The following is a 144,179-nucleotide window of genomic DNA, read 5'->3' on the forward strand; positions in this document are numbered from 1 at the left end:
AACACATGAATGTTCACACAGTGCATCTTATCAACCTGCTGTCAGCAAAATAAGTATTTGTCAACACCTTTTCTACATATTTCCTCTAGTGTTTCCCTTAACTTATTTGAAACTTACTTTTACAGACTCGCATTTATTTGGTTTCAATCCGCTGTTATGTTGCTTATTTCATTAATTGTACTCACCTTTTAAATTTTTATCTTTATGTTTTGATATATTAATTTGTTCCAAAGACCTCCTCTGATCCCTTGTACTAGTCTCATTTATGAAAACCTTTTTGTTTCCTCTTAATACTTCTTACGTGTGGGTTAACAGTGATTGATTAATATTCTGCTGTTAAAAAAAAAAAAAACGTATTGTGTCATCCCCAGTGTTGGGAATAACAGTGGCAAAAAAAAAACGTCCCTGGTGGTTCTGACCTGGCTCGCTAAGACAGGGACGAGAGAGGAGCTGCAAATAAAATGTTTGTTTTTCTTTTTCTTTACAAAGTGCTGATGCTACAGTGCAGTGTTTCTCAAATGGGGGTACGCAAGATTCAAAAATAGCACTCAAGCAAAATTCCTTTAACACCATTTATTCAGTCAATGTTTGAATCAAATGTAAGCTTAAATTCATAAACTGAATGTTATATCCAATAGGCACTAGTACATAGTACAGCTCTTTGTTTTACATCTTTTTTACAACCAGAAGTGCTTCGTGCTTGTTAGGGGGTACTTGGCAGAAAAAGAAAAAAAAGAAAAAGGAAAAAAAAACATCTAACAGGGGGTACATCACTGAAAACATTGGAGAACCACTGCTATAGTGAGCTCCTTAGCAGCAAATAACACAGGTACGACCAGCAGGCTGCATGAGCACAGTAAATATACAGAATCCAGTCCAATTCAATCCATTTTATTTGTATAACACTTTATAAAAGCAATCAAGTTTACCAAAGTATTGTGCTGTAAAAAAAATCAATAAAACAAATAAAATGAATTAAAATAACACATTGAAACAAACACAAACCTTATAAACACAGTTTGAGACAATAAAAGATTTAAAAGAGACAGAGATCACACAATTCTCCTGCTGAATTAAAAGCCAAAGAATAAAAATAAGTATTAAGATGGGATTCAAAAGTGGGTAGGGTTGAAGGATGACAAGGCATGCTGAGTTCTTGAAGTTGAGATGGTTCATTATCAAATGTAACAAATCCAGATGAAACCAGTGTGGATGTTGCTCTAGTGTCTAGATGGATTAGCCAGAGCTGCCAAGCTTATGTTTTTGTTCTGCTGCTGTTAAGTGGCAAAGACTGAATAAAGGTATTTTTGAGTAGAAACAGTCATCCCTCTCTTGTAGTGACAACAAACTGGTCTGATGTAAAGTAGATGGTTGGTTTCAGGCACAGCTGGATGGGATTTTGATGAAGACCAACTCTGGATGAGTAATCAGCCATCTCCCTGTGCTTTACACACTGATCTGTCTGGGTCTGTGCCTCAGCTGTGGTTTGGTTCCTGCTGGGTGTAGTGGGATTGTAAAGCTGCTGGTGGGTGGTGCAGGATTTTGTGTGTGGCTGCCACCTGCATATTCACAGCCACTGGTGAATCACGAAGCAGCAGAGCCCACTCACCAGCTCCGCTGTGGTTATCAGCCAGAGGGCAGCCCATTCAACATCCAGAGTTATCGTCAGTGGAGTTCACCATTATCTCGTTTGTTCTGTTCATAAACAGCAGGCCCACATTCATGAACCAGCCTGTTCACTGGGTCCAGTCTGGTGATGAGGATGCTTTCTGAAACCTTTTAAAAACTGACCTTAAAATGGGGGTCCAATCCACAGCTTTGATTTCTGTTAGCTAACATCATGGTGAGAGGCTCCAGACCTCCATGTTTTAAGCTGTAACCTGTGAATGCTTGTAGCTGCCAGATGAGCCAGGTCAGATAACACATACCCGACACAATGCTTATAGATGCGCCTTTGAATGGTTTGTAGCATCTGCGGGAGAGACCCTGATCCTGGTTTAAATATAACACCAATAACTCACCCAGTCCCTTACAGTATTAACTCTTCTTCCTTCATGGGCCCCGAGCAGCATCTGGGCCCAAGCGCTGCTGCACCAGTTGCACTCTCAATATTTATGCTTCTCCTTTTTTTTTTTTTTTTTTTTTTAACCATATGAGAACCAACACTGCATTTTGTCCTCTGTAGAGGACATCACCTTCAGAGCTTTATTTAAAAAAAAAAAAAGAAATCTGCAATGATAAAAGCTGTTGTGCTCTGTGGAGGACATCCCGAGCTTCCTAGTGATATCTGATTTGTTAGAGTTTATCCAATGAAACAAAAGATCTTTCTTTTCAAACTGGCCACCAAACCAGCCACTGTGTTTGATGAGCATAAGAAAAGAAAGTCATCAGATTTAAGGAAATGCTGTGCTTTAAAAGGTCAATACTAAATGTTTCTTAAATCACAAGTGTTTAAGCCATTTAGAGAATGTTTGATGTCATACATTTTTTTCTTACCGAAAACAATTTTTCCCAGTATCCTCCCAGGTGGACATGGGGACTTGCTAGATCTATTATTTTCATGTGAAATCCAAGGAAGTTCAGGTGACAGAGGATTGACATAATGACAAATTGACCTTCATAAACCTTTCAATATATACCCACACACACACAGACACACAGATACACACAGACACACACAGACACAGACACACAGACACACAGACACACACACACACACACACACACACACACACACACACACACACACACACACACACACACACACACACACACACACACACGTAAATACACACATTTACGTGCATACACACATAAACATACGTACATACATAGCTCAATCCGACATTAGTTTTAAGTTTTCTATGTTGTTTTACAGAGTTGATGACATGTATACACCTTGGAAGGGGAGGGAAAACAAGCCAGAACTGTTACAAGCTAACTTTTAGATAGTAAATGGTGTTTGGTTCCACATTTAAAATTGCAGAGAAGATGACAGAAGAAAGACCATTTTTCAGTATAAGGAAGTCCTGCTGTCCCCTGCAAAGGATATTCAATTAAAAAACAATAAAAAAATGTGATTGAAAAAAAGAAATAAAAAACATTGCAGCATGCTACTTTCAACCAAGACAATTATGTAATGCAAAAAAAAAAACCAAAAAAAAACCCCCCAGAAATCCCAGGATCTCAGGAGGACATAAAACACATTAAAGTTGTGGCAGTGTATGAACAGCAAGGGTCCAACAAACAGAACTCTTTTTCACTGTGATCTCACTTGTGCTGTATGTTTGACTCCCCAGCTTTAATGCATCAACAAAAAACAAAACAAAACAAAAAAAGTTTGGAACCAGAAAAACATCCTATTTCACCAAAAATGTGTGTTTCCCTCCAAAACTGGCCTAGGGGTGCCAGGAAAAAAAATCTTATGGACTTTAAGAAAAATAACGAGCCACAATGTTTTTCTTAAGCTCTGTTTTATTCTCACTCGCCTTTTCTCAAAACCAAAAATTACATCTCTGACAGAGATCATACACTACCTAGTGACCACTTAGAGGTGGATCCTACAATTTAACAATGAACACAAAAACACAGTATTTTAGTGCAATTTCAAACACTTGAAAAATAAAAGAAATATTCAAAAGCTCTACTTATAATAAATCAAACTTATTATCTCCACATTGAACTCTGAAATCATCAGTGTCTCAGTCCCAGTTACTCTGCAACACATTTTTTAAACCTTTAACAAATGATTTATTAAAGTGGACCATGGTTTACCATAAAGGGAAGAGAGAGCGCACTGCATCAGTGATAAAATGACAAACATTCAGATGTAACTGGATGAAACATCCAGTAATGAGGTAAAAATCCATTTGGTTTAAAAAATCCAGCACACTCAGGCAGCTGGAAAAACAAAAGGCACCAAGTGGTTTTAACATTACACAGGCCAGTCTGCTTTAGGCACGGAGTCTTTAACAGTGTGCATGTTCAACAAACTGCACACCACTTATCAAATGAAAGCATGTACTGCCACCTGCTGGCTGCTACAGGCAAGTACAAACATACATTAGTAGGCACTGTCATGCATGCATGGCTGAATGAGTCACAGACACCTGACAAACACACTGCAAGCCATTCTGCATGGTCTCCATCATATGAAGCTTTACATGACTCAGGCTGGGTGATATGGGTTCATGCTCAGAGGGACAGGCCCACTAAAGGCACTCACTGGAAAATAATCCAGTGTATCAGCTCTGTGTCAAACAGTCTTTGGTTTACAGCGTAGATTATCACAATACACCATGTTATATCCACCTTCAGAGGACACTTAGAGGAGTTCAAACGACTTTTACAGCACTTTGGATACAGCACGGTAAACACCCTGTGTTTTATTAGGAGAGCTGAGTATTGGATGCTGAAAGGCCAGTGACAGAGACTCTGTCCTGTGTTCCTCTAAGGCTCTGTCTAACAGTCACTGTTATCACTTCTATGGAGCACTGAACCCTGCTCAACAGTTTGAGTCACACAGCAATAAAAAAGCCTTTTTATATTTCAACAGTAACCTTGAAAACCTGAGACAGGAGAGGCTTTAAAACAAACCAGCAAAACTACACGCTTTCAGAGCACAGAGGCCACAGTCTCTGAGGTGCATGATGGGATTATAATGTGAACACTGGAGGCTGTACCTCACTCAGAATTTGGTCACACTGATCAGATTGGATGTTTACTCAAAGCTTCAGGAATTCATTGCTTTTTTTTTTTGGGGGGGGGGGGGGGGGGGGGGGGGGGGGGGGCTTAGTGCACAACACTTTCAGATCCCGTTTAGATTTTTCAAAGTGTAAGGGTTGTGAGCTCCCACAGAGCCGCCAGAGATTGGATTTCTAAATTTAATGTGTAGTTGTTTTTTTTTTGTCAACTAATGTTCCTCTCGTCAGAGTCTATTTCATCCCTGTGGATGATTCATCATCTTTTAAAAACTTTTGATAATGAAAACTGAGAAGTTTCACATTCTTACTGGTGTTCTTAGTCTCTCAGAAATTTATTTATTGTTATTCAATTTCAATGGTTTTCATTTTCTCCTGTATTCTGTTTTTTTTTTTTTTAATTTGGGGAGGGCAAGGGGGTGGGTAAAAAAAACAACAAAAACAGTTGAAAAATTATTCCCAAAAAAGCAAGCAAAAAATGACTACTTATATGCACACTCTGCTGTTTCCTTAAATAATCTATCTCCACTGACACCATTGTTTCATTGGCTCAAATATTACAGGGTCTGCTGGCAACAAAGAAATACAAAAACAGATCAAACATTTTCTCTTTGCATGGTTTTGTATAAAATTAAAACTCCTCTTTTTGTTCATGTGTTGTTAATATGAATGGCACAGCAACAGTAAACCGTTTGGGATTTGGGAGGCATTTGGTGACCCCTGTCTCTGTTTCCTGACCCCCACACTGGGAACCACTGGTCTGGGAACTACTGGTCTGGGGGCCTGTTTTGCTTTTGCATCCACGTCACTCCGTGTCACACAACAGATAGAAACTAGAGAACTCTGAGTCCTGTGGACTGATTTGATCTACTGAGGACAGCCCTGGTTCGTACAACTGTTTTAAACTAGTCTGACAACTTCACCTGAGACTAAGAAACACAAAAACAAAAACTGCATTTTTCCTGCCTGGTACCTGATCTGGATTTCTGCTATGGCCAGATAACAAATTAAAAAGTGACATCATCGTTTTTTCTAATTTCTTCTTTTTCTTTTTTTTGTTTTTAACCTTTGACCTCCTGAACCTTTAAGCCTGTGGCGCTTTAAAGCTGAGCTGTCTGCCTACAGCTCTGTCTGCAACAGGTTGTCTATTTTTAGCAGCAGTTTTCCAGCAGTGTGACTGTTTGATATGTGAGAATGCCTTTGATATGTTAAATTAACAGTGTTCAGCAATAAAATGAAAAATAAATCTACTGTGTGCAGCAGACTGATTTTCATTTTAGCAGATGTTTGTCATTTAGGGAAAACTTAATGACATAAAAAAGTCCTGATATTTAATAGATAGGACATAGATTCAGGATTCTCCCCTGTCTGTTCATACAAACCCTGGAAGCATCACCTGGATCCTGTGTTTGGCTGTGTTTCCATGACTTGCTTTCCTTTGCAGGAGGAAAACCTAGGATGAGTTCTTTTAGCAGCTAGCACGGCCTTTGGTGAAATCCTCCCAGATGTCTCTCAGTTTTGATGGCTTAAATCCGTTTACGATAACCAGTTTGGAGAAGCTGCAGCGGTCATAGTCCAGAGTTCTGATTTCAAACAGGTTCCTGAAGGTCGGGAGGCTGCGGGAGTACACGGGCCTCACACCCAACACGCGCAGGCACAGCCCCACATAGACGTCCTCCAGAGGGATCACCCGAACGAACCTGGACGCCCAGGTGATCCTGGCAGCCAGGTCTGCAGAGAACACATACCCAGCTCCAGACACGTACGGGGGGAAGCTGTCCTCGGGGTACAGGTCCTCGGACACGTGCCATTTACTGTGAATGTCCCTCCTGGGCTTGCCGTCCCAAATCACCGAGCCTGTGATGAAGTCCTGCCTGGGGGAGCCCTCCAGACGTTTCATGAGGTAGAACACGTTCACGAAGATGTCAGCGTCAACCTTCATGGCGTATGTGGCGTTTGGACAGTGGGCGGCCAGCCAGGTCATCATCATCACAGTCTTGATGGTCAGGTTTTGATAACTATCCTGGAAGTTCATCTGGACTATGTCTGCATGTTGGCTGCTCTCCTCCTCCAGCTCCCACTGGGTGCTTGACCCCTGCCCTCCTTCAGGTAGACCCACAAAGAACAGAGTCAGGGTGTCCTGTCCCGGAGCACCCCATGTGTCTCTGACGGCTTTCCTTGCCTCAGCCTGCACAGGAGAAACTGGGACCATGAAGACCAGGAACGGCTCTCTGTCCCTGCATGCTGCAGGCTGGTTGAGTATGTATCGGTACGTGTCCGGGGAGATCGGCCTGTACTCCTCAGCGCTGAGAGGAGTGAGCTTTGGGGGAGTCTTCCTCACTTTGGTTTTGTTCAGTAATATCTCAGCAGACAGGACGAGCACAACTACAACAGCGCCAAACTTCAGCAACCTCCGCAAACAAGTTGTCTTCATAGTCCCAACATGTCCCGCTCACTTGTTAGTCCCAGTCCGAGTCCGACATGACATCGGTTCAGGGAAATCACACCGCATTTCCGTCCGGAGGGCAGCAGCCACTCCCAGCAGGGAGAAGCAGGAAATGAGTCGGAGGCACGGAGCAGCTAGAAGGAGGGGCGGGGTCGCTGCTGCAAGCAACGCGTCATGGAAGCCTCCTCCTGATTGGTTGATGTCTATGTAGTCGACTGCGGGACTTTGTCAGCACAGCATAGCAAAAAGTACGTGGGATACAGTCTATGGTATTGTTCTGGCGTTTTAATTTCTTTGTGAGGAAACCCATTCACCTTTAAAAAAAAAATGAAAAAAAAAAAAAAAAAAAATCAGCCTATGACATCAAATATCTATGGCAGCCCATTTCTGCCAGTGGAAAAAAAGTAAAAATTATGACATAAAAAGTAATAATTATGAGATAAAGGTCAAAATTATGAGTCAAGTCAAAATTATTCGTTAACAAAGCCGTAATTACAAGATTTTTGTGCTCCATTAATATTCATCGATCTATTCATAAGGTTGAATAAACAGCCTTTTTTAGGACTGCACATTTTTCACATGGCTGGGTAAGTGATACAACTCTGTTCCGTTGCGTCTTGGCTTCGTTTGTCGACTCACACTGGCTACCTGTTCAGTTCATCAAGCAGCATGACTGACAGACAGCTGGCGTCACAGACCGAAGAGTTCCTGCTCTTCCCACTCCTCTGATAAGTCTCTCTTCATTCATGTTGGGCTGTAAAACCTCAAACCTGTTGACTCTTGGTCTAGCATGTCTGTTTATCATCATAGTCAAGATAAATATGAACTGATTTTGACACGCATGGTTAATTTGGAAAGTCACTGTGTGGTTCAAGGTAGTTCCAGTTCACAACTTCCTGTCCTGTTCAATCTTCCCTCTGCTGAATTTGTGGTTGACAGTGAGGTGATGCAGGGACTACAACCCAAGCAGGAGCACGAGGATCTCAAAATTTCAATTTTTAATCTCATAATTGGACTCTATTATCTCATAATATCGACTTTTTTTTAATTACTGGTGGGCTTCCATAAACATCCTTCCAAGGAGTGATTCTCTAATTCGATAATTAATTTAGTCTAAACTGTGATATTAATGATAAGGGAAAGTTCTAAGGGGCGTAGTCTGACAGAGAGATGTTGTATTACTCCAAATTCAGTACAATATGGATTTATGCCGAAAAAATAGCCACAATTTTTGTCCATGATGCAGTTAAAAAATAATGCACCATTTTTAATTATTTTTTTTAAATGACTCAAGTATTTAGGAATTCATTTGAGCTTAAGCTTGCTGATTAATGAATTTAGTACATTTCAGGTATATACTTTGCAAACAAATAGAATAGGAAAAAATAGCATGTGTTTCTCTTTTGTATACCTGAAATGTTCCGCTGATGATATAATGACTCTGGGTTAATCAGGAGCAAAAGAACTCAAAGTCATACAGTGAAACAAAACTGACCAGCACAACAACTTTCAATAAAGGTTAAGAGTCCAGTGTTTGCAAAAATAAAGACTGTGATAATACACCTGTAATGCTGTCTGCATTCAAAAACAGAAAAGAAATTGCTTTAAGGTCTTTTATTTTAGATTTTAAAACACCAGTTCCCTCAGTTTTAAGTTATACTCTCCAGTAAGTTCCAGACAGACCTTATGATGACATTTTCCTTTAGCTTAAGAGAGCATGAAGAGGTCCTATAAATACAATAAATCCTGTGAGCACAGACAGTGCAGTAGCAGGCCAAGAATCGCTTAACAAACCCTGTGTGTACCTCTAAATCCTACTGAAGTGTCTTATTTTCCTCCAGACTCATAGGGAATTCAAGATTTTTAGATACTCCTACTGAATTCTCAGTTCGTCATCCATAGAAATTAGGATTTATAGACTCGGTGTGTGAATGAGGACATTTTTCCCCCATGGCTGACTAAATAATGATCCTATCCACCTGATGTTATATCTGGAAAGGTAAAATGATGTGGAGCAGTTACAGCACACTGATAGTTCAGAGAAACCTCCTAGAATGAATAAATATGATTATTAAAATGATCCTCTAACTTCAAACCAGAGTAAAAACTTTATGTTTGTATTTTGGGGCCCACCTGTGGACAAAGCAGTGTGTCACATCTCTTTGCTGTCCTGGACATATGTGTGACCAACAGAGGAGACCGTCCCCTGACATGTTCCATTCATAGACATGTGACACCACATCATGAAGTCATGTTCGGATATCAGCAACTTTTTAAAAAAAAAAAAAAAGTTTAGGTTAACGTCAAGGGATTTGTGTCTATCCCTTCCTCTACACACACCCTAAGGCCCCGTTTACACGGAGACTCCCGCAAAGATTCTTCCTTTGCGTTTTCAAAAGCCACCCGCATTTACATGAGGACGGCGTGAAAACGATCCGCGTTCATACGACTCCAGGAGGACAAGTCTCCTCTTCTGTTCTTTCTTTTTCTGCCGTTTTGTTGTGTGAGACGGTCGGCAATCCAACCATAACGCGCATTACCGCCACCTACTGGCTGAACTGGAAATGTGGCTGAGCGCGGAGCCTTCACCTAAAACTGCGAGTGCGCATGCGATAACATCAGCGTTTCACCCTGAGACGCTCTGCTCTGTGTTTACACGAAGCTGGATGGAGGAGCGGATTCAGATCTTTCCACTCTGGGGAGCGTTTTCAAAAGTTTGCGTTTTCACTGAAAACGCAACGTGGTCTCGTCTAAACGGAAGGCCAAAACGCAACGAAATGTTTGCGGAATCGACCGTTTTCGGCGTCGTGTAAATGGGGCCTAAGAGAGAGAAGGGACAGGGACCTGGGGGCTCTGGTCTCTTCGGAGCCAGCTTCTTGGGTCCAGGGCTCACTAGCCCCCAAACTGAGCCTGAGACTGGGGAAGTACAAGGTCCAGTCAGGGGACCAGACATCCCTGCATCCATGGCATACCATCAGCTCTCAGCAGAGAGTGAGCGTGACCTGATGTGTCAAACAAGTGACATCTACAACCTCAGAACAGCAAAGGGCACACACAGTCAGGTATGGGTACAGATAGAGGTGTAAACACTGACAGAGTAAATGAAAATGAGTTCCTGTAATAAAATCTACCCGGGTCTTTAGTCGAACAACCCCCAAAGTTTACAAGAAGGGGATCCATTTCTCAGTTCAGCATTTATTCTGGTCACAGGTAAGGTTTACAGCGCTGGTCCCAAAAAAAATGAGCAGTACAGTTTTATAACAATCATTGCTATGCCTATTTAGAGGTTGAGTTATGAAATGCAATGAAATGAAAAATACTTTATTTATCCCAAAGGGAAACTCAGGATTGTAGTAGTTCAGGGATCTGTACTACGAAGCTGGATTAAGTCATCCAGGATAACTCTGCGACAACTCACTGAACTTCACCGGATCTCCGTCATCCAGATCTGCTGTACTATGAAGCTAGTTATCAACTAGATAAGTGAATCCGGCTGGGATCTGTGCGTGCACACATAAAATGGGCGTGGTTAGTGGCCCCGGAGCATTTTCTACAATGGAGAAGAGAGCAGCCTACGTTACGGCGGAGGAGCAGCAAATAATCCTGCAAAAAATACGAGGAGTACCGCAAAATCGCCTAAATTTCCAAAATGCTGATATCAACAGACCTATCTCATCACGTGACAACACGGGCAGTTAGGTCCTTAGTCATTCATGTTGTCAGTCAGTGTGTGTGTGATCAGCATCATATCCCACCTCATAATTAGAAAGAGTCCACTCTCCTACAAATCCCAAGGAAAACGTTCATTATAGGCAGTTTGTATTGCAGATGCAATAGCAGTGGGAAAAAAATGACGTGGGAGCAAATAAAAAATAAATATAAAAACATCCTTCAAAGTGGTCAGTATGAAATATTCAATTTGCACACATTTCTACTTTTCCCTGACAATGTCTCAGTTATGATGATCAGTAAGATATTGTTTGTTCACAGCCCATAAGAAAAAATGTTGGGCCAAAAAGACAGGGGGCGGTCCCGCAACGGAAGACTTCACTCTGGCTGAGCAAATTGGTGACTGTGCGGTCTTTCATGCCCGCCCAAGAGAACCGATTGGTCGGCGGGCGGTCTGTCACACCCCGTGAGCTCTTATCCTGGAACTTAACCTGCTCCAGACCAGGTTTGGCGTTCAGCATCAGTTACTGGGGCAACATGTCTGGATATAAAGAGATCCACATTGGTAGTACGGAAAACCCGAAACTTATCCAGGAAGTTATCTCTCTAAGAGCTAATCCAGCTTCGTAGTACAGGCCCCTGATTGTGTTCAATAATAATAATAATAACTAGAAAAGCAATTTCTGAAGAAATTGCGCTGTGAATGCAGAATGCTGAAGCAGCTTGCGCTGAACTGCTAATGCAGAATGCTGAACATGGATGACTGAAGATATGTCTGAAAATTGCTAAATGAAGTCTTAAATAACTCATGCTGAAATGCTACAGCAGAAGCTAAACATGAATGACTGAAGATGTGTCTGAAAATGGTTGAATGAAGTCTTGAAAAGCTTGTGCTCAACTGCTGATGTAGAATGCTGAACATGAATGACTGAGGATATGTCTGAAAATTGTTTTAAGAAGTCCTGTAAAAGCTTGCGCTCAACTGCTAATGCAGAATGCTGAATTAGCCTGCCATGAACTCTTGGATGAAAGGAAATGAATGGTCGAATAAATGGAATGGATGAAGAAATTTAAAGTTGAAATGGTTGCGTCTATTCAAAAATTAAAGGAATAAATCAAATTTTAAAGAACATTGATGGAAATAATGACCTGACTGAGGGTAAATGTAAGTCGGCTTTCTTAAACCCTGTTAAAATGTAATCCTGTGTGTCCTGTGTGTGAGTTTTTTAACCATGTAAGCCTGTAGGCTGAAGCCCATCTGAAGCCAGATGTTGCCATGGTGATCATTGTTCACCAACTGCCATCAGAGAGCTGGTGGAGTCTGTTTATTCCCAACACATTCCCTTTGAAATCAGGGTGTAAAGGTGCTTGCAATTCTGACAAAAAGAATGAACATGAAGCATGAATCAGTGTAATCTAAAATTGGATTTAAAAGTTTGAATGGCTGAACCAATTCAGGAATTAAAGGAAGGAATTTAAATTTAAAGAAAAAAATCTAGGAAAATAAGGAGCTGACTCAGGGAAATGGAAGTCAAATGCTGTTAAAGTGTGATACTTTCTGCCCTGTGTGTGTGTGTGTGTGTGTGTGTGTGTGTGTGTGTGTGTGTGTGTGTGTGTGTGTGTGTGTGTGTGTGTGTGTGTGTGTGTGTGTGTGTGTGTGTGTTCAATCATGTAAACCTGTCTGCTGAGGCTTATCTGAAGCCAGATTTTACATTGGTGATCAATGATAAATTAACACACACATGCTTGTCTTTGTTCCTGAATGTTTTGATGAGTTACTATAAACAGCTGCATGAGATCAAAGGTTTACCACGGTGACCAGCTCGTCAAGGGCAGCAGGTGCAGGTGCACAACTTTGCCCTTGTTACTGTAATCTTCTGAAGATTTTGTGGCAAAGCAAGAGTCCGAATCTCCTGTCACCTTGCCAAAACCGTAGGGGCTAGAATAAAAATGAACACACCGTAGGAATCCTGAGACCCAGAGGAAGCTGTCGGTCTAAATTTCATGCATGAAGTTCAAGAAACGAACCCACGAGAGCGATAGATAGATGAGGGAAATTTTACTGATCTCTGAGAAAACCCCTCAGGAATTAACATGGAGGTATATGGGGATTTTTTTGAACTTCTCATGACAGTTGGCCATTTTGTGAAAAAGTGCTCCATCCTTTTTGCCTTAAAAACCACTTTGTCAGAAGCAGGACAAGCCCTCCTCCATTTTGATATATAAAATGCCTATGTGGAGCGAACATTGTGACCAAAAGAGCAGTTTACCCAGAAATTTTTCAGGTCTTGTTTCCCCCTCTCCGTGCTCTGTCGTTTGAATCTCCCACTCTGAGCCAAAACATTCCGTCCAATACACACCAATGTTAAACGGCTCGAAGAGCTGAAATGCATCATGACCTTTGAAGGGTCATTGTGAAGAAACTATGAATGCTAGGAAACATTTGAAACCAACTGAATGAAGCCAAAAGGTAGCTTAATATTTTAAAGTTTGAATGGAGTTTGTAGCTGAATGTATGACTAAATGAGGAGCGTTTGAAGCAGGCTGATAAAATGTCCTGAAAGGAGAAAATTTTGAAAATTCCTCATTCATCTCTATGAGACCAAAAAACGCACAAATTCTGAAATATCTCGAAAAGTATTTGTGAAAAGTGTCTGAAGAGTCATAGCCCCCTTGTCCCAACTGAAACACACGTTTTGAAGTTTGAACGGTGAAAATCGGTTGAAGTTTGCCTGAGTTTTAGCAGTCCAAAAAAGCGGGCGGAAGAATGAAGAAGAAGAAGAAGAAGAAGAAGAAGAAGAAGAAGAACTAGAAAAGCAATTTCTGAAGAAATTGCGCTGTGAATGCAGAATGCTGAAGCAGCTTGCGCTGAACTGCTAATGCAGAATGCTGAACATGAATGACTGAAGATATGTCTGAAAATGGCTAAATGAAGTCTTAGATAACTCGCGCTGAAATGCTAATGCAGAACGCTGAACATGAATGACTGAAGATTTGTCTTAAAATGGTTGAATGAAGTCTTGAAAAGCTTGTGCTCAACTGCTGATGTAGAATGCTGATCATGAATGACTGAGGATATGTCTGAAAATTGTTTTAAAAACTCCTGTAAAAGCTTGCGCTCAACTGCTAATGCAGAATGCTGAACATGAATGAATGAGGATATGTCTGAAAATTGTTTTAAGAACTCCTGGAAAGCTTGCACTGAAATGCTAATGCAGAATGCTGAATTAGCCTGCCATGAACTCTTGGATGAAAGGAAATAAATGGTCGAATAAATGGAATGGATGAAGGCATTTAAAGTTGAAATTGTTGCGTCTATTCAAAAATTAAAGGAATGTATCAAATTTTAAAGAACATTGATGGAAATAATGACCTGACTGAGGGGAAAAGTAAGTCGGCTATCTTAAACCCTGTTAAAATGTAATCCCGTGTGTCCTGTGTGTGAGTTTTTTAACCATGTAAGCCTGTAGGCTGAGGCCCATCTGAAGCCAGATGTTGCCATGGTGATCATTGTTTACCAACTGCCATCAGAGAGCTGGTGGAGTCTGTTGATTCCCAACACATTCCCTTTGAAATCAGGGTGTAAAGGTGCTTGCAATTCTGACAAAAAGAATGATGATGAAGCATGAATCAGTGTAATCTAAAATAGGATTTAAAAGTTTGACTGGCTGAATCAATTCAGGAATTAAAGGAAGGAATTTAAATTTAAAGAAAAAAATCTGGGAAAATAAGGAGCTGACTCAGGGAAATGGAAGTCAAATGCTGTTAAAGTGTGATACTTTCTGCCCTGTGTGTGTGTGTGTGTGTGTGTGTGTGTGTGTGTTTGTGTGTGTGTGTGTATGTGTGTGTGTGTGTGTGTGTGTGTGTGTTCAATCATGTAAACCTGTCTGCTGAGGCTTATCTGAAGCCAGATTTTACATTGGTGATCAATGATAAATTAACAGACACATGCTTGTCTTTGTTCCTGGATGTTTTGATGAGTTACTATAAACAGCTGCATGAGATCAAAGGTTTCCACGGTGACCAGCTCGTCAAGGGCAGCAGGTGCAGGTGCACAACTTTGCCCTTGTTACTGTAATGTTATGAAGATTTTGTGGCAAAGCAAGAGTCCGAATCTCCTGTCACCTTGCCAAAACCGTGAGGGCTAGAATAAAAATGAACACACCGTAGGAATCCTGAGACCCAGAGGAAGCTGTCGGTCTAAATTTCATGCATGAAGGTCAAGAAAAGAACCCACGAGAGCGATAGATAGATGAGGGAAAATTTACTGATCTCTGAGAAAACCCCTCAGGAATTAACATGGAGGTATATGGGGATTTTTTTGAACTTCTCATGACAGTTGGCCATTTTGTGAAAAAGTGCTCCATCCTTTTGCTTTAAAAACCACTTTGTCAGAAGCAGGACAAGACTACTTACATGCTGAGGGCTTATTTGTGTTGATAGCTCAAAAAATGTGGCCAAGAGAGCAGTTTACCCAGAAGTTTCTCAGGTCTTGTTTCCCCCTCTCCGTGCTCTGTCGTTTGAATCTCCCACTCTGAGCCAAAACATTCCGTCCAATACACACCAATGTTAAACGGCTCAAAGAGCTGAAATGCATCATGACCTTTGAAGGGTCACTGTGAAGAAACTATGAATGCTAGGAAACATTTGAAACCCACTGAATGAAGCCAAAAGATAGCTGAACATTTTGAAGTTTGAATGGAGTTTGTAGCTGAAAGTATGACTGAATGAGGAGGGCTTGAAGCAGGCTGAGAAAATGTCCTGAAGGGAGAAAATTTTGAAAATTCCCAATTCATCTCTATGTGACCGAAATTTCGTAAATTGTTTAATATCTCGGAAATTATTCGTGAAAAGTTTCTGAAAAGTCATAGCCCCCTTGTCCCCACTGAAACACACGTTTTGAAGTTTGAACGGTGAAAATCGGTTGAAGTTTGCTGGAGTTTTAGCGGTCCAAAAAAGCGGGCGGAAGAATGAAGAAGAAGAATAAATTTTTTTGTCACAGAAGAACATATGCTGTGAATGCATTGCTGCATTCACAGCAATAAATTTTTTTGTCACAGAAGAACATATACTGTGAATGCATTGCTGCATTCACAGCAATAAATTTTTTTGTCACAGAAGAACATATACTGTGAATGCATTGCTGCATTCACAGCAATAATGACCTGACTGAGGGTAAATGTAAGTCGGCTTTCTTAAACCCTGTTAAAATGTAATCCTGTGTGTCCTGTGTGTGAGTTTGTTTAACCATGTAAGCCTGTAGGCTGAGGCCCATCTGAAGCCAGATGTTGCCATGGTGATCATTGTTTACCAACTGCCATCAGAGAGCTGGTGGAGTCTGTTGATTCCCAACACATTCCCTTTGAAATCAGGGTGTAAAGGTGCTTGCAATTCTGACAAAAAGAATGATGATGAAGCATGAATCAGTGTAATCTAAAATTGGATTTAAAAGTTTGACTGGCTGAATCAATTCAGGAATTAAAGGAAGGAATTTAAATTAAAAAAAAAAAATCTAGGAAAATAAGGAGCTGACTCAGGGAAATAGAAGTCAAATGCTGTTAAAGTGTGATACTTTCTGCCCTGTGTGTGTGTGTGTGTGTGTGTGTGTGTGTGTGTGTGTGTGTGTGTGTGTGTGTGTGTGTGTGTGTGTGTGTGTTCAATCATGTAAACCTGTCTGCTGAGGCTTTTCTGAAGCCAGATTTTGCATTGGTGATCAATGATAAATTAACATACACATGCTTGTCTTTGTTCCTGAATGTTTTGATGAGTTACTCTAAACAGCTGCATGAGATCAAAGGTTTCCACGGTGACCTGCTCCCTGCTCGTTAAAGGCAGCAGGTGCAGGTGCACAACTTTGCCCTTGTTACTGTAATCTTCTGAAGATTTTGTGGCAAAGCAAGAGTCCGAATCTCCTGTCACCTTGCCAAAACCGTGAGGGCTGGAATAAAAATGAACACACCGTAGGAATCCTGAGACCCAGAGGAAGCTGTCCATCTAAATTTCATGCATGAAGGTCAAGAAACGAACCCACGAGAGCGATAGATAGATGAGGGAAATTTTACTGATCTCTGAGAAAACCCCTCAGGAATTAACATGGAGGTATATGGGAATTTTTTTGAACTTCTCATGACAGTTGGCCATTTTGTGAAAAAGTGCTCCATCCTTTTGCTTTAAAAACCACTTTTTCAGAAGAAGGACAAGCCTTTCTCCATTTTGATATATAATATGCCTATGTGGAGTGAAAATTGTGACCAAAAGAGCAGTTTACCCAGAAATTTTTCAGGTCCTGTTTCCCCCTCTCCGTGCTCTGTTGTTTGAATCTCCCACTCTGAGCCAAAACATTCCGTCCAATACACACCAATGTTAAACGGCTCGAAGAGCTGAAATGCATCATGACCTTTGAAGGGTCATTGTGAAGAAACTATGAATGCTAGGAAACATTTGAAACCCACTGAATGAAGCCAAAAGATAGCTGAATATTCTGAAGTTTGAATGGAGTTTGTAGCTGAATGTATGACTGAATGAGGAGGGTTTGAAGCAGGCTGAAAGAATGTCCTGAAGAGAGGAAATTTTGAAAATTTCGCATTCATCTCTATGGGACCGAAATTTCGTAAATCGTCGAATATCTCGGAAAGTATTTGTGAAAAGTTTCTGAAAAGTCATAGCCCCCTTGTCCCAACTGAAACACACATTTTGAAGTTTGAACGGTGAAAATCGGTTGAAGTTTGCCTGAGTTTTAGCGGTCCAAAAAAGCGGGCGGAAGAATGAAGAAGAAGAAGAAGAAGAAGAAGAAGAAGAAGAAGAATAAATTTTTTTGTCACAGAAGAACATATACTGTGAATGCATTGCTGCATTCACAGCAATAAATTTTTTTGTCACAGAAGAACATATACTGTGAATGCATTGCTGCATTCACAGCAATAACGATAATAACAATAATAACAATAATTAATTCTGGACTTTGTTCATGAGGCTAATGGCTGCTGGCAGGAATGATCTCCTGTACCTCTCAGTCTTACATCGGACCTGAAGAAGCCTCTCACTGAACACACTCTTCTGTCTCATCACCGTGTTGTGGAGAGGGTGTGAAGAGTCCTCCATTATCTTCATCAGCTTGTGCACTATTCTTTTTTGGACGATCAGCTCCAGCGGCTCCAGAGTTACTCCAAGCACAGAAGCAGCTTTCTTGATCAGTTTGTTGATTCTCTTCAAGTCTCTGGTTCTGATGCTGCTGCCCCAGCAGATCACTGCGAAGCTAATTGCACTTTCAACAACAGACTTATAGAAGATGTGCGACATTTTGGTACAGACGTTGAAAGATCTCAGCTTCCTTAAGAAGTAGAGTCTGCTCAGGCCTTTCTTGTAGATGAACTCAGAGTTGCATTTCCACTCAAGTCTGTTGTCCAGCTGAACTCCAAGGTACTTGTATTCCTCCACCACCTCCACCTCCTCTCCTAGGATGGAAACACATCTATGTGTATTCTTGTTCCTCTTGAAGTCAACAATCACCTCTTTTGTTTCTGGTGGTATTCAAGATGAGATGATTGTTACCGCACCATTTTACAAACTGACCAACCAGTTCTCTGTACTCTGCTTCCTGTCCATCACTGATACACCCAATAACTGCAGAGTCATCAGAGTATTTCTGCAGATGACATGACTCAGAGGTGTACTGGAAGTCTGAGGTGTACAACGTGAAGAGGAATGGTGAAAGTACAGTTCCTTGTGGTGTGTCCAGTGCTGCTGACCACCTTCTCAGACACAACTATTCAGTCTCACAAACTGTGGTCTGTTTGTGAGGTAGTTATAAATCCAGGTGGCTATGGAGGTATCCATCTGGAATCCATGGAGCTTCTCACAAAGCAGAGCTGGCTGAATCGTATTAAAGGCACTTGAGAAGTCAAAGAACATGACCCTCAAAGTGCTGCCTGACTGGTCCAGATGAGAGTGGGCTCTCTGACGCAGGTAGATGATGGCGTCTTCAACCCCAAGCCCATTACAATATGCAAACTGTAATGGGTCTTGAAAGGTGTTCACCTGCTTGTTGAGGTGAGCCAGCAGGAGTCTCTCCAGGACCTTCACCATGTGAGATGTCAGGGCAACTGGTCTGTAGTCATTTGGTTCAGCAGGTTGTGGTTTTTTAAGCACTGGAACAAGGGAGGATGTTTTCCACAGCACCAGAATTCTTTTCTGACTCAGGCTGGTGTTGAACAGGTGCTGAAGAATCGGACACAACTGTTTTGAGCAGGTCTTGAGAACTCTGGGACTGACACCATCTGGACCTGCTGCCTTGTTCTGGTTCAGTTTCTCCAGTTGTTTCTTGACTTAATTACAGACAAAGTGGAGGAAGAGGCAGCGGAGGTTTCAGGAGGTCCTGATTTGGATGGAGATGAGACTTTATCCATGTCCTTGACTGAGCTGCAGGGTGACAGAGTGGGGCAGTGACAGGAAAGCTGTTGGTTCAGGGAGGGTGTGTGACCTGTTGGGTTTGGGGCAGGAGGTGAGCTGAACCTATTGAAGAACATGTTCAGTTCATTAGCTTTGTCCAGACCTCCATCAGTTTGATCCCCCTTTATCTTAGAGCCAGTGATCTTATTCATTCCTGACCACACATCCCTCATTGTTTTGCTGAAGCTGACTTTCCAACCTTTTCCTGTAGTCCTCCTTTCACTTTTTCATTTGTGTTTTCAGTTGTTTTTGTGTTGACTTCAATAACTCCCTGTCTCCACCCCTGAAGGCTTTCTTTTTGATGTTCAGCAGCTTTTCAGGTCACTGGTGATCCAGGGGTTGTTATTGGGGAAGCACCTTGCTGTTCTTGTTGGAATGATGCTGTCCACACAGAAGTTTATATCATCTGTCACACACTCAGTCAAGGTGTTGATGTCATCTCCGTGCGGTTCACAGAGGACACTCCAGTCTGTAGCCTCGAAGCACCCTCTCAGAGCATCTTCAGCTTCATTAGACCAGGTTTTAATAGCCTTTCTGATGATTGGTTGTTGCTGAACGATGGGCTTGTAGGAGGAGGTGAGAAGAACCAGATTATGGTCAGATCTTCCTAAAGGTGGCAGGGCAGAGGTGCTGTATGCATTTTTAATATTTGCATAGAATAAGTCCAATGTTTTGTTTTCTCTGGTGGAGCAGCTGACAAACTGGTGGAATGTTGGTAGAGTTGCAGAGAGGGAGATGTTGTTAAAATCTCCAGAGATCGCCACAAAAGCGTTTGGATGTTGTGTTTGAAGACTGGCAATTACAGAGTTAATAACACCACAGGCTGCGTCTGGGGCGGTACCAGGTGTTATATAAACCACTACCAGAATAACACATGTGAACTCTCTGGGTAAATAATATGGGCAAAAACTCACAGCTAGTAGTTCAATGTTTCTTGTGCAGATCTTCTCTTTAACAGTGACATGTCCAGGATGACATCGTCGCTGGTTAACCAGCACTGCAATTCCACCTCCCTTTAGCTTTCTGCCGAGTTGTTTGTTGTGGTCTGCACGGACCGAAGCCGTGTACAGACGCATTGCAGTCTGGGATGTGTTCATGCAACCACGTCTCAGTGAAGCACATAATACTGCATTCTCTGTATTCTTTCTGAGACCTGGTTAGCATCCGGAGCTTGTCAATTTTGTTAGCTAGCGATCTTATGTTACCCATCACAACAGTTGGAAGAAACGGTTTAAATCTCCACCGTTTCTCTCTCTGCCTCACTCCTGCCCTGCATCCTCTTCTCTTTCTTTTCAACTCCATTAGGATTTGAGGTGATATTTCACTGATGATCTTGAGTTTGGAGAGCATTTTCAGTTGATCCCTGGTGGTAAACAAGTCTCGTTGCCATGGAGACTCAGCATAACAAGTCTTGGAAAAGCCAAAAAATATCCAGAAAATCTCCCGTGTAGCACAGCCTCTGAATCAGGGTCGGGCAAACCACAAATGACAGCTAATGTATTAAAAAAGACGTATATATTACAAAAAATCACAAAAGTTAAGACAGAGCTACTACAATTTACAGCCACCAGGCGGCACATTCCAGAATAAAAAAAACTCTAAATTATTAATTATTGTTGATTGACACCACTGTCTCAACCCACAGCTGGTGTCCGTTTTCAGAGAGATGTGCTATCCAAGTGTGTATGTGTTGAATCAGAGCATGCAGCTAGGGGGCTGGGTGAAAGTTTACACAGGGTCAAAAGCTGCGTTTCCACCAAGCAGACCGGTTCGGTTCATCGCGGTACGGCACGCATTATGTTGTGTTTCCACTGACTTGTCCCTCCTTTGGGGGCAGATCCCCAAATAACCGAGACGAGCCGTCCCACTTTTTAGGACCCTTTCGTATGGGCGCCAGACTGAACTGATCCACTCTCGGAAGGTGGAGCTACAACACTGTAGACTGTTGATTGGTCAAAAGAATTGTCACTTACCCCAACAGCAGCTGCATTTCTCCTGGCGGCACTCAGACTTCTCTGAAACAAAGCCTGATTGAACTTTGTATCAACGAGCTGCAAGTAAATCACAGAGAAAATGCAAATACAAAATGCTGGATGTCTTCCATTGTTGCTCTTTGTCTACTGTGTCATGTTTTTCTTCTTCGTTGGATTTATTAACTGGGTACACTGTGTCACACCATAACTTAACAGATGCAGCTTTCACGCCCCCTACCACAAGAGGGCACAGCTCGCTGCGGCATAAGAGACCTCAAACACAAGCTGGAGACAGAAGCTATCCTTCTATCTGCCAGATAAATGGACATCAACCTTGAACATAGCATGTGACAAGATTAAGATGCTAAACTATGTCAGTTATTACAAAAATATATAACATTCCTGGGAGTGATAACAGATGACAGAATTGGCTGGAAACCTCACATTAAACAGGTCAAGTCCAAACTGTCTGACAGCATTTCAGTCCTGGAAAAAGAAATCATGTTCTAGTCCACATTCTGGATAATCCACTAACTCTTCCCTATTTCGAATACTGTACGGAGGCACTGACAAAACTTCACTTCAGCTTTTTATCTTGTAAAAAAAGAGCAAGCATTCATAATTTTGATTAAAAAAAAATATCTTACATTGAGTAAGTTCTCCTCATCAGTAGTTTGGTGCTTCATTGCTGCAGTTCGACATCACAACAAATATGCGTCAGGTCCTGTTCAGACAACAGGAATGAACCAGGGCGAGTTGCAGTTAATCTGTTTCATTTTGCACTAAATTAAAAAAATAAATAAAAAAAACAAAGTAAAACTGGCAGTTGTTAGTTTAATAATGCACGTTTGTTAATTTATGAAAACAAATCATAAACTCAGAAAGAAGTGTTTGTTTTATTTTGGACTTAGCGTAAAATTGAACTCTAAAAGTAATAAGTGTGCACACAATATTAAAAAGTTTCTGTATCACTGCTAGTAGAGCTAACCTGTGGAAAAGACAGAGAGCAGAACTAAAAATGATTCTCCAGAGGAACATCCATAAATAAATGTCACCAGGTGTTTGTTTTTGACCAAAAGTTTGCAGAGTATGGTAAGTACCTTTGTAAAGGAGGTATAGGTAGGTAAAGATACAGTGAGTAGGTTTAGATATATTGTGTAGCATCTTAATATTCCTCAATACAAGTATAGTGCAATTTCAAGGGTTAGGACTGGAGAAACACTTGCCTAGCTTTCAGTTTTTGCAAATTAAGACAACACACCATCATTCAAAAGCATTTTCAAAGATGGAAGGAGAAAGCTGTGATCCACCACATGTTGAAGACTCCACCTATAGTTCAAACTTTACTACTCTTTGGTCAGAGGCTTTCCTGCGTTAAAAGTTACAGAAAACCAAATGCAGATGGGTTACAGAAAACCAAACGGCTAGGATTCTTCTGCAAAACTCTCAGCTCATTCAGAGTCTGAAAATGTAAATGGTAAAATGGACTTGAGCTTATATAGCGCTTTTCTAGTCATGGACTACTCAAAGCTGCTTTACACCACAGGTCACACTTACCCATCCTCACCCATTCACACACTGATGGATCCAATCTTTACTATGACAGCTATCCATCAGTATGTGTAACACAGTCACGCCCTTTCATACCCATTCACACACCACTGACACAGCAGTGGGAGCAACTTCGGGTTAAGTGTCTTGCCCAAGGACACATCGCCATGTGTCACCCAGAGCTGGGCTTGAACCTGCAACCAAGCGCACTCTCCAACTGCGCCACCGCACCGTAGAAACATACAGTCAGACATTTCTGTAAAGGAAGATCATGATGGACACTGTGTAATGGCTTAAGAGCTCAGACAACCATGGACACTGTGTGACTTTGGACTCTCATAAGGTAAGAAAAAAATCAGCCTTTAGCACTTGATTTTAAACAAACAGATTTTATTGTAATACAGAGAAACACCTGCTGTTCATCCAGTTATAAACAATGAAAACAAAACAAACTTAACTTACACAGGCATTCTTAAGAAGGTCAGTGGTTTAGTATGCTGCTGGAGCAGCAGATGGGGGGAGGTTACAGGGTTTGGGTGGGGAAGTACAAACAGTTACTAGTTCTCTAGGTTTGGCCTGTTCAAACACGATCATCAACATAAGCAAAGAGACCTTACAATGTCAAATGGATTGAGCTGGAGTTGGCCTTTTATCATGGTTTAAGTTTGTGTCAACAACACATAACATTCTCTGGTTGCACATATATGCACTGTATTCACATTTTGTAAAGAGAGAAAAAATTGTGATCTCCTTATTTGATAATAACAATATACTTAATTACAGGTCCTGCCTCAGATTCATAAGAGAAACACAAGCTTTCTTTTCTCTTTTTTATTTTTATTTTTTAAACACAATACTTAAGTATGATGCCTTCAGGCGCTCACAGAAGAAACAGAAACATTTTCCATCAACCTGGACATGAGATGTGACAGGTAAAATACTTTTCATTCAGGGGTTTTTCATTGTTGGCTTGGTTTGCAGGAGAGGATGGAACCTAGGAAGGATAAAGTGACACTTAGACAAGTTGCACAAAGACAAACAAATGGTAAGTTAGATGGAGAGGTGTGTCATCCCAACATCTGAGGAATATCCTTTTCCAAATGTTTAATGCAGATACATGTAAAGTCCTGTACAAGGAATAGATTTTCTGTGACAGTCCAGTTGAAATATCACTGTGTTATCTGCCTAAGAAAAGAGCCGCCCAACCTTTAGGAGAGCACATTGTTCTCTGAACAGCCTGTTCGCTCTGTCAGAGCCCAAATGTGGCTGGGATGTCAGATGGGAACTGTGTTGATCACTGTACAAAACAAAACGCCCAAGCTGCGCATTCTCCTCCCCACAGATGCTGCAGCACAAGAGACAGAGTCAGATGAGATGGAGTCGCTCTCTTTGGTGCGTGAGTAGAATCTGCGTGGGCTTGATTGAAGTCCAGTTTGTAACATGCACTCTGATTACCCCACTGGAAGCATTCCCACAGCTGTGACACAGAGGGAGGGGCTGAGCAACTGGGAGGAGGGAGGGTGTGTTGGGCTCTTGGCAGTGGCTTTGGTAGCTACAGGGTGTGTGGGTGTGGGAGTTGAGGTGAAGTGCAGGGAGTCCAGACAGAGGAGTAGTAGTTGTTTGTTGTTGTTGTGGTTGTTGATGTTGTTCCTGTTGGTGGTGATGGATCATCTATGACCGTTTTCTCCTGCCTTCCAGGTTTCTAAAGTTGGATGGTCTTATCTTCATCTCGGCAAACTCAATGGAGTGCTCATGGCCTTTCCAGTGGAACCAGTTCACACCCTGGTTACAGGACAGAGAAATGTTACATTTTTTAGATTTATTTAACCTTTATTTCACCAGAAATACTTCTGTAGACCAAGGGTCTTCAACCTGCAGCTCTTTCATATCTTTGCAGTGGCTCCTTGTAGCTTTAAAATAAATATTATTAAAATAAAGTTGTTTTTTTTCTGACAGAGGGTATTGATGATTAAAGACATTCACACTAAATAAAACCTCCTACAACATCAACAGCCCACCAACTCTCCATGCACCTGCGGCTAGCCTCAGGTTTTACAGCCCTGGTAAGAAAAGTAGTTCTACAAAAAGAAAAATCTGAAAGGAAATACAGAGGAGGATCATGTGATTACGGGCAGGGGAACATGGCGAACATAGCGTGGTCTGCTCGCCAGATCCGAGAGATTTATTTCAAACAGCTCGAATTGGGCAGCAATTGGACAAGAAAGAACTGAAAATTGGTTAGCAAACAGATGTCTCAAGATCGGGCAAGAAGACAGAGAAGCAAAGCAAATAAATCAAAGAATACAGACATGAGTGCAACAAAGAAGCACCTGTCGGATACAGACACTGATGAGGAGGCTCCAGCGTGGGCAAAATGTTTGACCAGGGCCCTCATGAGCCATCAAGCTTTTATGAATGCTAAACTTGAAGAGATCAACTCCCCAATTAAAACCCTTTCCAAAGATTTTGCTGCTGTGAAGCACAGAGTCACCAACATGGAACAACGCATAAGCGATTCTGTGGATGTTTTGGAAGAGAGAACACACTGGTTAAAGATCTATCCAAGAAAGTTACATCTCTCTGCCAGCGAACTGATGAATCACACGGGAACAACATCAGAATTAAAGCTGCAAGCAGCGATGAGCCGGGTGCAGAGAAATTCTGCCCTTTGAAGAACTCAGAAGTAGACACAACTTAAACATGAATTAGTTTTTAACGTATTCTCAGTTAAAGTCATTTTTTTCTAAATTTCTTTGAGAACATTTTGATTATAAGTGTGAGATTGACAAAAAAACTCTGGTTTTTATAATCTAGTAGAAGAACAGTGTTAGGTCCATATAAGTTGTTGCTTAATGCCTCTCCGAACCCGAATTCTAAGACAGTGTCACAATGGGAACTTGATTTAGGAGTCACATTTACCTACAGTAAAGACAGGTTGGGAAAACATTTGGGGTGATGTTAGAATAATTTCCAAATCAGTCAGAGGTAGAGTGATACAGCTGAAAATCCTCCATCAAGCTTATATTGCTCCCTCTAGACTAAATAAAATAGACACAAATGTTTCAAACATATGTTGGCATGAATGTAGACAAGTTGGGAACTTGATTCATATTTCTGCCCCACAGTAAAGTTATTTTGGACAGAAGTCTGTAGATTCATTTCATTAATCATTAATCATTAATAAAAATATTGCCCCATGTCCGTCTGTGTGTCTGTTGGGTCACAGGGCTGAACAATTAAAAAGGAAGACAGCTGGTTTAGCCTTCCTGGCTGCCAAAATAATAATTCTGTCAAACTGGAAACATGGATTTCTCAATTTTTCAATCTTTTAGGTATGAAACGAATAACAGATACTCTATATAACACTAAGTTCAGGTCTGACACCATCTGGAAGCAGGTGTGGGGGCATATATCATCATCTCCTATGGTGATTTGATTGAATTTGACTGGATGGACGTTAAAGGACTGTTCAATCAGGTTAATAAGAAAAGTGTTGTTGTTTCTTGTTTGTGACAGAGGTAAGACAATGAATTGAACTGAATATTTCGGTAAAAGTATACACTAATTTCCCTCATATGTTTTTGTAAGCTTTTTTTTCTTTTGTCTGTGACTGTTAAGGTCTTGACTTATGGGTATTGTCATATAAAAAAATATGAAAAAAAAAAGGAAGAAAATACAGATTGATGTAATTTCAATAAAGTATTTCTGATTCTTATTTAATTCACTGTGGATGAATCAATTTAGCTGCCAACGTTATGGCTTAATATGTGACAAGACATGAGCAAAAAAACAAGAACGATCAGTTGAGCAATATTATCAATATGTTAATAAATTAGAGTATTCTAATAAAAAAAATTGGTGAATTTATGTATATTTTTCAATTTTTGCATTTTTTTTGAAATTTCAAAGTTTTTGAGAATTTTTTGCAGTTTTTTTTAAATGTCAAAAATGTTTGACATTTTTTACATTTTTGATATATTTTTTATTTTTGCATTTTTTTAAGATTTCTAAGTTTTTGCAAATTTTTGCAATTTAATTAATTTATTTTTTTTGCAAATTTATTAAAAGCAAAAACCCAAGACATCACATGTACAATTTCATGAACTCAAAATAAATTCTTCTTTCGATTATTAATCACAAGATTTTAACTTTGTATAGTATTTTATACGCTTTATAATCTTAATAGTGAAGATAAAGTTGTGACTCCTGAATGACTTCAATCTGGGTGAGCTGAGGCAAAATGGCTCTTGACAAAGTAAAGGTTGCAGACCCCTACTGGAGACAAAATCTCTTTTACAGAAGCCTCCTGGCCAAGATGGCAGCATAAAAACTTTCACACAGAGAGCAAGAACAAAAGACGATAACGAGTAAACGCAACATCAGTCAGTAAATAAGCAGCTGTAAAAGATAAGCACGAGCTAATGATAAAACATTTCAAAGAAACTGAACAATCCAGGTTTGTGTGTCCTCAGACCAGGACATGCTGTGGGCTATGAAGTGTGCTGTCCGCACAGGGCTTTACCTTGCTGTGACTGTTGTCTCCATATCTTCCCATGAGGTTGACACGGTGGCAGTTTTTATACCAGAAGGCTCCCTTATAGGACAGGGCACAGTTGGTGACAGCTATGTCATTATCGTGGTCGTAGGTGGAGAACGGACGTCCGTGATGGTAGGTCATAGAGTCACCTGCAAAAGAAGAAGGCAGTTATAATTCACCCTTTGGCTCTTTTGACCACCAAACAGTGGCGTGCACAGACTTTTTGAAGGGCAGGGGCGAAAAAAAAGGCACATATAGGTCATTGTCACCACCGAAGAGGGCGCTGAGTTTCATGTTTTAGCCATGTGTACCATGTTTTAACCAGTTAGAGGGCAGTCAGCACAACACAGTCATACCTGCCGTTCCACTGTATCCTCCTACATGGACCTTGTAGCGGGTTCGAGGTTCAGAGACAGAGAACTTGTCATACTGAGCGTAGGCTGTTTCTCCTTTATCCCTTAGGTCCACTCGCAGCTCGTACTGACCTCCAGCTGTGATCTTATGGAGGTTGGACAGCCCTGAGCAAGGAAAGAAATCAGCTATGAAAACTGGATGTTCGTATCATCTCAGTTCTAGTAAAAAATTATTGATGCTTTAAAAAAATCCAGATTCAAGGTCAATCTTTGAAAATCCACTTTTCAAAAGAGTTTTACACCGGCCATGGACTTTCTGTGGAGTAAGAAAATTTTCAAAAAGCCATTGATCTGAAGACGCTGGGAGGTATCTACTTAAATTTATCATCCTGATCACAGCTGAAAATGTTGATACGTGATGTGCTCAGATGTTGTCTCATAATTACCGAGCCAGAATTCATCATTCATGTCACCGAAGCCAGCGGTATAATTCTTCCAGTTGCGGAAAAACTCCAATCTACCACTCTGACGTCTGAGGAAAACCTGCATGCATGCAGAAAAACAAGAAGACAGCTTCAGATAATGTTCAATAAACAACATTCAAACTGCATACAGATCGCTAACTTTAACCTATAGATTTCAGCCCCAAGTGTTTCTGTTTCTTTCTTTTTCCAGCTAAAGAGTGGTGAAAATAATCCACAGTCAACTCTGATCAAATGACCTCAGCTGGGACTGACAGAGAACATCACAATGGCTGTCTGAAATTCTCTGTTGGAAGCAGAGTCTAAGTAGAAATCTGTTAAGCTGGAAAATGCATTTCACTTCTCCCTTGAGGCATCCCTCAGGGCTTTATTTTGAGTCCCCTCTTATTACCTCTTTGTATGCTCCTTGGACAATTCCTGCATGGTTATGGTCAGTGGCGGACTGGGACTGAAAAACAGCCCTGGACTTTAACGCGTCCGGCCGTTCATACACAGACAGCCAGCCAGCCAACGGCCAGATCAGCCGGTTCTGCCCGACTACAGCCGCCGCTGTCTGGGGGGGGCAGGACTTCCAGATGGACAGTCTGCCCCTGATTATGGTACATACTTTCACTGCTGTGCAGAAAACACTCTGCTCTTTGCCCAGTCAAAGACAGGCACCACTGATGTATCTCAAAACATGTCTCATCTGACTGAAGTCAAAAAAATCCCAAATCTGAAGTTACTGTTCTACCTTTAGTTCTAGCCACATTAATGATCTGCCCTCCAGCCTGGGTGCTTTCACTCAGTGGTTTCCAACCTGGTGTCCAGTCCCCAAATGCTGCTGCCGGATAGGATAATGAAGTTCTTACAGCAGACCCAATGTGAGGAGGGGATCTGCAGTTTCAAGGGTCACCTGCCACATTAGCGTGGCCAGATCGACATGTACTATGTAAGACGGGGGGTCTCTTGTCTCAAGGTTCATCTTTTACATGACTTAACAATATGTAACTCCAGACCACCATATACTCTGCACTACTTACAGCTGATGGTCTCAGAGGCTATCTTTAAGGTCATGAATATGCAATATTGTTTGTCACACAGTATATGTACTCTGCACACCTAAACACAGTTGAGAGAGTCGGAGGACTGAACCAAGCACTCTTTTGCTGTCTCCTTTCTTTCTCCCTTTGATCCAAGATTTAGGCAAGGCCCAACTGAGGAGCTTTGGCTTTATTTTTATTTTTTTTACTTGGGCTGGGCCCAACCTGGAGATTTTTGTTATAACATCAGACTTTAACACACTGTTAACAACATAGAGTCCTTCTGCCCTTCAGCTCAGAATCAGAATGTCCGAGTCCAGGAGCTCTTTAAGACATTTTCTGAAGAGGAAACGTTGCTCTCTGGGAGACATTGATACATATTATACTTTTTTTTTTTTTAAATCTTAATGCCTGGTTCAACTTAAGGTATATCAGTTTGGAAAAATATGATGATAGAAAAAAAAAGTTGAATTTAAGGGCTGATACCTTGCCATTTTCCCTGGTTTTATTGGTAACAACCATAATCACAGAGGTTCTTACATTAATAGCTATGACACTGGACTGACAGAAACAGAGCATTCCATGTGTTTTCTGTCTGTTTTAGTTGCAAAAAACACACAGGAGTTGGTACTTGATAGCATAACCATTGTTTTTGATGACTGCAGCCATGTATCTTGGCGTGTTCTCCACCAGCTCCTGTCACTGTTTGGCTGTCACAGCAGCCCATTCCTGCTGCAAACATTCAAACAGATCTGCTTTGTTTTCTTGTGGTTCTCCGTTTGGAGTTTGAAGACGTTCCACAGGTTTTCCATTGATTAAGAGCTGGTGATTGCGCCGGCCAAGGCAGGGTTAAAATGTTTAAGTTCTCCATCCAGGCTTTAACTGACCTTGCTGTGTGGCAAGGTGCATTGTCTTGTCGGAAAATCCGGTCATTTGAGTCAGGAAAGAGTTTTCCAGCTGATGGAATAAGACTGTTTTCAGAAGTAGCCCTGTTCCTGACTTGGTACATTTGCCCTTCACTCAGTTTAATTCGTCTTGTTCCACCCAAACCTTAGGCCCCACCACAGCACTGAGACAGCTCTGGTCAAGGTGACAAATGATATCCGCCTGAACACAGACGCAGGCAAAGTCTCAGTCTTAGTTTTGCTGGATCTGAGCGCTGCCTTTGACACTGTTGACCATGTGATCTTATTACAGAGGTTAGAAAACTGGCTGGGAATCTCTGGTACTGCTTTAAACTGGTTCAAGTCTTATCTCCAGGGCAGGACTTTCTTTGTTGAAATTGGTAACTGTGTCTCAGACCAAATGGCCCTGACCTGTGGTGTTCCCCAGGGTTCAATCCTGGGACCCCTATTGTTTAATTTGTACATGCTCCCATTGGGTCAGCTAATACGCAGCTGTAATGTGTCCTACCACAGCTATGCTGATGACACTCAGATCTACGTGTCAATGACGGCAGGCGAACATGGGCCTATAGATTCACTCTGTCGCTGCGTTGAACAGATCAGTATGTGGATGCAGAACAATTTCCTCCAGCTGAACTCAGACAAAACTGAAACCATTGTCTGTGGCCCACAGAAACAAAGAGAAAGGGTTATCAGTCACCTTCAGACTCTCTCTCTAAATGTGAGTAACCAGGTTAGAAATCTAGGGGTGATATTGGACTCAGACCTGAACTTTAACAGCCACATCAAATCAATAACATCAGCGGCTTTTTACCATCTCAAAAACATTGCCAGAATTAAAGGAATAGTGTCTAAACCTGACTTAGAGAGACTGATCCACACATTTGTCTCCAGCAGGTTAGATTACTGTAACGGCCTGCTCACTGGACTCTCAAAACGAGCTGTAAGACAGCTGCAGTACATCCAGAACGCTGCTGCTCGGGTCCTGACCAGAACCAGGAAATACGACCATATAAGTCCAGTGCTCAGGTCTCTGCACTGGCTTCCTGTGGCTCAGAGAATAGACTTTAAAACAGCTCTGCTTGTTTACAAGTCCCTACATGGTCTAGCACCAAAGTACATCTCGGACATGCTAGAACCATATGAACCAACTCGGTCTCTGAGAACCTCAGGGAGAGGTCTCCTGCTGGTGCCCAGAGTCAGGACTAAACACAGTGAGGCTTCATTCCAGTTTTATGCCCCCAAAATCTGAAACAGTCTTCCAGAAGATATGAGACAGGCCTCATCTCTGACAATGTTCAAAGCCTGGCTGAAAACAGTTCTGTTTAGCTTAGCATACAACAACTGAAAGTATTTTATCTGCACTCTCCTCTTTTAATTCAATTAATCATTTTTAATGTTTTATGATGTGATTTTATGCAATGATTTTATTTTGCCTACTGTGATATATTTTATGTTAGCTGTAAAGCACATGAATTGCCTTGTGTATGAATTGTGCTCTACAAATAAACTTGCCTTGCCTTGCCAAACAACCCTAGACTATCACTGATCCACCTCCATGTTTTCCTGTAGGGGGCACACAGTCTGGCTTAGAGGCTTCTCCAGGCCTTCTCCTAACCAGTAAGTTGGCTGGAGTGGGCATCAACTCCAACTGGATCCATCCGTGAAGAGACCCTTCTCCCAATCATCAACAGTCCAATCCTTGTGGTTCCTCACAAAGAGTAACCGGACCTTCCTCTGCCCCTTGTTGATGAAGGGCTTCTTCCAGCCCCTTTGTGACTTCAGACCAGTTTCAAGAAGTACGTTTCAAATTGTCCTTGCTGAGCAAATGGCATTTCTCGACAGTGCCCACTCAACTTTAAGGTCCCTGGAGGTCTAACGAGGATTCTTGACACAGGAACAGATGAGTGCACTGTCATCTCGTAGGGGTAGTAAGACATTTCCTGCCTCAACCAGCTAGCTGTTTGGTGGTACCATGTTGGGCTTGATTTTCCTTGGTTTAATGAACAGCTGTCTTGGAGATCTTCAGTTTTTTGGCTACCTGTCTCTCACTCTTGCAAATTTCCAGCAGTGCCAAGATGGCTGCCTTTGTGGCTTCACATGATTATTTTGTTTTGGGCATTTTGTGACAGCTGACAACTTCTAAGATTGCTACAGCTTGAATATAAGCATGAAACCACTCTTGGCCTTTGCATATATGTTATCAGCCGCATTGTTTGACATGTTCATTTTATTCTTCAGGTAATATACCTTTAGTTGTACCAGACATTAAAATAAACAAGACATGGAAGAAAAAAAGGTGGTATAATATTTTTTTCCATGGCTGTAGATTGCTGAGGGGTGTGAATAAGAACTTTCTTTTCTATGATGGGCATCTTTCAGTGTTATCTGACACATTCCTGTAGAAAAGTGATCATGCCCGCTGGCTGCTGACTTACAATCCATCCACCTCCATCCGTGGTCATATCACAGTAGACCTGGACTGGCTGGCTCTCATCTCCACCCAGGTAGATGGTGTACAGGTCTGAAGTGGTGTCTCCATTCAGCAGGGCCTGGGAACAGTCCCTTGGATACCTGTAGAGCACACCAGCTGTGCACACATGCAGAAAAAGTGTTTAAAAAAGTGAAGATAACATAAGTATGTCTTAATTCAAGAGACTTGATAAGGACATTTCTCTGGAGTTGTCAGGTGAATGTGGCTCACATTCAGTCTACTAAGACGGTTCTTATTAAAGACAAGACTCATAAACTTGCTTGGATTCCAGTTTTTGCAGTGTACAGCATCCTATGACAGCTAGGAGCTGACAGATGTTAAAATAAACCCACTCACTGGTGGTGAAGACAGTGGTGATGACTCTGCTCCTCTTAGGACCAGCGATGGCCTGCAGCTTTACAGAGTACTCAGTGGAGGCAGTAAGCTGAGCCATGTTGTAGGAGACGGCTGTGGGACTCAGTACAACCTCCTGAAAAAGGAAGACGTTCAAGCATCCCATCACCAGACACATGTTGAAGATTATACGAAGGAGGGAGCAGTTAGACCTGAGACCTCTGGACTTACCCGGATGGTACCGTCAGTTGATTCAAAGCTCAGGATGTAACCTGTGATGTCAGCACGAGGTGGCTTCCAGGTTAGCAAACCATTCTCTGTCTGGATGTTACTGGCTGCTAGATCCTGAGGGGCATCCACATCTGGAGACACAGCAGCAGTTTTTACATGGTTTACATATCTTTACATATCTACAAAACCAGCTCCACAGTCAGTTGATTCAAGCCTTTTTTTCTGTCTGTGGAAGCAGTAACAGATTCTCATAGAGAAACGTTTATCCTAAAAGCTACTTTGAGTTTCAAACTCCTGCAAGAATTTAACGTGTAAATGCTGGAATGGCAAGGAAAGGACAGAGATAGAGTGGGCTATGTTCTTGCTAGGGGGAAAAAATGTCTGGTTTCTTCTCCACTAAAGTCAAATTGACATCTGAATTTAAAGTTTCATTTGTGGAAAAAAAAGAACAAGGAGGAAGAGTTTTTTGGCCTGTGGGGTCCAAAATTCAAACCTTAGATATACCTTATCCAAACAGTGTAAGATTTTCTACAGTTGTATCATAAATGATGCTTGAAGTGAACTACAAACCACATTTCTAGAGGCTGCTCTGGGAGCTATCCCTCAGTGACAAACTTATCTTTCTCTTAACCAACTAACAGGTAGTAAACGTTATTTATGGGTCTTTTATAACGTACAGATGGGGATGGGTATTGATAAGACTTTATTGATACCAATGCCCTTATCAATTCTGCTCAGTGATACAACTCTTTGTCTATTCACTTTTCAATTCTTCTTGTAAATTTTCTCGGCACAAAAAGTAGTTTTACTATAAGTGAATAAATATAGAGTAGGTCAGTTGATCTGAATATCTAACAGATCTAATATTGTACAAAAATAAAGATAAGTAAAAATTGCATGTTATGTGACGTTGATGTGCTGTTTTGTAATATACAGTGTTTTTGACTTAGGTAGGCCATCTAGTGTCTCAAAGTGGTTAAAGCACATGTTCCAGTTAGGAAACTTGCTTTAGTTATGAAGTCAGCCATGAGCCTGCAGTAACTTTTCTTTCTTTTACATGTTAGTATTCGGAGTTTTCAGTATTGTTTAAAAAATGTAACAGGGATAAAAATATAATATACTATAATATAATATAATATAATATAATATAATAGAATAGAATAGAATAGAATAGAATAGAATATACTTTATTTATCCTGAAGGGAAATTCAGGAGTCACAGCATTGACTAGAGCTTACTGTACTCCACTATACACTGCTCATTTATGGTGCAACTACAGTAAAGCTAAAATGAAAAAGCTACAGGTAGCCTATAATGATGCTTTCAGAACATTTCTTAAATTACCTCGATGGTCGAGTGCAGGTCACATGTTTGTTTATAACAATGTGCCCACATTTTATGCTATTCTTAGAAACTATATGCACAAATTCATAGGTCGTCTGGTTGATTCAGACAAAGGAATAATAATGTCACTTACTCAGCTCACAATGAGCGACACAAGGTTTACATCCTGCTATTGGAAACATTGGTACGAATGTCTCTATGTGTTTTAAATCGCTGTCAACATATGAATTTTATTTTCCTTTTTTAATTTGTTTTTATTATTATTATTAACTATTTGTTGTATTTATATGGACCTAAGGGTCTGGAAGAAAGTATAACTAACTAACTAATACAAAAAAACAAGAGTAAGAAAGTGTATAGTGCAAAAAGGTCCATGAGAAAAAAAAAGTCTTTATGTATATATATATATATATATATATATAGACACACAAAGTGATCCTCTTCTGTTTAGTTTTTTTAATGCTTTACTCTTTAGTCTCTGTGACATCACTCATGTGTTTCTGATACAGAGTTCTGAAGCCTTTCGTTGTCAGAAGCCATAAATGACCCAAGAGTTCTCCTCATGGGTTGTGACCTAGACCACTAGACCATCTGCACCCCAACATTTTCATCTCTGCTGTTAAAATCTGCTCTCTTCAAACAGGTGTGTATGTGATTTCTGGTGTTTCAGCCAGCCTCAAGTGGACACTTGATGAACTGCAGTTTTTAACAATTTCTCATCAGCTTCATTTTAAGATCTTGAAAATAACTTCAGAGAAGGAAACTGGTTTGCAAAGATCTCGTTACAGTGTGTTTCTAAGACAGCTAATCCCCACATGAGGCTATTTGTCCACTCATTAATTTCTCCTGTTTAAATAGTCTGAAGTAAATGACTGAGAGTCTTCTCTAAACTGTCTCTGGTTTGCAGCTTCATTGTAAAGCTCACAGGCACACACTTTGGGGCTAGCTTAAAAGGAAATCCTGAAAACACATCACATTAACGTTTAGCAGGAGTTCCCACCTGTGGTAAACACAGTTGTAGTGGCTGCACTCTTGGCCAGATCCCTCACAGCGTAGACTTTAACCGTGTAGAGAGTTGCAGGTGTGAGAGAGCTCATTTCAAACTCCACCTGGTTCCCAGAAACACGCTCCATCACAGGAGCCACTGGAGAGACACAAAGACACAGAATGTTAGCTCACACCAGGAGAATTTGCATGCAGGCTAATGAGTTTAACTACAGATGACAATTAATACATGTATGGGATCAGAGTGTAACTTCAAAACTGAATTCATGTGGAGTCACTGAAAATCATTAAGATCATTTAACAAATGTATTGACTATACAAATAAAAACGAAGCCATCACATGTTTGTCTGTATCCACTGCCTTTGCTCCTCCAGTCAGCTCCTCCTACAGTCGATTGTTGATGATCATTTGGCAGCCTCCAGTCTGTTTAAATATGATGCTCCATTATGATGCTCAGTTTGCTCCATTTCTCTTTGCAGCTCCCCTCAGTTCTATCAGGTTGGATAGGGAGCATCAATACACAGACATTTTCAGAGCTCTCCAGGGATGTTGGAGCAGGTTCAAGTCTGGGCTCTGGCTGGGCCCCTCTCAGACCTTCACAGAGTCGTCCTGAAGCCAATGGTCTTAGGGTCGTTGTCCTGCTGAAACATGAATTGTTCGCTCTGGAGCAGGTTTTCATCCAGGATGTCTCATGGTTGCATTCATCTTTCTCTCAATCCTGACTGGTCTCCCAGTTCCTGCTGCTGAAAAACTTCCCCACAGCATGATGCTGACACCACCATGCTTCACTGTAGGGATAGTATGGTCCAGGTGGTGAGCGGTGCCTGGTTTCCTCCAGACACGACGCCAAAGAATTCAACCTTTGTCTCATCAGAGCTGAAGATTTTCTTTCTCCTGGTCTGAGAGTCCTTCAGGGGCCTTTAGGCAGACTCCAGGTGGGCTGCCATGAGCCTTTTACTAAGGCTTCCTCTTGACTCTCTACCATTCAGGCCTGATTGGTAGATTGTTGCAGAGATGCGCAGGCGCACCTGCCCTGCGCCGGCCTTCGCCGTGCGCACAGGGCGTGACCGGCGCACTTTGCAAGTTTCCTGCATTGCCAAGAGAGGCGCAGTACAGGCGCACATGAGCGCAGAGCTGCGCGTCCACGCCTCCCTCCGCTCAAATGGCAGAGAGGGAGGAGAAAAGCCGTGAGTGGGTTTAACACAGCCGAGCGCTGTTTTCACGGATCAAATGAGTGCCTCTCCTCGCCTTTAAATGCCCTGCCACTGAGGCGCAGTGTCTGATTGGTCTGACTGATCTCCAGCACCATGGAGAGAGTGTTAGTAGCGGAGACGGTCAGAGCCGCTGTCCCTGCAGCAGGTCAATGGACAGCGGGGCGCATCGGAGGACACGACGCACGTCACCGTGTGGGCCAGCTCCCGGGACAGATTTAATCTGTTCCTTTGTCTTTATCCGGAGTAAAAAATTAAGAGGCAGTTACACAGCTGGCTTATCCATTCAGAATACTTTTGATCCACCTGCACTCCTGGTTTGTCATCACCAAATAGCAGAACCTTTGGTGATATACTGTATACTCTCCCAGTGTCTCCACCTCATCCTCCTTACAATAATGTACTCCATCTTTTTAGATCAGGTTAAAAATAAAGACTAAAACAGAGAAATATGGGAAATCACGGGTAAATCCTGAGTGACATACATTTATTTTGTCTCTTTTTACTTCGTCTTTTCTCTCCCTCTTTTCTTTGAATTAAATGAAATGAGAGAACCAGATATATACTCAGTATCAGATGTTAAGGCTGTTTATTGTTTAATTGTAAGATGTGCATCAAACTCCCAGCTGCCGTCAGGTTAACTTTCCATTATGACAAACGGCTTTAATCTGACATCAGATGTGACGGGACAGTTAATATAGATATGAATGTGTATGCTGGTTCAGACGGTTATGTTAAATAGTGATTGCTGTGATTGTTTATTGCATTAAAATGTGCCTGACACTCTGGAAACCTGCCTCTGAGGCTTTGATGACATGTGCGCACATGTGCGCCTGTCACCAAATTACAGCTGCGTAGGGTGCGCTCCGCCTTGCGCCGAGGATAGACCAGGTTCGAGCTGGCGAGCTTTCAGCGCACTTTTTTGGCACGAAATTGTCACTGCGCCAACATGAATCTGCTGACACCTCCCCCTGGTGCGCCGTCAACTCCCCATCTCTGCGCAGACGGTCTACCAAATTGTCAAATTGGCAGCGCACGGCGGTGCGCCGCACGAAATTAGCACTGCGCAGGCTGCGCCAGGCTTGTGCCCCCTGCGCTGCGCCACGAAATTAGAGCCCCTGGTGGTTCTAGACTTCTTCCATTCAAAGATTATGGAGTCCACTGGGCTCACTGGTATCTTCAAAACAGCAGAAATGTTTCTGGACCCTTCCCCAGATTTGTGTCTGGAGACCATCCTGTCTCAGAGGTCTACAGACAGTTCCTCTGGCTTCATGCTTGGTTTGAGCTCTAACATGCTCTGTCACCTGTGGGACCTTACAGGGTGGGCCAGAAAGATTTACCCAATGTTTTTTCCGCACTATCCAAAAATGCTTGCAGACAAACATAACAAACATTGAACACAGTTTCTATACTTTATTCTCTGTCTCCAAAAAGATTTACATCTCAGTATGGCCACCCTTTGCCTTCATCATAGCCTGGAGACGACCTGGCACTGCCTGGCACGAGCGCCGCGCTGTCTCTGCATCAAGTTTTGACCATGACTTCATCAGAGCTGTCTTCAAAGTGGTGACACTGCTGTGAGATACTCTTGGGAACTCCCTCTCCAGGATAGACCAGATCGCAAAGTGCTGCTTGCACCAGGCCTGTGTGACATTGGATGTGTGAGCTGGTGCACGGTCTTGTGTGAAGACAAACTGGTTTCCAAACGCATTGGTACACCAAGGCAACACTTTTTCTTCAAACATTTGAAGGGTCACCTGGTTGTTCACTTTCACACCCTCCTGAATGAAGACCAAAGGAGACTTTGAGCCATCAGATGCAACAGCAGCCCACACCATGACTCCAGCTGGCTTCTGACAACAGAAATAAGTTCTGCAGCCTTCAGGTAGGTGCTGTGCACTAGGTGCATAAACCCCGTCATTCTGGGAATCGACCACTGCCTGAACGGTGAAGATCTTCTCATCAGACCAAACCAGGAGTTTGTCTGCAACACTCTGGATCTCCTGCAGCATCATTTTCCCTGTCAAGCAGTTTTTTCTTAGAATCGGCTGAAATCAGTTGTCTGTGTTCCATTTTTGGTGCTTTCAGTCCAAGATCCTGTTTGACGATTCTTCTCTGTGAAGTTCTTGAGATGTTCACTTCCTTTGCTGAGGATTCCTTTGGATTCTTTTCCTCACCATCTCAACAACCCTTTGGTCCGGACTGAACGTTTCTTCCAGGGATTGGCTTGCTGGTGGTATTGCCAGTCTTCTTGTATCGTTTCATGACATTGTAGACAGTCTGATGACAAACATTCACCTTTTTCATGATTTGCAATGTGGTCAGTCGGGCCTCCTTCAAGGCCACAATCTGGTCGCGCTTACCCTTCGATGCCTTACTCGACAATCATTAGGAGTAAACAAATAAACTCAGGTACATCAAAAGCTATGCTTTTAAGAGAAACTGTCCAAAATTTTAAGTTTCTAGGACAAAAGCTAAGCAAACAAAATAGAGATATACGATGGATAAATCTTTCTGGCCCACCCTGTATACAGACAGGTGTGTGCCTTTCCACATAACGTCCAATCACCTGAATTTACAACAGGTGGACTCACATGAAGCTGTAGGAACATTTCAAGGTGGTGTGCTCAATTTTGAAGAAAAACTTGATGTTATTTCATTTTTGAATGAGGTTGTAACAGAATGTGAAAACAGTGAAGTGTAACTTCAAAAAGGCTACTTCTGGATAAAATGACCTCCTGTGTCAAGTGTATGTACATATTAATGAGGGATATTATATGTGTTACAGTAAAAAAAATTTGTGTGTGTGTGTGTGTTTTCATCAGGTACCTGAGTCTGCACTGTACGTGATGACGTAACCATCCACAGTCGCGATGGCGGGCTGCCAGAGCAGCAGAGCTTCACTGTCTGTGATGTTTACTGCAGTCAGGCCTCGGGGCTTGTCCAGAGCTGTAACACACACACACACACACACACACACACACACACACACACACACACACACACACACACATACAAATACATACACAGACAAACACACACTCTCATTTATCCCGGTCCCATGTCAGAGGAGGAGAGAGCTACTGACCATCAGTTTGTCACTAAAGTGGATGTAGATCAAACACAGTCAAACTTTTCAGCCCTCAGAATACTGACGACAAAGGCTACTCCTGCAACGACATACAGACACACACACACACACACACACACACACACACACACACACACACACACACACACACACACACACACACACACGAAGATGCATATTCATTAAAGGACGTGTTCTCCTCACACACCTGTGGTGACGCTATCCGATCCAGGCTCGCTCTCTCTCTGACCCTTTAGAGCAACAACAGTGACCTCATAGGTGACCCCGGGCGTCAGGTTGGGCAGCACAGTCTGAGACTCAGAGCCGTCGACCGTTAGTGTCTTAGCGTTACCTGGAATTCAAGGAGAGGGCTTAGATGTGAGCACTTTTGTATGCTCACTGACACAGGGATACTCCACCAGAGACAGACATTTCACCCATTTTTGGGCTAAAATTGGGAAATGATTACATTTTTATTTCCGACGCTAATCTCAGATGAACTTGTTTTTTTCCCACTTATCTATTTATTTTATGTCATTACTGTATTTTATCTTTGTGAGCTTTCCACTCTTACATTCCTGTTCCCGTCTTCAAACTCAAAGCTCATTTATCCTCCCTTTATGTACAAAATGTAACCGTCCTTGTGAAACGATGTCACCATCACTGCTCACATAATTCCATGTGTCCTTTATGGTGGCATTGCTGTTAACCAATATATTCACCGATCATCGATAAATCCTTCTTACCCTCACATATCCCAAGATTCATTGTGCATGAACGCTTTAGATGATTTTTTTTTTTTTTAATTATTTGATCTAACATCCCCCCTAGCACTTGTAAAAATGTTGAAAATCTACGTTGATGCTCAACTTTTCCATGTACATAGTGGTTGTGTACTCAATTAATAAAGAAAATAATAATTACAAAGTAAAATATTAAAAAAGAGAACACTAAAACATCTTGTTTTAAATGTAAGGTTTTGGTTTATGTGTTTAAAGAATAATGTAAGGCTGACAGGTGAGGGTGGTGCTCCGTGACATTCGGAGTGACAAACAGGAAATGCTCCATGGACCAGACCGACTCAATTCTGTCTGGCCTTTGAGGTCTACGTAGGCTATGGAGGCCGGGTCCTCTGAGGGCGGGGACATAGCTTATGACAACAGCAAACAAACATGGAGACTATGGAGGAAGGATTGCCAATATGCCTCTTGTGTAAAAAAAAAAAGCAGAGGCAGCATTGTGGGAGGCTGTTGTATACATGTTTAAAGTTCCTCACAAACTAACAAAGTTTGGATAGATCCCGCTGGTACCGCTCTGTTTGGTCTTGGTACGTAAGCTTCTTGGAAGCAGAAATACAGACAAAATGAACGCAGAGTATGGATCTAGATCCATATTTTCCATTGAGCAATATGATATCTGTTTGTTGGTCATTTACAGGATGAAGCTTTACCAAGTTTTTGAATGTTTCTGAGAGTAAAAAAACAGGAAAATGTTGACCACAAATATACTGTTTATCATAAACATGCAGTATTTAAGATATGTGGGGGAAAAAAGTTAAATTATTCATCATCAATATGATAATAATAATAATAATAATAATAATAATAATAATAATAATAATAATAAATAAATAAAATAATCTTATAAATATGGGTTTAAAACTGTTTTATGTCGTCCCCAAATGTATCACACTTGTTTAAGCATAAATTTTGGTCCCACTGTCGGAGAAAACAAAACAAAGCAGCTGTCCGACACTCAGTAGTTTAAATAACAACCCTTGAAAAAAGACAATTTTCATATGATCTAAACTATAATTTTGGTTTTACGAACCACATAGCTGAAGATATTAATTTATCCATCTATCTTTAAAGACTCTAAGGACTGTCTGTTTGTCGCTGATGGCAGTAATGCCTTTGGCTGGATTGGGTAGCGTTCCCTGGGGCAAACTACAGGGAATGTTTTTACAACATGCTAATGTATTTATTGGTAGTATTAAAAACTCTAATCAACTTTGTAAGGTCAGTCTGTAGCGTAGTTTAATGTCTGGAAGGTAGGCACTCTCTATTTATTGTTGTCAAATAAAACTATTCTGTTTTATTTTGGATTAAATTTAGATATGTACAAATGGGATGACTTTTTCTTTTTATTATTATTTTAAATATTAATATTTAAACTTTCATCCATTAAAAATACAACAACACAGAGTTCATTTTAATGACTGACAGCAGAATAAACAATTCAAGTTAATCTTCTTTCTGTTAAGGTGTAGTGCTCATGACTTGCCAGAGGGGGGCAGTATCAGTCAAGAAGAGAGAATCCTAGGATGAGCCTTAATGATATGCCAGAGGTAATAAAGCAGTGAGTATGTGTTTATTTTCAAACCAAGGGATAATAAGTTTGAATACTTCACTCTGCTCTGTGATGAATCAGGTGACAGGAGGAAATCTAAACATTATAAAGTCCTTCATTTAGTGTGTGTGTGTGTGTGTGTGTGTGTGTGTGTGTGTGTGTGTGTGTGTGTGTGTGTGTGTGTGTGTGTGTGTGTGTGTGTGTGTGTGTGTGTGTGCGTGTGTGTGTGAGTGTGTGTTTGAAAGTAGAGAACAGAAGTAGTCAGAGTGTTACTTCCACATGAAGACACTGACCTCCATGAGCGGGCACATAAGTGACCCTGTAGCTGTCCACTCGAGCTCTTGGCACCACCCAGTGCACGGTGGCAGATGTGTCAGTGACATCAGAGAAGCGGATGCCTTTGGGTGCACCCAGGTCTGGTCCAAGTAAAAGGGAGACAGTGGGAAGGAGCAGAGACACAGAAACAGAGAGGGAATAAGTGACATGAGTAGTTCCTTTAAATGACAGAGACTTTAATGGTGAGTGTTTCTGCTTTAGACTGAAGCGTTAGACAAAGACACATGTACTCTGTTACTGCAGACAGCAGAGTTCCTCCACTCAGAGGTTTTAGAGCACAGCAGCAGAGAGAGGCAGACAGACAGACAGAAGGGGTGAGGGGAGGACTGGGCTCATGGACAGACCCTTCCCAGCTAACAGTGAGTCACAGTATCTTGCGTGACAGACCTGAGGAGATTAACTTGCCCCCATTTCATGGCAACACAAAAGTGAAACATGCACCACGCAACCCAAGAGTAAAGCCTTTGCCCTCAGGGAGGACAGGGGGCACAGCCATAGACACCCGTTCAGTGTGACACAGACAATAGCCCCCCTACACACACACACACACACACACACACACACACACACACACACACACACACACACACACACACACACACACACACACACACACACACACACACAGACGAACACTTTACAATGAGTGACTCGGACACCAAAAAAAGACAACATTTTGGAGGACGAGCAGAAGGAGACCACACAAAGAAAAGAGTAGAGTGACCGTCCTGAGTGGGGGTGGACTAATGTCACTTTCAAGAGCTCTTCTGACGCTTTGGGATTCAGGCCAACTCTGTGCAGATGCTAAAGCCCCCCAAATCTGGCTGCAAATAGACCAATGAGTCTCTAAAATCTGAGTGAAAGCAAACACATTTAACCATGAATGGAGATTTCTAAAAAGTCTTGTGTTGCTGATTGGTCCATTTTTTTAAGACTATGCTAGTTTAAAGCAAAGTCAAAAGAGACAGTCAGTCTAATGCAGCTCCAAATAGCCCAAGTCAGAGGTGGAGGATAAACTAGAGGCCCTGCCATAAAAATTCTCATCCATGTATGTGTAGTTAGAAATTCACTTTCCACACAGCAAAGTTTACACTGCAATAACTAGCAAGCGGTTAGGTCGTATTTTAGTAAAAATGTGTCTTTTCAGACCTAATCTGAGCTACATTCATCTGACAAGTCTAGAAAATGTCTCATTTCAACATCTTAAAATAAGACTATAAGTCTTTTTCCAGGTCTTGTCAATGTGGCTAAGACTAAAGGAACTGCAAGGAGTATCCTTTTATAGTGGACTGCAGTGTCACCTTTTGGCCCCGAGTCTTACTCATACTGTGGTGAAGACGTGACTTTAAACAAGGCCTGTGTTTGTTTTGGAAATGATTGGAGATCAGATCTCCTTTTTAACTCTACTTTTCTTTGTTCAAGGCTGCTTTTTACCAGATTCAACGCCACGAGGTAAGGTATCGATCGACAGTAAGGTAGAGCTACGCTTTGAAACCTGACAACAAGCAAACTTTGTCTGTTTGTACCGTAGTTTAGTAGCCAGATATATTTAGTTCTACTCACAGCCCGGTGCTCTGAGACGTATCTGTAACATGTACCCCTAAACCTGTTTTTTAGTCTTTAGCCAGGGATTTAGCCTTTAGCCTGTGTTTTAGCCTCTAGCTCATGTTTCAGCCTTTAGCTTGTGTTTTGGCCTCTAGTCTCTATTTTAGCCTTGAGCATTCAGCTTTCAGCGTGTGTTTTAGCCCGTGTTTTGGAGTTTAGCTCATGTATAGGCTGCTAGCCTCTATTTTAGCCTCAAACCTGTGTTTAAGCCTTAAGTGTTCAACTTGTCTTTAGCCTTAAGCCTCTAGCTTTAGTTTTAGCCTTCAGACCGTGTTTTGGAGTTTAGCTCTAATTTGGCTTTTAGGCTCATTTTATCCTCTAGCTCTTATCGTGTTCTATCTATCTCCTGTTTATCTTTCTTCTGCTCTACTGTCCTTTGTTTGTCTGACAGTTAGGCTCTAATGTCCACCATCACTACAAAATTAATCACAGAAATCATTTTCAGCAATGAACACAAACCTCTCTTCTCTCTACTAAACTTGATCAGCCGGCGTGGTGTTGTCATAGAGACTTAGACGTGCGGTAAATCAATCCAGTCTTGTCCGACCTGATCAGGAAGCTTAGAAGTAGCATTCAGGAATAACCTTCATTGGTGCTGGTAATATCATTTTAAAGTATGGATTAAGATCATATATATATATATATATATATATATATATATATATATATATATATATATATAGGAGGAAGACTTTTTCAAGATCACTTAGAAACTCCTCACAGAGATTTTAAGCTGTGGCCATCAATCCTTGGCTCACAGGCAAAGTTAAGACTTCTGTTAACAGCAGTCTTAAACAGGTGACTAGAAAGGTGCAGCCTTAGTAACAGGGTTGACCTGTCAGATTGTCAGGGGCTGTATCCACAGCATTATGGAGGTCTAATTCATGACTTTAAGTCTGTAAATTAGGACAGCCATACAATATCCTGCTTCTTCTCTTTTTTATCAGCCTATGTAAGACTCTTCTGAAAGAAAAGGTTGATATCAGTGAGAGCCAAATATGAGAGAAGTTCTGGTCCATCAGTGGTGCGGGGTCCTGAAGTCAGTGCTGATGACAGAGTGCCCCTTACTGCCTACTCAAACCACTCAAAAACAGTGACGGACAAGTCTGAGACAGAGAACAACCCACACAGATGCTGACACATGGAACATGACACAGCTTTCAGACATCAGTGACCAATACTCCATAAGGACGAAGACAAACACCATCACATGGTTATTAACAGGTTAAGCAGCTAATGTCAGAGCTGTAGAGGACTGATGTTAGATCACAGGTATTATTGACCTTGTATCATGCTGTTACTGAAACAACACCCACGTTGAAACACACAGAGGACCGCTGTTGTTAAGACATCAGCTCATTAATCTGGGTTCTGTCCTTTTACCGTGTACCTGTTTTCACCTGCTCCGTTAAAGACTTGGAGCGTCTCCCCAAAATGAGCCCAAAGATCTCAACTTTGTACTCTGTGTCCTCGCTGAGATCTGTGACAGCCGTGCTCCGCTCCTCCCCACCCAGAACCAGCTCTTTGGGTTGGCCTGAGCCCTCGGCCTGGCTGATCATTAAGACAAATGTGTCAAAGGCGTCCTCTTCAGCCGTCCAGGCCACGCTAAACCTCTCAGGGGTGATGTCCGAGACTAGGAGAGCCTGCACCACTGGTTCGGCCTCTAAGTGACAGGGGAAGAGTCAGGGTTTCATCTTTGCATCACAGTGCTTTGAACAGGGTGGCTTAAGAGAGCGTGTCAGTCAGCCAGTCATTGTGCAGGAGCCAGGATCAGAAGAAGCGGCATCAGTCAGCAGAGAAAGAGAAGACGTGTGCTGCACTCTCACCAAAAAAAAGCACAGAAAGGAAGCAGCAGGTGACAGGTGGAGACATCCAGAATGAAAGAGCCTACAAACCTTTACAGAAGCAAAGCAGTCGTTAAAGTGAGAGGCTCCTCTTCATCACTTACCACATTCAGAAATCACATCTATCCATGTCCAATCAGCACTGCCAGGAGTCAGTTTAAGTTAAAGTTGTTTTATACAACGCAGGATAAAGGCCACATTACAAAAAACTCAAAAAAGTTAATTCAAGAGATTTATATCATAAATTTACAAGAATAAACTGGTTGTTTTCCTCTATAGCTAGAGGCTATAGCTAGTACAGCCATCTGTACAACAATGAGGAGCGTGGAGCATCTTGTGAAGTTATACTTTAGCACAAGTTTTCAGTGCCAATACTTACTTCCTTTATAAAATCAATTGTAAATTATCTGTTTTTGATCAGATTCTCTCTATCAGCTGTGCTAGCTGCCGTTTATTTCTGACACTGCATGATAACATGTTGAACACCACAATGGTAGCTGCGTGAGCTTTTATTTTGGTACATCGTGTTACCAGGAGTTTCAATTTGCATATTAGCTAAATATTTAGTTGCGTCTAAGAGATTTAGATTTAACATTTAGATTTAGATTAAACCTTTAGATTTAGATTAAACATTTATATTTATATTTAAGATTTATATTTAAGATTTATACTTAAATTTATATTTAACATTTATATTTTTATTCAAAATTTCTATTTATATTTAGCATTTATATTTATATTTATCATTTACGTGTGATATTTAATATAAACATTTAACTATCTACGATATTTCTAAGATGACAAATTTTGCTCTATGTGTCATAAAAGGTCACTGGAAATCACACCCGTTTTTTTGCACATGGTTTGAAGCTAAATGTGACAAAATGTTGCTGTTTTTTTTTAGCATGCGCTGCCTTACAAACGGCGCCCCTTAGTTAAGTAGTTATTAGCAGCAGCTGATAATGGCAGCAACAGGAAGAGAGGCAAAGAGACAGCTCCAGTCCACAGCTGCTGAAGAAAAAAGCTCTGCTTCTCCAGAGGATGAGTGGACTGAAGCTAATTAGCCAGAGAAACTTCCGGTAGCACAGATGGACGCATAGACCGGACAGAGCTTTTAAAGCAGCCTTGGACAGAAGCAGATATAAGTGGGCTCAGGAAAGCCTCAGTAAAACCCAGCGCCACTACTCATTAAAACACTCCACCAAATGTGAGGGTCTCAGGGGTCCTTGAACTGCCTGAAACCCTTTTTTTTAATGTGGGGAAAAAGCGCATGGGGCATTGGTTGTGAGAAGAAGCAGTGAAAATGAGAAGCAAAGCAGACAAATCCGAGGGAGCTGTCACTCTTCATTAGCCGGCGGGCAGCTTTAGTTGGTCAGTGAAGGAGAGGGAGGGCCACATCCATCAGCTAACATGTGCTAGCTTGCTACTGATTTCACCCCCCTCCACCAGCACGTCTCCCCCTCTCCACCCCCCGAGGCCTGAGGGAACACAATCATCTCTTACAAAAGCAGGCCTGTTGGTGGAAGAGGTAAGCGCCGGCGCCAGCTAACCTGCTGGAAATGGGGTCTGCGAGCAGCGCTGCGCTCCGTCTCGCCTGATAACTTTACGAGAGCAGCTTGTGGTCACATGAATCACCACTGAGTTGAGCTTGTTCTGGGTGCTGTCCACATCTCTTCGTGGCTCCATCAGTCACTACTGGTGTTTAACTCTCTCACTGCCCTTCATGAGGAGGACTCCCTCTTCCCTTCCTTCCTCCAGCAGAGCGACGACCAGCGTGCATAACACAGCGACATTAGTTAGCGCTTGTATTCACCAGTTTGAATGTTTTATTTATTAAGTGATGCTAACAAAATATGTTAAGACGGTTTCAGCAGTCATTAGCATGCAGACAATGGGCTGTGTTGAGCTCATGCCATTTTCTGCATGGCCCCAGAAGCCCCTGGCACCCAAGCACCAGAGCCCAGGGGCAATGGCAGCATGAGAATGAAGAGCAGTCCAGGCCTGGGAGAACTGGGGATGCATACAGACGAGAGGCCTCACACAAAGTGACAAAAGCGCCTTGGGGATTTTTTTGTCCTCTGTCAGTCCTCCCATCTTTCTTCCACTTGACTGATCCTCATCACCGAAATGCTAAAGGATAATTCTGGGATAGTTGTTCATATTCAGAAAATATGCAGAGCTGCTGTGTGAGAAGTTTTGTCAGGTCACAGAGAGGATGTCAGGGTTAAAGCTTTATGAGCTGAAGGTGCTCAGAAGCAGCTATTAGCAGGTTTCACTGCTCACAGCCTTCTTATTAGGCACACACTCACAGTGACAGCGTGTTAATCACCCACAATGACCGGGGACGGGAAACCAGCACACCTGTTCAGCTCCACTTTAAGAGCACACTGACCTCCTGAATGTGTTCCTGCTTGTTCTCTGAACAGACCAGGTGCTGTCTGTGGCTGGACTCAGACCAACAGGAAGACCGTCAGCTATGAGTGGGAGCTACAGCAGATCCTCCGCCGCTCATATGGACTGAATGGGTCTGTGTCAGCTGGGGAGAGTGCTGGGCTGTTTCACCATTCACAGCATGGAGGGAGTGGGTTAGTGCATTATGGGTAACTCATAGGTAGAGGTTGTTGGTGGAGGATTTACATGGTGCATACAACCCTTGTGGCCAGGGAATTTTCTTAACCGTGTTAGAATGAAACCAAATAAGATGGCTGATGGGCAGGTTGGCCTGAAAAATGATCGTTTGATGCTGCTAGAGGTGACTTTTATCCCTCAGCTCCTCATCATTCAGGAGTCCTCAGGCACAAAGATTTGATCAATGTGGATGAATATGCCAAAAACATGCACTGCTGGGTTCAGAACAAGCTGCCTATGGCTTCATTTTATTTTTTCTGAATCACTTTTTAAGTGACCATTTTCCATAACGACTCGAAACCTCTGCTTTGGCATTTGTTAGAGCCACATGTGTAACAACAACCCCAAATGTAATAAAAAAGAAAGATAATGAAACCAGGCATGTAAAAACAGGTTGATAACTTATCGCAGGTGCTAAAGCCAAAATGTAATAACTAGCCCAAGGTGTACTAATTAACCTAGGTGTAACAGAACTAACCAGAAGAGTAGTAACTAATAAAATTTTGATACCTGAACCAAAGTGTAATAACCTACCAAAATATGAAAACTTACCAAAAGTGTAAGAACTAATCAAAAGTATTAAAACTAACACTAAATGTTTTAACTGACTCACCATGTAATAACTAATCCAAAATATACTAACATACCAAAAGTGTAACAACTAACTAAAAGTGTAATAACTTACCTAAATATGATAACTGACCCAAAGTGTAATAACAAACCAACAGAGTTATAACTAAAATGTGAGACCTGACCTAAAGCATAATAAATTACCAAACATGTCATAACTAACCAAAAGTGTAATAAAGTTCAAAATGTATTTACTAACCAATAATGTTGTAACTGACCTAAACTCTAGTAACTCACCCAGAATCTAACAACTGACCCAAAAAGTGATGACTGCAATAATGTAACAATAGCGCTGAGCCCAAAATGTGAGTCAAAACAGTTATAGAACTCAAAATATGGCAATTTGTTACATTTTGGGCTCAGCGCTATTGTTAACCATTGTTGTCAACCAGTTAATGCATGATGGGATTTAAAACATTTATTTTTTATTACATTTCAGGTTGTTCTTCTATCTGGGGCGCTAGCAGAAGTATTTCTGATACTGTTTATAACAAAAAAAATAAGTTTCAGAACACTCATTGAATTCAGTGACAACCAGTCTTATGACAGTTTCTCAAATGTGACAGAAAACACAACATCCTTTTAATAAACATGTTTTTTTGTGTGTAAATGCATTTTAGCTTGAAAACATTCCAATGTGAGCAGAGACAAGACCAGGTGATGATAAAGTGCTGGCCTGACAACCTTTAAGAGGGGGTGATGTGCTTTCTCATATGTTAAATATGGATATAAAGGAACAGTGCTGGATGTTCAGACTGAGCATGTGCAGATTTTTAAACCTCTACATGTTCAGTTCTTCATGAGACTGAAGCACAGAGGATATCACACAAGGACCCCCCTAACTGCTAACTTTAAAGCCCAAACTAGGCGCTATGATCACATTAAAACTACTGGATTAGGTTAAAATCAGAATTTTAGGAATTAAAAACAGCAGCTGCAGACAAAGGCCAACACATCTCTGATTTAATGTGTGTCTCCTCAGAATATGTTCTGTTTTTTTATTTATTTCTTTATTTTTTTTACTTTACATGCCTCCACGAAAGCCTCCATCTCTGAAGCCCAAAGTATGTTTGGGATTTGCGTTGCCTGACAGGGTAAATGAGGAAAACAATGTGTAAACAAACTGCCTTGTGAGAGAGTTCCACTCAGAGACAGACTGAACATTGTTCAAACAGAGCAACACCATTTGGAAGTGATATTTGAGGGTCCAAATAGAAAACAGAACTTTGCTTCAGAGGAACAAGAAGAAGAAGAAGAATAAATGAGAAGAAGAAGAAGGAAGCAGAGGAAAGAGTGAGGTCCAAGCATTGACGGCGTTGATACCTGTGATGGTGTCTGCAAAGACAGGCTCTAAGAGGGCCCCCCTGAACCGCCCGTACAGGTTGGCCCTGTACCATGTGGTGGGGGTGAGGCCAGAGATGGCGAGGCTGCGAGCAGTGGCGGGCACTGTGTGGTTCTGCCACTCAGCACCCGTCTCTGCATCTGTGACCTCGATCACAAAGGCTTCAAAAGCCCCGTCCTCAGCAGACCAGGACAAGAGGAAGCTGTCCCATGATACCTCACTGACAGTGACGTTGGTCACCACAGGCTTCTCCTCCTCTGGGTGATAACAAACAAATCAACATGAAGTCAACAGGAAGTTACAGGACGGGACAGACACAGAGTCAGACTGAAGGTTGGACTGAGACAGGGTTTTCAGGCAAATCTCACCTCTGTGTTTCAGCCTAACCTTCAAAAACAAACACACTCACACATCAAACACATCTCAGCACACGTTTGAACCCAGCTTGGTCCACGTAAAACAAACAGGCGTGAGCTTCTGCTGTCACATCCACCACCTCTCATTTGTGTTTCAATCACTTTGCTGTCAGGAAAAGAGAGACCTTCACTTTGTCTGGAGTGGAAATCTTCCTTTATTTCCACTACAAAAGACCTCATCATTAACGGCTGCCTATAGCCATCTCCTCTATATTTCCATATAAGTGGGAAGACTTAAAGGGGGAAGCAGCAGGCAGACATGCTGATGCAGCTCATGCACATTAATGGCTGTGAATGAGCCATTAACATTTGAAGGCGCAGCGTAGCCCAGCCTGATCGGCAGAAGTACGCTGTCCACTTCAAACCCATGGAGAGCCACGTGCAGCAGCCTGTAATTGGAGTCCATTGAGTGTGCAAGCATTCAGAGAGCAGATAGAAAGGGACGCAGACAGAAGGTGCAGGTAAACATCAAGGCCTCCATTATCCTCTCTCCGTGTGGAGCAGAGTGGAGCGAAATGGGAAGGTAGACAATAGCAATCTAATGGTGCTGGGGGAGCTTTGCTGAAACATGCTGATCGTCATCTCTTAGTGGAATCATGTGTCTGAAGGTTAATCCATTCACTGGATGATGTGTAGGATGAGTATCAGGCCCTGTGGTCTGGAGAGGGTTTGAGTCTGCACTATGCTCGCAGCTTCTGACTCTTCTCCAGAAACGTTTTTTTTTTATTTTGGTGGTTTGGAAACAATGCTGATGAAGTCACACTGAACTTTAATTCCTACTGTCAGGAAGTGTATCCTGACCTGACCACAGAAACTGAGACACAGGACTTAGAAATCACTGATCTTGGTGCTGATACACCCCATTTCCACCAAGCAGGTCACATATCACATATCCCTGACGTGTTTAAATCTCCAGTCCACTTCCTGAAGAGAACTTTCTGTTTGTTTGGAAAATGGTGTCACAAACAGCGTGACACTGCTGTCATGGATCTGTGTCACATTTTTCTTCTTTGTTACAGGGGCATGCTGTTCCCGCTGTGATGCCGTCATGCTATTATGTAACTGATTCGGCCATTGGCATCCAGTTTACATATTGCCTACCAAGAGGGCACGGTTGGCTGTGGAAACACAAATAGGATAAGGCTTTACTGATCCAACCCGTACTGATCCGTACTGATCCGTACTGATCCGTACCGGACCACTTGGTGGAAATGGGGCTTTGGTCGCATTTTAAATTGTGGCCTTTGAGGTCAGTAATGTGATGGGAAGGCAGAGACTAGAGGACAACTACAGTGGCACCCATCCTCTTGGCTCGCCTTTGGTTCCTCTTGAAGGAGAAGTTGTGCATCGTCATGAATCAAAAGGCTTTTTGTGTCAACATCTTATTCTGAGAGCTGCCATTTGATTCTCTGATACAGAGCAGTCCGTAGAGAGTCAGGCCTCACATCCAGACTATCTCTGTGCTCTACCCTACTTCCTGGATTATTGGAGCCAATCCGAATTTTCATTCTTTCCCCTTCCCCTTTGTCTAACCCTTCCCTTTGGCCCTCTGTTTCAAGGGCCAAGGGGAAGAGGTAAAAAAACACGAGACTCCACTTGATCCCCGCTACGTCATCACTCCTGGACGCTTGCTGGCTGTTGCAGGCAAAGTGGCTGTTTATTCTCCTCCAATGTGAACACATTTTTACAAAGTGATGATAAACTGATATCAGATTAGGGCGACACATTCACAGCAAACAGACACCACCACGATGCACGGCATCACATGAGTAAGAAGACAGCTGAACCATGAAAAGTGAATGTTAAGCTAATGTTACAGTGTTCAGAAGCTGTTCTATGTTGCTTCTGAACACTGTCACATTAGCTTAACATTCACTTTTCAGCTGATGCAGCTCCTCAATGCAGCTTAGCTGCCCAATCACTCACAAAACACAGCCTACCACTGCAGTAAAGTCTGTTTGCAGTGAACCCATCACTCCAGTTTGACATCGGTTTAGCCATCATTAGCTGTAGCTGTTGCTATAGCAGGGTTAGCTACATCATTATAACGAGCAGTTTCAAACACAACTAACAATTAAAAACATGACTAATATTAATGTGGAGTAGCAAAGGATTGGATATCTGATAAAAGATAATAAAACAAAATAAGATAATATGAAATGTCCATATCGCAGGAGATTTGTCATAGCCCTTGGTTTCAGGTGAGCTCCTGGTTTGTCTTTGTTTCAAGGGCTGTGAAGACCTTCACCTTGATCTTATGGAGAATTGGGACACTCCTTCACTACATGTGTATGCGCAAAACCAAGGGCTAAAGGGTAGAACTGGAATTGGCCCTTAGAGTTTTTCATAGTTTGTCTGGTCCTGTGACTTATAGTGAGGTGTGACTTTTATATCAAATTAACAAGACTCTGTATTATTGAATACTTTTATGGCAAAATCACTTAATTCATACATGAGGAATATTGATCAGGAAATATCTCTCTATTTTTACTCATGCAGCTTATACTCTGGAGTGTCAAGAAAAGGGTGGCTCAGATGGTGTTAGTGCATGCAGGACAAACATTGGGCTGAGGTATTTAATACATTTTCTTATTTTCTCTATTTTTTGTTGAGGAGAGTCAGCGAGGTCATCCTGTGACAGGGCCAAACTGATGGTTGTACACTACAAAAATGCAAGCATTTGCCCTAACACTATATTTCAAGGGCAGGAAGGGCACAAGTCCAGAAAGATATTTTATTTAGGGCGATCAGTCATAAAAAAATGACGCCTGAGTTGTCTGTGAAAGATCAAAGGATGGATTAGTCAAATTGACATGCCTGGTTTCTTGCTGATGGAAGATCTCTTGGAAGATTTTTATTTCACTCATATCAAGAAATTTCTTGAATAAGACATTTTGTTTTAATTCTGAATAAAGTCTTTTTGACATTTTAAAGTGAAACTGTTGTTTGATGTTGTTAATCAAACAAAGCAGTCAAACATTGGCATCCTTTTTTTGAAATTATTACCATCATTTCTACCAGCATGGGCGGTGGATGTTGGAGCAAATGGTTGAGGTTTTTCTCTTTCAAAGGTATGACTCTGTCTCTGTTTGTTGATTCTTCTGGAAATCTTATTATTCCAGGCTGCTTTCAGATTCTCTCATTTTAATTGCTTTGTTTTTCTTTCTTCTTGGAAGAGACATTTCTGGACTGGCACAGGTTCTCAGATGTACCCCCAACTCCTTTAATGGTCTTAAGAACTAGATATAACCCAAACCGCCCTCCTCCTCACAACGGTGCCCCTACACTGCATCCCTCCTCTTTTCTCCCATTCTTCCTGTAATAGCAGCATGATCTGTGTGTGAGACGATAAAGGGCACAGATCTGCTGAGCTGGCTGTGGATTAGAGGGATCCTGGTTTTGGGGAGGACGATGTTTTAACGGGAGTCGCAGCATGTGGGCTTTTATCTGACAGAGCCACAGTTCATCGTGGTCAAATCACACAAAACCAGAGGGGAGCAGGGCTCACGCCAACAATTATCACATGAATGAACATTGTGCAGGGAGCACACATATCCACCCCCCACCTTAGCAGACACACACACACACTCACACACACACACACACACACACACATACACACATACACACATACACACATACACACACACACACACACACACACACACACACACACACACACACACACACACACACACACACACACACACACAGAGTTTCACTCTGCCTTTGCTAAGTCCCGTTCTCTCAATCATATGTGCTGCACATGGACCTACGGACAAGTGGACATTCAGGTTGGACACATAAACTTGTGGAATTATCTTCCCCCAGACACACACACACACACACACACACACACACACACACACACACACACACACACACACACACACACACACACACACACACACACACACACACACACACACACACAGAGCAATAATTCTGCGTTTATTCTTCTTGGCAGAGTACAGCTCAAAAAAATGCAAAAAGACTGTTTTTGCAGCGCTCACAGTTTCTCCCTCACACCATATCGATTTTTGCCCATAGCCGTGCCGTTAATGGGCACTCGTTACATAACCCTCAGATTTGCTTGTGAAATGTTTGTCTTGGAAGCTCCCTGACCACAGTAACTAAAATATGCCACAGTCATCCTATTTGTCTTTTCTTGTTTTGGTTTGAAAAAAAAAGGGAAAATGTAAAACAAACCCACATGCTATAAATGAACCTGGGGGAGAGGGGGGGGGGGGGGGGGTGTTAAGGCAGAGTGACTTACATTTGGGGTTTAACAATGAATTCAATTCATTGCCTGAGTTTGGCTGCAGGACTAAAGGACAAAAAATGAGCCTTTGGTTAATGAGAGCTTGTCTTCTGGCTCAGCCTGAAGCAGCAGCTCTGATGGGAGCTGCGTGGAAACAGTGTGTGAGACGTTCAGAGGAGCCTCTGTTACTCTGCTTCACACACACCATACAGTTACCAAAGACTCCAGCTGAGCTGCTATTAACACCAAGGTAGCACATTCATTTGTTTCAACTTTGGTTTTCAACACTAATGTTGCCCTCATGCAAAACACACATGAAAAGAGTCTTTAGGCCATCATGTGAAGTACGGATAAAGCCAATGTAAGGACACCAGTTTCTGCTGAAGGGGACAGGTGCTCGTCCACTTTAATTTCACATGTAAATTAAGGTCACTATACTCTTGTTTGCTCACTCACCAGAGTTTAAAACTCTAGCAGATTATTTATGCCAGGATAACTGACCAGCATGGAGAATCTGTGGTGACGTGTGACTTACAGGCTAAGGTTGATTCATCAACAAGTCATAGTCCTTTTTCCTCTCTCTTTTTTTTTTTCCAGATCTTCATTCAGTTCTATTCGTATTTGGAGCCTGTCATTACTTTTATGTTTCATTTGTTTATCATTGACGCCAAACTAGTTGTGTTTGCATTGGTGTTTTTTACTGTTTTTGCTCCTATGTTTGTTTACACGCAAGATTTCAGCTGTTGGCAGCCTGCAGCATGATGATGCTAACTGGTGCTAGGGCCAATGTTTCCTGCAAGTGTAGTAAATTCTATTCTGTTCATATATATTCCATTCTATCTGGACATATGGAAGGAGTTGGTTTAAAAGGTGAGCTGCTTCCATAAACTCTGTATTTTATTACACCTATTTGCAAAATCAAAGCAATATTTTGGAAATTTGGATAAAGTACAAATATGCCTTGCCAGTGTTTACAATACGACTGAAATTGCACACAACCTGAGTCAAATAAAAAGTAATGCCTGTCTGTACGCTGCACTGATGATGATGCTGATTCATGAACATAAGTGTTTTTCTTCACTGGTTAAACTATCGGCCGTGATAGAGTCAATGAAAGAAAGAAGCAGGAACTAAAAAATCTGACATGAAGGAGTTAAAATTCCCAGGACAGCTCCAGTAAAACTACCTGAGACAGATGAGAGGGTTGGTTTTGGAGCAGGGGTGACCCAAACTTCAAACCCCGAGGTGGATGAACTTTGTTACATGTAAAAAAATGATGTTTTTGTTTGATGCTACAGAGCTATCTGTGTGCGCTCACTCTCGCTCACTCACTCACTCTATATGTTTCACAGAGACAGTATAAAATATTGGGCTGTTGCAGGCAAGCATGTTTTCACAGAACTGACCTGTGGGGGCGGAGATCGAGGCGGGTGCGCTGGTCCTGCGGCCCCTCTCAGCACTGATACTGATGGTGTACAACATGCCAGGCGTAAGGCTCCTCAGGGTGTGAGACTCAGAGCTGCCCGGCACTGTGTCCTCATCTCTGTGGCCCTCAGCTGATACATAAACTAGTCTGTAGGAGTCCAGTTTGGCCAGTGGGCGCTTCCACTCCAGCAGCATGGTGGTCTCTGTCACCTCTGCCACCGTCAGGTCCTTAGGAGGATCCAGGGCTGATGGGACAGGAAGAGAGGAGGTGGGGCTAACATCAGACAAAATACACTCAGTGCTAAAAAACAAAGAAAAGAAGAATAAATCCTGAGGCTTTGTAAAGCTGCTCACCAAACTTCAAGGGAAAAAAGTCAGAGTAAAACATTTCAACAAGGAAGAGCTTCTGGTGAGTTCTGAGGAGTGTGGAGGTAGAGGAGTGATATAAAAAGAACACATCAACACAGAGACAAGGGCTGCTGGGAAAGGAAGTGATAATGTTAAATAATCTGATGGAAATGAGTAGAGAAAGAAACTGTAAAAATTATTAATTCTTGTGTTCTTTATTGGCTATGGAAACCAGGTCAGAGGGCCAATCATGGCCAGAGATCCATTTCCAACCAGCACCGCTCAGGACTTCATTTCTTGATGTGTTAATTATATCACTTAAATGAATTAGGCTCTAAATTATGTGTGTAAATTTACATTTTCTGTCATGGTGGTAAACCAAACCAAAATCAGTCCATAAGGTCTCACTGAACTCCATGTGGACTGAGCATAGCAGTGATACTATAACTAGGGTTACATTTCTAGTCCATGGGGTAAACTTATCAAATTTACTAAATATTAATTTAGAGCAGTGACCAATTTTACAGGGGGTAATGTGGGTGATATTTCACTTTCATTTAATACAGAAGTTAACAGGTTCCATCATTTATTTAGCAAAAAAAAATGCAAATCATGTATTGGAATTTGCAATTTTTATGATGTCTGATTTCTCAAACGTCAAGTTTGGTCTTCAACATTTGAAAAAATGTTTGTATTTAATTTTTAGCATTATTTCTTCAAAATAATCATTTAACATGACAAAGTTGACAACATTTTGTTTTTTTGTTTTTTTTTAAGAAAAAAAAAAAGTAAAGTAAAATAATTTAGTTTGTGTCTGTCTGAGAAATCTGCAATAACTCTGTTACCCACTGATAAAAAAATCCTTCAAATCAGTAATGGCTTGCTCCAAGGTCACATCCTCTTTGGTGGGAACCTTGATGAAAGTGTGTCATGTTTCAGCTCCTCCTCATCAATATTTCATCAGAATGATTGTCTGTACATGGGGCACAGTAACTGTTCATCAACTGTGTTACCAACATTTGCTGCTGTTCTAGATGTTACAAAGACCAAACTGTGAAGAAAATGTGCAGAAATATGAAGTGATAGAGGTCAGGTATGTCCAAGGTCTGCAGTGAGCACAAGGCCAGGAAATGGAGGAAATGTCGACTGTGTCAGCATCACTAAATGTAGTGTTGTAGAGACAGGTGTCTCTCTTCTTGTCCTGTCAGCTGGGTTACTGTGATTTTTGTGAAATAATTCTTTTAAAATTTTGTCTAAATTGTGATATGAATGATGAGGGACATTTCTAGGGAGCGTAGTCTGACTCTAAATTCAATATAATGTGGATTTATGTTGAAAAAATAGTCAAACCTTTTGTCCATAACACAGTTGACAAAGAAATGCACCGTTTTTTTTATTACTTAAATATTCAAAAATTAATTAGAGCTGAAGCTTGCTAATCAATGAAGTAAGTACATTCCAGGTATATACTTTGCAAACAAATAGAATAGGAAGCGAAAAAAAAAGATTTTGTCACACACATCAGAGGACACAGATTAAAATGGTGAAATGGAGATGAGAAGGAAACAAAGTGTTGAATTTAAAGAGTTCAGAATGCGGGATCAGAAATATTTGGGGCTTAAAATACTCTTTTCAGGTCAAATTAGTCGAGAGCAGGGATCTCCAACTCCTACCCTGGAGGGCCAAGAGGCTGCAGGTTTTCTTTCCAACCAAAAACTCCACCAGCTGATTTTACTGATTACCTCACCTTCAAGCAGAGAGCAGGGACTTATCAGTGAAGTCAGCTGGTGGAGTTTTGGTAGGAAAGAACACCTGCAGCCCCTCAGCCCCCCAGGGTAGGAGTTGGAGATCCCTGGTCTAGAATATGAAAACCAATCCTGATTAAATCCAGATCCTAATCCTGCCACAAAACCACCCTGACATATTTTGATCATATCGCCCCCTAAAGGAAAGCAACATGTTCCTCGGTCAGAAGCAGAGTTTGCTGATGTGCAAAACGTAACACTGCAGAAAACTGACCACTGATCATCTGGGACCAGAGACACCTGAGGGACAGGTGAGCTCTGATGTCATCAGTCCATGGTGGAACTAAGGAACAGTTTTTAAATAGTGTCCATATGTTGATTTTCAGGGTGAATAAATATGTCAGCTTGTTGACAGTTTGTTGTAGTAATGATGAAGACTGGAAAGCAGACGGAGTAAAAAGTGAAGAACATCAGAAACAAAAAGAGGAAGGCTGGAGGACAGAGAGCGTCTCCTTACTGACAGCTCTGTGTGGGTGTATTAACGTACCAGTCACTGCATTGGTGGTTGTGGGAAGACTCTCACGCTCATCCTTCACCGCCGTCACACCCATCCCGTACTCTGTACCAGGTCTGAGACCTACAGACCACACAGAACCATGAGAGACAGAAAAGAAAAGCCACGTCATGTGTGTGTGTCACTTAGGCAGCGATGGGGGAGGCTCTGAAGCCAAGTGGCCAGCTGTTTGGGCTAATGGCTCCAGTGCCTGTGGCACACATAGAAATGTTTTTGAGTGGCCTGATTGCACAATAGATCGCAGCCTAATTGCATTTCATGGTAAGGCCGCGCTCACTCTGCTGTGTTTCCATTGATGGCTCTACGTCGTGGAGCAGAAACACTTCCAGCTATGATACAACAGACTCCAGAGGCCCTTTGGTTTCTACAATTAAGCCCTCTGTGGGCCTGATCTCCTCTAGTCCCTTTATTAACTCCCACAGAGGTCATCACATGCCAAGTTCTGTAGCATGAAATTACACCTAATGCCCAGGAAACTCATTATCAATAAAATCACGAGCGTGAAGGCAATTACAGATAATAACTGTGTGAAAGAAGTGCTGAGGTGTGTGAGGAGTGGAGGGGACATCAGTTGAATGGACACAGTGCTTTATTTCCACGGGATGGGCCCCCTTAGGACAAAGACCTGGTCCAGACAAAGACACTATGAAGACGGTTTTTGGAGCTTTTTTATTTTGTTTTGTTCAGCGTGGTGTCTTATCCCACCGCGCTTCAGCTCGTAGGGTAAAAACAAACAGGGGGAGAAAAACACATCCGCCTCTAAGCATGGCTTTATAATGTCAGTGGTGCAGATAGATGAAACACAAGCGCCTTTCTCCTTTAAACAAGATCTCACAGGGAAACAAGCAGCACTGTTATTCCATTTAAAACCTGAATGCCAAACCCCCCTGGGTGGTTTTCTAATAAAGTGGGCCTTTTGTAGATGGGCAAACATTTCACAGCACTAAACAAAGGCAACCCATTCTGGAAATGAGCAGGCTCAGTGTAACACTGACCATTTAAGGACAACAAACACTTGCCCACAGAATTAAGAGAATAAACACTTCACACTGTATTTTTTTCCCACAGAAGCTTTTCAGCCGTGTCATTTGGATGCAAAGCGGTAATTTGCTGGTGTGAACCCGATCAGACAAAAGGATGAAAACACTGAGTATGTCTGCTGTGAGGAAGCCTAATGGTTTTGACTTAGCAAGATTTAGTTGTTTTTAGCGGGGGCTGCAGTTGTTATGGCCTCGGCCTAATTGCTGCAGCGCCGTGCGTGGCTAGGAGGTCGTACATTAGGCGAACTGAAATGACTTCCCAATCCTTCCAACCTTCAACGATCATTCAAACCAACACCAAACACTCCTGCAACATGCTTTGAGAGGTTTCTGATGTGCTGGCCGCCTGGTTGGCTACAGAGAAGTCCCAATGTTAGAGACCCATTGTGGTGATGGATCGCTCCGATGTTTTGTTAATCTCTGGAGGTGGAGTTCAGGACAGTTCACTCCTGCGCTGGCTCTCTACTTCACCTTCACACCTGTCCCTTCTCATGGCAATCACCACGCTGCATTCAGGCCATGGCCACATGAAGCTGACTATCTGGAGAACACGTGTATATTTCTATCCGTTTAGGCCGGTCATCCATAAAAAAACACAGCTTTACATCACTGAATAGGATGTTTTCCGAAAAGACACCGGTAAACAGAGTTTTGGTTCTCAAACGTCACAGCTCAATGACAGGGGCTCATTCTGATTGGCTGGCACAGGTTTTATGTCTGAAAAACACATACACACATGGGTTTTGAAATGCCCTGAGACGCACTTATTGGGGGATATTTGTTTTTAAAAATGACCACTACATGCGTACAAGGCCTTTAGCTCTGCTGAGAGAGCGTTCAAGTGCCAGATTCTTCCCCATGTCACAAACGGTGTATCAGCCTACTGGCTTCAGCTTTTCCAAGTAATCTGCAAGTTTCATGTTTTCTTCATTTGTGATTCTTCCTGGACTGACAGCAGATCCCCACTGCCTCCTGGAGCCTCCTGTGAACTGCCCTGACTCTATTACGTTGCCACACCTCAGCCTCCAGCTCCCTCCTGCCTGCACAGACGTCCAGTGTTGTGCAAATTACCCTAAAAAAGTAATTAGTTATAGTTACTTTCACAAAAAACTAAATGAATTAGTAACTGAATTACTCCTTCACAATTGTAATTATTTACCAGGAAAATTAATTATTGTGTTACTTTTTTGAAAGTTTTTGCTAAAGGATTCAGTTTTTAAGCAGGATTTGCCGTGGGACATAATGGTGACGTCTGTTCTTGCCTTTTCATCTCTGACGTTGAAGTGGTGTCTGTTTACTCCCATCCTGAAAATAACATTAATGTAAAGCCTGTAGACCAACTCCCATCCTGAAAACACCAGTTTTAACTCCACAGACTGCTCAGCACTCGCTCATATTAAATCCACAGCTCCTGTCTTGTGTCTGGCTGAGTGATCCAGGTCAGATAGACCTGCCAACACTCCTGATTTAGGAGGGATTCTCCTGCTTTTTAACCCTGTCCTTGGCTCCACCCCCACTTGTAATTTCTCCTGATTAACCCCTTATTTTTAAGTCTGGTCCTGTCATCTCTAATATATTTCCAAGTCAAACCAAGTCAGCTACTGGTGCCTTACATTCAAACCTGGAAAAGCATCCAGCCCTCTCTCTGGAGTTGGTTCGATCGGGAAGAGATCCTCTCTGACTCAGACACACACAGGTAGCTGTGTGATATTTGTTGCTAAAAAGTTTACTATAGTATCAGCTCTTTGTTAAAGTCATATCAACATGATTGTCCTTGTTCAATGATTGTTATTACTTGTGTGTCTGATGCTGTTCCCCACATTTATTAGATTACCCTTTATTGGAAAAAGGAACCGCTTTAGTAATAGTGTCAGTTTTAACACCTTTATTTCCAACACTGCAGACGTCACTCTTGGTTGCTCTTTTCTAAATATGCACGTTTTCACTGCACTGGTGACAATAAAAACCCTTCAGCTGCTCCACCGCCTCAGTCGACTTTTGGGTCCAAGGTTGACAGCTGGACATCCAACCGTAACACACATGAAAACACAGTTCAACAGTAGACAACGTTGATTAAAAAACAGCCAAACATGGAGTTTGTGTGTGTGTGTGTGTGTGTGTGTGTGTGTGTGTGTGTGTGTGTGTGCGTGCGTGCGTGCGTGCGTGTGTGTGTGTGTGCGTGTGCGTGTGCGTGTGCGTGCGTGTGCGTGTGCGTGTGTGTGTGTGTGTGTGTGTGTGTGTGTGTGTGTGTGTGTGTGTGTGTGTGTGGTTACCGCTGATCTTGGCCTGGGTGCTGTCCTTGGGTCCAGGGAGGAAGAGCAGCTCTCCATGCTCACCTCCAGACAAGGGGCCGTATTTGATGCGGTAGTTCTCAACCTGAGCCTGGCTGTTCTTCCACTCCAGGGTGATGCTCTCATCTGTCAGCTCCACCGTTTGCAGGTCCGTGGGGGCATCAAGGTCTGAGGCACAGGAATGTACTTTATGTAAACTGAAACCCAGGCATTTTATGCTCTTTTTGTATTTGGAGCTAGTCATTATTGTTTTATTTCTCATTTGTTGAATATTGATGCCAAGCTGGTTGTGTTTGCAGCAGGAATATTGGTATCGCTTTACATTAAGGTCCTGTAATAAGCATTAATAAGACCTTTGTAAGTACTTATAAGATGCTTATTCACATTATTATTTGTTTATAAGACTATATAACTGCTTAATAAGTGTTTAATAAGGTCATTATAAGGGTTAGGTGTGAGGCCCCACAGGTTAGGTTTAGACATGGGGCCCTGACTGGTTAGGTTTAGGAGAAGAGCTGGGGTAGGGCTCATGAGAGACAAAAGCAGAAGACAAAAAACAAAGAGGGTTAGGGTTAGGGTTAGGTTCCATATACCTTATAGATTAAGTTGTCTTGTGTTAACTATTCTGATGACCTTGTCAAACACTTATTAAGCAGTTATATAGTCTTATAAACAAATAATGATGTCAATAAGCATCTTATAAGTACTTACAAAGGTCTTATTAATGCTTATTACAGGACCTTAATATATGGCGTTACCGGAATACTATTATTTTTTTGATCCTGTGTGACCGGAGATCCTACATATAACTATGGTTGCATTGTTTACGTAGTGATTTCAGCTGTTTGCAGTCTGTAGCATGATAATGCTTAACATTGCTAGGGCCAGTGTTCCCTGCAAACTGAGGAGAATGAGATAAGGATGTTGTGCTGGTGTTGTGGTGTGAGTTAAAAAGGGACAACAGCGACCTGTCCTTCCATCCATGGTTATTTGGAACGCAAGCTCTGTCTCCAATAAGATGGACAAGCTAACCCAGCAAAAGAGGGAATACCAAAGTGCAGAGTAGCATCATGCTATTCAAAGTCATGGCTAATTGAGCTAACACCAGGTGGATACCCCAACCCCATATTGCAGGATTTCATTTGCTGTGAGTGGACAGGATCCAGGAGACAGAGACTGAACAGACTGCTGAAGAAGCTCAGTCCTGGACCCTGTGGAGGTGGAGGCTGGCTGTAGAATGATGGACAGGCTGTCGTCTCTGATGGGCATTTTCTTCCAGTTGACACTTGTTCTATTAATCTTGATGTATTATTCTATTTATATATTCTTGGAGTTTTTGCACTGTATACCATCTGTTATTACTACTCTGACTCTGAATTTCCCTTCAGGGATACAGCACATTCTATTCTATTCTATTCTATTCTATTCTATTCTATTCTATTCTATTCTATTCTATTCTATTTTATTCTATTCTATTCTGAAAAACGTTTGGAGGTTTTTCTGCCATATGCTGTACTTTGGAGGACATTTGGTCCTTCATGAGCACCATATCCAGGATATGCATCCTCATAAATGCATAGCTGCATGTCAGCCTGTGTGGTCCAGTCCCCTGCAGCTGAAACACAGCTCATTAAACTGGGATGTAATAAACACTTCAAGCTGGGGCTGTTTTTGGTCCTGGAGGAGGGGGGTTGTAATAGTTTATGTAAACATCTAGGTAGATATGGTTTTTGGCCTAAAGGCACAGCACATCTAATGTTATTACCTGTGAGGAAAGATTCATAGACTGGGTTGCTGGTCTGTTCTCCCCTTCGGGCGGTCAGAGACACCTCGTACTGGGTGTCAGGGTTCAGGCCACCCAGATGGTATTGGGTGTCAGTAGATGACAGTTCCACTACGTTACGATCGACTGGGTCAGAGCTGGGCCCGTATGAGATGCTGACCCCGTCCACTACAGCCACGGGCTGGAACCAGGTCACCAGAGCCGTTGTGTCGGTGACGTCACGCACGTCCACCTGGCCAGGAGCATCGATCACTGCAGGAGTAAAGTTACAGAGCTGACGGTTAAATAATGGAGGTCAGGAAGAAGGTTTTGGTGCCAGTCTGGAAAAGTCAGTCATTCATGCTAAGGAGTGGAAAGTCAAACTGCATTTCTTCTGTGTTTGTGTGTTTTTTTACGATGATCCTGCAATCTAACTGAAGAACACTGATGAGACAGCTGTTCCAGCTCTTTAACTTTTCAGTTTCAGGTTCAGACTGAACATGTGCAGATTTTCAAGAAGCTAAAGAATCAGGATGTGGAAATCCCTGAATCTGTCTGTTCACTGCCAAACATGATCTGTTGTAAAAACTAGCACCAGATCTTCACCAGATAATGAAGGTTATTCCAAATGTTAACAGATTCAACCCATCAGCCATGAGAGGCAGCTCGGACCCCTTTAGTTCATTTGTGCAGGCATGCATCTCTAGGGGAAGTCCGTCCTCTGTGCAATTAAACAAAATCTGCACCCCAGATCAGGATGGGTACCTTTCACATTTTAAACGGTACCGATGCCTGAATGGTACGGTACCTAGCAAGCAGTACTCAAAAGTTACAATTTTCAGTACTTCTGTGTGTGTTTAATTAGTAGTAAATATTGACTTGTCAAATAACAAAATCTTAAAGTTTTACATTTCAACATATTTATTTCTCAATATGTAAACTTGCAATGCTGTGTTTATGTCCAGCATGGACAATCCCCTACTCCTCCACTCTCTTACAGTCACAAGGATGCATTAGGTACCAAAACATAGTACAGATTAATTTTACATGAACTGGTGCTTTGTACTACACAGGGAATTTGGTTTATACCTATAAAAGTATCTAACTCAGTACATATCCCTAATCTCCTCAGGAGGCTGGAGAGACTCTTCATGGGTGTCATGATGCTGACCTCCTGGGTCTTGTTACAGTGTACACTCCAATCCAGTAGCTGGCAGCAATGTCAGCTGCCGTTGTCACAGGAGCAGCAGAAGAAAAAGTAGTAGCAGTGCTGCCAACTTAGCAACTTTTTCCTTATTTTGTTTTTGTTTTTCAAAAAGCAGCTGGCAAAAAATGTTGCTCTTTGTTTTTGGAGTTTGGAGAGTTTGATATGGAAACTAGTGATCTCCAGCACCTGCTGCTGTCCTCTAATCTACAACCAGAGCAGGAGACCACATGCAAATGAATGGGGCTTGTGACTTTGGGGTCACTTTTATCAGTCCAAAACTTGGAAAAAGGAGGAGGTTTTTTTCATCAAATTAAGAAAAAAAAAAAAAAAAGTGGAAAGTTCTTTTATATTACATATAACCTGTTTTTTACATGCTTGACATTCCTCTAGTCCTCTATGACATGCAAATGACTTATACAAATTAGGCCTTGAAGTCAGGAAATGTTGTCCAGTGGATATCATTTTCATCTATGCCCAGTTTGTCTTGCTTAATACATTTTAAAAAAATGAAATAAATTAATGATTACTATAATATATGTTTAATAATGATTGTTGTTGAGTTTCCGCACATAGTGGGCTGGGCCCAGTCAAAGTACAGGTCGTTTTTCTAGTCCCAGTCTGTCCCTGTGCCTGTGTCACCCCTCCACCTTAAACAGCTACACATTAAACTCAACGCTTTGTTTGACAATCTGTGCTGACCCGGTGAAACAGAAGTCTCCCAGGAGGAACAGCTTCAGGCTTTTGAGTGAAAGTCTAAGTTTCAGCCCGGGGAACCAGCTTATGATGCTTAGTCTGAAAGAAAACACACATTAAACAGCTTAATTCACCAGCCCCCTGGTCTGGACTCCTACAGGACACCTGGAGATTGAAGGTGTTTCTCTCTCTTCATATTGATCCCAGACTCCTCAACATTTATAGTCTGCTGAAGCACGGTAGATATCTCAGCCCCAATAGGGCAGGAAATTCTCTTCTTTATTACCCATGCTAAATCACAACGCAATGAAATTTAATGAACCAACCACTCTGGGCTGACACAGGGCCTCTTTTCATCGCCCTGTTGTGAGCTGTGAGATAGATTCTAAACAAGACCAGTTGAGAATTGATTCAACAAAACCTTTAAACAGCTGCACTTCCACCATTGAAACCAGGGTCTAACTTAAGTTCTGGGGTAGTGCTTTTCAGATCTCTGGGGACCTTGAGAGGCCAGGTCTGCAAGCTGAACATTTATGATTGGTGGAGCGGCCACAGTGTTTTTATTCCCCCCCTTCCTCTGTCCACAACTCACAACCCAATAGCCTACTTCACTCAAAGCAATGAGTTACCATTAGTGAGTTTTTGAAACCTGCAGTTCTTTTGAAGTAACAAGTTACTTAAATAATGAAGAAAGCCATTATACTGTTGTTCTGTGTGAAGCCTGCTTGAATTAAAGGTATAATTGGTAGTTTGATTTAGATACACTTCTAGTTATACTGGTTAAAATGATCTATATGTCCCAATGGCAAGCAGTACATGTTGTGTTCTGAAATGAGAGCGAATAATATCCGCTATCTACAGCAGGAGAAAACCCAGGAAAACATCAGCCAATCACATCGATCAGGATTCAATCTGTTAAACCAATCAAATCCTGTCCTGCTGTTTTGCCCTCCTACTGCACGTACATTTTACCTGTGCGCACTGCCCCTGACTCAATGCGTGTTCCTGAGTTTAGCGGTGTACAGGTTCGCACTCAGCAGAAGAATGGCAGGGACACCCCCCATACCCTGATTACTGGTAACCGCTCCTACGGCTAAACAGAAAAAGAAAAGAAAGACAGAGGCTTTGAGGCTGACCCGATGAGGTACTTGGCTCTGGGCTGTAGTCTAGATCAGATTCTGATATAATCTCACCACAGGGGCTCTGACAAGCAAAAAAAAATTGTGATATTTAGTAAGTCCCAGAGAAAATGTACATGTACTATTTGTATTATAACTTTACTCCTGATATCTTGTCACAGGTAAAAGTGGATAATGTCAGCATGACGGTTGTGAGTACTAACAAAAGTCACTTTTGTTTATTTTTTTTAGCTTTATGTTTTAACGTTTTGGTGTTCCCTTACCTCTAAATGAGACATGACTCTACGTAGTGCAAAACATAAAATGGTGTGCTGAGTCTGTCTTTCAGTCATTCACAATCATAGTTGCGAGTCAGCGGCGCTCATGCATGTGAGCGGGGGGCGTTGCTTTGGAGGAGCTCCAAGGGGAGAGGGAGGAGGGGGAGGAGGGGCTAGGCGGTGTCCTGACGAGATGCTACATTCAAATTCTAGTCAAATGCTAGTCTTTCAGGACTACCAACCCTGCCCTTTAATTGAGTAGTTACAGTGGCTGGAGCTCCTAATTTCCCATTTCAAACTAAGGTCCAGTAGGTTGCAGTAACATAAAGAAACATAAATAAATGCCCGGCATCACAGCGTGCACAGTGAACAAACTTAGCCCGTGCTATGAACTGCACCTACAGACAGGTTTAATGTTTCTGTGATATATTCAAGAGTTAGGGCTTGGCTTGGTAAATGTAGGGTTGCTGGTTCAAGTCCCTACTTGCGAATTGGGCTGATAGCTGATATCTACGGTCAAACCCCAGCAGGGATGGGTACCAAATTATGTACTTTTGTAGGTACTGACCAAATTCTGTCAAAAGTACCAATGTTACAGTCCCCGCCTCTGGTGTGTGCTGACGAGTGTGTGTATCTGAGAGTGTGTGCGTGCGCCAGGTGTGTGGGTTTTTTTTTCCCTCCCTCTTCCCAGGTGGTTGGGGGTTATACAGCATCCACCAATCAGGAGCGGAGCTTGACCGGAGTGGGAGGTTTCATAAGGCTGGCTGGAGTTTGGAGCGGGAGCAGCTGATCTGCAGTGGTCTGTCGCCCGCAAGGACCATCTGAGCTCGGCTCTTTAGTAGATACGCTTGTCTGATTTGTTCCCCTCTAAGTTTTGTAGTAAAGTTGTTCGTTAACTCGATTTAATTTGTTAAATAAACTTTAGTTCAACTTTCCTTACTGCCATTCTTTCATCATCAGACTATTGAACAGCAGCGGAGGCCACAGTACATCACTGCACTGACCTCCACTAATCGATGTCTATGGCAATAATACACTGCTCTGCACTTAAATACTGTGTACATTTCTCTCAACTTTGTTTTTGCTTTTTCATGTCATCCTTGCTTTGTCCAAAAAACAAACTATGTGTAATTTTATTTTATTTTATTTTCTCCCAATGCATCCTGCTACCTCTGTACTTCCCTGTACTGCTGCAATACCTGAATTTTCCCTCTGGGGATCAATAAAGGATTATCTTATCTTATCTTATCGTATTAAACATTCCTAATCTGCCTTAACACCTGGCTTATGTTACTCCCTTTACCCTATTAAGAGCTCTGGCGGTAACAACCAGGTACGGATTCACATAAAATCAAAAGGTACCATGTTTAAGTACCTAAATGCATCCTTGTGACAGTGAGGGAGTGGAAGAGTAGGACATTTTCCATACTGGACATGAACACAGCATTAAAAGGTTATATATTTAAAGAAATATGTTGAATTTAATTTTTTGAATATTTTATTATTAAACAAATTGATACTTCATACCACATAAACACAAAAAGTATGGAAAATTGGTACCGTTGAGTATCGGCACCGATTGCCAGGTACCTGGCATCAGTACCATATTGTTTCAAATGTGAAAGGTTCCCATCCCTAAACCCCAGTGTGTTCAATGTTGAATGTTAATTTGGACAAAGGCATTTACTCCAGGGACAGAACCAGGTTCAGTTTTGGGTGGGCCCTAAATTGCAAAAGTTTGTAATTGACTATTTCACTGTAGATATTTTACTGTTATCATGTATGTTTTAAGGCAGATTTGGTTGGTTTTTGATCCTTTCATGTTTAATACAATTTTAGTGCATCAGACGACAATGGCTCTCAACAGTATCAGCCAAAGAGTAGTAAGGGGCTGTGCAATCTCAACCTTCCATGTATTAAAGGCTGTAAGAACAGCAACATTGACCACAGTTAAATAAAAGGCAAAAATCTACATTCTTTCCTAAAATCATTCTCTAGTCCTTCTAACATGGAGCTGAATGATTCATAACTTTTTTTGGACTGAAATACTGCCAAACTTCTCTCATTTCATAAAGACAGGGCATCTCACAATAACAAAATGAGTGTAGAGTGACTATATTCTATAATATTCTTTAAAACTGATTAAAAAAAGGAACAATAAATAAATAAATAAATAAATGAAGACATAATAATTGTTTTCAAAGAAAAGTCTAAGGTGGGCCAGTCAGAAACTGGGTGGGCCTGGGACTGTTGGGCCCTCCCATGACGCTGTCCCAGGTCTCCTCAGTTGACCTTGGGACCCCAAACCCACGGGCGGGTTAAAAAAAACACACTTATTTTCAAATGACAGGCATTACAAACTCTTTTTCCTATTCAAAAGATGTAAAGAGTGGCGTCATTGTCAGATTCTCAAGTTTTCGTTGGTCCCTGAATACACACAAGTGCACCCTGGGTTTTGTGCATACATGTCCTTTTTGAAATGCTGTAAAGTTTGTGGGTTGAGAAAGTGTGTGTATAGCCAGTCGGACAGAAAGCATTCCAGTTAGTGTGAAACAAAAGAACGGTAAGCCAGTTAAGAGTGTGAATGCGTAAACTTACTTGTGACGACGTTCTTGGACGCTGGCTTTCCAAGCTTGTTGTTCTTTACCACCTGCAGCTTGACCTCGTATTCCTGGCCAGGACCCAGGCCAGACTGCTCAAAGGTGGTCTCTGGATGGCCGAGGGAGTTAAGGATCTCACCATCCTCCTCTTTCTGCCAGTTCCCAAAAATAAAAAAACACCAGTCATCAACCAGTACAAAGAGCAGCTCTGGCATCATGTGTGGAGTGGGAAGAGAGAGCAGATCATACATAATGGCACTCTGGGTGGTATCTGGACGCAGGAGTTGACTGGGGGGCTCAGTTTAATAAAGTATGGCTTTGAGCAGAACCCAGTATCACTGTTTGGAGGAGCTTCTATAAGCACTCCAACAGGAAAATAGAGTAACATTGGCTCTGGGCTGTGTTGTGATTGGAGCTATGGAGACATGCTAACACTTTAAACTTGTGGGGTTTTTTTTTGCATCCTGGTTTGGCCTTAAGTTTTTCCACACAGCACTCAAACTGATCCATGTAGTTCTACAAAAGATGGAACCAGAATTCGGGGAGGGGGTTCTGCACTCACTGCAAAAGACTTAAGTCTTATCAAGTGTTTTTGTCTTATTTTGATGAAGAAAAATGTCTGATTGCATTTAAAATGAGCCACATTCAACTGGTTAATCCAGAAAAATGTCTTATTTTAAGTTGTTTAAAGACCAAAATGAGGTATGAATTGCTCATAACAATTAAAAAATAAATCTGCCAATAGAACAAGAAAGATTTGCTTGAAACTAGATTAATGTCTTAATATAAAAAACTTTTTTCTTGTTTCATTGTCAGATTTTTTTCATTCTCTTTAAATAACTAAAAAAAGACATTTTTCTGGACTGGTCAACTGAGTTATGCTCAAATCAAGTCTAAAAATGCATTTCCTTCTGAAAATAAGGCAAAAACACTATGTAAGATTTCAGTTTTTTCCTGTGCTGGGTCATGTGTGGATTTTACTCAGAGGGAAATATGGATGATGACTGTAGCATTAGAGCTCAACCAGTCTCTGGGGTACAGAAGCTCCATCTTCACCAGATTCACACCAGGTCTGCCCCTGTTACACACCCACTCTGTTTCATTTCGACTGCTCACGGTCTCGTTCGTCATCCATCACACCAGCTGCATGTTAAGACCAACATGTAACAGGACCGTCAGACAGCTGGAGATGCAAGACTGAGGGGTTCCCCAGGCACCCACCCTCTCCTGGTCCATGTTGGGCTGTAAAATCTCAAACCTGATGACTCCTGGCCAGGCTTTGTTCATTTTGTTGATTTGTTGAAGTGGTCAAGTTAAATGCAATCTGTTTTTGTTGTAATGTATTTTATTTTGAAAGTCAACCAGATATTCTAACTGAAACCTTTCTGATCTGGATCCGTGACAGAGCAGAGACAGGGCTGCTTGATTCATCTCTTTCATGTGTAAAAGCAGAACTCACCGTGTTCCTGAAGATGAGGTTCCAGCCATCAAAGGAAATGTCCAACGGGTCCCACTGCACCTCCACTGAAGTCTCCCGCACTGACTTGAACTTCAGTCCCTCAGGCTCTGGCAGATCTAGGAGGGCAATGAATAAAGTTCTCACTACTGAATCAGGATCTTTACACGGCCTTGTGTAAACGACCATTCAGATATACATACGTGTGGCCACTCGAGCACTGACAGGAACGCTCCTCTTGTTGTTGAGCACAGCATACACACTGATCAGGTACTCCACACCAGGCTCAAGCTCCCGAATAGTGGCCACCTTCTGGTCCCCAGGCACCTGCATGTCAAGCTCCAGACCTCCAGGGGCAGTGGGCACGTAGGTGATGAGGTACTCAGTCACACGCATCTCATTCTCCCAGGACAGGTCTACTGTCTCTGGATTGACCTCCACCACTGTTAGGTCCTTTGGTGGTGAGACTGCAGAGAGATGTTAGAAATGGGTCATTTGTAGAATTGGTGAATGCCAACCTGCCAGACAGGACATCTTTGATGACATTACACAGAGTGAAATTGACCATATGTTGATGTTCTTTGAACCTGGATTTTCAGAGCACTAAAGCCCTGTTTTCACCAAGCAGTTCACTTTGGTTCAGTCTCAGTGCAGCACACATTTTGTAGCATTTCCTTTGACTAAAACCAGGACAGGTTCCTGGTTTACCAACCTGTACCTGTGTACTTTTTGGTACCCTCCTGTTGGGGTTCCAGACATACTGATCTGACCCCAGAAAGCAGAGCTAGAAACATTGCAGTCTGTTGATTGGTGGAAAGAATCGTCACTTCCTGTGTGACAGAAAGAACAACACAACCCCTGCCATGTTTAAATCCTAGTTGCTGTTGTTGTTGTATAGAGAGCCACACGCTCAAGGGCCTCATGTGGCTCGTTGACTCTTTTGCAGTGGCTCCTTGGAGCTTTAAAATATGTTATTGAAATAGAGAATTTTTATTTTTCTTACAGAGGGCATTGATGATTAAAGACACAGACACTACATAAAATCACGATTTAACATTTTGTTGACCTAAATAGTCATCACATTCTTCAATAAAGCCTGCCACCGCTCCACTTCACCTCCTACAACAACAGCCCACCAACTTTCCATGCACCTGTGGCTAACCTCAAGTTTTACAGCCCTGGTAAGAAAACCAAAGCTACAAAAAGACAGATCTGAAAGAAAATACAGATTTTATTTCTGTCTGTATGGATTCATTTTACTGACAATGTGCCAGCTTAATACACATACTTGCTTTGTGGCAAGGCATTTCTTAACAAAAAATGATGAGTTTAGCAAAAACATCAATTATTTAATTATTATTAATTATTTTCAATTATTCTTTCAAAAACTTGATTTCTTTTTTTAAATTTGCAAAGTTCTCTTTATTTTATATACAATTTTGGATTTTTTTTTATTTCAAAATTGACTGATTTCATGGCATAATTTTTACATCTTTTAATCTTTGCAATTTTTTATGTTTCAAAAACTATATATATATATATATATATATATATATATATATATATATATATTTGCAGATTTATCAAATGCCATTTTTTTGAAATTGGTGCATATTTTTTAAATTCTAAAGTATTTTGTAATGTGTACAAATCTTTATAAATTCCTTTGTATTTTTTACATTTTTTACATACATTTTGATGAGTGTCTTTTTTATATATATTTGCAAATTTATTAGAATTAAAACACTGAGAAATTACATATAAAAGTTAAAAAATGGATATGGATCATATTTTACTAGCATTTGTGGAATTTTATACATTGAATTGTCTTTATTGGGAATTGTGTAAGTTATTGCGATACAGTAGATTTGGTGTCCAGAATGACCTAACGCAAAATGGTTCCTATGAAAGTATAGTTTGCAGAGCTCTGCTCATGTCTATCACTAAGTAGTTGAACGCTGGATGTCTTACATAGTTGCTTATAGTTAACTGTGTCACATTTTTCTTCTTTGTTGGATTATTAGTGGGGTACAATTTTATCTTATTCACATATGTACTTTCTTACTTTCTTTCTTTTTATCCATGCAACAAATACATTAATTATTCACCTTTGCCTTTTAATTTCCGCCGCAGCTTTACATTTTGCCAGAGCACAAACTCTGCTGCTTTTACATTGCGTACTTTTTTTTCTCACTGCTTGTGATGTGCTGCTCTTTGCTCTAGGGGATAGATAAAGCTTTTTGTTGATTCTGATTCTGTGTCGCACTACTATGCCGTCATGCTGTTATGCAGCTGACACCACTATCTGTATACAGCTTACACGCCGCCTACCAAGAAGGACACAGTTGGCTGTGGAAACACAAGCAGAATCAGTTTCTGACAATTTACGCTTGGTGGAAACAGGGGTCTAGTCTTCTTCCACTTAGATGAGAAAATAAAACCATCCTCATGGATCGAACAGACCCAGAGTCCAGACTGAAACCCATCAAACCTAATCTTCTGGGATGAAACAGCACACGTCACAGAAGAGACTGATATCTCACCTCCAGAGCAGTCCTCCCCAATGAAGCCCTCGTCACAAACACACACCCCGTTCTCACAGCGTCCCTGGTTCTGGCAGTCATCTGGGCAGGTGAGCAGGGAGCAGTCAGGCCCAGTGAAACCTTCATAGCACATACAGGTGCCATCAACGCAGTAACCTCTGTCCAGACAGTTCTTCGGGCATGTCTTCTCACTGCAGTCCTCTCCAGTGAAACCCTTGTGGCACACACACTGTCCATTCACACAGTGACCCTGGTCCAGGCAGTCATTGGGGCAGGTCAGCTCTCCACAGTCTTTCCCAGTGAAACCAACAAAGCACATGCACTTGCCGTCCACACACTCTCCGCGGCCCATGCAGTCTTTGGGGCAGGTTTTGATGCTGCAGTCCTCCCCGGCGTGTCCTTTGTCACAAATGCACTGTCCGTTAACGCAGCGGCCACGATCTTGGCAGTTGTTAGGGCAGGAGAGCTCGCTGCAGTCTTCACCCTGGTAGCCTATGTCACACACACACTCTCCGTTTATGCACTGGCCTTTGTTGCTACAGTTGTCAGGGCACGAGAGTACTGAACAATCTTCACCCTCAAATCCTGGATCACAGACGCACTTCCCATTGAAGCAGTGACCCCTCTCATTGCAGTTCTTGGGACAGGTGAGCTTGGAACAGTCCTCTCCACTGTAGCCTGTCTGACACACACACTGGCCATTCACACACATCCCACGGTTGTTACAGTTGCCAGGGCAGGTGACTTCTCCACAGTCTTCCCCGGTGAAGCCCTCGTCACAGTAACAGGTTCCATTGACGCAACGTCCACGGTCATAGCAGTCGTTTGGACAGATGAGTTCGGAGCAGTCAAACCCTGTCCAAGGCTCGTCGCAGATACATTCATCATCTACACAGCGCCCCCGGCCCAGGCAGTTGTTGAGGCAGTTGGTCTGGGCACAGTCCTCGCCGATAAAGCCCTCCTCACAGAGGCAGGACCCGTCGACACAGTGACCATAGTCCCCACAGTCCAGCAGGCAGAGCTCGATCCCACAGTCGTCCCCACCAAAGCCATCAAAACACACACACTTGCCGTCCACACACCGACCCTGGTCCTGGCAGTCACCAGGGCACTCAGGCTCTGTGCAGTTGGGGCCCTTCCATCCATGTTCACATACACAGCTACACGTATCCGAGCTCCAGTTCCCACGACCATTACAGTACGGCTTCGTGGACACTTCACCTTGGAGAGACGAAAAAGAAGATAGTGTTAGAGTAAATTTTAAACGTTGGCCAGGAAGAGCTTAGAGTTCTGCTCCTCTTCTCCCATTCAGAAAGTTATAATCTTCACCACCTTTCTACTTTCAAACACTATCTACTTAAAGCACTTCAGAGTTGAGATTACTGCAAGTATGGTAAACCGTGAGTGTGAAGCTAACGTAAATGACTTTATCATCAGCACACAGAGTAAAAGGTCCAGACCTACCAGTTACTGGAGTCCCACAGCAGCCGGCCCCACTGCTGCACTGCTCTCTCAGACTGGACAGCTCTGACTCCAGCATCTCCAGCCGGTTCAGGATGTCCTTGATGTCTGGCAGCTGGTTGTTGCAGCCACATGCTTGCTTGGGGATACTGATGCGGTGTGTGAAAACGATCTGGTTCTCCCCGTCCTCCGTGTGCTCCATGTGCTCTGTGTTCTGCATGTCCATCGGGGCGTTTTTGTGTTTGAGCTCGGTGCCTCCGGGAGAGTCCAGGTCCACGGAGCAGAGAGACGACGTGGGCACGTTGATGTTATAGACGTGATTGAACACAACGGGCTGGTCTGGATCAGGGAGGGTGAGGTTCTCCTGGGTTTTCTTGGGCATCAGCGTCTCTCTGCGATGGCGGATAATCTTCTTTACCAGACCAGCCTGTGAGAGCTCCAAGAGCAGGGCCATGGTCAGGCAGCTGAAGAGCAAACCTTTCACCCACATGATGACACCTCGGGGCTGCAGCTTCTGATGGCTGTGCTGTAGAGTCCGTCAAGGTGTTCCTTCTTTATTCCTCTGAGACAAACAAGATACAAAGGATTTTACTCATTGTTTTTACTTCTTTTTCACCAAATAGTCCATGCTGATCTCTGTTTCTACAGTTAGATCCTGCGACGATAACATGGCACCAGGCAAACAATAAACATTCAGATTTAGTCAGCTCTACTGGAATATTTGCATGTTCTCATCTTCTGTGCTCCCTGATAAAAGCCTTGTTGCCCTTACACTTTTTCACAAAATAAAAGTGAAGTCTCAACAAAGTACAACTGCCCATGATTTGAGTTAAAATCTTGTCTCAAGTGTTCAGTTTGCAGAATGATGAAGAAGGAAGGAGGACTGTAACTGGCGGTAACCATGGATACCCCAAACATTTGAAGAGATGAACTTACATTTTGATGGGCATTACTGTTGTTGCTGATGTTGTCAGACGACAACAGACGAAAGCAGAGAGATTCAAAATATTGTATCGTCCGTCTGGACCATGACTGTACATAGAGTGGACCTCTGTACAGTTTTGAAGCCTAAATTCCCCTCATCATCCCCATCCCCACCATTGGCCACCATTGGCAGCCAGAGTCTGTGCAGTAGAAGCTATGAGGGACTCAGAGAGAATTTGTGTGGAGCTGGGTGAGAATCGTATCCTTTTTTTTTTTTTAACAAGTGTCTAATCTCCTCTTGGCTCTCCCTCCTGACATATTTTACATCCCCCACCCCCCTCTAATGACTAATGAATTTAGACGCTCAGAAACACCAATATCTGCTCTGAACCAGAGTCCGCCTGTGTGGCGTCTGTTTTTCATATCCATTGATGGGTTTCTGTGAAAAAGTTGTTTCAATTGCACTTTTGTAATAAACTTTTTATCTAAATTGAAAGTGTCTTTCCTTTGAAAGTTGGTGCTTTCTTACAACCCACTTCTTTTTTTTATATGTATGAAAATGACTCCGTTCTTTTCAAATGATGTTACCCTCACTGCTCTCATTCTTCCATGCGTCCTTTATGTTGGCATTGCTGTTAACCAATACATCCACCAGGGGGGCAGCCGGGAGCCAATAGTTTATGCTTCAACAAACTCAAAAACAAACATGGCGACTGTGGAGGAGGTATTGCTAATGTCCCTGTAACATAAAAGACAAAAACCGAGGCAGCGAGGTTGGAGGCGGTGGCTGGTAAGGCTGTTAAATACACCTGAAAGTTATTTCTTCTTTGTATCTCTCTAAAGCTGTAGGATAGCCATAGCAACGCTGCCCCCAGGTTTCTGGCGGTACTGCTCCATTTTGCCTATATATGAAAGCTTTATGGAAACGTTACGTGCAGATTCTGGAAGAAATGAATGCAGAGCACAGACAGAAGGCTCCGTCTGTATGCAGATCTGTATTTAATGTTGAGCATAAATGGGCCTTTGGAAACGCAACCTCTTCTGCTTACAGCCTTTTGCTCTCAGTGGAGGTTACGCACACTTTGCAGATTAATACTTACTACACAATTCCACCACAGACCAAAAGCTGCAAATCAAGCAGGGTCAACAGGCAACCTTGGTGATCCGAGAGTCTGTGGTTCTTACCACATCCAGACAGGTTTTCACCAACAGGCAACACCTGCACACTGAGACCTCCTCTTCTTTGATTGCATTCCACACCACAGCCCAGGCTGACAGATTCATACTGGTGTATGGTCAGAAGATCTGTAGGTGAGCTGGAAAGTGCAGTGGTCTGCACGGATTTCTCACAAAGTGGCAAATCAGCATTCTCAGACTTCCCTCCATGTGACCAGCAGCTGTGGGTTTTTATTTATTTATTCATTTTTTACAGATGCTTGATGTGATCGTTTTGAAAGGTTTGATATGAAAGAGTCAATGATGAAACCTTAAAATCTGATCTCTATAGTGTTCTGTGTTTAGGAAGTTTTCCCCAAAGAGGACTTATTCTTTACGGATTCTGTTTGTCAAGGATCAGGTTCCCAGTTATTCATACACTTAGAAACCATAGAAGAAGAAATCCTGTCAGAAGCTGAACCAAACTAACAGGGAACCTGAAAGGTTGATGTTGTAAAGCGTCTGGCTCAGTCTGCTCTTATATAACCTGACTCTTACCTTACTTTGTCAGTGGTGCTGACACCAATCCTTCCCTACCTCCTCTGAAACCTCAGTGTACCTTGGCTGCCTTAAAGGTTAAAATTAGCTGTTAGCAGCCAGGGCAGAAATGCCTGAATAAGCAGACATGAAACTGAGACTGCAGGCACACTAACTGTAATCGAGCTCTGTGCTGGAGTGTGTGTAAAGGAGCGACATTTCCTCTGTTACACTCGGATGTTTGCATAAAGAGCATCTCTGCTGGCATCAACGCAGCACGGACAGGGAGCTGCCAGTCAGCAGGTCAGTTCCAAGAAGACGTGCTCCGTCTTCTCATCCCAGACTAACGTGTGATTAGGCAAGCTGACAGACAAGCTTAGCTTAGAGGGATCCCACAGTTTCACATCACCCCACCCCAACAGCGAGCCCCCCCGCGCCTGCTGATTAGACAGCCAGGGATGAGCGCCTCCATGATGGGTTGACTGTAAAAGTACTAATGTAGCTTACTGATGGGAGCACTGAGGATCGGGGCCCTCAGGGGTCCAACCACCCCCTCCCCATGCACACACACACACACACACACACACACACACACACACCAACCTACGCCAATACAGTCACACTGCTGTGCCCAAGCATCACAAACTAGGGATTAAATCAACAAAATAGCCAGAAAATTGCTTGGAGTTGCTGCTAAGGTTTTAGTTCTGGGCGGATGGCTGGCTTTCTCACTTTGCAGGTTGGCTGCTCTCCACATGGACCTCTGTGCGAGGCAGCCCTGAGAGACCAAAACAGGGCTTTGTGTGAGAATCCGTGGCTCTGGCAAAACCCTGTTTGATTCAAAAATAGATGAAGAGACCAAACCTTACACAGAAACCTGCTTTAGGTTTTCTCTTCCTCTAAATGCTGGTCCACACTTCGCTAATGGAAAGCAGACCAATTACAATACGTGAATCTGAGTGTGACCCTGTGAAAGTGAGCCGATCTACCTTTGGACTTCCTTCATGTGCAGCCTGGCTCTGGACTAATGCAGCTGGTGGCTGGCACCGCAGATAAGGGCTGGATACAATCTGACTGCTGCTGTTTTGTTACTGGGTTTCTTGGTTTTGGTCTATAGTTAGCATCTCAAACAGCAACAAAGCTGGGTGCATTCCTTGAGAAGGAGCGTGAGGTGAATTTCAGCAGGAAAACATGCAGGCACACACATTTAGCTCAAGTGATCTCCATTGCCCGCTGTAAACCAGTGCTGAGGAAAGACTTGAAGTTTTTAACTCCGCACAGTGGTGGAGTTGAATCATTTTTAAGATTCATCAAGGGAACATTTCTTTGTAAAGAAAGTTACAAATAATCAGACTGTTCTGCTGTTGCTCTAGAATCCAAGTGGTCCACCTCTGGACAAACATCATCCTGGGTCTCAGGGCGCTTCAGGTCTACTGGCAGGCACAGTGAAACTCAAAGCAGACTCTTTCCATAACTCTCAGAACTCTGCTTTTCACATCAGCGTAATGTGAATAGCATTACACCTCTAAGCAGTCACGCAGCAGAAACCTCCTCTCTTCTTACAGGAACAAGTGTTTTAAAGTGCGTTCCAAGCTTTTTTTTTTAATTCCATGTGTCGTAACTTCAGGGCTGTATGTCTGGATGAAGTAAGACCATGTATTTGTTTAGAGTTCAGGGATAGGGAACAGTACAAGCTGGACTGGCCCCCAGTGCTTCATGGCATCCTAACCCACTGTTTCTTTGGAAGTGAATCAATTCTTAGCGTACATTCACTCACCAGTTTTCATTCATCTCCTCTTTTTTTCATTTACTTAAAGACTCCTCAGCTGGCCTCATATTCAGAAGTTCAGGTAATGATTTGGATTAGCTCCCAGTTACCCATTATAGTTACTGACCATAGATTTCTTTAGGACCCCTTTTTGACTGAACTGGTCCTAGAGCAAGTTCCAGGTCAGCTCCTGACTTAGCACTGGTTCTTAGGCCCTGTTTTCATGACAACATTTTACCCAAAACGCAAAAAAAAAGCAAAATGAAAAAAAAAATCTGTGTTTACATGGAAACACTAAGGGGCTGAACACGCTGTAGTAAGCATACCAGGCCTGTAGTTGGCGCTATAACTGTCTTATTCAGAAGCAGCTTTTGGTAGATCTCCACTGAAGTAGAGTTGGGCCAATCATCTGGTGTGTTGGTGAATGCTAAGAGCAGAAGTGGAGCAACAGATTTTGTTGAAAGACAGTCAGCAGATTCAGCAGATTGAGAAACACAGACACAACATGGGAGAGCACAATGAGCGTAACAACTGTATTGTTGGACTGTTATATGTATGAAGTGGAGCATGACATCAGCGTTTCCACAGAAAACATCGGCATACTGTTAACACGGCAATGGTGTCAGAAAAAATGTTTTACTCTGGGGGTCGTTTTCAAAAGTTTGGGTTTTAGGTTGTTTAAAACGCTGTTTCCATGTAAACAAGAAGCCAAAACGCAACAATACTTATGCGTTTTACCCTTGAACCGTTGTCGTGTGAACGGCTCCTTAGTGTTTCCACAGACAAAGCTCTGGCTCCAGGTGCTCAAAACAAATGCTTAGCAAGCTCCAACTCTTTGCTGGGCCAGAGTGAAGCACCAACCATGTCAGGGGCCAGGGGCGGCGCTACAGAGACTGAAGATCAGCAATGAAAATCAAAGGAAAGCTGCTGAGTGAGTTGTCAGTTTTGTTGAAGTTTACTCATTCAGAACCTGAGTTCTATCCAATGATAGAGGCGGGTCGTCTGCTGTCTTTGGGAGCTAGAGGTGAATGCTGAGTGAACCTGTGTCGGTTTGAGAGAGCTGCTGTGTTGCTAAATGGGTTCTTTGGAAGATGAAAGATGAAATCTTTTTCCTTCATGTATCCACTGATATGTGATCAAAGACGATAACAGAAGTAAGAATTTAAATATTTAGTAATAATTTGAAAATACCAAAAAAAATTGCCTAATCAAGCAAAATTGTCATGGCCCTTCTGCAATGGACCCCCATGGAGCTGCAGACCCCCTGTAGAAGACTTCTGCTCTTATAGATCATGTCTATACCTCAGTATTTTATTAAACAGACTAAACAGCCTTTATATCTATTTTACATGACAGGATGTCATTTCTGCCTCATGTTTGTGTTTACTGACGTAAACTCAAGTTTGGACGTAATGACGTGTCTCCAGCTTGGCTCCTGCTGATGGAAAACTAATGTGGTTGTTAGGAAGAATGTGATAAGAACCAAATGAAACACTTTTTTATTCAACCATTCATATGTTTTCATGTAGCTTATGGGAGACCACTGTCACTCTGGTGTGCACACCCACAGACCCAGCCCTGCATGAGCAGACTATCTTTGGAGGTTTGCTCACATCAAGCATCAAAGTCCATGTTTCTTTCAAACTCAGCCAGAGCCGGAGGCAGGAAAACATAACCGTCACTATAGATCACCTTCATGGGCCTTCCATATGTTCCACAAATCATGAAGGATGAGTCTCACTCTGTAGGCACTCTTAACTCTGCAACAGCAATGCATGGAGGGACGTTAAAAGGGAACCAATATGGAGGAGAAGAGGGTGATTTATGGGGGGAGTCAGAAGATTAGCTCACCATTAGCAGGTAATCTGTGCAGAAGGATCCGTCTGATAACTCGACAACAAACGAATTGAATAATGAAGCAGCTCGCCCCACTTAGCGTGTCAAAGCTGTAAATATTCAACGGGTACAACTACAACTCAGGTCCCAGGACGGTTTATTAAACAGCTCTGATGAGAGGCCTGTTCCGTCTTTGCTTTTCTGAAGAATTTATCAAGCTTGTCTAGTTTTGTAGGTCAGTCATGACAAAATGTGGGTCGCTGGTGCAAGGACTGAGTGAAATAGTGTATAGGGCTCTCATCACCTCGAAATACGCCCACATGGTACAGCTAAAGGGGCCTCAGTCACAGACACTGGGTGACATGTCAAGACTCTTTTTTTTTTTTCTTCTTTTTTTAAGTCGAAAGGGGAAATGAATCTCCAAAGATATACCAGCCCACTAGAAATGAAACCTGCTGAATTCATCACATATAGCCTCCTGTCCAGAGACTGAAACCTTCCACATGCGTCCTGAACAAAAGCAGGTGAGTATTGATCTGGATCCTACATCTCCACCAAGGTCAGAGCCTGGGAGATAGTGAGTTGCTGAGGACAGCACTATAGCCCTGAGTTATCAAACACAGAAATGAATTTCCAGGAAGAGGCACGGCTGCTTTATGTGCGATCGATGGCTCAGTTGTTGGTACTTCTGAGAAAAATGTTTTTCAAATGTTATCACCTCACAGGCCATCTTCCCCTTTCTGCCTTTTATGAGCAACGCAGCCAAGTGCTGACATCGACACAAGGTCCCAACGGAGGTAAGACATGAACAATCGGTCAACAGAACAAACAGTTTCTCATGGTGGGGAATAACTGAGCAGCTGTCAAAAGCCAGGATTTGCTCCATGGGACACAGCTCGTTAGAAAAAGATAAGCCTCCTCTCCGTTTGATGGCAACCGTCCAGCCTTCAGACTGAGAACATTTTTCAGTCAGGTTGGGTTCAAGATTCAAGGTTTTTATTTGCCATTTGTGCATGGACCAACAGTTCAGACATATAAGAGCTCTTGGATGGGGCTCTCTCAGGTCAAAGATGTCTAGAATATTTAATCAAAGAATATAAACATTTTAAATCAACAATACAAAACAATTTTGGGACGAATCCCAGTACTACCCCTTAGCCCTTGGTTTTGCATGTGCATGTGTAGTGAAACGGTAATAATTCAAATACGATGCAGTAAGTTATATGTACACAAGACCTGAAAGAGGGTTACAGTACAGAGTACTGCACTTGTGGGAAGGGATGTGTACTCCACTGTCAGAGACACAGTCAGTAGGTCAGAGTGGGCTCCACAGAGCTAAACAAAGGGCCATAACAGATACAACCTCTCATTTCTCAATGTAATGGACCTGTCTCAGTGAGGACGTTCAGAAAAAAAATAACACAGCCTGTCTCTCTCTGAGCCTGTCAATAAAGCAGCTTGGAAAAGGGTCTTGTGTTTTTAGAAATATAACACAGTCGATCCCACTGGGAGTCATTTATCCACACCATCCTCCAAATTACTCGTATCAATGTGCTCTCCTCGTTGACATAATGTCACACATGTCCAGCCTGGGGGAGTGGGTTGGTGGACTGGTCAAAAGCCCACCTCTTGGGAAGATATGGCCTGGTGTTTTAGAACATTACCCATGAGGTTAGACCTTGAGCAGGTGGCCATGGTTTCAAATCCAGCCTGTGGCCTCTTCCCCTCACTCCCCCACTGTCTGTCACTCTCCTCTGACGCCCTGTTAACTGCTCCACCCTCTGTCCTGTCCTCTGATTAAAAGAGGACTGTGAGGAAAATCTGTTGGAAGTGAACCTCAGCGCCACCTTTGGCCCAGAGTCACACTGTGGTAAAGACATGATTCTTAACAAATGTGTTTGTTATAAAATAAATGGAGATCAGATCTTCTTTTTAACTCTACTTTTCTTTAAGACAACTTTTTACCAGATACGACTCCGAAAGGTAAGGTATTTATCAACAATTAGGTTTAGCTTTGCTTTGAAACCTGACCACAAACAAACCTTGTCAGTTTGTACCGTAGTTTAGTAGCTGGGTTATTTATTTGTTTCTCTTTCTTCTGCTCTTCTGTCCTTTTTCTGTCTGACAGTTAGGCTCCAGTGTCCACCATCACTACAAAATTAATCACAGAAATTGTTTTCAGCAGAGAAAAACACAGATCTTTCTTCTCTCTACTTAACTTTGTCAGCTGGTGTGGTGTTGTCATAGAGACCTAATCAATCCGATCCTGCCCAACTTGATCAGGAAGCTGAGAAGCAGCATCTAGGACTAACCTATAGATCACTTAGAAACTGGCATTTGAAGCAATGAAAAGCGAAAAATATAATAATAATAATAATAATAATAATAATGATAATAATAATAATAATAATAATAATAATAATAATAATAATAGTAATAATTATAATAATAATATAAAACAACTTGTTAGCAGCATCAAAATGTCTGGTTGTTCTGTGGTCAGTTGTCAGAAATGATACTATATAACAGAGGCAACGTCTATCAAGTTTGGATGGTTACAGAGCAACCAGTATTTTGGAGTTGATAGCGACCATACTAACTGGTGACTCTCAGCTGAAGGTATCAGTGATTAACAGCTGAGAGTCACCAGTTAACAGGGTCACACTTAATATTGAAACACCAGTAGACATCTGTGGGTGTGTAATAGGGCTGCACGATTATAGCAATCGCAATCGCAATGTCAGCACATGCAATTACGTAATCGCAAAAGAGGATATCGCAATCGCAATCGCAATGTCAGCACATGCAATTCAAATTTTTCTCCATGATAACCAAGCAAGTCTGTAGACTCATCATGACACAACTTTTTTTATTAAATCGCAAGCATAATCGCAATCGCAATATTGTCCACCTAATCGCAAATCGCACCTTTTCCCCAAATCGTGCAGCACTAGTGTGTAATTAAACGTGCCGACTTTATCCAACCTCAGTTAACCAGGTTTGACCACAAACAAGCAATATTAACTGCTGATTTTCAAAACACAGATTTGCCTTTGCTTCTTTGATGAAAAAGTTGGTTTGGGGCCAAAGTTCTGACCAAACATGGACTCAATATAGAGAGGAAATAATAAATGAAGTTATAAATTATGATTAACAGAAACAGATTTTAGGATCAAAGTAAAATTATGGAATACTATGAAACGATGAACCAGTCTATTAACCCTGAAATACTCACTCATTAATATTCTTATGTGGTGCAGTTCTCTGGATGTAGTTTTCTGGTTGTTTTATTATGAACTGGGTCTCAGACTCAGCAGCGGAGAAAATTTATGAATTAATTAATTACAACATCGAATTTAACCTCCATCTTGATCATTCTGTGGATACTGTAATGATGAGTGCTGCGCTCCGGCACTCACATTTTGCATCAGCTGATCGCTAATCCTCCTCGCCCTCATACAGGAGTCACCTTTCTGCTCTCTTTGGACATAAATTTTAGTTTTTCAATCATTCCTCTCATTATTTAAAAATCAACAGAGGAGTTTTCCTCCAGCTTCTGGTGATGAAACCTTGAGGTCTGTCAGCTTTCATACTGTGTGTCTCTGTGCAGGGGCATGTCCAGACTTTCAGGCTGGGGTGGCTCAATGAGGGCAGGAGGTAGGGGGGAAGGATGCGCACATTTACAAACTGTCACCATTTATCTTATTTAACTTAACTCTCTACTTTAAGAACTATGAATAACTATAATTGTATAGATATCAAGTCCCCGTTAATGGTATTAGTATAAAACTGCATTATACATAATGTGTGTCAGCCAGTGTATTATTTTAAAGCAGTACTTTTAAGACAAAATTGATAAAATAAACCTTTGAATTACTTCAAAAGGGACTTTTAAAGCAATAATGGCAAGAACATGTTTAATGAAAAAATGTTGTATGAGCAAAATTCCTTATTACTCAATCTTTTATATGGTATTTTGAAGTGATGCTGCTTTGATATGTAACAGATTGTAACTGCCGGTAACTGAATGGCACTGATAGAGAATCTATCAAACACTAAAGTTACATTTTTTCATAATGTAACATGTAAAGTTGTCACATCCAAAGAGTTTCAGCAGGTAAGCAGAAGAGCTTTAAACACGTAAATACGAGGGACTTGCGTATAATTCATTCATCTAGGCTCGTTAAAACTGGAAATACATCATGTGTTTTCTATTTTTCCTCAAGTCTTCAATAGGTAGATCCAGTGGCATCGTTAGGCCTAATTTGATGGGCTGAAGACCCCCCTAAAGTATCATCAAGCCCCCCTAAATGATTTGCGGTGATTTCAACATACGACTCACACCCGCTGTGGTTTTTGCAGGAGATGTGAAATCGCGAACGTGTCAAGTCTTTTGTATAGCTTTTTCAAATGAACGGTGAGAACTGATTCACAGTCGTGAGTGAGCTGTTTGTTCTGAAACGTGCAGGCAATTTGTATTTAGTAATGGCTTGCAAACAATGAGCAGAGAATCAGTTATTTTTGTTCACTTGAAAAGCGCTGTTCAAAAGAGTCGGCTCATTCGAGAACGTCCCATCTCTCGTGAAAACCATCCTGGTACTAGGACAACGAAAGTTACGAAACAAAGCCTCTTTTTAGCAGTGGAAGGAGAACACTTTGATAGTAGAAGCTAGCTTAACCAATGAGGTAAAAACGACTCACAAAGGGCACACAAGACTGTTAGGAGGGCTGAAGAGTTTATCTGATGAGGCAGAGACAGGCTAAACTTTCATATTGACTCCCTGAGTTTGAGCTAAGCTAGGAGCGGTGGGCAGTCAAAGGGATGGAGGCTATCTTCTTGTCATGGACTCAGGAGTAAAGGAAGACACAAGAAGTCTTTATTTAAGCCATCAATATAGAATGGATATCAGGAAGTTTTTCCAAAAAATAAGTATTTATCACTGATGGTAGTTAACAATTGACTCCAGCCCCCCGCTAACAGTAGTTTATGATTATTATCATCATATTATTGTGATGAATATAACAATAATAATACATTAACAATAATCACTCCACCATCCCTACTGATCTGTAGGAGTCAGGGCAGAGGAGCACAGGGAATGAGAGGGGAGAGACCTCCACTGGAAAGGTGAGTCTAAAGATAGAGTCATTTGTCTGTAGAACACTGAAAATAAATAAAATAAAATTAAGTAATACGGTAAAAATGAGATAGCCTAACTCGGTGGGTAATAAAAACAGCTAAAGCAGAGCAGGTCATAAAATTAAAGGTAATAGATCTGGTCTAAAAAGGAGAAATAAAACAGGTTAAGAGGATTTAAATAAATAAAATAATAACAATAAATTATAATAAATACAATCAGCTAAAAGCCAGACTAAAAAGGTAGGTCTTGAGTTTACTTTAAAAAATATGAACAGTAGGAGCTACCCTCAGGTCTTGAGGTAGGCTGTTCCACAGACCGGGGACATAATAATAGAAAGAGGCTTCCCCAAGTGTTTTAATTCTAACTTCAGGTACCATTAAAGTCGACAACCTGATGACCTGAAAGCCTTACTTGGCTTAACTGATAAAAGCAAATCTGGTAGATATAAAGGAGCAAGACCTTTAAGAGATTTTTTTAGACTAATAAAAGAACCTTAAATTCTATTCTAAATCTTTTCTAGTTACTCATGTGCCAAAATGTTATCAATCTGACTTCAAAATACAAAACTATTATTGTGTTGTCTGCAAAAGTCATGGCATTAGCCTCTTTGTTGAGCAGTTATTAACTCTATGTGTTCTGTTTCATTTGTTACACATTTGATCATTTGCATCTCCTGGGGTTGAAGCCCCCCCTGTCCCTAAATCCTAGTGACGCCCCTGGGTAGATCTTTCATTTATGCTGGTTGAGTTTAGAGAGGTTGGGCTCAAAAAGGTTGGTGACCACTGCTCTATAGCATCTCACCTCCTATAACCTGGACACCTGGTTAAATGTTTGTTATAGTCTTTTTGCTCCCATCCTCTCACAGATTCATCACTGTTGTTCTGATGTCATGATTGCATTTACCATAAGACTTTTTGTAAAGGGGAAAATCCTTGATGCAGTCAGTGCTTGAGTCTGACTCCAAGTCTGAACAAGAAAACAACACAAACCTGACTGAAGGCACTGATGTGTTATTTTTCCTTCAACACTGACTCAAAACAAAAAGGGATATTTGACTTGCTGAACTGGGGTAGACACAGTTGTCTTTTCTTTTTATATATATAGATGAAAAGAAGACCCGTTTCATCAAACATTGCCTGCGCTCATTGGTCCTTGACTGTAACCCCATCGGATCTGATGGCACAGATAATGGGGGAATGGTGGGGGTTTGCGTGTTCACGGCTGATAAGGCAGACAGGGCTGGATCTGAGATACTGGCACAGGCACTTTTATCGAGGTACTGGGGGGAAACTCTGCTCCCAGGGTGAGCTGTATCACGCTCAGAGAAGCTGCAGAGTGATTTGGAGCTGGGGTTGACACCTCTGACTGATACTGGCCTAAAAAGTCTATTACTTCAACCAAAACCAATTCTGGTCTTTGACACTGAGATACTGAGAAAATTAATGTTGAGTCACAGAGGTCTTTCCTCCCGCAGACTGTATTTGGTTTTTATAATGCCGTGGTTTGACTGGCCGTGACGCCCATCAATATTCTTTATGGCGCTCCTCCCGTGCTGCCTCCATCTTGTGCTGCTGCTCTTGTTGGGTCCAGATGGAGAGGTTGAACTCCAGTCATTGTTCATGAGCTTTTTAACATGCTGGATGCTGGTGACCTGCTGTTTATCAATCTAACCTCTTGGAGCGTTGGGGGTCTTGGAAACATCATGCATAACCTTGGCTGCACATCCACCTTCTATTTCCTCCACATGCTTCACATCAACTAGTTCCCAAATCTGCCAAAAACCCTCCCCTCAGTTTTAAAGTGAGATTACGATGAAAATCTGGTTTGTCTCGGCAGCTGCCTGTGCTGTAATGCTACACACATGTATTGATGTCAGTTTCAGTGACTTGTCTCGACTTACCGTGTAACTATCACCTTTCCTATCACAGTGTCTGCTGCCAGGTGAGAGCAGAGCCACCTTCAAATCCACAAAGAGCTTTTGGTTGACTTGTTTTACATGATCTCACTTGTATTAGCTTTCTGTCTTTCAGTTTAGTCCACTGTGCTTTCCCAAGAGGAACAAACGGCTGTTGGGATTTTTTGTTCTTGGGTGATCGTACATCATTGTTAGCTGTTGTCCAAAGGGCTCTAGTTAAGCTAGTGTTAGCTTATTGGGCCTAGCTTCATTAGCTTATTGATAATAGCTGAGATAACAAAGGTTGTCAAATATTGTACTGAGTGATTCTGTGTAAACCCTGCAGCTCCAAACTAACAGAGACACACTCTTGGTAAAGATGGTAAAAAGGAGATTATATTTTTGTCCTGACCAATGCTGATCCTCTGTCTTGTTGTCTGAGATGCTGATGCTAACTAAGTGCTGTTTATCAAGTTGGCTCTGGGACCTGTAAAAGTTGTAACTGAAGCTTTTTATTGACTCTCTCAGTAATGAAATAATTCATATATCCCTCCAGGGCTGCACAATGGCACAACAGTTAGCGCTGCAGCCTCAAACCAAGAAGGTCACCCCGCCTCTCACCCAATGACATCTGGGATAGGCTACATCTCCCTGCACAGGATAAGCAGTTCAGAAGATGATGAATGAAAAGATCCCTCCACTGTGGACTTAAGAGCTTTTTGGGGACTTCTAGATTATCTGTGATCTTTGTGTCTCAAAAAACATCAACAGCATCCTGTGAAATATCTCCCACTGTGACACCTGCCATAGCACCTGTCTCTGAATGTTAATTGTTTGTCAGAGTGAGTGGAGGGGACGCGGCTTAGCCAGAGGTCTCTTTTGTAATCCATTTTAATGTTTAATGTTACTCATTTTGGTAGAGGAAGTTGGCTGCTTGGTTATCCTTTAAAAATAAGTTGACTGTTATTAAAACTTAAAGAAAAAATATTTTTCTCATGCTATCACAGCTTAATTCTTCAAACGGCTACACATCAGTCTGACCTAACTCTCAAAACCTTATTACTTTTTTTCCCTAAATTTGTCCAAACACTCCACTAAACGATGCATGGTTCTAGATTTTGTTGCTGTTGTTGTTGTTTTTTCTTACTTTGGAGACAGATTTTTTTTTTTCCTGAGTCTGAAATGATGAATGAACTTGGAGGAACTTTGGAAAGGATTTAAAGGATGCATTTTCAGCCCTCAGCACTGGGGTTTTATGGGGTACTTCCATTGGAACAGCATTTTCCTAGTCTCCACTAGACACTGAAGCATGTTGGCTGTGGTACCCAGACATCTGTTTGTCCTTGTCTTTGATGAAAGCCTGAAGCGTGTTGCATGTCCAAATTGGGAGTGCCTTCCATTCAGACACTTGTATGAGCCTAATGACCCCCGGCCCCCGGGGGCGGCTCTTCATTGGCTTCCCCATTTTTAACCATTTTCCCCAATTTAAATCATCTGTCCCTCTGAAAAGAACCCCCATCTTGTTCCAAGAACATTGTGGTTCATGCATTCCAATGTGTGGGGTCACTGGTGGAGCCAAAGTGTCAGAGGAAAGAGTCCACCACATGTGCTCATCTATTGGATGCCTCCAATAGAGGGCTGGGCAACACAAAGGCATCCCGGATCCCACAGCTCCTAGACTTCCACTCTTTTCCCATCACACTCCAGCTTCAGGGAACATGAAAAACCATCTGGGCTGCTTAAAACACAGGATTTTTTTGAGGGGAGTCTTTGTTCTGTGGTGTAGACTCATCCCAGTGGGATAGAGGAAATTCTATGGTGACTTGTGGGAGTACTTTACTCACTGATGTAAATTCGGAACCTCACAAGCAATTAAAAGAGAACAAAGTTGGTATAAAAGAACACACTACTCTCCATGTGGTTTAAGAGTATGAGGAAACATCATTCATCTTTCTCTAGATTTCCCTGATAGGCTTACTTTAGTTTTTAGTTCACTGCAAAAAAAAAAACAAATCTCCTCAAGTTTTTTTTGTCTTATTCAAAGTAAAACTTGTCTTATTACACTCAATATGAGCCACATTCAAATGGTCGGTTCAGAAAAAAATCTTGTTTAAGTTATCTGAAGACAAAAATGAAGTTTGAATTGCTTGTAACAAGTTAAAAAAACATCTGCCAATGGAAAAAGAGAAAATTGCTCAAAAATATGCTTAAAACTAGAACAATTTCTTAATGCAAGTAACTTTTCTCTTGTTACATATGCAGATTTTTTTTTTACTTGTTAGCAATTCAGACCTTATTTTTGTCTTCAAATAATTTGAAATAAGATATTTTTCTCAACTAGTCAGGTGACTGTGGCTCATATTAAGTCTAAAAAGCCATTTTTTACGGAAAATAAGACAAAAACACTTGACAAGATTTCAGGTTTTTGCAGTGAATCAGCCTGCGCCCAGTTTGATATGCTAGCGACATCCCACAAAACCAAGTCACTCAGTCACTGAGTATTATGACACTGTTAGTGTTTGTGTGAAATTAAATAGGATATGGGGCCTGAGCGTCTTGTTCTAGGTCTAGCTGTATGTGAAGAGGGTTTTCTACATAATGTGAATAATTTAGACCTCAGGTGTTATATGCAAAAAGTGCAATCCAAGATACAATCATTCAAAACATTCAAACACAGAAGACCATAACATCAAGCAAATCCACAGAGCCAGATCCAGAGAGCTGGCCGAGGTAACACTTAGAATCAAACGTGACATCGATTTAATCCAACCCATCATCTCTCCAGAGTCCTGAATATATGACAAGTGGATCTTCTCCACACCCAGAGTTGGTGTTAGTGCTCAGACAGGAGAATCTAGGTGGGGTTAAAGACAGTCCCCCTCTCACTCAGAGCTTTGTAGGGCGCTGAGTGTTGGGAGCCAACAGCTGCCCAAACAAAGGCCTGTTTCCCACTCGTCATACTGCAGAGTGTCACTGTCAGTGGCCACTCACGAGCTGCGAGAGCATCATGAAAAATTAATACACCAAGCCTGCGTAGCCACCGTCCTAGTGGGTAACACGCCTGGAATGAAACAGCCAGCAAGTGAAGGCACTCCTGTTGGACATGTTTTGGTTTCATTATATCATTAAAATAAATCAAATTCAACAACAACAAAAAAAACTACCCTGACAGTTTCCACACAAGCCCTCAGGGATCCTGAATTCACAGCCACTAAAACGCAGCCCGCCTCCTCCACTGAGTCCCCGTCCTCTCCTCATACACACAATCACCATCCAGCAGACGCAGCCCTGGTATCCTGTGGGTCTCCTCCATCACAGCCCACCCTCCAACTCCACTGACTCACTGCTCCCTTCCTCTCCCCCTCACTCTCACCCTCCTCTGCCAAGAGGTACAGATATGGGGGTTCCCTGTAACGCCCATTGGATTTTCCACAGATGGATTCTGGGATGTGGGGTAGTAGTGCTAACCTCTCATTTCGATATGCTCCAGGTTTATTGAAATACCTGGTGTTGTGAGACCCTCTGCAAATGGCTGTTAGTTAGCTTTGAGCTCATGTTGCAGTTTGCTGCCTGAGTGTTCTCACCTGTGCCAGAGAAACGCCTCATGATATGTTAAAGCATGTTTTTTGCATGTCCTATAGATGCTGATGAACAAAAGTTTTAAAGGCTAATTTAGTTCATGTAACTTGAAATGGAGACAAGTCCGTCAGACAATGTTAAAAATTAGCAACTTTAGGGTGTGCTGGTGAAGCCTAGCAGTCTGAGGCAAGCCACCAAGTGGGTAACCTCCACACGTCACTCCCCACTACCTTTCTGTTTCTGCTGTATCCACCGTCCTGTCCTCTCTAGAAATGCTTTCACACAAAGGAAAAAAAAATACTTTGAAAAATTACAAAACATTTTCAACTGGTAGCGCTGCAAAAAAAAAAAATCCTGAATTCAAACAAAAAAACAAACAAACGTTTTTTAAGTCTCCCATCAAACACCTCCTCACACATAATCTGATACTCTTACTGTAATCTGTGAGTGGGACACAGTTGACAAACTGATCTAAAGAGAGGAAGCACACAGCTACAGTGTGTGTGTGTGTGTGTGTGTGTGTGTGTGTGTGTGTGTGTGTGTGTGTGTGTGTGTGTGTGTGTGTGTGTGAGGCTGCTGGTTTACAGGCAGCAGTGTGTAGGCTGGAGAGGAACCAACCAGCAGCATCTAATGCAGAGCAGCTGTCTGTCTCCTGGGTTACACAAGCCTACTGTCTGCTGGCAACCATTAAATGTACAGCTGGACCTAACACATACATGTTCACACACACACACACACACACACACACACACACACACACACACACACACACATACACACACACACACACACACACACACACACACACACACACACACACACACACACACACACACACACACACACACACACAACCACACGTCTCATCTCTCCTCTACTGTCCCATCAGAGGAAAACTCAGCAGCTTTAATACAACAGGAATAATCACGTCCACCTCCACATCTTTTTTTTTTTTACCTGTTCGGTTAATAAATAGGAAATAGCTCACGAGGGGGAAACTTTCACAATAAAACATAATGAGCGTCCAGGTGCATGCAGTAAAGGGGGGAATGAAAGCAATCCCTGCATCTTGTAAAAGCAGATGAAGGATGAATTAGAGGAGCTGATTTGATGGATGGTAATGATTATCCACAGCAGTGCACACATTCTCCTCTGGAGGTGAGGAAACAGCATCCAGCTTGGTCTCACACACACTTGGTCCAACCAATAATCACATTTATTCATCTTTCAGAGCGTCAGACGATCAGTTTGGAACATACTGGGAGGATTTCTCATTCTCAATGTAGAAATCCTGAACTGAGTATTTCTGTTTGTTGGATTGACATCTCTCCAAAGCTTCATTGTTGCATTTCATCCTGATTGTGAGTAATATTTTCATTCAATTCCAAACCCAAACTACAGGAAATTATTCCCACAAAAAAAGTTTAGGTATAAACTCACAGAAGTCAAACAAAAACTGAGGGATGTGGATGAAGTTATTCAGCTTTGAACTGCTGAACTCACCTGTCTTTATCATCTTAATTGAATAAAGAAATCAGCTCATTCATTCTGCTTCCATTCACACAGTCTCTCTCTCTCTCTCTCTCACACACACACACACACACACTGGCTCCATGCAGGTAAAGAAAGTGGCTTACCTCTCACACAATGCTTCCCCTGCTGATAAAAAAATGGAGCCAGGAGCTGAAGAGAGCGTGTGCAGGCAGCCCTGACAAATGTTGTCACCCGTCCGTATCTCTCAGAGCGCTGACAGGTCTGTCATCTTCCCTGTCCTCTCCGTTCTCTTAGAGTGTTTACTGGAGTCTACCTAGAGAGCCGGCTGATATTGTGCAGCCAGTGGGAAGAGAGAAAGAGAGAAAGAGAGGAGGAGGAGGAGGAGGAGAAGGAGGAGGAGGAGGAGAGGGTGAGACTGACGGAGATTGAGAAACCAAGAGTAGCAGAGAGGGGGAGCGTGAGTGAAAGAGAGAAATCCCTTTCTCTTAAACAGTAGACCCTCTGCGGTCAGACTGCACTCCCACCTACTGCTCTCTTTAATGCCCCCCACCCATTCACCCTCTCCACAGCATTGTAACTGAAAGCTAAGGAGCTGAAACGGGACGCCTCAAGGGTGGAAAGAGAGTGAGAGGGTGACTGAGAGAAAGAGAGTAGGAAGGGAAAATGGGGGGAGAAGGGGGTGGGAGGCTGATGGAGGGGGGTTGTTGGGCCATTAGCAGTAAATTTCAGCAGGAAAGCAAGATATGAATGAATAAGCAGTGTCTGCATTAACATAGCATTTGAAGACATACTACAAGAAGGAGAGATGACCAAGACTGCAAACCTGTGAGACTGAGGGGGCTCCAACACCCCCCCCCCCCCCCCCCCCCCCCCAAAAAAAAAGGTTAAAAAAAACAACTGACAACTTTAAAAAACATGCTACTCAGTAGAAAGGTTTCCAGTTTCTAAATTTCAGCTGAAAGTGACATCATAAAACCAGCGATCCACTCCTGAAGCTCAGAGACAACTGCAGAAAGCTTTGTTGGTATAAGGTAGAAAATAATGTGAAAGTTCTGAGTAAAATCCAATCTGTTTAAAAAATGCTAATGAAATGGTCCCTCTCTCAAACTGATGACAGTGTCACTGCTCACAGAGCAAGTGTATGAGTGACTGAAGCTTTAACAAAGCTTTAACAAAGCTTTAGTGGGGAAACCGCCTGAAAGATGAAGGTTCCAGCAAACAATGATTACTTCTGAGATAATTCAGGGCAACAGTCACAAACACACCAACATTACAGGGTCTGTGAGGAGTTTCAAAGTGATCTTGAAAGTCTCCCTCCTGAGATTGGTAATGAGATTACTAGCACCAATAAGGTTATTCTCAAATGCTACTTAAAAGCTTCTTTCTGGCTCCCCAGTCTTGTTGAGCTAGACGTCCAAGTTAATGTTCGTCCAAGTCTCAATGACAACACCAAGCCAGCTGATGAAATTTAGTAGAGAGAAGAGAAATCTGTGCTCTTCTCTGCTGAAAAAGATTTCTGTGATTAATTTTGTAGTGATGGTGGACACTGGAGCCCAACTGTCAGACAGAAAAAGGACAGAAGAGCAGAAGAAAGAGAAACAGGAGAGAGATAGAGCACAAGCTAAAGGCTAAAACTCGAGCTAAAGTCTTAAAGGGCTAAACTGTTAGTGATAATGTTCATTACAATTCACAGGATTCACCAGCGTTACATTTTGGTAATCACAAAAATATAACCTCCTTTTTACCATCTTTACCAAGAGTGTGTCTCTGTTAGTTTGGACCTACAGTATTTAGACTGAATTATTCAGCACAATGTTTGCCGACCTTTGTTATCTCGGCTGTTACAGATAAGCTTATGAAGCTAAGCTCCAGAAGCTAACAATAGCTTGACCAGAGCCCTTTAGGCAACAGCTAACAATGATGTAAGATTGCCAAAGAACAAAAACTAGAAGAAAACAGGCCAATGAACTCCCAACAAACAAAGAGACATGATGAGCAATGCAGCTAGGAGCTAACTTTGTGTTAAAGATAACTTTATATTTCTTTACAGCAAAGTCAAAATCTGTTGTTCAGCTGGGTTTGTCTCAGTACTTTTGTGTCATTTCCTTTGACTAAAACCAGGACCGGTCCCCAAATGACCAACCTTTACCATCCCCACGCTTCTGTTAGGGTGGCAGACATACTGATCCAAACCAGAAGGTGGAGCGAGAGACACTGCAGTCTGTTGATCGGTGGAAAGAATCATCACTTCCTGTGGGACAGCAGTAATAAAGAAAAACTCATCACCCTGCCATGTTTAAAATCTCCAGTCCACTTCATGAAGAGAACTTTCTGTGGGTTTGAAAAACGGCATCATGAACAGTGTGGAACTGCTGCCCAAACAAAACTGTCTTGTGTTTTTCTTCTTCATTGGATTTATTAGTGGGGTGCACTGTGTTGTGCTGCTGTGCTGTCACAGTGTTATGTAGCTGACCCAGCTATCGGCATCCAGCTTACACGCCACCTACCAAAAACAGCACGGTTAGCTGTGGAAACACAAACAGGACCAGGCTTTACTGATCTAAACCGGACTACTTGGTGGAAACAGGGTTTAAAGTGACTGATTAACCTGATGAGCATGTTTTTGGACCAAGGGAAGATGCCGGAATGAGACTCACAGAGAGAACAAGCAAACTCAACACAGGAAGGCACCAGGGATTTAAACCAGGAACCCTCTCACTGTGAGGCAACAAACAACTGCACTACCATAAAGCGGGTGGGATTTATATCTTCCCAAATTATCTGGTCAGAAGCCTCATGTTGTAGTAGCAGTCATACATTTTGAGCTCTGAATATGACAACACCGTGTTGGTGAAGAGTTTCTGGGAAAGAAGTGCTCATTATCTGATGACTAATCATCTCTGCTTCTGTGAGGATCAGACATCAAGGTTACATTGTATTCTTAAAGACTGTTCAAGTACAGAGGACAAACTGAAACACTAAATCATCTCTATCAACACTCCTCAGAGCTGCAGCATCGCTCCTGTTAGCTCATCTCGTTTGGCCTGAGAATCTCTGCCTGCTGAGATGACCAAGTTAATGAAACAGCTGCACGGAGGCTGCTTGAGCACAGACCACCAGGTAGAACCACAGCTCACAGGATGAAACAGTTGCTTCTTTCACCATCTTGTGACGAGAGATCGCTGGAGGAAGCGAATGCTGGTTGTAATTAGCGGCACTCAAAAGCGTGATGTAAACATTCAGGACAGCCTCAAATAAACATGTAAACAAAGAGCTCACGTAGACCCCAAATTGATGGGGGATAGGAACAGGGACTTCAAAGGGTCCAGATAAGCTCATCAAAAGATGTGAGCCAGCCAAGAGGACGACGTGACATTTAGTAAGTCAGGAGAAAACCTGAGATGATCAGTACTCAAGGCTCTGCTGGTGGGGGGGATGATGGGAGTGGATCATAGCCCCATTTTCACCGAGCAGTCTGGTTTAGATCAGTGCGGTTTGGAAGGGGGTTGGATTGGAGAAGCCTGTTCCTGTTTGTGTTTCCACAGCCGACGATGCCGATAGCTGCACCAGTAACATAATAGCGTGACGCCATAGCAGCGCTACACATTATACCCAACTAATAAATACAACGAAGAAGAAAAACACAACACAGCAGAGCAGGATGGAAGACATTCAGCGATTCGTCTTTCTTTCTTCCAGGAGAAATACAACAGCCACTGTCACACAGGAAGTGACAACTCTTCCCACTAATCAACAGACTGCATTGTTTCTAGCTCCACCTACTGCTTTAGATTTGTATGCCTGGCACCCCAACACAAGGGCACCAAAAAGTGGGCCGGCTAGTTTTGGTTATTTGAGGATCCGTCCCAGGATGAGTCCATGAAAACGCCATAAAATGCGTGCCATGCCGAAATGAACCAAACTGAACCGTTTGGTGAAAACAGGGCTACAAAGACCACAAATGCAGTATTTCTTCTCAACATTGTTGGAAAAGTCCAGATAAACTTCTTATGATCCTGAAGAAACACGTCTTTGTGAAAAACAAACCCTGTCCCTCAGTGAAGACTCTGAGTAAACGTGTGTCAGGGTTTGGTCTGGAAAGACAAGCACAGCAGAGAAAATGATCCTCATCGTGTTGCTGAGAGCTGGTCACCAGTCAAGCAGAAATGATTCTCTCTAATCCTATCCACAGCACAATGGCACATATGTAGCACAGCTATCGGGTGATAAAAAGCAAATTCAATGACTTGAGGGGCCTTAAATTCATTTTCATCCCAGCTCCCTGGGGAGAGGGAGGAGATCTATACAGTCTGGGGGCACAGATCTTTTTTAATGACTTCTGGCTGTAATGATATCGTTTAGACGAGATGATGGGTTGAAAGCTTGGCTATGTATAGCACCTGTTTAAAACGGCTGTAAACGCAGATTCCCTGCATCTCTCCATCTGTTCCTCTTCTCACCTTCCGTCACACTCTTCTTTTTTTCTCCCTCCCTCTTTCTCTCTCCTTCCTTCACAGCCTTTGCCAGGTTTCACAGAGAATTGCTGTGGGAGTTCTTCTCCTCCCAGTTTGCAAAGGCGTACCTGTTCGCCGACTTTCAGAGCAAGTGAACTGAGCAGGTTTGATTTCCCAGATGACAATCTGTACGTGCATCCTCGCCTGTCATCCAATTTCTGCAACTCCAGAGCCAGACGTCTGCTTGAGGGAGCCCATTTTATTTCCATTACAGCAACATCAACACTCACTTTTATAGGCTGTCATTAAACATACACACAGATGGAGAAAGGCTGCTGTTATGTGCCAGGAAGAAAGGGAGTGATACCTGCTACCCGTGCTGAAAGGGTGGGCATTGCATGAAGCTGGGAAAATCACCAGAGACTGAAAATGACCAGACTTTTTTTCAAAAAACAGAACGGCCTATTTGTGATTCATTTTATGAGCAACAGAGGGCACAGAAATCAATTCCGGACCCAAATGCAGCGTCTTGATCGTGGTGTTCACACACAGCTGAGGAGCTTAATGGAGAGGGGGTGAGAGGAAAAGTGAGGCAAAGGTTGCACGTAGCACTTATAATAAGGTCTTCTTGCCTCTGTATAATTGGTGGTGTCTAACTTGCAAAGGAAAGGGACTCAGCAGGAAGAGAAACAACGACTGTCAATGACAGGAGAACCTTATTATACCATGGAGCCCCCGCAGCTATGAAGGATGTCAAAGTGGGCAGCAATAAGGCAGCCGATGGGGTAGACACGCCACCCGCCATGGGTGTGGGTTAGCTCACAGGTGACCTGGAAAGACCTGTTTACCTCATTAAATATGAATCACAAGGTAATAAGGGCCCAACTCCAATCCCCCACACACATAGGCTACACACACACACACTCCACGTCCCAAACTCTGTCCTTCATCCATTATGCAGTAGCGAGGTGGGACGGTGTGGGTTAAATCCTCAGGGAGGGTCACTTGGACAGAGACCTCCCCTCCCTCCTCCTCTCTGTGATGCACTAAAACAGAAATAAGATATTGATGGGAAGAATAATGTCTGTGATGAGCTCTGAGCTTGTGAGTCTGAGCTGAGGCAGCCATAAACAAAAAAGAAAAAAAGAAAAAGCCTGTAGCCACAGTAAGTTAAACAAAGGAGAAATGGTCTATTAGCTGTGATCCATAATTTATAACTCAGGGAGAAAATGAGTCCCACTCCAGCACATGGAAGCCAAGCTCTTCTGTTTGGCCCTCCTCTGCTTACATTGCAATATGCATGATATTTGTGAAGGAGATTGTTTAATCTAAGACAGGTTGTTTGGAGTTCACAGAGATAAATCTAAAGTCTGAAGGTCAGTGGGTAAAACCTCTGTAATATATTTTCATAAAACAAATGTGTTTGGTCTCTGTAGGAGCGTGCACTGCAAAAAAACAGAAAACGTATCAAAATTCTTTTTGTCTTATTGTGAGTAAAAGTTGTTTTGTTGAACTCCATATGAGCCACATTCAACTGATCAGTCCAGAGTAATGTCTGGACATTACTAACAAGAGGACTGCCTCAAAATTTTGTCAGGTCAAAAATTACATTTTGTTGTTCTCACACTAGCAGAAGTTATCTTGATTAAATAAGATGTTGTGTCAAGCTTTGTCCTACTTTTGTTGTTTAAAACCTGTTAGTTATCTCAACTTCTTCAGGTAGTTGTTTGAAATAATTATTCTATTCCAAATCAACTAAATGTTTCATTTATGTTGAACTTTATTTTTTGTTTATATAAATTATTTTTTGTTAGTTACCTTAACTTTTTCAAGTTGTTTGACATTATAAATCTATTTCAGAGGGAAATAGTCTGTATCATAGGGTTCAAGAATCAGGTTTGTGCCATGAGGCACTGTTCTTTAACATGGGAGGTAGACAATACACCATACCATCTGGCTCAGATAGTCTGAAATCTTTTGTAAAAATGTACTTTATGTAGTAGACTTTCACATACATAGCGTACTGTCCTTTCCTACGGTGACAAAAAACTGTGATTCTGAAAGGCATTCTGGGCATTAATTTGAAGGATGTACGCTGTGGAAAAATCTGAAATCTCATCAAGTGATTGTCTTATTTTAGTAGAAAATGTCTTTTTAGACTTAATATGAGCCACATTCACCTGACCAATCCAGAATAAATGTCTTGCTTCAAGTTACTCAAAGACAAATATGGGGTCTGAATTGCTTATAACAAGTTGCCAATAAAACAAAAGAAAAAAGTCCTTGAGACATTATTCTAGTTTCAAGCAATTTTTTTTCTGTTTGTTACAAGCAATTCAGACTTCATTATTGTCTTTAAATAACTTGAAACAACATATTTTTCTGGACTGACCAGTTGAATGTCGCTCATATCAAGTGTAATAGGACAATTTCAACTTAAAATAAGACAAAAACAGTTGATAAAATTTTTGTTATTTGGCATTGTAGCTTCACGACACAGTTTGAGGCTCTCATATCCACTGCACTCCCACCTCACTCATGGTGACAGTAATATTTAGATCACAACTCACAAAAGTATTCTGGTTGATAACTTTTAGATCCCACGCCCACCTGAATGCCTTCATTGTAGAGTCGACATGCATTACTGATTTTATTTAGACATAGGTTTTTAAGTTAAAATAAACTATGGGGTTAGCTACAGGTGAGCAAGCCTCCCCGACAGACTGTTCAGCCATGTTTTAATCCTGTACCCAGTTTGTCACGTGAGCTCCCCGAACTACCGCGAGACGGCACCGAAACCTTGCGAGAACCTGAAAGAGCCTCGGAGCACACAGCTTTAACCTATTTCACAGAACTTTCTGCTTACAGGGGTTACATCTAGGCCACACACAGTCACAACAGTCACACCCATTTGTATTAAAGGCCAATAAATGTCCTGCTCACAGTTTCAGGACTTCGTATTTGTGCTCTGCTCTGTGACCTTTGACCCTCCACAAGGTTTTTGTGTTGTTACAGTTGGCATCTTGTGGCTGGCTGCACAGGCAGCTGCTTCAGCCCTCCACATTTACAGGACATTAAAAATATTTCAAGCCACTGAGTGAAATGAAGAAATGCAAAGTGCACAGAACCAATCCTGATGTTAAAACCAATGTTGCCTTTAAAAACACCCGTCTGCATGACACAGCAAACTCATATATGGAGTTTTTACTGAGTACCAACAAACCTTGGTGTAGATCTTACTGGTGTAAAAACACTTTGCTTCAAAGGTTATATGCAGATAAGCTGTCCAACAAGTGGTGACAGATTAGACCCTCATTAAAATAAAATGGTCATGTTTCCTCTCACACAATGTTAACCAGGATTTAAAGGTTGGATTGACAGCTGCTGGAAGGGAGGCTGTACCTCCACACACTGCAGAGAACTCTGTGTGGAATGAGTTCTTTTGACCTGAGCCCATCTAGTGACAAAGACAACGCTTTGTGACAAAAACACACATAACACACACATATCAGCTCGGGTTACAGGACTGCATAGAGCTCCTCCTTCTGCTTTAGTGATGACACATCAGAGTTAAGAAGTTGGTAGGAAGGATGGAATTGATAATGAAGTAAAATGAAGAACTGGACAGTTTTAGAATATCATGATCTCAGATAATTAGACAACATTGTACTTAAAGAAATAAACAATTCTTATAATTCTAAAGACAAATCTGAACTGACTGTATTTGTCATTGGAAAACATGTCATTGATGTAACACACCAAAAAAAAAAGCTTTGTACTGAAGAATTTCAGTTTTGACTTTGAAAAGCAAAACCCACCCAGCTACCATGTGCAGCTGGCTGTGGCTTTTATTGGAGTTGCTGCTGTTTAATAAGGGGTGGGGGTCTCATCATGTCTCTTCGTCCTGGCAGACTACCTGCGTTTGTTTAGCTGTGGCTCTGCAGCGGAGGTAGCACCGTTTTACAACACGATGAAAACTAGAGCCTTATTTAGTGGTGTTTTTGTGTGAAAGTAACGCGCTGAAAATTCTCTGTATAAAGTGTGAATGCAGACCCATATCAGATTTTTTCTGTTGGAGTATTTGTGTTTTGTGTCAAGTAAAATATGGCCCCGTCTGAGTGCAGAGGAAACCGGCAGAGGAGCAGGGAGGGGGTGTTTGGTGTGTGCACTCTGGGCTTCTGCTGCACAAAAATACTGCTGTAGGGGTAATTTCTGCCCTAAACCTTGTGATAGGACCCAACTTGTTCCATCCCGGACTATCACTTTAAGGGTCTGAGGAGTTTCTTGAAAAAGTCTCCCTTCTAGATGCATGCCTAAATGCTACTTCTCGGTTTCCTGACTGCATCAGACAGGACCAGATTGATTTACAGCATGTCTAGGTCTGTACGACAACACCACAAAAGCTTAAACACAAGCTGAAGGCTAAATCAAAAGCTTAAGGCTAAAACACAGGCTAAATGCTTAAACACAAGCTAAATACTAAAACACAGGCTAAAGGTTGAAACAAAAGCTAAAGTCTAAAACACACTGCTGAAAACAATTTCTGTGATTAATTTTGTAGTGATTGTGGACACTGAAGCCTAACTGTCAGAGAAAGAACAGAAGAGCAGAAGAAAGATAAACAGGAGAGACATAGAGCACAAGCTAAAGGCTAACACAGGTTAAACTATTTGTGCCAATGTTCATTCCAACCCACAGTCAGCAGCTATTCTGCAGTGGTCTGTTCAAACTTGAGAGTCTATCAATAAAATGAAGAGTGAGGTTACGTTAGCTCTGATTGGTAGATGACTGGCAGGACATAACCAGGATTCACTAACATAACACATTACAGACACGTCTCAGAGCATCAGGCTGTGAGTGAAGCTGAATATAGGCAGCTACTAAGCTACATTACAAATTGACAAAGTTTGCTTGTGGTCATGTTTCAAAGCGTAGCTCTACCTAACTGTCGATCGATACCTTACCTCGTGGCATTATATCTGGTAAAAAGTTGTCTTGAACAAAGAAAAGTAGAGTTAAAAAGAAGATTTGATCTCCAGTCGTTTCCAAAACAAACACAGGCCTTATTTAGAGTCACATCTTCACTACCGTGTGCATGAGACTCTGGGCCAAAAGGTGGCACTGTAGTACACTTTAAACAGATCCTCCCCACAGTCCCTTTAAAGAAAATCGTACTTTTCTTAATTTCCTCTCACCTGTGTTTTGGAAAACTCTTATCTCTGCCTCTGTCTGAAACATTTTAGCTGCTGTCTCCTTAAGGCTCTGCGCTTCACAAACTCCCTTCCCTCTGATTGGCCAGCCCTTTGGAGGCCTGTCAAGGACAGAGCTACATGCAGACCTTGGTGTTTGAAGTCCACCCAGGGGGTCAAAATCCAGCTAGGAGATTTTTTTTTTTTTATGCTATGACATCATCATTTTTGAAAGTCTGGTCTTTTTTTAGAACTGAGTGTTTTGACCAGTTCACAGACAGATTCAGGGATTTCTACAACTGATGAATATGTAGAGGTTTAAAAATCTGCACACGTTCAGTCTGAACATCCGGCATTGGTACTTTTTTTTTTATCAATGCTTTAAGTACGAGGAAGCAGAGTGCCCCCTCTTTAAGGACATGCCTTGTCTAACAGTCAAACAGGATTCCTCCACTGAAGAAAACTGAAAGTCCTTCAAGTTTACACAAAATGCACCAGAGCAGCTGATGAGACAGTGGGCTGAGAAGAAATGTGAAAGGCCCCACATCAGTGTCACTGTGTGGTTGTTGAGTATCTGTTAAAGCTGTTCTGTCTGTTTTTTTTGTTTGTTCGTGGCTGTTTGCTTCATCTGTGGTCTCTCTGGAACCATCATTGTGAGGTGAAAGCTTAGTCTGTAGTTATTTGTTTGTGATCCCTTTAAAAGTTGTTTTGTGAATGTTTTTCAGCCTTTTTAAAGCTTTAATTATCCTGCTTCTCTTTGTTTGGCCATCCTTCTTGTTGTTTTGTGTCTTTTTCCATGTAGAAACAGGAATGCTTCTCTTTGTGGCCATGTTGTCTCTTTGTCATGATGATTTGTGTGTCTTGGTACTTAAGTGTGTCTTTTATTGCTGTGTTTTACTTTGTAGAAGTATAACATCTGTTTTCAAATGATCAGTGTCTGCTCATAGCTTTTCATTTGTTTAGTATGTCATGTAGTTTGTCATGTCTTTGTAGTTTATTGTCTGTTTTAAGTTGAAATTTTTCTCTTTATGGTCATTTCTCTTGTTTGAAAGGAAATTTGTTTCCACACTAAACCTTCATGGACAGGCTGTCCACTGCTCAGTGCCTCCTGTCAACAACAGACCTGTCACTTTGCCTCTGAATGTGCTCATTTTAACACGTCAAAACTTTGGTCTTTAGTCTTAAGACACAATTATCTCATTATGTTATTGTGTTTTAATTCATTTTTATCTTTTGCATCATTGCAGCAGCTTGCTAGTCCTAATTTAGCATTGTAGGCCTGTAAGCCTGCAACAAAAGCTTCATTGAAACTTGAGAAAATCACCTTTTTAACTCTGGTGTCAAACACACAGGTGCTACATAGCATTGTAATATCACGTCCATATTTACTTCACATAAACAACAATCCAGGCTGAAAACAAAGAGAATGGGGGCCTCTCAACTTAACCTGCTGAAAGAGATCAGGCGTGCATATTCAGTTCCAGCCTTCCAGGCCTGCTTATTGTACCGAGGGTTTCTAAAAGTAGTCTGGGAGGTAGAGCCGTAGGTTATCAGGCTCCTCTTCTGTCCATCAATCCACCAGTTGAGGTTCGGGGGGTCAGACACCGTCTCCCTCCTCGATCTGTCGGTCTATTTTTAAATCTTAATGTCTCATCAAAGTTACTGACTAAAGATCTTTCTGGGAGTACCTGAGCTCTCTTGTCTTGTAGGTTGTTGACAGTAACTGCTACAGCTGTTACAGTCTCATCATCACTGTTACAACCTGAGTATGATAAATAACTATGCAACTATAGGTTTTTTGTTTGAGTTTGGATTTTCCTATTTCCCTGGGATTCTCCTAAATGTCTCTTGTGTTTACTCCTAATCACAGCACGTTGCTGTCTTGTTCTTTTTATAACTAAACTCTTTTCGACTTTTTCATCTTATGTGTAGAAATTACCACACATTTTTGGCAACAGGGTAAACTGGTGTTGCAAGTCTTTCTACCCCGTTTTGTTTTGGTGATAGCTGGAGCTAAGCTACAGAGTGCTAGTTAGCTAGGTGACTACATGAGCAGGGGAGAGACGGAGCAGCTGAGCGGGGACCAGAGGCAGAGTGTGCAGTTGTCTGAAGAAGAGTGGCGTGGGGAAGTTAGATGGTTACGTTCGGAATGGTTGAGGAATTTGTGGAAGGACACGAGGACTGGACTGAGTACGAGGAGAGGTTGGTCAGTCTCCTGTGTAGTTAAACTGTCTGTTAGCCGGTTTTTCCCCAGACATTGGGACCACGTCTGCCTGCGTTATGATTCAGGCTCAGAAATGTGTAGTCGTCAGTGGAAGAACCACCTAAGGTGGTAGCATTCCCACCAGTGATCCCACTGGAAGTTTAGAGACAGGCTAGGTTGTCTGTGCCTGCTGGAGGGGAGGGACAGTCACACATGGACTCACAGGTCTCTTCCCAGCCTGAAAAGCTAAATGCTCCAAAGACCCTTTCACCAGAAGTGCCTGCCCTGCTGCAGTTGCTCTTGGGTCCCAGCTTTAATAACTGCTTTGACAAACCGTACCTTAATTATTTTTATATCCCTTCATACTTCTACGACTTTTACTTATTTAAACTTATTCTCTTGTCTTCAATGCTTTATATCTCCTCTCGTCTTTTTAAAAAATCTACATCTTTCACATCTTTGCTCCCCCTCCTCTTCTTTTATGTCTTTGTTTTTTGTGTTGTTGTCTGAGGTCTGTTCTTCTCTTGGGTTTGTTCGTTATCTTGATTATTTCCTTGTGTACATTTTTTTGTGTGTTTAGGTTTGGTTGGCATAAAAAATCCACTAGTATGATCTATCAGGTTTTGTTGGTAAAGCAGGAGGATGAAGTATCCTTCACCATGTGAAGCAGCTTTTTATTTTACTCTTGAGTGATTTTATTTTTTTTTTTCTGGTGGAAATGTTCAAACACTCAGCTTCTCGCCATGGCTGACTTCACTGGGAATTCATTTGAACGTGGGTAATTAGTGAGTTTTCTTTCACATCCTCTGATATAAGATGGAGCGTCTGTGTAGTACGAGAGGAGCATGGTGTTATGAGCTCATTGACAGCTAACCTTCTGTGTGAGGAGGAATTCTTACTCTTTCCTTTTTTAAAGCCTGTCATTTTCAGCGTACACCTCTAGACACCTCATCTCCTCCTGAACCACATATCAACCCACAGCGTTTTTTATTTTTTAATACGAGCAGTTTGTATGCCTCCTGAGACTCGGTCCTTATCTCTTCTATTTTAAGCCGTGCAGAGGAGCCCCTATAGAACAGTATGGCAGATCCCACCCGTTGTCTCCTTGCTGAACCTCAGCTCATATTTAACACCACACAGGTGGAGACGGATACACAGCTATGCCTATGTCAGCCTGCATCGCTTTGTAGATTAGCATGTCGGGGAGTTCAGAGTATTCCTACAAGCCTAGAAAGCCTGAGCTACAGTAATATAGCTTATGCTTTAAATATGATGTGATTTGTGCCACAAACCATAACAGAGGCATAAGCTGCAGGAATCCATCTGACAACAAGGATCCAGGATGATGTTTCCCTTTCAGGAGCCAGTTGCGCCGTGGCAGAAAAAAGGATTTAAAGGCTGGTATCTTGCCTCCTCAGCACAGTAACACAGAGCTCAAACACTCATCACTGTTTGCCACGGTGGGCCCGGGGGCCTGACACTGTGATTTCAGAAGACATGGCTTAATAGACAAATAGCTAAAAGTATGGAACATCATTATTCTGACAGCTCACCATTTTCAAAACAACAGGGCAGAACAAAATTCTCCTGCTTTCAGCATGAAGTCTGAAGTCTGTCAGCAAACTACAGACGCTCAGGTGTATGTGATTACATTCAGCTTACAGTCATAACCTCCTCTTTCCAGTTATTAGGATATGAAACAACAGTATGAGTCAATCCCTGTTGTCACTCTTTCCTCTTCCCCTTCACCTTACCCCAGTCTTTTTCAACCTTGGGGTCGTGACCCCATGTGGGGTCGCCTGGAATTCTAATGAGGTCGCCTGGAATTCAAATGGGGTCGCCTGGAATTTCCAGCAATTGATAAAAAAAAAAAAAAAAAAAAAAACAAGTTATAAAAATACTAATATATCTTTTTTTAATGATTGAATAGGCCCATATATTTCATTTATATTAAAACACCACACATTTTCCTTTATAATAATAATAATTATTATGTTAATAATAATTATAATAAAAAAAACAAGTTTAACCGGTTTAACCCTCTCGACTGTTACGTCGGAGATGAGATGCGCTCTCTCCACCACAGCACCTGACTTTGAAAACACAAAAACACAAATAAACGGACTCCCACCGAAAAAATGTGATATTGGTCTGCATTCACGCTTTATTCAGAGAATTTTCAGCGCATTACTTTCACACAAAAACACCGCTAAATAAGGCTCCAGTTTTCATCGTGTCGCAAAACGGCGCTACCTCCGCTGCAGAGCCACAGCTGGCTACGAGGCGCTCGCTGCTTAGTGTATCAGTCAGTGCGCAGCGTGCCAGATATAAACAAACACAGGTAGTCTGCCAGGACGAAAAAGACACGATGAGAATTAGAGCCTTATGTAGCGGTGTTTTTGTGTGAAAGTAACGCGCTGAAAATTCTCTAAATAAAGCGTGAATGCAGACCGATATCAGATTTTTTCAGTGGGAGTCCGTTTATTTGTGTTTTTGGTCAAGTAAAATATGGCCCCGTCTGAGTGCAGAGGAAACCAGCAGAGGAGCAGGGAGGGGGTGTTTGGTGCGTGCGTCCTGGACTTCTGCTGCACAAAAACACTGCTGTAAGGGTAATTTCTGCCCTAAACCTTGTGATAGGACCCAACTTGTTCCATCCCAGAGGATCACTTTAAATATGGTGAGTTGAGAGAGACAGTCACAATACATACAAGACACAAAAAACTCTGAAGCTGAAACTGGAGCACTGTGGTTTATATTTAAAATGTTCATTGTTGCTGGTTTTAGATGCTGCAGCTCTTTCATAATTAATTGTTTGAGTTATTTGTTCAGTATTAATTTGCAGTCTTGTAAATATAAGCTCCACTGAATGTACATATCCTGACCAGGGACATTAAAATTCTCAACCTAACTTTCCTAGCTCATCCATAGTAGTATACGTTATATAGCCTTAGTGTTGGTTAAAATTAAGGTTTATTAAAAAATATATATATATATATATATATATATATATATATATATATATATATATATATATATATATATATATATATATATATATATATATATATATATATATATATCGAAAACTATTACATGAACAAAAACAATTTTTTAGCAAAAAAATGGTTTGTTTTAGGTGTGTGGGGTCGACAGAAACTTGTGATGTAAAAATGGGGTCACAGCTCAAAAAAAGTTGGGAACCATGCCCTACCCCTTCTCTTTGGCCCTTTGTTTTAAGGACCAAAGGAAAGGGGTAAAAAATCCTCTCTTAAAACAATATTCCCCGCTAAGTCATCTCCGCCAGACCTCTGCTGGCTGTCGTAGGCAGAGCAACTGTTTATTCTCTTCAAACATAACACATTTTTACAAACTGATGATAAACTGATGTGAGATTAGGGCAACACACTCACAGCAAACAGATTTCACTATGATGCATCACATCATCACATCACATCGCATCACATCATCACAGAAGAGAGAGCCATGAAAAAAACACAAAAAAACTGTGAACGTTAAGTGAAGGTTACAGGATTCAGAAGCTATATTATGTAGCTTCTGAGTACCGTCACGTTAGCTTATCATAGCTTGTGTAGCTAATGCAGCGCCTGAATGCAGCTTATTCTGTCTAATAACTCATGAAATGAAGCCAGGACAACAGGGGGCGCAGCAGAGCAGAGGGACAAGCCGGCATGGGGAAGCAGAGTGCTTGGAAGCAGAAGAGGGATGGGAGCTGGCTAGCTTGCTGAGCCAAAGGCTAGCAAGCGACCAACCCTGTCCCTCTTTCTGGCCAATGTTCGGACAACAAAGTGGATGAAGGGTGAAGGTCTCAAAAGAGATAAGGAGTCGCTGTGCTTCGTCTGACATAAACACAGACAAACATCAACGTGCCAGACTTAGCCTTCAGCTTGACAGGCTATAGCTGTGAACCGTGACCACCACTACTCCAAGGACATGGAACATCTGACCGTTAGATGATGGCCACACTTTCTGTCTGGTGAGTTGACAGCTGTGTTCTTCACTGTGGTTTATATCCTGCTAATGTGAATGCTGGACAGAAGTTCCAACTTCTCTGGGACATATTCACTACCATGAACATCAGTTTGATCATTATACCTCTGGACTTAAACCCCTAGCTGTTTACACTCCATAATATGACTGACTAAGGGGGCTCACATCTACTTCCTTTGGTCCAGACTTTCAGACTTTTCTGTGCAGTCCGAACCAAAATAGAAGGTGTGAAATCCCTGGACCCTGGTCCGGACCAAACAGCCAAAATCAAGTGGCCATGGTCTGGTTCATGCCCAGTGTGACAGCATTACTTTGAAAGGTTCAGACCTTGGTTCTGTAGACAGGAAATTACAACACAAACTCCAGAGGAGAAAACCATCACCACAAAAAAATGAGCCGTGGAGCACATCGGGAGAGGAGGAAAGTTGTTTGCGTTTCTTCTCCTTTCCTGTCAACGATGATAACGTGTTTGTTTGATCATAAAACTCACAAGATGATGTCAGATCAGTCTATGTACAAGTCTTCAAGTTGTTGCTGTTGGTAATACAAAATCAACAAAAATATACAAGTGGGAATGACAATCTCATTCGTTGTTTGACATTCAAGACCTGCATTATCCAACACGTTGATGCCAGAAGCCCGCTGACCAAACAATATAAACTACAAAGACACACAAAGCTTGCAGTTTATGACAATGTCACGTATATTTGTCTGTTGGTCCATTTGCAATGACAACAGTGTGAAACCATAACAGACAGAACCAAATGTATACAATATATTTAAAAATAATAATCTTTTGGTCTGGACCATGGTTCAGACTTTCAGGTGTGTTAAACACCCTAAATGTGTGTTGTCCAGACTGTTCCACAAACCGCTCAGTGGTGTGGAAGATGACCCTTTATGTCGTGCATCACGCCGAGCTAAATCAAGCTGAAGCAGTTTTCATAAACAGGGTAACAAAATGTCATGTCCTCAAATATTCAATACTTTCAGAAAACAGTCATTAATAAATAATGGCTCATGTCTGAGTGGGTTTTCTCTGATGCAGAGTCTTGTTCTGACAGCAGCTTTGCAAACATGAATTCAGGCCTCCTTCAACACTAGCTGAAGATATGAGAAGGCGGGGGCTTTCCTCACAGACAGGCTATAGTTGAGGATAGAGAGCTCCCGTCACAGCGCAGCTCCATTCATGCTCAGCATCTCTTTATGGTCGCTTTACCACAGTCTGTCTGGGCACAGGGTTCAGGCCTGTGTCTTTTCCTCTTTTGTCTGCTCTCCTGGGGGACATGAATGAGAGGTTGGGGCCCGAACAAAAGGCAGATCATGGGTCTATTGGGGGGGACAAATGAGCTTAGTTTGGGTAATGGCAGCCAAAAGGAAAGGGAGGTCTGGGGAAGTATTGAGGCTCACCTAAAACCGGAACGGGAGGGGAGATGAGTTCCCTGAGATGAACAGCTGAGATCCTCCTTCCCACACTACACATGCTCCGTCACTATCTGACAACAACAGGGCTGGTACTGTTTACAGGCCGGGGAAGAGAGCGCACTGATGGGGTCGGATGGGGAGAGGGAGAGGGGACACCAGCTGATTGCATACTTCTCCATGGTAACTGTGAGAGCTGATCAGTGATGTTGGCATGAAGAAAAGGGCTGAACTGTGACCCTGGCTGCAAATTATCAAAACAAAATCTATGGGACTCAACATTTTTTGCATTTTTTTCTACACTTGTTTTCTACTCTTAATAATATCATTCCTGTAGTTGACAAGTTTCTCACACCTTCTTTTTTCAGCACCCAAGAAACAGCATATTTTTCAAAGAGACGACAAAGTAATGAAACAAGTTTGTAGGTGACCTTTCAAAATCATCTTTGAAGCATAAACTTTTCCCCTCTTTTTACCTTTCTGGGCAAAAACATGATCCAAAATATAGAAATGTGTCATATTCTGATGAACAGTATGCTCATACCACTACAGCCTGTGAGCAACAGCCAGAGCGTTTTACTGGGATCAAGTTAAGACCTTTTGCACTCAGAGATGGAGCTGCGATACCTCCAAATGTCAGCTTTTCACAAATGCCATTTGAATCTAGTCCCTTTGCTGCTTTACACTTTTTCAAATTGCTGTTAAAAAACCTTTTTCTGCGCCTCCAGCACACCCTCACACCCCCACAGCCCTCTCCCGTGTGCTTTTTCTTTTCTGCTGCCCTTCTCCTGTGGCAGTCTTCCTGCAGACAGGCACACAAAGACCAAATGTCAGTGCAGAACACAGCTGTGTGAGAAAGATATTGAGTGTTTAAGGTAGAACAAAAAGGAATATTGAGAAGTGTGATAAAGTTTATCATTTTTTTCCCCTCCAGTAAGCATCCTCTATCTTCCTAAACTGTGATGCTTTAAGGACTGCATCACAGCACGAGGTGTTTTCAGAATAGATTCCTGACTACTTATGATGAAACATATTCACAAGAAATATTAATAGAAGGGGTGTTTTATTAGTCTTACATTATTTGTGAAAACATTTTTTGACAATGGTCACAGTGCTTCCATGGAAGTAGATTCTTCTTCTTCTTTCTGCTGTGTTTGACATTAACGTGTCCTCGTTCAGGTCTTCTCCTCTAAATGGTCTGTGACAGGGGTCTGCAACCTGCGGCTCTGGAGCCTCATGCAGCTCTTTGGCTTCTTTTCAGTGGCTTGGAGCTTTAAAGAAATAATTATTAAAATAAAGATTTTTTTTTTTCTTACGGAGGGTATCAATAATTAAACACATTGACAGTAAATAAAATGATGGGTTAACAGTTTCAAGATTTTCACCCCTGGTAAGAGAAATAAATCTACAAAAAGTCAAATCTGGAAGAAAATACAGATTTTAATTCTGTATGGAATTGATTCAATTGAGAGTATTTACAAGCTGGCAGGTGAAGATACTATATGTACCTTGTATCTGCATATGCAACGATACGACAGGGGCACCAGTAGGACAGAATGAAGCGGAAAAGCAAACTGAGTGAACAGGTCACAAGTGGTTCCCAAGCAGTCATTTTACCGTTTCTTTGCAAAGATACATGTGCACAGTAAGATTTAGTTACTATAAATTGTCAGTTGTTTCTTTGATTTCTCATTCATGTGGTCTCATGTTGTTTTTAGATCTCACGTTGTTTGTATGTCTTGCTATAGTGAAATCAACCAATCACTTCCCTGGATTCAGTGTGAACCAGGGAATATGTGCATTTGTAGCCTGAGGGCTTGACTCTAGGCTGAAGAGTCTGAATAAATGGACAGCTGAAGCTTGAAGGATGGCACGAGGAGTAACTGAACTTAGACTCTGTAGCTAAGTAGTGTGGGATGAGATGAGCAGACATACTAAATATTGATTCAAAATGAAATTGGCCAGTGTTTCTGGGTTCCCTTTCCCTTCTGGCATGGAGAGTTGGTGAGCTGAAAAGACGAACTGTCATAGGAATCTGCCCATATACCAACAACTCTACACAGATCAGTTTTTCTTTTGAAAGAGACTTTATTTTAAGTATTGGGTTTGAGAGAGTGACGTGAAACTACAGAAAAAAAAAGTTAAGCAGTTATATTTTTGTATTTATTTTATTTTCATTTTACACTCTTCTTTTAATACAAATTATTTTTGAAACCTCAGTTACTGTCTGTTGTGCCATAGTTAGTATTGGCACCTCTTTATTCCCCTTTTATAGTTTCGAGCTTCTGATTGTTATCCTTATATTAATGCTAAGTGTTAGCCTTGAAGGTAAACACATGTTACATAAATCAGAGATAAAGTTGGTGGTGGAACATCTTTGTTTTAAGGTAAATTCAATGAACCTGTCTGACTTTTTTCTTAGTTTAAATTGTATTCTTGTTCTTTGCAGAAGTGGCTGCTGCTGTGTGTGTTCAGTGTCCTGCAGTCCTGAGTGACATCTACTAGCAGCATGTAAAACAGATGAAAACAGAGTCTGGAGCTGGCTGTAATGATTGCAGGGATGTGACTGATGACCAGTGGAGACCTCTGGGCTGACGGGCTGACAGGTGATGTGACAGGAGATGAGCTGCTGAATAATGGAGCCCTGTCAAAGCCCTTTGCTTTGCTTTCATGGGCCAGCACATGCGGCAGAGCAGCCGCGGCTTCACTAATTGATTCCCTGCCCAGGGCTGCGCTGTGATTGGCTGATGGTGGACCCTGAATGTGAATGAAATGACCCCTTGTTACACGTCACATGAGTATCAAAAACATCTTCATTTACCCAGCGAGGGATGGCATCACAAAATGTCACGTTTGGCAAATCTTTTGTGACTTTGTGAGAATACCTTTGTGAATTTTAATCAGTGCTGTTCTCTCGTGCAAAAACACTAAAAGAGCGGGGATGGTTACTTTTACAGAGTATCTCCATGTTGGTGTTACCCAGCGGTGGAGCAGAAAGGAGTTGCGGTAAGGAGACACATTAAGGAGACAAAGTGAGGCGACACAGTAAGGATATGTGTTTCTCTGCTTTAACTCCTTATCATTGTGCTGCCTTACCTTTACAGCACTATCTCCTCTTTGCTTTTGTCAGGCATGGATTAAACCAGCATGGGCTGCACCATAATGTCCCAACGCTCCATGTTTTTCATCACACAGTGTTAGTCCTCTGCACTGAGATAATATGCAGAAAAACAGCAGGTCTCTACCTCTGAAGAAACCTCCAATCTATCATAAGAGAGCAGCAGCTGTGATGGATGGAGGTGAGAGGTGAGGGCAGGCAGGTCAGGAGGAGCAGAAGGTCCAGTGGACAATGGGGTGGAGAGCTTGGTCTGAAGAGGCAGCTCTAGACAAATCCCATTAAGCAGCTGTGAAGTGGTTTCAAAGCTGTTCATTAGACTCTGCATCCAGCTCATTTTCACCATAGGTTCAGGATGAGTGTTTGAGTGTTCCTCCATGTGTTATACTCCACAGCAGAGTGCTGGGCAGATGTTTATTTATATGGGATTTTTTGATTTCTAAACTCATTTTCAAACCTTCTGATAACCTTCAAAAATTCTGAACCCCTTTTTTCCCCTCACTCATTTAATGAGTCTCAAAATCAATCTAATCATGTTATTTTTAAATTCTATTTATCAAACATCCATGATGAGAGTCTCCTGTTCCTCCAAATCCCCAAACATCTCTATTGGACTGAGATCATGGGCCTGTGGAGTCCAGGAAACTCATTGTCATGTTCAAGGGTCTTCAACTTGACTCGCTGGAGCCACATGCAGCCCTTTGACTCCTTTGCAGTGGCTCCTGGTAGCTTGAAAAAATATTGAAATAAATAATTTTTTATTTTTTTGCAGAGGGTATTGATGATTAAAGACTTTGACACTAAATCAATTTACAAATTTATTTATTTCTTTTTTTTGCAAATTTTTTAAAATAAGAAAAAATATTTTTTGTACATTTTTTAAATGTATTTTTTAATTTTTGCAAGTTTTTAAAGTTTTGCAAATCAATTTAATTTAAAATGTCCTTGAATAAAAAAAAAACTACATTTATGAATATAGAATAGAAATTTAAAAAATAAAAAATAAAAACTACATATCACATGTACAATCTCATATTTGCAAAAAAAATCTTCTGGTTCAGATAACTATTCACTAAATTTTGTATAGAATGTAATACACACTTAAGTGTTTATTGTGAAGATAAAGTAGATTTTGTGGCTCTGGAATGACTTTAATCCAGATAAGCTGAGGTGAGATGACTCCTTTAAATCAAAGGTTGCAGACTCCTGGTCATGTTGAAGGAACCAGTTTGAGATGATCTGAGCCAGGTGACATGGCTCGTTATCCTGCTGGAGGTAGCAATCATAAGATGGGTTCACTGTGGTCATAAAGGGATGGACATGGTCAGGAAAACTGCCCAGGTAGGCCGTGGACTTTAGACCAGTCTCAGGTGGTACGAAAGGGGCCCAAAGTGAGTCAAGAAAATCACCTCAACACCATTGCACCAGCAGCAGCAGCAGCAGCAGCAGCAGCAGCAGCAGCAGCAGCAGCAGCAGCAGCAGCAGCTGAAGCATTGATACAAGGCAGGATGGATCAATGCTTTCATGTTGTTTTTTTCCAAATCCTAAGCTGATCATCTGAATCTCCTGCAGAGATCCAGACTCCAGTCTATCATCTCCAACCTCTTGAACCGTCAAGACATTTAGCCCCAGAGACCTGCTGCCCTCTGGATATTTGCTCTTTGTGGGACCATTCACTGTAAACCCTGGAGAGACGTCTCTAAAATGACCTTTCTCCATCCTGATGCTCAGTTTGAACTCCAGCAGCTCGTCTTCACCAGGTCTACGTGTCCAAATGATGCAGAGTTGCTGCCATGTGATTCAATCAATCAATCTTTATTTGTATAGTGCCAAATCATAACAAAATCATTCACAGGTCTAGACCCGTAAATGTTAATAAAATTTTATTAGCAGAAACCCAACATCAAGACAAGATAAGGAGTCTTATCTTATCTTAATCCACCATGAGTACAGGACTTTGCAGCATTTAACAAGTTACAATGGCAAGGAAAAACTTGAGGGGCAGAAACCTGTGATTGGCTGATCAGATCTGAGCTAATGAGCAGGTGAACAGGTGGACCAGGTAACAGATCAGTATTTAGATATATGGTGCATATGGAAAAGGTTTCACAGGTGAGATACAGAGCAGCACACCAACCCCAAAATACGGAAGCTAACAGTCATATGAATGTGTGTCAAATGTTGATGCAGGATCTCAGCTGGCAACAGCATCATTCTGCATCGATCTCTATGCACAGGGTTATATTAGAGAACAGAGCTCTGATATAAAAGAGAACACAGAGAACATGGAGAACATGTTAGACTCCAGCCCCGGGCCACCACAGACAGATGTGGTTGACCTGTATCTTGTTGTTTTGTCTGTTAGTGCTCCCTCCCTTCTCACACTTTCCTGGTGGTGATTTGAAAGAATTTAAGGTGCCACATTAACTGTATAGAGCAGTTTTCTCATGGATCAGTGTCTCACTGAAGTCATGTCCCTGCAGATGTTGTGGCATATGTAGGAACAGACTCGCTGCACAATAGTGCTCACATCAAGGTCACAGCTCCCACCTCCACGGCAGAGAAAATATACTGAGAGATAAGTGATGAGACAGCATCGCAGATGCAAATGGTGCTCCCACGTCGCTGAGGAAATGTCATGGATACTTTCACACTGTGTTGGAGCTCGAAATTATAAAGTGGCTCCATTTCCTAAAAGTGCACTTTGGTTCTGGCTTCACTCTCCAGACTCGCCAGCTACTTCTAAAAACTGAGACCACCTCTTTGAAGTGATCACATCATCACATCAGACTGCTGTGTTCATGCATGTTCAAACGATGCAGTCGAAGAGGGGGGACACTGATGTTTGGATAAAACCCCCCCAAACCATCCAGGACTGAGAGCATCAGTTAGTGTTGATTCACCAGACCCTGTTTGGGCTGTCTCAGGAACATTTCTGCATAGTAGAGGGTCTATGAGGAGTTTCAAAGTGATCTTAAAAAAAGTCTCCCTTCTAGATATATGACTGATCATAATCCTCACTTTAAAATGAGATCATCAGCACCAGTATTACTGGTTACAGGTTATTTAAAATTGCTACTTCTTAGCATCCCGACAGGGTCAAGCAGGACCAGATTGATTTACAGCACATGTAGGTCTCTATGACAACACCACACTGGCTGACAAAGTTTTGTCGAGAAAAGAGAGATCTGTGTTTTCTGCCAATATTCTGTTGTTTTTCAGCAAACACAGGAGGTGCTTCATCCTGTAGGACAAACCTTTAACGATTTCTGTGATTAATTTTGTAGTGATGGTGGACACTGGAATCTAACTGTCTGACAGAAAAAGGACAGAAGAGCAGAAGAAAGATAAATGGGAGAGTGATACAGCCCAAGCTAAAGGCTAACACAGGGGAAAAGCTGTTTGTGATAATGTTGATTCCAACCCACAGTCAGCAGTTATTCTGCAGTGGTCTGTTCAAACTTGAGAGTCTATCAATAAAATGAAGAGTGAGGTTGCATTAGCTCTGATTGGTAGATGACTGGCAGGACATAACCAGGATTCACTAATGTTACATATTACATACATGTCTCAGAGTACCAGGCTGTGAGTAGAGCTAAATATAGACAAATACTAAACTACTTACAAACTGACAGTGTTAACTTGTTGTCACTTTAGCCTACAGATGCATTGGCGCCAGCACCAGGCTGCCGATAGCGCTACATAAAGCCGGCTACTACAATGTTTGCTTGATGTCATGTTTCAAACTGTAGCGCTACATAACTGTACTGATAAATGCCTTACCTTTACGCGTTGTATCCAGTAAAAAGCTGACTTGAATGAAGAAAATTTGCTCCAATCCCATCTCCTTTTAATTCCAAAACAAACACACACCTCGCTAAAAGCCATTTACAACAGTGTGTGTGAGACTCCGGGCCAGGAAGTGGCGAGGCAGTCCAGTTCAAACAGATCCTCCTCACAGCATCTTTCAGTAACAGACATGTCAAACTAATTTATCTTCCATTTTTTTGTGTGTGTTTTTGTTTTTTTGGCAGAGCGAAGCAACAGTTGATTGATGTTTAAGTTACTCTGATTTGTGGAGCTCCTGTTGCTGCAACTTTTCTTGCTTAATTCAACTGTTTGTGTGTGTGTGTGTGTGTGTGTGTGTGTGTGTGTGTGTGTGTGTGTGTGTGTGTGTGTGTGTGTGTGTGTGTGTGTGTGTGTGTGTGTGTGTGTGAGGAGGGGGGGTCATTCCATGGAAAGTAGGGATGGGTACTGAATTAGGTACTTTTAAAGGTTTTTACTGACCAAATTCTGTCTGAAGTACCTAGTACAGATTCTCATGAAATCAAAGGATACCATGTTTCAGTACCTTAATGCATCCTTCTGACTGTGAGGCAGTGAAAGGGTCGGCAGTTTCCCATACTGGACATGAACACAGCATTTCAAGGTTATATATTGAGAAAGAAATATGTTAAATTGAAAAACTTCAAGATTTTATTATTAAACAAATTGTTTATTACCAAGTTAACACACAAAAGTATCCAAAATTGGCCCCATTGAGTACCAATACCATTGGCCAGATACTGGGTATCAGAGCTGTATCATTTCAAATTGAAAGGTACCCATCCTTAATGCTCACACTACAGGATTTTAACAATCTTAAAAGATTCTGAAATCGTATCTCACACATAAGGAGAATCTTCTCAGATCATCTTCTCCTAAATCTGATGAAGCTAAAGATTCATCTGTCAACCGCTCACACTAGAAGATAATCTTGGCCGAACGTCGGGGCTGATTTTAGTCCCCGACCAGATTTCTTCCCCGATTGTCGGGAGGACAAAATCTGGGTTAAATCGGGCCGAGAATCCTGTAGTGTGAGCCAGGCTTAAGGGTGAAAGAAAGAGTGAACTTAGCCATGAAATGATTTTTTATAGTGTTTAGCAACTCAGTCTCATAGCTTAGGTTGAGATTAAATTTGAACCCACTTGCTGTACTGGGAAACGTTTGTATACTGTTAATCTTCTAAATAATGACACAAAGACAAACATTTCCTTCTCTGTAAAGAAGTGTACAGAACTCTCAGAAAGACATGTTAGTCACTTAAAAAACTGTTGATGGTTTACTTTATGTGCTGAGATGGAGACGTGGAGGTACATGAGCGTAGAGGGAGGGATGGAGGGAAACGGGGACTGCTAAGTGTTTGTTAATGATAAACTAGCTTCAGAGAGTCCAGAGGGCTCAGCGATCTCCTGAGGTGTAGAGTCTGCCCTATTTATTCACACAACCTGTCAGCCATTTGAAACAAAGAGGAAATATATGTGGAGCCCTGCTGTTCTCACTTATAGAGCCTCACAAACACCAGCTCCATCCAAATTCACCCCAGAGCTTTTCTTTAATGATGCTGGCTGGGATGGAATTCTAATGGCTTCACATTGTAAACAGAAAGGCTGCGTTAGGAGGGAGCTAGTTCAGTGGTGGGCGCATCATAGATAGATAGAAACTGCTTTAAAGAGGAGTGGATTGTCACAGAGGAGAACCATTCATGTTTTCTCAGAAGATCCTGGAGGAACTCAAAGCAACAGCTCTGGTTTTTGGGGACTTTTTCCAGGAATGTTCTGTACCATAAACTTATTAACTATGTCCTTTAACATTGAGTCAGCCTTGATTACGTAGATACAAAGACAAGCAGCAGAAAACTCAGTCTCCAGTGGTCGAGTCTCTCAAGAGGAAGGTTGAAGTGTGAGCAAAACTGACCCCAAATAGCTCCAACTGTTGGTCAGTAGTGTGTGGATGGGTCAGATAAAACTGATGGTTCCTGATGAAGAACCCTCCACCACCAGGTATGGGTAGTACCCTGGTGTTCCCCAGGGTTCAATCCTGGGACCCCTATTGTTTAATTTGTACATGCTCCCATTGGGTCAGCTAATACGCAGCTGTAATGTGTCCTACCACAGCTATGCTGATGACACTCAGATCTACGTGTCAATGACGGCAGGCGAACATGGGCCTGTAGATTCACTCTGTCGCTGCGTTGAACAGATCAGTGTGTGGATGCAGAACAATTTCCTCCAGCTGAACTCAGACAAAACTGAAACCATTGTCTGTGGCCCACAGAAACAAAGAGAAAGGGTTATCAGTCACCTTCAGACTCTCTCTCTAAATGTGAGTAACCAGGTTAGAAATCTAGGGGTGATATTGGACTCAGACCTGAACTTTAACAGCCACATCAAATCAATAACATCAGCGGCTTTTTACCATCTCAAAAACATTGCCAGAATTAAAGGAATAGTGTCTAAACCTGACTTAGAGAGACTGATCCACACATTTGTCTCCAGCAGGTGAGATTACTGTAACGGCCTGCTCACTGGACTCTCAAAACGAGCGGTAAGACAGCTGCAGTACATCCAGAACGCTGCTGCTCGGGTCCTGACCAGAACCAGGAAATACGACCATATAAGTCCAGTGCTCAGGTCTCTGCACTGGCTTCCTGTGGCTCAGAGAATAGACTTTAAAACAGCTCTGCTTGTTTTCAAGTCCCTTCATGGTCTAGCACCAAAGTACATCTTGGACATGCTAGAACCATATGAACCAACTTGGTCTCTGAGAACCTCAGGGAGGGGTCTCCTGCTGGTGCCCAGAGTCAGGACTAAACACGGTGAGGCTTCATTCCAGTTTTATGCCCCCAAAATCTGGAACAGTCTTCCAGAAGATATGAGACAGGCCCCAACTCTGACAATGTTCAAAGCCCGGCTGAAAACAGTTCTGTTTAGCTTAGCATACAACAACTGAAAGTATTTTATCTGCACTCTCCTCTTCTAATTCAATTAATCATTTTTAATGTTTTATGATGTGATTTTATGCAATGATTTTATTTTGCCTATTGTGATTTTATTTTATGTTAGCTGTAAAGCACATGAATTGCCTTGTGTATGAATTGTGCTCTACAAATAAACTTGCCTTGCCTTGCCTAGAAGAGACTAGCAATGTAAAGTGCTTTGAGTGGTCAGAAGGACTGGAACTATTAAAGTACTGGTAGGAAATGGTAATGTTTCCCATGAGCACCATCACCCACTGTCACAAACATATGAATCATACCAAGGCGAGCATTTGTTCTGAGAGATCAGATCTTCTTTTTAACTCTACTTTGCTTTGTTTAAGGCAACTTTTCCCAGGATGCAGAGCCATGAGGTAATTTATTTATCATAAACTGTACAAAATGTGGACTTAGACTCTGACCTCGGAATGAACATGAGCACAAACAGCTGTTCTACCTGTGGTTTAGCCTTTAGCCTGTGTTTTAGTTTTATGCTCATATTTTAGCCTTTAGCTTGTGTTTTAGCCTTTGGCTTTAGCTTGTGCTCTATCTCTCCCCTGTTAATCTTTCTTCTGCTCTTCTGTCCTTTTTCTGTCTGACAGTTAAGCTCCAGAGTCCACAGTCACTATGAAATTATTCACAGAAATCATTTTCAGCAGAGAAAAAGACTGATCTTGCCTCTCACTTGGTCAACTCACTTCACACTGTTCAGCTCCCCCGGCCAGCATAATGTCTTGGCAGACTAGGTTTTGGTTTTTTGTTAAATAATTTTGTTTCTGTGTGAAAAGTCAGTGGTGAGTTTGTCTTCGGGGAATAACATATGAGCTCCAGTGCCCTGAAAACGCCCTCTTTATTTGTGAGAAAAGCGCTGTATATACCTTCGTTTTTTGTTTGTTTGTTTTTTTTCGCCCCTGCCCTTCAAAAAGTCTGTGCATGCCACTGTGCAAAATAAATATTTTTAGCATCCTGAATTAAACTGGGATGTTCGGAAAACTATGTTCAAAATTTGTGATCTCTTCAACAGCACTGAGGAAATTTTGGGGAAAAAAAAGTAAAATTTCATAGGGGAGGCAATCATTTTGACCTCAACTGTTCATTGTGAAGTATGGAATCATAATCTGATGTATCACTGCTCTATGGCTTGTCTGGAACCAATGAGGATAATATATTTCTCTAACAGAATTAGCGGTACTGTTTCATTTGTTTAATTTTTTTGTCAAAAAGATTCAGAACCACAATGAATCTTCAGCAATGAGCAGGTATCAGCCCAATGTGACGTTCACCTTAGAAAACAGAGCTTCCTTATTAATAATGATCACACCTTCAGGTCCTCTGGTTCCTCCTCCCTGAATAAACCTGACATGTGTTTGTTATTTCATTCCACTCACAGCTCACCCTGGTCTGACCTGGATCTCAGCAGCTATCCTGCACATCTGTATGCCACCAGCAGAGTCAGCCTGAAACTCAGGAGGAGCAGCCTGAAAGGAACACAGAGAATAGCTGAAGGTTTCTGTGCTACCCGTCCAGGGTAATAATCACACAGTGCTGAGGTGCACTCTTTGGAACAGTAGCGGGGGAATGTATGTGCCTCTGTGTGCATGTGTAACATGTGCCTTTGCTGCTGCTTTCTGAGCCCTCTGAGCACCCATTAGTCTCAGCCATGTTCTGTCTCCTTTGCATTTAAATCATATAGAGGGCTGTTTGAATTTTCTCTTTTAATTTTTTCACATTCCTCAGCTTTGTTCGTGTGTGTGTGTGTGGGCAAGGACATCTGTGTGTGCTGCTCACAAGTCTGGTCGGCTGAGAGCGGAGCTATAGCCTCACTATTAGCAGCCTATAATTACAGAGGCAGCCTCAGTGTGAGCAGAAAGCCTGCTGGGTAATTGCCACTAAGAGCAAGAGAGGAAGTATGGCTCCTTTACGTCCAGCACTTATTTAAATGGATCAGCTCAGCCACTGCAGAAGAGGAACCGAAAGAAATGCAGGCATTCCAGAGTTTGCATGTGATTGTCAGAAAAGTCAGCACAAGTCAGCAAGGGAGGGAATAATACTGGCTACTTATTAAAGCTGTGCTGGAGGAGGTTTGTATGAGAGACTGTGGTTTGAAGAAAACATCCAAAGAGAAGAGGAGAAACGGCTGGATAAACAATCAAACCTGACTTTAGTTCTTTTTGTTAAACAACTTATCTCAGCAGAAACAGTTATGTTGGTTTTTTTTCTTTTTTTTTGTTTGTTTTGTTTGTTCAGTTTTTTTTTTGTTTTGTTTTTCTGATTAATTAACTCTAGTATCTGTCACAGTCTCCTGTTGCCTTTAACAAAGCTGCAGCATTTAGAGGTTTGGAAGAAGGGGCTCCACGATGTAAATGGTAAGTGGCCTGTATTTACACCGCTCTTTCTTCTGGCCTGCTGTTAACTCTATACCAGAGGTGTCAAACTCATTTTCTAATTTGAAATAAATTCAACTACTGCTTCAAAAAACGCACCCTCTGGAAAAGACTTTGCAGCGCGGGCAATTTCTTCAGCCACCATAAAGCTAGCTTTTACTGCTGTTGTTCTTGTTTGTGGCTTTCTTGAACACATCGTGCTGCAATTACAGTTTGCATTTTAAATCTTGCACTATTTGTCGATTTTCTTGAAGGCTTACTTTGGCAAACTTAGCCCTGTGTTTGATGTCAAAATGCTAACGTAGGTTGTACTCTTTGACAACCGCCATGGCCCAACACAGAAGACATACCAGTTTTTCTCCTTGAAGCATATATTGGCCGTCCCATCTTTCCTGAAACAGCCTTTATCTGCGTCAACTTTTCTCTTCTTGGACATTTTGGGGTCATTGTTTTATTTCTCAATTCCGTTAGTTTGGAAAATGGCACTGATGTGGAAATACTACAGCCTAGTGGTGGGATGCCATCACTTTGCAGGTAACATAATTGGTAGGGATTAAGGGAAATGTATTTTATGGTGAGTGCTCCCTTTTGACTTGTCTATTATAGGACAGTCAGACCTTTTTAGGCCCTCACAGGCCATATAAAAAGGCATGACGGGCTACATGTGGCCCACAGGCCTTGAGTTTGACCCGTGCTCTAAGCAGTGGTGTAAAGTACCAAAGCAAAGTACACTACTCAAGTAGGTTTTCAGAGGATCTATTCTTTACTTGAGTTTAAATATGTTTTACAGATCTCAGGCAGGCAGAAGGTTGCAGCCACGTCTAAAGGAGCTGAAATCTAGTGCTAGACCATTTCCTTTCTCAGATGTGTGACCAGCCCAAAAAGCCAGCTGCTCATTTTGATAAATTTCAGGGTTTCAAATAAAACGTCTAAACATGAAGCATATTGGCTGTTTGTCATGAAGGCATATATATCTTTTGTATAAAACTGAAAGGTTCCTGACTTCTCCAGTGTCCAAATCAAAGTCTCTGTGTCCCAGGTTTCAGATGTACTGTTTCTTTTTCACTCATTAAGCTGTTGTTGTTTCAGATATATTGGAAATGAAATTGCAGATTGATTGAAAACACTGGCTGAGAGGTTCTTTGGAATGAAAACATATTGATTGAGAAATGACTTGAGGTGAATACAAACCAGTTTCAGGCGATACAGTTCCTAGCTGCTGTTATTAAAGAAGGGCTCAGGGGACATACGGCTATGTTTCCATAAAGATGAGACCTTTAAACAGAGCGTGAACACAGGCAGTGGTCAGGGGTTGGTTTTTCAGAGAGCTGCACAGCTCATGGTCTATTTCATTAGCTTCTTACGTATTATCTCTTCTGCAAAAATTTACGTGATGGAGAGTAAGTCTGAGGTATTGTGTTGCTTTGCATCCTGGGAAAAGTCCTCTTAACCAAAGAAAAGTAGTTTTTAAGAGAAGATCTGCTCTCCATTCCAAAAATGCATTCCTTGGAGTCACATATTAAGGACAGTGACTGATGGTGCTCTTGGGAAACAGAGTCTCTGGACTAGCACTGGCGCTATGAAGGACATTCATTTCTACAAATACTAAGATGTGTTGTCCGTTAAGGTCTGTTCAGGTTTGCACCTTTTGCTTCAGTCTTGTCTTTTGTGATGTCATGTCTGCTTTTACTTTGAAGTAATGTCTCTGCTCTCCTTTCAGGCCACTTTCCATCATCAAATTGCTCAACAGCAATGAAGCCATGGCCCTGCTCATTGGTTCCAAATCACAGCCCACCCTGGCTCCTTCCATCATCACTGACAGTTTCTCTGTACCCCCACAAAGTCTAGAGTCTCAGCGTCATCCTGGACAGCACCCTCTCATCTGCTCCTTACATTCAAAACATCACCCAGACTGCATTCTTCCACCTTTATGATCTCACAAGACTCCACACATCACTGTCTCAATCCAGCACCCAAATCCTGGTTCACTCATTTGTCACATCCCACATTGATTTCTGCCACACTGTCCTCTCCTTACCAAACTCATTAACAGACTGAAAATCAGTCAGGACTTAGCTGCCCAGATCATCACCCGCGTCACCTCTATCCTCATCCAACTTCACAATACCACATCCGCTACAAAAACCTTCTCCTCATCCACAAAGCTACACACAACCTAGCCCCCACTAGTGTCTGTGACCTCCTTCACGAGTACACTCCTTCTCACACTCTCTGTTCAACCTCTTGAAAAGGCTGCCTTCTAGATATATCCTTGATTGTTATCGACACTTTAAAATGAGATAATCAGCACCAATATTGCTGGTTACAGGTAATTTTGCTACTTGCTACTTCTCCACCTCCCAATAGGGTCGAGCAGGTCTGGATTGATTTATGGCACGTCTAGGTCTCTTTGACAGTACCAAGCCGGCTGATGAAGCTCAGTCAAGAGAAGAGAGAAGAGAGATCTGTGTTTTTCTCTACTGAAAATGATTTTTGTGATTATTTCTGTAGTGATAGTGGACACTGGAGCCTAATTGTCAGACAGAAAAAGGACAGAAGAGAAGAAGAAAGATAAACAGGAGGGAGATAGGGCACAAGCTAAAGGCTCAAACACAAGCTAAAGGCTAACACAGGGGAAAAGCTGATTGTGACAATGTTGATTCCAACCCAGTCAGCAGTTATTCTGCAGTGGTCTGTTCAAACTTGAGAGTCTATCAATAAAATGAAGAGTGAGGTTACGTTAGCTCTGATTGGTAGATGACTGGCAGGACATAACCAGGATTGACTAACATTATTCATTACAGACATGTCTTAGAGCACCGGGCTGCTGACCGCGCTACATGAAGCTGGCTACTACAATGTTTGCTTGATGTCACGTTTCCAGTGACCGGTCAATTACTTTAAAAAAAAGTAATGAGTTGTAGTCACTCATTACTTTCCCAAAATAGTAATTGAATTAGTAACAGAATTACTCCTCCATTAATGTAGTTAGTTACAAGAAAAAGTATTTCTTGTGTTACTTTTTGGAAAAACCCAAGTCAGTTTTTGAGCAGGTTATGTCGTGAGACATAATGTTCATGTCTGTTCTTGTCTTTTCCATCTCTGATGTTAAAGTGGTGTCTGTTTAATTCCATCCTAAAAAAAAAGGCATTAATGTAGAGCAGGGATCTCAAATTTGTGTCATGGAGGGCCAAGAAGCTGCAGGTTTTCTTTACAACCAAAAACTCCACCAGCTGATTTAACTGATTAGTCCCTGCTCTCTGCTTGAAGGTGAGGTAATCAGTGAAATCAGCCGGTGGAGTTTTTGGTTGGACAAAACCTGCAGCCTCCTGGCCCTCCATGGCACTAGTTTGAGATCCCTAACGTAGAGTCTGTAGACCAACTCCCATCCTGAAAACGCCAGTTTTAACCCCACAGACTGCTCAGCACTCGCTCATATTAAATCTGCAGCTCGTGTCCTGTGTCTGGCTGAGTGATCAGATAGACCTGCCAACACTCCTACCCGGTATCCAGTAAAAAGTTGTCTTAAACAAGGAAAATTTGTTTCAGTTCAGTCTCCATTCAATTCCAAAACAAACACACACCTTGCTAAAAGTCATTTGATGTCTAATGAAAACAGATCCTCCTCACAGCATCTTTAAAGTGAAGTTGGATGAGCTGATGGAACATAAAGTGCTGGTTCAGAGTCAAACTCAATGACTGCTGGTTGTGATGAGTTGAGAACTTGTGTCATGTTCCAGATTTCTGAGCCAGTCTCTTAACGTCTCACATAGCTTGACAATTCATAACAAGTCTTAACACTGGACTTTTCTCTTTGGTTGTGACTCTTTAAGAATTAAAAACTGAATCTTGCCTTTTTATCTGAAATAAATAAAAGCTTTCATTTAAAAAAAAAATGTGTGTGTGCTGTAGAGCAAACTTCATGTGAAATGTATGTCTGCTGCTCAGCTATGGCCAGTCTTGTTCTGGCTTGTCAGTTCACAGCAGCCGTGTGTACTTTTTATATTATTGGCATACTTCCACACAACAACCAGAACAGGTCAGTTCTGTTGGAGAGCTCTGGCTCTGACAGCCCCCTCAGGCTTTCCACACAGATTTCAGCTCACACCCAAGTTTTTGTTTTCTTCTGCTGATGTTCCAAAAGAGGACTGGAGGCTCTGATTTGAGAAGTTCTTCCCTCAACTTTTTGGGTCTTTTTTTCACGAATAAAGCTTGAGTCAGATGGAGAAAACCATCACAGTTATTCCAGCTCCAATAAAGCTGATGATCAATCATCACAGCCCTCCAGGCTCAGAGAAGAGAAAAACTCCACTTTGTTGTTTAAACTCAGGATATTTTCAAAATTAGATCAATGGTATTAAAATAAAGACCTATTCCTGCATGAACTCAAACTGTTTTTAATCGGCTACAGCCCTGACAGGGACCCTTCAGGGGGAGAGAGCAGATCTATCTACTTGTGTAACGGTGTAAATCTGTTGGATTAGTAGATTGCATTTGATCAACCTTTTGCACAATTGTTATATACCACCATCAGCATCATAATCGTCTCATCATACACCCCTGCTCTCTTTGGCCTCCTGGAGTCACACCCCTCCTGAGGGCTCATTGTACTGACACAGCCACAGAGTGGACTCCGTCTCCAGTTACCATCCGGCTTCTTTGAGCTGCGTGAGCAATAAAACCCACAGGGTGACCTCCATCCTTCCTGCTCTGACCCTGAACCATTTTACCAACACTACTCCAAAAGGGTTCTCTATCAGGGCCCTGCTGTGCACTGTAGTAAATCCTGTTCTACAGCTCTGCCCCCCTAAAACAGGCAGAGAACTGGAAGTTAGATCCACATGAGTCAGGCTTACCCTAACCCTGGTAGAGACTGAGCTCAGCACTGTTTGAGGGATTTATGAGGGACTCTGATGTGAATGTAAAACACTGTAGGAAGCCCACAGCTGGTCTCAGCTCTCAGCAGCACTTTGAGCTCAGCTGGAGACACGGCTCCATGTCCTCAAACAGATGTGCCACTGATGGTGATGGAGGTGGTTATATTCAATGACTAAACCCGTTTCTGTTTGTAACAAGTGACAGCTGTCTGCACTTTTTAGCAAAGAGAGTAACGCAGAGTACGATACACAAGCAGAAGCCAAAACATGTACCTAAGATCACCTTATTCTCAAACTGTGGGGTGGTTAAAAAGACTCTGTGAGAGCAGGAAGATTTTCTCTCATCTCAAACTCCAGGAGAGACCTGCAGCCACAGCCAGTGAACGAGACATGGTCCTCTGTGACTACACTGGTCAAATCAAGGTCTGTGCATTTGCATGGTCTGAGGGGGTTCTCTGTTCACAGAGTGAGAACAAATGTTGATGAATCAGATCAGAGCGTCAAATGATCGTACACACTGTCTGTGAATGAGACCCCTTAACGCCACATTTTGTAATAACACCCCAACATGTAATAATGTAAGACATTTTCTCTTCATTATCTAATAATGCCACATTTAGTAATAATCTGCCACATGTTGGAATAAAATTCTTAAACGCAATAAGTAATAACTTTTGCTGCATTATGTAAGAAGTTCTTACATATTGCATCACTTCTTACAAAATGGGGTTTCCTGCATGTAATAAGTAAGAACTAATTACATAATGCAGAAAAGTTTAAAACATATTGCGTTTGTAACATAGGTGTAAAGGTTTGCAGTTATTTATTCATTCATTCATTTTCTGAACTGCTTATCCCGTTCAGGGTCGTGGGTGGCTGGAGCCTATCCCAGCTGTCATTGGGCGAGAGGCAGGGAACACCCTGGACTGGTCGCCAGCCAATCACAGGGCTGACACAGAGACAGACAACCATTCTCTCACACACTCACACCTACGGACAATTTAGAGTGATCAATTAACCTGATGAGCATGTTTTTGGACTGAGGGATTAAGACGGAGTACCCGGAAAGAACCCATGCATGCATGAACATGCAAACTCCACACAGAAAGACCCACCAGCTAAGTTTGGAATCAATCGAGTGGCCTTCTTGCTGTGAGGCTGCAGCGCTAACCGCTGCGCCACCAACTGCCTGGTTTACGGTTAAATCCAGCGAATTGGCTCAAGAGTGACACCTACTGTCTATGATGTGTAACTCCAGCTCAGCCTCAGGGTAGAAACGGTATTGCATTATGGGTAATTCCTCACTGCATCAGGGGATTTACTGCAGGCAACGACTCAATCCCAAACCACCCCCTACACACTACCTCTTCACTTCCGAGTGTAACTCCAAAATGAAGTCACACTCCTGGCTGTGGAGGGCACACCAATTGAAGGGGAGGGCATAACTATGACCAGCAGGAATGGGAGGCCCTCTTCACTTCACCGGAACATGCAATACTCATCGCCGTGGCAACAGAAAGACGCTCTCTGTGTATGGCTGTTACGCTGTGGCACCGATTGCGAGTAGCTAGGATGGCTACAAAGGACTGATAACAGTTGTATGTTTCCAAAATGGTGCTTAGATTGACACAGAGTTTCATTTTATGTATTTTTCAATGTTATTTTTTTATGACAAGATGTTGAGTTAAAAATGTTTCATAATTTCATATTGTTTTTAACAACACTTGAAACAATTTATACTTTGTCAGTTAAATGAGTTAAAACACATCCACTAAACAATCTTATTATTGTTTTATAGAAGTTTCATACTATACAATACATGAGTATTGTATAGTATAATTCCTCACTGCCTGGGGGAATTTACTGCAGATTGGTGTCTGTGTGTATGTGGCTAAAAAAGTCACCACTTTACTCTGCTTGTGTCTTTACACAAGCAGAGTAGAGTGTGTCTTACATATTCAGGTTGTCACACAATAAAAGACTGTGCAAACTTTATGAGCGGCCCCAGCGAATAGTTTCTGAGAAGACGGCCTGCATTCCACATGGGTCACACGTTACAAAATGCGGCAGATTATTACAAAATGCAGTGTTATTACAAAATGAAGTAAACATTTATTACACAATTACATATTTGGGCTATATTACATAATGTGGAGTAACAGAACCCATTGAGCTGAATGCTTTCAGAAATGTGTATCAAATAAATCTGGCCTGGATGTGTTAATTCCTCTCCTTTGTCTTAGAGCAGAGACTGAGCACTGACAAGACTTATAGAAGCAATGCAGTGCAGTAAATCAAAGTGTAGCATGAAACCAGCTGAGATTTGTTCATTTCTAATGTTTTCAAGAGTTCACGGCACAGGGAGTCTGCTTTAAAGCTTCGGAGCCTCACAGCATGGTCTCACCCCACTGAGCAACAGCAACAGTCGAAAGCATCATCTTTTGAGCAAACTTTTGCAAAACCCTGCAGAGGCAGAGCAAAACTTCCCCCACAGCTCCAGCACATTAAAACCAGCACAGCATGCTGATCTCAACTTCCCAAACTGACCAAGGCTGTGCTTATATGAAAATGTAATATCCATGCCTTTCAGCATGTGTGTGCTCAGATATACGATGGGTATACTGTATCAGTGGAATGAAGAGAGGCCTTTCTTTCTGCCACTGAGGGCCCTGGAGGCTCGGCTATCACTCTGCCTCCTGTTGTGTGATTGGCAAGCGCTGCGTTTGCTGTAATGTCATTGCACGGTTGACTGCTACCATCCGTGAAGTCCAACAGACTCGGCCTTGGACGTGCTAGGAAAGTCCCAGGACTAGACCAGGGTTTCCTGTCTGTGATTTCCTCTTTTCCACCAGATAGCCATGCTCAGGGGTCTGAAACCTTTACTTTGATTAGAGCCATCTTACATCATAAAGTCAGTCAGGAGCCACAAAATCTACGTTGTCTTCACAAAGTGTAGATAATTCTTTTCATAGTTAAAATCTAGTAAATTACTATCTAAACAAGAAGTTTTTTGTGTTTATCAAACTGTGCATTCAATGTCTTTGTTTTTCATTTTCTATAAATTTGCAAATGTTTAAAAAAGTTTTGAAAATTTGTAATTCCCAAAATATTAAATATTAAATAAATATTTAATTGTTATTCCAAATTTTTAAAAAATGACAAAAAAAATTACATCGAAAAAAGCTTGCAGAAATTGAAAAATGAAAAAATATCAAAATTTAGAAACTACAGAAAAAATAATAAAATAATAACTATTTCTTTTATTTAAAAAAAATGCATTATTTAAAAATTGAAACTTTTATTTCGAGTTTTTTATATAATTCCTTAATTTGACAACATGATTTAATTATATAGCCGAACTCAATTTTCCTTTTTTTTCTAAATATTTGTTTTTTCCAGATTTGTCTTTATGTAGATTAAGTTTTCTTACCAGGGCTGTAAAACTTAGTCACATGTGCATGGAAAGTTGGTGGGCTGTTGATGATGTAGGAGGTGAAGTAGAGCAGTTACAGGCTTTATTGACAGATGTGATGAAGATTTAGTTAACAAAATGTTAAATCACGATTTTATGTAGTGTCAATGTCTTTAATCATCAAGACCCTCTGTAAGAAAAATAAAAATTCTTTATTTCAATAACATATTTTTAAAGCTACAAGGAGCCACTGCAAGGAGCAAGAATCACATGAGGCTCCAGAGCCACAGGTTGAGGACCCTTGGTCATGCGTGTACCTGAAAGTGAGTCACAGACATAGTCTAGCCAGAGAGCAGAGGGGTGGAAATGATCTTTGTGTTTCCGGTTTACCCCAAACATAGACGCTTACATGAGGACACACACCTGAACAGCTGGTGAAAGATTTAACTCCCCACACAGTGCTCACAGCTTCTAGCTTTTAGAGAGTTCTGCAGATTTTCACATGGTGCACTTTAGGTTGTTGGTTTCAGAGAGTGACAACTGATGATTCATTACTTTCAAGAATTACTTTACCTCCAGAGCCCTGACCCTGCACAACCTACAAATCTCTGGAAAACTTCTGATGCCCAAACCAAAGAGATTTACTGTGTGACAAGCTTCAGATGGAGAGAACACGGGAACTTGGGAAAAAAAAAACTGGATTTGTTTGAAGTGTGGGCTTTGGTCTCAGCAGGATTGAGACAGACTTTAAGCCTGATGTACAACATGATGTCCCGACTCTGTCTGGTCCTGAAGAATAGGGTCTTGGCCTAAATGAGGTCGTGGTTTGTTAAAGTTGTACACTGCTGTGTGGAATACTGGATTCTGATTGGTCATCACATTGCAGTAACCACAGTACACCATCTTTTAAAGGCTTATTACTGCCTGGCAGAACAGACCTTAACTCATGGTGTGGCTCTCACCTCCGACACTGGCGGACAAACTGCTAACATAACACACAGAGTGAGGGCTGGTTCATTGAAGTTATGTTTAGTTTACAGTTAGGAAAGAGATAAAAGCAAATATGTGTGACAGAAGAAGCAACAGTCACAGCAAATAGACCTGGAGTCCACTTCCCAGGAGATGTTAAGTTATGTTCACATTCTAAAGGATTTATTCAAAGAGGGAGCTTTCTGCTCTCTCGTATTTTAGATATGGATATGAAGCAACAATGCTGAATGTTCAGACTAAGGGGCCAGTTGTCACTTTTACCCCTCCCCCTTTCTCTTGGCCCTCTGTTTGAGGTCCAAGGGAATCCTCGAGTCTGTCCGCAAACTGATTACAATGGACCATTCTTACAATAGCACGAGATCTTCAGTTTGTGAAGGACACTCACAGCGTATCATGTGGTAATGTGTATTTATTTACACTTTTTATGCAGAATCCCCACATGATAATCTGTGCTGACACACTGCAATGAGTCAGGTGGGGGTCTCACCTGCATGGCAGCTGGAAAAAAATGAGATCTCTGGTCAAATTCCTGCGAGCACTGAGCCATGCCTGATTGAGGGGCTCTGAGCAAAGTGCCTTTTACAGCACTGATCCTCTGTGGTGACATGTAAGCCTGAGCCTGATGGATCACCAGCGTCTCCTCAGTGTCCTACAACAGTGAGCATTCAGGGCCTTTTAGGTCCATTTAGGGCCCCAGTGTTTTAAATGTAAAATGAAAATATTTTTGAAAGTAAGAAATCCAAATTATGGCACAAGCTGAAATAATATTCTTTTATTTTATTATACAGAACTAATATACACCAGAGGAAATCCCTCTGGACAGGTACCTGGCTGTAACATCCTACCTGTCTCGGCTTTGAGCACCTGTGGACATGTGTTGCCCCTGGATCCCTGAAGCTATCACTGAATCAGAGCTCCTTTGACCATTCATCCAACAACAACAACAACAACAACAACAACAACAACAACAACAACAACAACAACAACAACAGTCTCTTAGGGTTTACTTAACACTGTAATTTACTGTATGTTTCCGTCTTTTGTAATGCTGTTATTGCTTTTTCAAATGTATGTATTTTATTTGTTGCACATTGTATGATGTGATGTGTATTCATTTTGCATCTATAATTGTATAATTGTTGTATGCTTATTTTAATGTGGACCCCAGGAAGACTAGCTGGTTGCTACGGCACCAGCTAATGGGGATCCTTAATAAATCAAAATCAAAATCAAAAACAACAACAACAGTAGGACAACCTGAGAAATTCATTCAGAAATTCAGAAATTCAGAAAGTCATTGCACAGTTGACTGCTAACATACGTGAAGTCCAACGGATGGTAGCCTGCCTTTGAGGGAAGCAGAGCTGTCAACTGATCATCACCTGATTGTGAGTTGGATCAGATGGTGGGGGAAGATGCCAAACAGACCTGGCAGACCTAAACGAATAGCGAGAGTTTGCTGGGAACTCCTGGCTGAGGACCCTGTCAGGATGGTCTTTAACTCCGGCAGAGCTTGGACTGCATCCCGGGGGTGGCAGGGGACATGGAATCCAAATGGACCATATTCAGTGGTCCCATTGCTGAGGCAGCTGTCCGGAGTTGTGGGCGCGTGGTGGCTGGTGCTTGGCGCTGCAGTGATCCCCGAACCTGTTGATGGACACCAGAGGTGAAGGGTGCTGTCAAGCTGAAGAAGCAGTCCTACAGGGCATGGTTGGCTTGTGGGACTCCAGAAGCAGCTGGCAGGTACTGGTAGGCCAAGCGTTGCGTGGCTCTTGCGGTCACTGGGGCAAAAACCCGAGCATGGGAGAAGTTTAGTAGGGCCATGGAAAAAGATTTTCAGTCGGCCCTAGAGAAATTCTGGCAAACTGTCTGGTGGCTCAGGAGGGAAAAGCAGCCCTCTGTCCACACTGTTGTCAGGGGAGAAGGGGAGCTGCTGACCTCAACTGAGAGTACAGTCGGGCGGTGGAAGGAATACTTCAAGGATCTCCTCAACTCTAACAACATGCATCCCGTCGAGGAAGCAGAGCCAGAGGACTTGGGGTTGGGCCCGTCCATCACTGTGGCTGAAGTCGTTGAGGCAGTTAAACAACTCTGCAGCGGAGGCTCAGGATCCCATCTCTGCTTTTAGCGGACGATGTGGTCCTGTTGGCATCATCGAACACTGATCTCCAGCTCGCACTGGGGCGGTTTGCAGCCAACTGTGAAGCAGCCGGGATGAAGATCATCACCTCTAAGTCCGAGGCCATGGTTCTTAGTCGGAAAAGGGTGGACTGCCCACTACAGGTTGGAATAGAGTCTTTGCCCCAAGTTGAGGAGTTCAAGCATCTCGGGGTCTTGTTCACAAGTGAGGGGAAAATGGAGCGAGAGATTGTCAGACAGGGTGGGGATCAGGGTGGCATGGGCAGTGATGCGGACACGATACCGGTCTGTTGTGGTGGAGAGAGCCGAGCCAGAAGGCAAGGCTCTCAATTTGCCGGTCAATCTACGTTCCAACCCTCACCTATGGCCACGAGCTGTGGGTCGTGATGAGAACAAGATCGGGGATAAAAGCAGCTGAAATGAGCAGGGTGTCTGGGCTCAGCCTTAGGGATAGCTCGGACATTCAGGAGAGGCTCGGAGTAGAGCCGCTGCTCCTCCGCGTCGAAAGGGAGCCAGATGAGGTGGTTCGGGAATTTGGTGAAGATGCCTTTTGGACGCCTCCCTCAGGAGGTGTTTCGGGCATGTCCAACTGGGTGGAGACCCTGGGGTAGACCCAAAACACAGTGGAGAGATTATATCTCTCAACTGGCCTGGGAACGCCTTGGTATCCCCGTAAAGGAGTGGCCGGGGACAGGGGTCACTGGTCTTCGCTGATGGCACTGCTGCCTCCAGACTCGGATAAGCGGCAGAAAATGAATGAATGAATGAATGAATGAATGAATGAACTTCTTACTGTCAAGGTTTTCTACTTTTCCTTAAAGTCCCCTCTTGAGTGTTTTTTAACGCCGACTTGCTAAAGCTGCTAAAGTGTTGTTATAAATATTAAAAAACATCATTGTTCAAGCAGATAAAATCTCAGCATAAACTCAGGGGGGGGGGGGGTACCTTATTTTTAACATGCTTTACTTTGTAGAGTAAATATTAAGTGGCTGTTTGACTGTGTAGTGGTTTTATTCTAAAAATAATGTTTATTCACACACATAAATGGCTTACATCACTGATTCCAAACCTGTGGGCTGCGGCCCCCTGGTGGGCCGCGAAGGTACTGCAAGTGGGCCAACAAAGCTTTTCCAAAATAGTTTGATTTTTGTGGGGGTGGGCATGTAATTATGTAAAAATAAAAATGTTTCAACATGTTATAGATGCTGTGTTAGTGACTGTGGAGCCTCCAACATGTTTCTCTTGTATTCAGTTCAGTCCTTCATGTTCAATCTTTATTTTTAAAAAAAGTGCTCTCAGAACGCATTGCATGGCTGGGTTTCCGCTACATGTATAGGATCGTGGCACAGCGCCACGACAAAGTAAAAGCCGTCATGCCTTCAGAATTATGATCTTTTCTTTTTCTGATGTTTCAGATGTAAATTACTTTGCACACGGCTCTTGTATGCAACTTAAACTTTTAGAATGCCACAAACATTTTTTGATGCTTCCCGGGATCAAACAGTTATCTTTTAGAAGGGAATTATCTCTCTGTGTTCTCACATGAACAAACTCACACTCATGGTTGGATCATATCACGGACTTAAATAATAAAAGACAGAGCTCTGGTGGGTATTTGCCGTTCACAGCTCTCAGCATTGTGCACAGCAGAGTTCCGCTCCGATGCGCACAAGATGCACAGTTACTGGAGAAAAAAACAATTCCATGCTGACCTTGATCATTCATCTGTGTTTATAGACGTGCATTTTCCGTGTATACAGTCAGTGCAAGCAGAAGTGCCCCTGTCACTCTGTAGTGTATATTTGCTTTAAATTCATCCTGATCAGTTTGCGGAGTCTGATATGATGATCAGTGCGGTGCTTACGCTGAGTTCACTCGTGCATATTACACTGCAGCTGATCGCTATTCCTTCTCCTTCTCTCTCCAAATTATTACCATTTGTCTTTACTCACTACTTTAAATTTGAGTAACTATGATTGTAAAAATATTATAATCCAGTGTATGATTTAAAAATGAAATGTATTATATTTTACCGTGCATCAGCCAGTCTAACAAATTTGAAATACTTTTTTAAGCCCAGATAAAAAGATAGAGCTGACTGTAAACTGTGCCATTAGATAAGGCTAAACTATGTTTGTGTTAATTAATAATTAATCTATAAAGGTTTTAAGTTGTAGTATGTTTTTATGTATTTACCAGTCGGGGTGGGCCGCGAAAATGTTTGAGACTTAAAAGTGAGCCCTGAGTTGGAAAAGGTTGGGAACCACTGGCTTAAATAAATGGCATCAATATCATGTTCTGTTGAATAACTAAGCCCAGTTTAACTAACACAGGCTTCTACTCAGCCAACAGACAGAAGAGGAAAACCACAAAGACTGGTAAAAGCTGTTTCATGGCAAGGCACACTTTTCCAACCGATCTGCGTACAGTTGCCTTACTTAAATGCTCATCATCTCTGATATTATACAAAAAACTTTGAGGTGCAAAGAAACCCAGTGCAACACACAATATCTGCTGGGACAGGCTCATGACTGTGAGGGCTAATGTTTCAAATGTAAGGATGGATTAAGTTGTGAATGCAAATGATTGAGTTGTGAAACTGTGCCGCTCAAAAAGGTACTGTCTGAAAATGCGAGTACATGTGCGGTCTGATAATCAACTCCTGACGCTTTTTTAATTCTCTGGGCAGTAAATGCTGCACCTTCACCCATGGGGTTGTTGACAAAAGGACATGCCATGTCAGTGAAAATGGTCAATAACACCTACTGTTTGATGAGGTACTGACAGATTTTTTTAATGATATTTATAATGACAAATGACTAAACAAGGCCACACCAAAACTCGCTGCTGACTAAATGAATGAAGAAATGAAAAGGTGTGTGGCTCTGAAAGAGTGCGGAGACAGTGAAAAACTCAAAGTTCATTGAGAAAAACCTGCTCCCAACCAGGTTAGATCCAGAGACTCAGTTGCCATAGTAACAGAAACAGAGTTTTAGTTACACCTCTTTGTGAAACAGGCTTGCGTTAACCCTCTTTCTCAGGTTTGATTTACCTCCCTTTGTGAAACCAAAAACCCAGAGTTTGCCTTATTTTAGAGTTTCCATTGAACCTGGTTTGTAAAAACAGACCACTGGGGTCTTTCTATATGTCTGTGCCTGGTCTGGATACATTAGTAACATCAAAATTTAATACATTTGCAAAAATTTAATAAATCTTGGTAAGTTACAGAGGTTTATAAAACTGTTAAAAAATTTAAAGATTTGCTATTTCTTTTCAACAAACGAGGTTTTAGAAATAAGTAAAAATTTGTGAAGAATTGTAAAATATTTGCAAACTAAAACAAAGGCCAAGATTTCATTAATTTGGAGAAAAAAAAAATTGTAATTTCAAAATTTTCTGAATTTTCCCCCAAAAATATGCGTTAAAAGAAATTGCTTTTTTTTTTTTTTTTTTTTTAATACAAATACATTCAAATAATATGTGAAACTGTGCAGAAAAACAAAAAAGAAATTTCCAAAAAATGTTAAATTAGCAAAAGCTTCACAAAATTTGATAATTTATGTTTTTTCTCCTAAATTAGGAAAAATGACAAAAAAAATATCAGGGTAGTGTTTCTGTTTGTTATGAGGTTGACTTCATTATCTTTTCTGATTCATCCTGCTCCTGGTAATGATTCTTAATGGTAAAGCCAAAGTTTTTCCTCCACAGCAGCTTGGCGCTCTGATTGTGTGAGCACGGGATGGCAGCAGGTGGAATGGCACTGATCAGCAGGCAGACAGGCTGCAGCAGCACACACTGGGCCATTGGCATCGAAGTCGACTTTCTGACCTTCTGCGCATCATCACTTGGCCATTAACCAGGCTGGGGGGGGGTTAACAACCACTTAGTGAGAGTGCACAGTGGAGCCAGGCGCTATGTAAACACATTTATCCTGACAAGTGTTGGTGTGTGTGTGTCTATGCTTCTGTTTGTTCATGTTTGTGCTGAAGCGCATCAACACTTCAGCAGCACTCAGATATCACTCAGGCTTATAACTGCCTTTTAAATTATCAGCAGCCCACAACTGGGAGAGAAACTCTGAGACATCCTCTGCTTTTCCCTCTGACACGTCTCCTCATGAACTCAGGAAAGCAGCACCTGAAACGGACTCTGCTGGAAAGGTACACCTTTAACGAGAAGAGCAAGCATATCTGTTGATAAGTGTGTACCCATGCAGCCTGGCAGAGCGATAGACGATCCGTTTTGGAGAGATGTCAGCCTGAATAATGCAGCCGTTTGTTCGTCTCAATGAAAAGAAGTTGGCACTAGGCGGCTCTGCTGGCAGATGATGGGGTGGCAGAGAGCCGCCCTCTCTCAGGGAGAGGGGGCAGAAAAACAGTTCAAGAACAGAACCCGTCTTCAGATCAGAGGGAGGATGGGGAAATCGTGCATTCCAGCAGTGCGTGGCTCATAAAGTCTGCAGCTGATAAGTGGAAGAAAAACCTACAATCATGTATCTGAGCTCAGAGGAGGTCACGCTGCAGAGTCTACCTGTTAGGATCTGACAGCAGGCCCCCTGGAGAGCTGTGCCCATGGAAACAGGAGCCTGAGAAAAGCGCTGTGCAAGGTGCTTTTTCCTCCGTCTTCCTCCCTTTCGCTAACATTAATTGGTTGCCAACAGCACTTGACTGTAGCAAGTTGGAGACTCCATCTCGGCAGGTCTTTAGCTTGGTCTGGGGGCCAAATAAGTCAGAGGGATTTGCCAGCTCTCAGCGCCAAACCACCAGGGAGCCGGATCATTTGCATTTGGTGTGATTAAATATCTGTTTGTGTAACTGGAGCCCGGGCTGAGCCTGGCTCTGTTTTCTCTGTGTTTTGTATGGGAGTAAATTTTGAAAATTATTTGATGTTAGTCTCTGAGAACTGATGACAAAGTGGAGGAGATCATCAGCTTTCTCCAAACGAAGGCCCTGAGCAGTTCAGGTCCAGCAGGAGACTGAGAGAAGCATGGAAGTGAATGCTTAAACTCCTCCTCAGCCAGCTCTGGAGTGCTTGTTAAAGATGACACAAAACATGAAAAGTGAAAAGGGAACATCCCAAATTTAAATCTACAGTTAATCTAAATCACCAAACTCCCAGAAACGTAACACTTAACAAAGCACCTCAGCAGCTGACGATGGGGAAATCAAAATGCTTTTTGTCCCTTTCTTACTTTTCCCGAAAGCTGAGGACCTCTTTCCAGAGATGTACCCCACAGCTGCTACTGTCCCGAGTCTTGCCTGTAGCAAAAACAAAATCATTATTCTAAGTGTTAGTAGGCACACCAGTTAAAAAGCTCCCACTTTTCTGTGAAACATTCACGATAGAAGAGACATCTCTTCAGAAACTTTGGGCAGTCAGCAGCTGATGCTGGCGGTGCTGATGGCTTTAAAAAGCAGCGCTGGATTGCTTGTAACAAGCTCCCTCTTAAAGTGATACTCCGGGATGGAACAAGTTGGGTCATATCACAAGGTTTAGGGCAGAAATGACCCCTACAGCAGTGTTTTTGTGCAGCAGAAGCCCAGAGCGCTCGCATCAAACACCCCCTCCCTGCTCCTCTGCTGGTTTCCTCTGCACTCAGACGGGGCCATATTTTACTTGACCAAAAACACAAATAAACGGACTCCCACCGAAAAAATCTGATATTGGTCTGCATTCACACTTTATTTAGAGAATTTTCAGCGCGGTACTTTCACATAAAAACACCGCTAAATAAGGCTCTAGTTTTTATCGTGTCTCTTCGTCCTGGCAGACTACCTGCGTTTGTTTATATCTGGCATGCCGCGCGCGGACTGATACACTAAGCGATGAGCACCTCGTACCCAGCTGTGGCTCTGCAGCGGAGGTAGCGCCGTTTTACGACACGATGAGAACTAGAGCCTTATGTAGCGGTGTTTTTGTGTGAAAGTAACGCGCTGAAAATTCTCTAAATAAAGCGTGAATGCAGACAGATATCAGATCTTTTCGGTGGGAGTCCGTTTATTTGTGTTTTTGGTCAAGTAAAATATGGCCCCGTCTGAGTGCAGAGGAAACCGGCAGAGGAGCAGGGAGGGGGTGTTTTGTGCGTGTGCCCTGGGTTTCTGCTGAACAAAAACACTGCTGTAGGGGTCATTTCTGCCCTAAACCTTGTGATAGGACCCAACTTGTTCCATCCCGGAGAATCACTTTAAGTCAAACAGTGTGACTCTGCAGGATCATGATGGCCCCAGATTTAAATGACAGACTCCAGTTGAAGATGTGAGCACCTGCGAAACTATTAAACTTCCAAAACGATCCTGGTGGGATGCACATGGGCAGCAAATTCAATGTCTCACTCTACTGTTGTCTGAAACCTGTTCAGATTTATGCCTGCTAGATATTCTACTTGTTTGTTATTTACATTGTATTGCTAAAGTTATGCTAATGAAAACTACTCTCTGATATGAGATTCCTATTCAGTACATTCAACATGATATACATCTCCAAATGGACCAAAACCATGTAGAAAACTTAGAGCTAGCTTAATGCTTAAGTATATGGGAAATTTTATTGATATGTTAGCGGTTAGCATACATGGTTATAACTTTGATATCGAAACAGAATTTCAGCTTTCATCACAGAAACTTATCACAGTTAATCTTTGTAAATAATACTGAAAAATCTGAAAGTCAAAATACTAACACGTAAATGTTTCCAGACAGGAAGAGAGAAAAAAAGTTACTGCAGGCTCATGGCTGACTTCAGCATATCTACAGCAGGCTCAAGGTTTCAGACAACTCAAAGCATTGCTGTGAGTTCTTTGGTTTGATTTTTTTTTTTTTTTTTTTTGTATGCTTTTGTACGTGAACATCCCATTTCATCCCAACACATTTGTTGTAAAGTGAAATACTGATGAACAAATTGTACTGTAAAACAGTAATACGTTCTGCCTGTGACTCAAACTCATCATTGGTTGGGCCCTAACATACATTAGGATGTTGTGTTTACTATCAACAGTTATCTTACGTAAGCTGCTCCCAATGAACCCTTCATATGGGCTCCAGCTCCACCCATGGCCCAGGGTTTGGTCTTTTGATTTACTTTTCATGACATGGTAAGGATTACCTTAGGTGATGATCATATAGAGGGATAATCAGTCCATCTCATAAAGCTGCGCACGCATTTTGACCACAGAAGCAGTTTTTAGTCACATCATTCAGACGAGTTATCGTTTTCAATCACTTAATTTAACCTGTTACCAGCATCAAAATGTACAGTTATTCTGTGGTCAATTGTCAAAAACAATACTATACAACAGATGCAACTTCCATCAAGTTTGGACAGTTACAGAGCAACCTGTGTTTTGGAGCTAATAGCGACCATGCTAACTGATGAATCTGGACTGAAGGTATCAGTTATTAGCAATGTTGGGGACACCGGTGTTAAAACTAACGGTGTTACAGGTTTAAATTAATATTTCAAGCACTATAGCACCTTTACTGTTACACACAGTGAAATGAGGCTCGCTACTATGTATCTAACCTGTCTCACTTGGCCAGGAAAAAGAGGGGAGCTGCAAATAAAATGTGGTGAAAAGCCTCAGACACATAAGTAATGATGGGAAAAATTATGTCTCTGTGTGTGAACTTTTCACATTTATAACCCTTTTATTTTTTGAAATATTCAGCATTTTCCCCAAATTTTTGGCCAATTAAAACAAATACAGATGATCTGTCACCATGGAAACCAGACTCCATATCTAGTCTTGATGATGAGAACAACCATGTTGACACATCTTTAACAAAGAGCTGATACGAAAGTAAACTTCTACCACACAGCTACCTGTGTGTGTCCGTGTAACCTGCAGTCAGAGAGGATCTCCTGCAGCATCTTTGGATCAAACTAACTCTAGGGAGAGGGGTGGATGCTTTTTGAGGTTTGAATGTAAGGCACAAGTAGCCAACTTGTTTTGACTTGAAAAAATATTGAGATGACAGGACCAGACTTAAAAGTAAGGGGTTGATCAGGAGAAATTGCATGTCAAGAGTGGAGCCAAAGACAGGGTTAAAAAGCAGGAGAATCCCTCCTGAATCAGGAGAGTTGGCAGGTCTATCTGACCTGGATCACTCAGCCAGACACAGGACAGGAACTGCAGATTTAATATGAGTGAGTGCTGAGTGGTCTGTGGAGTTAAAACTGGCGTTTTCAGGGTGGGAGTAAACAGACACCACTTTAATGTCAGAGATGGAAATGACAAGAACAGACATGAACATTATGTCGCAAGGCTAAAACCTGCTCAAAAACTGAATTCTTTAACAAAGTTTTAAAAAGTTACCCAAGAATTACTTCACAAGGTAACTAATTACATTTATGAGGGAGTAATTTTGTTAATTATTTAATCACATTTGGGGAAAGTAATAAGTAACTATAACAAATACTTTTTTAAAGTCAGTTGCCCAACACTGGTGATTAACAGCCGAGAGGCACCACTTAACAGGGTCACAGTTTACTCTGAAACACCAGTGTCGTCTGTGGGTGTGTAATTATACGCGTCGTCTATCCAACCTCACTTATCCAGGTTTGACTGCAAACAAGCAATATTTATGTATAATAATAATCAATGTGACTGTTTGTGGTGAAAAATATTTATATATTCTTTTTTATTTGAAATGCCTATATTTGCAGGGATTCTTTGAGTAATGTTGTCAGATAGTTAGAATCACAATATAAGCCTGCATTTGTCTTAAAAAACAATAAATATAAGCTGCACGCATCTTCTGTTGTTGATACACAAATAATCACTCTATAGGAAAACCGTCACCTGAGCCACCTGAGTCATTCTTCTGGTTTGACTGATCAAAGGTGAGCTGATAAGGAGGAGAGAATCCACAAGTTTCTGTCCTTCACTCTTCAGACTTCAGATGAATATAATGTGAATGAATGCTCGTGCTTTTCCAAGCTGTATACTGTCCCCCCAAGGCTAAAGAAGTTGATGCAGCTTGGAGGCAGGCAAAGGTAATGTGGGGGAAATTCTCCAGTGAACTAGCTGAGGGGTTAGCTCTGCTGAGCAGGGCGCAGTTTTCCTCTGCCTGCAGTGCTCTCCCCAGCTTTGTTCTGCCCGTTATCTTTGGCGACAGA

The 144,179-nt window shown here is 42.0% G+C and overlaps 2 protein-coding genes across 5 annotated transcripts; both read right to left on the minus strand.

Moving 5' to 3' along the window:
* Window positions 1–4,779: 4,779 nt before the first annotated feature.
* Window positions 4,780–7,238, minus strand: LOC141789857 (beta-1,3-galactosyltransferase 2-like). The gene has a single exon (XM_074669345.1). It carries the CDS (start codon window positions 7,132–7,134, stop codon window positions 6,169–6,171), a length of 966 nt encoding a protein of 321 aa, XP_074525446.1. The 5' UTR covers window positions 7,135–7,238; the 3' UTR covers window positions 4,780–6,168.
* A 15,918-nt stretch (window positions 7,239–23,156) lies between these two features.
* Window positions 23,157–94,613, minus strand: LOC141789886 (tenascin-like). Of its 4 annotated transcripts, XM_074669399.1 has the most exons (23): window positions 94,220–94,613; window positions 75,752–76,310; window positions 74,288–75,508; window positions 71,948–72,211; window positions 71,748–71,863; window positions 70,287–70,440; window positions 64,396–64,665; window positions 62,613–62,798; window positions 59,273–59,362; window positions 56,614–56,877; window positions 50,512–50,787; window positions 45,477–45,749; window positions 42,439–42,561; window positions 40,005–40,148; window positions 39,535–39,654; window positions 35,489–35,632; window positions 33,145–33,275; window positions 32,917–33,049; window positions 32,525–32,676; window positions 28,124–28,220; window positions 27,681–27,842; window positions 27,310–27,473; window positions 23,157–24,569 (listed from the first exon to the last, which is right to left on the minus strand). In XM_074669399.1, the coding sequence occupies exons 2-23, from the start codon at window positions 76,236–76,238 to the stop codon at window positions 24,459–24,461; spliced, it is 5,082 nt and encodes a 1,693-aa protein (XP_074525500.1). In that variant the 5' UTR covers window positions 76,239–76,310; window positions 94,220–94,613; the 3' UTR covers window positions 23,157–24,458. The 4 variants fall into 4 exon arrangements, with proteins under 4 accessions (XP_074525500.1, XP_074525501.1, XP_074525502.1 ...); XM_074669400.1 differs by lacking the exon at window positions 45,477–45,749; XM_074669401.1 differs by lacking the exon at window positions 50,512–50,787 and having other exon boundaries at window positions 94,220–94,612.
* Window positions 94,614–144,179: the final 49,566 nt, after the last annotated feature.

This window comes from Halichoeres trimaculatus, unplaced genomic scaffold, assembly GCF_033239565.1.
Source record: "Halichoeres trimaculatus isolate MK-OKI-2021-1 unplaced genomic scaffold, fHalTri1.1 fHalTri1_scaffold_5, whole genome shotgun sequence".
NCBI lineage: Eukaryota > Metazoa > Chordata > Actinopteri > Labriformes > Labridae > Halichoeres > Halichoeres trimaculatus.

Coding starts and splice junctions, on each gene's coding strand:
- LOC141789857 (XM_074669345.1), bottom strand. CDS start 7,134: ATGAAGACAACTTGTTTGCGGAGGTTGCTGAAGTTTGGCGCTGTTGTA.
- LOC141789886 (XM_074669399.1), bottom strand. CDS start 76,238: ATGTGGGTGAAAGGTTTGCTCTTCAGCTGCCTGACCATGGCCCTGCTC. Junction 71,864..71,947: donor CAGTGCTCGAGTGGCCACAC/GTATGTATATCT, acceptor TTGCCCTCCTAG/ATCTGCCAGAGCCTGAGGGA. Junction 62,799..64,395: donor CTATGAATCTTTCCTCACAG/GTAATAACATTA, acceptor CCTGTGCCTCAG/ACCTTGATGCCCCCACGGAC.